Below are 142,386 nucleotides of genomic sequence, written 5' to 3' on the forward strand. Positions count from 1 at the left end.
AACGCCCGAGAAGGCCGCCGATGGGCCTCTCCCCACCGCGGCCGAGCGGGGCTGTCGTGGAGTGTCGGCTTGCCCCGGGCCGCCAGCAAGCCAGCTGGACCATTAGCACCAAAGGGGAACCCAGGACTCCGGGTTCCCGCACCTTCACTACCTGCTTCCCGTCGGACCGCCTTTCTCACAGGTCCCGCCCCTTCCGCCGACCTCCCTCCGGAGGTCCTGCCTCTTCCGCCAGCCCCGCCCCTTTCAGCCCACGTGTGGGCCCGAGACACGCGTCGGTTGTCTGCGCGTGTCCTGTTGTCAGGCCCCCGGCTGTGTGGATCCCGGCACGCCCCCGCCCTCTCGGCCATGGGGGGCCTCAAGAGGAAGGCCCCGGGCGGCCCGGACGGCTCGGCTTCCCCAGCGGGCGCAGCCAAGCGGGCCCGCACCGAAGAGCTCACGGGCGTGCGCTTCAAGGCTCAGCTGAGGGACCCGCAGGGCGCTGGGCCGGGTGAGTGTGGGGCTCGGGGAAGAGAGTGCGAGCGTGCGAGGCTGTCTCCCGGCTTCGGTCTGGGTGGGGCCTCCGTGTGCAGACACAGCCGCTCCTTTCTGCAGAGCCCAGTCTCCCGATTTGCAGTCGGGAAACCGAGACCCGGGTGCTTTCGAGTCCAGGGCCCCGACTTGCTTGATTGTGACAGTTCCCTGCGACTGTATGCTTCCCTTTCCTGGGCAGCATCCCTCAGCCAGCTCTAAAATTCTTTACTGCAACTGCTAGGAAAGTGAATAACTGTACTTCTCGTTCACACCACAAATTATTTGTCGAGTCCTGCCTGTGAGTCAGCTCGGGGCTGTTCAGTGAGCAGGTTTGCTACTACCGTGGCTGTCAGCTCTGTTTTCCGTAGCTCTGATTCTCCAGCGCTCACACTGACCCGATAACAGGTAATAAGCTATCACATGAAGCCACCACAGGACTTGTCAGTTGACCCGGATTAGACTAGTGACTGATATGAAGCAGATTCTATAATTTCACTTTTTGAAAAGTGTGACCACCCGTCACAACTCCTTGTAATCCGTTAGAAAGTATTTAGGTTACAAGGACAAAACACAATTGAATATGCTAGTATGTGGAAACACTGGCACTGTGTCAAAATGAAACAGTGACAGTGTTTCTGTCAACTGAAAAATTATTAAGTTAATGGCCAGAATATCCTCAGTTTCCAGTTTGTCGTCCACAGATTTTGTTTTTAAATTTATTTATTTATTTATTTTTGGGTGTGTTGGGTCTTCGTTTCTGTGCGAGGGCTTTCTCTAGTTGCGGCGAGCGGGGGCCACTCTTCATCGCTGTGCGCGGGCCTCTCACTGTCGCGGCCTCTCTTGATGCGAGGCACAGGCTCCAGACGCGCAGGCTCAGTAGTTGTGGCTCACGGGCCCAGTTGCTCCGCGACATGTGGGATCTTCCCAGACCAGGGCTCGAACCCGTGTCCCCTGCATTGGCAGGCAGATTCTCAACCACTGCGCCACCAGGGAAACCCCAGATTTTGTTTTTAAACGTTTGATACCTGCAACTGCTAGCCAGTGCTAGGAAGATGATACCTGCTGTAGCACAGAATTATACATTTCATACATTCATTTGTTCATTATTTACAAGGGCTTGTTATTTGCTAGGGTAGAGATAAAATGGTGAGTAAGAATCACGTGGGCCCTGCCATCGTGAAGCTTAAGAATAATCAAGTGGGAAGGCAGATATCAATCCGTAAAATCACGTACAGACTGTTCCAGCACAAGTCCTCTAAAGGACAGGGATAGGAAACTTTCTGGTGGAACAAAGAGCATGTTTAATTATTTGAAGGATTGTAACCTTAGACACGTTCGTGGTTTTGCCCAGAGCTCTGTACTTTTGGGCGCTGCATTTGAACTGGTTTCAGAAGGAAACCAGGTGCTGGGTGCAGATGAAGGAGTTGGGAGGTGTGGCAGGGCTGAAGGCAGTGGGTGAAAGTGTGAATCCCTTGTGTGAGGCTCTGTTGGATTTGTGTTTGAATCTGGTCTCGGATTCTCCCTCCCTTTTGATATGTTCTTGTAATTTTCTGTGGTAGGATCACCTCACTGGACCATCAGAGAGGTGGATTTGATCAATGTTAGGGGATTTTGTTTTCATCCAGGTGTTAGGGAAGGTTTTTTTTCTGTTGTGTTTTGTTTTTCCAGCTTTATTGAGATATTATTAACATATAGCATATGTAAGTTTCAGGTGTACAATGCGGTGATTTGATACACATGTATAGCGTGAAATCATTACCCAAATAAGGTTAGTCAACACTTCCATACCCTCATATAATTACTACGTTTTTGGGGTGACAGCATTTAAGATCTACTCTCTTAATAACTTTGAAGTATATGATATAGTATTGTTAACTATAGTCACAATGCTGTACATTAGATTCCTTGGAACTTATGCATCTTATAGCTATAAGTTTATACCCTTTGACCAACATCTCCTCATTTTACCCATCCCCCAGTCCCTGGCAACCTCCATTCTACTCTCTGTTTCTATGAGTTTGGCTTTTTTAGATTCCACATATAAGTGAGAACATACAGAATTCGTCTTTCCCTGACTGACTTATTTCACTTAATGCCCTCAAGGTCCATACATGTTGTCTCAAAAGGCAGAGATTCCTTCTTTTTTAGAGGCTGCATAATATTCCGTTGTATACATTTCTGTATATAGGTATAGATAGACCACATTTTCTTTATCCATTATAGTCCCTTCATGGTGGTGGGGGAGGGGTGGGTAGGAGGGGAGAGCAGGGTTAGATTGATAAAGACCCAGAGGGTGCTTAGGAGTGGATGAGTATCAACATCGGGGAGGATACCTGCATCAGCAAGCATTCTGCTCTAAACCAGTGCCCTTGAAAGATGATGCCTATGACTTAGTGGTGATGGAGGAAAGACCGTGTCCTAACTCTTGATCTCCCCATCTCCTCCCTGCTACTCTGTTCTCCATCTCAGTAAGTGACACTTCCAGTCACCTGGATGTTCCTGCTGAAATCTCCCTCTGTTGCAGTAGCGGCTGAGATTGTTTCTAGACTGTCCTCGTTCACATTTGATCGTAACTCTCATTTCAGCCTTGGAAGCCTTTGTTTCTGCGGCCAAGAAGCTGCCACGAGAAGATGTGTATGATGTCGTGGAGGGGTACATAAAGATTTCTGTTGAGTGTGCAGAGATTTTCCAGCTCCTGAGTGGGGAGAAGCACCCTGAAAGTGAAGTATGCTATTTCTTACCTGGCCTGATGGAGAGAAGAAAAAGTTAATGCTGCTGTTGTGTTAAGCTTGATGAAGACAAATGTGATATAAATTTCCAAGACATTACCAGCTTTCTACAGAAAATGATGCTCTGTGCCTGTGCTGTAGGGATACATTCATTTTTGCATTATAACCTTTGAAAGCATTTTAGTGGAAAATAGTAACTTGTTATTGGTGAATAATACCAGAAGGAAAGATCATAGATTCTTAATCTAAACCCACTTAGTCTCACCATGGTTTGCTTTAACAAAAGGGAAATAGGTAAAGACTGTGTGTCACAGGTACAGACATATATTGAGTTGACTGTTGTTTTCTGGTTCCAAAAAGGTTCAAAATTTGGGATATTTATGAACCTGTTGAAATCTCAGGATTATTGCCGTAAGACTGTAGACCTGAATATTGCCAAAGCAGTGAGGCTGAATCGATAGCAGAAATTTCTCTTTTAATTTCATTTGGTTTAATTGTAAGCAAGCTTATCTCTATTTAGCTGGACTATTGGAACAAGACTAATTCCAGAGCCTGGGGCCTGGCAGATCCCTGTGTTTGGCTTGGGATCTGGGTAGGCGTCATCCTGCAAGTTGAAGGTTTTAAACCTGCAGGTGGCTGTGGCTAAGACTAGAGGAAAACATGTAGAAGAGGAAAAGAAAGGAGATGGTTAGTAAGCATTTCAGTTCTGTCTTTGCAGATGCTTTTAATATTTCAAGTTTTCGAGGCCATATTATTGCGGACAGCCAGTGATCTTTCCCATTTTCATGTGGTGGGAACCAACATCGTGAAAAAGCTAATGAATAACCACATGAAGCTCATCTGTGAGTCCCTGTATGCTTCGGGTTACAGGTAAGTTGCCCGCCTTTCCGTGGCAGGACTAGCCTTGGGCTTGGTCTGCCTTCAGCGCTCCACAAGTGCACTTGACCTTTCCTCCACTCACAAACAGAGCGGAGCAGTTTCCGAGGCCATCAAGACTGTGGCTCTGCCCCTCCTTCTGTTGACTGGCCCCTCACCGAACCCTCTGCCACCAGGTGTCCCTCTCCTCCCGCCCTGCTGCTCTCCCTGCTGTCTTGGGAACACTTCAGACCTCCTTCAAGCTGCCTGTCCTTTTGTCCCGACAGCTCTTCCCCGAGGTCCTCACGGGCACCCTCCCTCTCCGCCTTCAGGGCTTTGCAGAGGTGTCATCTCAGGGAGGCCCTCTCTGGCCGCCGCATCCACAGCTATACGTGTGACATAATATCCATATCGATGTCTTGACTCACTGTCTCCCTCCCCTAGAATTCAGGGTACCTGCAGGTGGAGGCCTTGACCGTCCTGTAAAATGCCATCCTCCGAGCACCTAAACGGTGCCTAGTATGTAGTAGGTGCTCAGTAACCGTGAATTTTGGGTAACTGCAGGATGGGAAGGCAGCCAGGAGCTTGCATTTGGAGATGCCCACCGTGCAGAAGTGTTCCTCGTGCCCTGCAAAGGCAGGGGTGATGTGGGTCCAGATACATGACCATTTACTGGACACAGACACGGCCGTCTTCTTTTGACCTTGCCTTTTGTGTTCTTGGATCCTGCTCAAACTCAGATTTTTAGCTTTCTTTGAAGATTTCCTGAGGGTTTTTTTAAAAGAAAGAGCGTGTCTGCATGTCTCCTTCCTTCCGTTTTCTGGTTTGGGGTAGCAGACCACACAGCCGAGTGTGCAGCTGCTTCTCGGGGGGTGGCTTTGTGTTTCTGCTGTCCTGACACACCTGGTTTCCTTCTTGTCTCTGAACAGGATGGCTCGAGCCTGCCTGAACCTGATGGCCGCCATGGTGACCCAGGGTCCCGAGGCTGCCAGGGACGTCTGCAGCCATTTCGATTTGAATAAAAAGACCTTGTACACGCTGGTGACCAAGAGGGATTCAAAGGTGAGGAGCGCCGAACGTCCTTTCCCTTTGAGGGGCCAAAGTGTTTCACGTGTCCTCCTCTGTCTGGCCTCGGTCCTCGTGTAGATGGGACGAGAGGCCCCTGTGTGGAGAGACGTGTGCCTCGGCGGCTGCTGGAGCCTGTGAGGAAGGGAGGCCTCACTCCCGGCTGGCGGTGAGGGTCCTGTCGCCTGCAGAGCCCGAGTGACAGGGACGTCTGAGGCCGGCCTCCCTGGGGGCTCTGCATCGCAATGCCTTCCTGGCCTGTGAGTGTGATGTAGCTTGCGAGCGTCTTCACAGAGCAGTGGAAACGGTCTCCGTGTGCCTTGTGGTGAGGCCCTGGTGGTGGCCTGGTCCTCCCGTGTGGGGTCCGTCCACTTTGTAGAAGAGCCTTGGGAGGCCAAGCCAGTGGCCTCCTCAAAGAGGATGTTTATGGCTTTTTACCATGCTTCTTGCACCTCCCAATTATAAGGCTTACAATGAGTAGGGGCTGGCTTGTGCCAAAGAGAATGGACATGTAAATGCTTGGTTTTCAGGAGAGCTGTTAAAAAAAAAAGGTTTCCTGGTGGCTCCAGAAGTTTCACTTGGGTTTGGAAAGGTTCTTGAGGAAAGAGTACGAGTTTCAGGACTCGTAGGCTGGAGCAAGGGCACCCTCCCGACACGTGTGCCAGCTGCAGCTGCCGAAGCGCCTCTTCCCGTTCGTGCGTCCACTCTCCCTGCTGGTGCCCCGGTGCCAGTGCCACAGCCGCCCGGGCTCCGTGCTCCGCGCGCCCTTCCTGAGCGCCGGGACCAGGCCACAGAGGCCCACCCCTGTCTGCCCAGGTGGAGGAGCCACGCTAGAATAAGTGACTTCTGCAGCCAGGCGTCACCTTGTTCTCCAGCTATTCCCAGGGCTTAAGAGTTTCTGCGTTGCCAGGTAATAGACTGAAGGTTAATCACAGTAACAACAGTGTTGAGGGTTTTCCTCGGTTATGAATAAGGTTTTCTCTGAGGAAAAAATTCCAGGTCTTAGTGTTGCATGGATACTATGATTAACGTGTCAGAAGTTTCATTTAGTGAGTGATGGCTCCTGGCATCTAAGTGCATATCTAATAAAAGGAATGTGTGTGCTGTTTGCACACTAGGGCAGATATCATGGCTCTTTGGTCTTCCCTGGCAATCAGCCTGGCAGTAATTACCTGTCAGAATCCCTTCCCTTTCCCACCCCGTGTCTTGACCTCAGCCAGCCCAGCCATCTAAGTAAAGTACACGTCAGTGGACAGGCCAGTCGCCAGGACACAGTGTGGGAAAACCCAAGCTGGGCTTCTCGGCCTGGATCCGGCTGCAGGCCGGCACATGTGCTGCTTCATCTCAGGGCCTCGCAAGTTATTTTACATCTCTCTTGATCTGTAAAACGGGAGTTGTTGATGAAATGAAAGTATTTTTACTTTCTTTCATCATCTATATCAAGTATCTTAAATACTCTGTATATTGTAGGAAATGGTTTCTAGACATTAAAAAATTTTTCTAGTATGAGAAATATCAGGGACATTCAAAGATAGAGAACAGCACAATGAATTCCCACGTACCTGTCATCCAGCCTCGGACCCTGTCACCCCTCGCACCTTTTGGGTTGTTTTGGGGCAGTCTGTTACAGCACATCCCACATATATTTCACCATCAATATTTCAGTGTGTATCTCTAACAGAAAGAACATTTTAGAAAACAAAACCATGGTGCCATCATTGTACCTAACACCATTAATAGTTCCTCAACATCATCTAATGCCCAGGGTGGCCTCAGCTTTTCCCCGACTATCTCAAAAACGTCTGTACACTTCGTGGTTCAAATCAGGGTCCAAAGAAGAGCTGCACATTGTGTTGGTTGAAACCTTTCTTAAATCTCTTCGTTTCTTTGAGTTTTCTGCCTCTCCCCCACCTTTTTTTTTTTTTAATGCCATTTAGTTATTGAAGAAGCTGGGAGATAAATTTTTTTGACATTTTAACATTGTTTTTATGTTAACATTTTATGTTTTTATTGTTTTTATGTTTTTATGTTAACATTGTTTTTATGACATTTTAACAAATGTTTTTAACATTTCGGAGGGACTTATTAAAGCTTCACGAAGAAAGAGGATTCTGAATATTTTTTCATCCAAAGAAAGCATTGTTAAAAATCCTGTGCCAAAGAACAGTTTTACCAAATATGTTTTGGTCTATTTTAGACAGTGTTTTGCAGAACAAGCCATAGAGTTCAGGATGTTTTCTTCCTGGGATAATAACCCTGTGAATTCACAGGGTAGGAATGAAGAGTAGGCGTGTGGCCTTCTTGCCTTTGATGGAGTTTGCTGGAGGTGGAAGGTGGAGGCTCCGGGGCAGCGAGGGGCTGTGGTCAGGTGGAGAGGCCTGGTGGTGGCTGCTGGAGAGGGGCAGGGGCTATGTCTCGGGGGTTTTGTTCTCCACAGTGTCAGAAATCTGAAATTTGGGGTTCTCTGGAATAAACAAGATGGATGCCAGCAGGTGAGAACTAACCTCTGTTTCAGTTCAGAATCCATTGCTGGAGGCACCCCTGAGAGGATCTAGTCCAACTCTGCTGTGTTCGCGCAGGATAGAAAGACCTGCAAGGACAGGTTGGGGCCAACATTCCAGGGCCCTGACTCCCAATACTTCAGTGGAGGAAAAAACCCTAAAACTTGTGGAACATTTCCTACTCTCTGGGAAAGGATAAAACCTAATTTAATTTTATAAGGCAAGTTTTAGCATTTTGCCAGAATTCTTTTGAAATGTAAGGTGTACATAGACCAGGATAACAAGTTAACTGTGCTTGAATTAGGTGACACGTTTGTTTGAACGGTGAGACGTCTGGATGGCTTGGGAGCAGTTGTTACTTTAAGCTTCCTGAGGACAGGGGCAGTATCTGAGTCACCTTTGCATCCTCTCAGCCTGAGTTTATGGCATCTTGAGTGTAATTGGTGTTTTATTAACATCGAGTTGGTGAATGAAGCGCTGGAGCGTTGCTGACAGTCTAAGGAGTGCAGCTCACTTTCAAGACTTTAGCCATCATTGTACCCAAACTCCATATTGTGAAGAGGCCCACAGGTTGGTCCCCAGAACAAGAGGGTAGTTTGGGGCTCTTAGTGTATTTGGAGTAAAGCAGCATTGATCTTGTAAGGTCTTGCTGACGTGTGTTCTGTGGTGTGGATGGAGTGTGGATGGAGTGGTGTGGATGGACTGTGGTGTGGATGGATAAACTCCATCAGTACGAGGAACGAGCAAGGCCTCCACCCAGATATTACAGACCAGGGGTCGGGTGCTTGTTCTTTTCTCCAGAAGAAACATATCCAATAAAACAAGACAGAATTAATTAAATACATAGAGGCCTAAATGGTGCCAACTACGGTCCTTGCACCTTCAGAAAAAGTGGAACGAAGATGCCATGGTACCCCTGAGAAGAAGGAACTTCTCTGTAGGCAGATGTGAAGTTGGGCATGAAGCAGTGTGTTTGTACAGGTATTTCGTATCATTCCAGTTCCAGTACTTACTCACTTAGTAGTTATGTCACCTTAAGTGAGGATTTTAAAACCTCAGTTTCCCCATCTGTAAAATGGGTATTGTGGGCATCTGTACCTCAGATCGTTATAAGGAGTAAATGAGATAACAGATGTGTAGCGTCTGACATAGTGTCTGGCACATAGTAAGTGCTCAGTGAACGTTATTGATATCATCACCATCATCATCACCATCATCATCATCATCATCATCATCATCATCATCATCATCATCATCATCACTACTGCCCCCACTAAGTGGAATGGGACTCTTGGAAGGCGGAGACTCCTTAATTTTTTCAGGCATTCAGGGCAATGATTCTCTGTGATGTTAACTTACTTCTTGTCATCAAATTAAAGTACCTTTGGAATAACTGAAATAGGGAAAAGTTTTCGGTGTAAGCAGTGGAGGATCTGAGCATATGTGCTAGTTCTGGTCCAACTGACAAGAGACCTGCGTGATCATATGCCGTGGGTTCTTTGGATGTAAAAAGGGAATGTGAGACACGGGTTTGTCTTAAAGTTACTGGGAGAGAAAACTGATCAGGTGGCCCTAGTGGTTCCCCCTGAGGTGTTGGCTGTTGGTCATGGCCTTTGGGCTCTCACTGAGGATGCTCTCCTGGGTAATGGCTGATGCCTGCGGGACAGTGTAGATTGCAGTCCTGGGAAGGCCATGGTGGGTTTGTAATGAGACAGCATCTGTACTTTGGTGTCTGATGTAAATTTATAATATAAAAGCCAGACGTCACCTCATTGATGTCTCATCAGAATCAGCACGAGCCTTTCCATTATCTCTGGATTTTCAAAAACAGATGTATTATTTCATTACACAAGAGTAGGTCATATCTAGACAGGCTGAGAGTCTTCTGCTCTAAACCAAAGTGGTCCATGAACTAAAAATGTGTATATATTACAGTCGGGGAAGGGGAGACCTATACTTTTGTATTTAGAGAGCGTTTGAAAGAGAAGGAGAAATAGAGTAGAAGATTGAGGGGAAAGAGCAAAGAAAAAAACCCTTTGTTTACATGAAGAGATGACCAGTGGTTTTAGACTTAGACCCGCTAATGGCACAAGCCCGGGAGGCCTCTGTGATACTGGGATGGGCGGGGTGTGCCTGCTGCGTGTTCCTGCTTCCCCGGGGGTGCATGTGTGGATACGCACGTGACATGTGGGTCTCCTTTGCCCACAGGGAGTGCATGACGTCCGGCTGGCCTACATTCAGTTCGCTCTTTCCTTCTTGATCGCAGGCGATGACAGTACAGTCGCACAAGTGCTGGAGTTGAAAGGTAGGTGTGTCTCTTTGTCTCGGGGCAAAGCCTGCTTGTGATTGTTTTGAAAAACCTACCACAGAGCATTTTGCAGGTTACTAAAAGTCTGCAGCCTTTGCAGCTGCCGTGTACACTAGGGTAAAGGGTGTGTGTGGCGCGAGACCTTGGTCAGTGCGGTTTTGATACCGCTGGTCAGTGTGGACAGAGGTATCCCTGTTTCACTAGCTGGATGCTGAGCGGGCCTAACAAAGGAGAAGTGAAAACTTCAGAGACTCATGCAGACAAAGGAGGCTTTATGGTTCCAGAAAGTACATGGATTCATAGCCGTGGCTACCCTGCTTTTCTTAGTAATTGTGTTTTAAAAAAATGCCTAGTGTTACCAGAATATTAGTAGGAGAGCTTCAGAGAATTCCAGCAGTACCACCTTCGGGTGCCAGTGTCTCTAGAGCAAGGCTTGGCGTAGTTTAATCTATTAGGGCTACTTGTGTTTTATCAAGACTGTGAATGGCAGCGTGGAGAGGGCAGTTGTCCAGTAAGATCCCCCGGGATCAAGCCCCGTCTGGGGTGAGGAGCTGGTGTCCCAGCTGGGGCCCAGGGACTTGTTGGGGGAGGGACAGCATGGGGCCGCCAGCCTTTCCCCCACCTCCCCCAGCATGGGAGCCCAGAGCCCCCTCCAGAACGAGCTGCAGAGACCATTTACGAGCAGGTGCGGGTACTGTCCCTGTGTGTTGTCAGCCTGGTCTGTGTAGCAGCCCCCTGGAGGCGATGCTTCCTTCGCGTGGTGCAGTGGACACGTCCTGCTCGTTGCCGGGCCCGTGTGGGATGCCCTCTGCAGCCAGGGCTGGGCGTTTCTTCAGAATCCTTCTGGGTCTTCTCAGCGTCTGGCCATTTATTAAATAAAGGACACTGATTTGGGGTTATCCATCCATGCTGCTGAAGGGGCAGGGATGCACTTCTGTTAAAGTTTCTGCAGGGCGGTTGGGCTGGCCCAGCCATTCCTCATCTAGTCATTTATACTAAGGGAATAATTAGGGATGTGAGCAGAGGTTTTGTTAGGGGACGTTTTCTCCTATTAGCTGAAAATTGGACTCCTCCTAACTACCCACCAGCAAGGGATTGAGCAAATTGAGGACTGGTCATAAGGAGGAATGCAGCTATTAACAATGATGTAGAAATATGTATATAGATGTCAAATTTTTTAAGTATATAGGATTGGGTGTAAACTCAGTTATAAAACTGGTAAAGTATGATCCCATTTTACTAAAAGTTAAATTTAACAGAATATGGATATATCAGAAGGTTAATAGTTAACTGGTAACCCAGACATTAACAGTGTTAACTTTTGGGTAGTGGAGTTATGGTTGATTTTAAATTTCTGTCGTATTTTCCGATTTTTTTTTTTTTTTTAAGAATAATGAATTTGCTTTTGTAGAAATTATGTGTGCCCATTAAGCATGTATGGAGGAAGAGAAATTGTAATTGCTTTGCTGCTTTTTACCAGTGTCACCAGTATGTTAATAATGATACAGCTTCAAGCCGTGGAGGCTGAGTCCTTGGTGATCCCAAAAGTATGAAGAGAAAGCAAATAAATAAATCAGTCCAAGTTCTACCACCAATCAATAAAGTGACGACCATCACTTTAAATACATCTCTGAGCAAGTCTAAGCGAAGAGAGAAACTTTGGAAAACTGTAATCGTACCATACATTCTCTTTCAAACCGTCAGTATTAAATTAACTTTACCGAAGTTAATGAGAAAAGCAAAGTAAAACAGAACTAAAGGAACTATTGAACTTTAATGGTTCAGTCATTGTTTTGCCTTTAGATATTTATTTCCTATGTCACAAAAATAGTTTTTCCTACTGTGAACTTGTATAATTAAAAAAGACAAAACTTAAAAAACAAAAAAAAAGGCAAGTAAATGCATTGTTTGCTGTACCATTTTAAGAATGGTACAGCAAACAAACATTTTAAGAAGTAATGTTCTCTCATCGGTTCTCATTCAAAGTAGTTTTGAGTCTAATGCTTTGAAACTTTTGCTTTCAGAATTTATTCCTTGCATTTTTAGCTCAGGCATGAAGGAAGATAGGATCTCTACTGTCAATATTTTGTTATCCACACTGAAAACAAAGGTAGGTATTTGGTGATCAATGTTCCTATCATTTGTTTGCTCCAGTGTTTTACAGGACTTTAGAGCTGTAACATCGTAGGTTATATGGGTTGTTGTATAGGTTGAATGGGAAACCGTTTCTTAAGCAGAAGCTTGGCGGTGCTGAGCCAGTCCTGAAGGTGATAGGCACTGAAGCCACCACTTCAGTTCAGGTGAGGCTGCTGTTTCCTCACAGCAGGAGAAAAGCTGCTCCCTGCTCCCCGCTGTTTCACAGGAGGCCACTGGGGTAACTGAGCTGTAAATACCACTCTTCTTCATTTACACACCTGGCAAAATGTTATTTTGTGTCATCTTGCATGTTCTGCCTTTTACATGCATCTGACAGAAATTTTAAAACTTGCTGAAAGGATAACTGTCTTTGATACAGAAGCCCCTTAAATGATCAGTTAGAAAAACTCCATGAGCCTCCCAACATAAATAGTTGTCAAAAGGCCGTGAACTGGCAGCCCACGTAAAAATGGCTGATTAGCGTAGTATTTAGTGCTTCTCAACCGGGCGCAGTTCTGCCCTCCACGGGCCATCTGGCAGTTTTTGGTTGCCATAACCGGAGAAATGCAGCTGACATCTGGTGAGTAGAGACCAGGGATGCTGCTCAGCATCCTACAGTGCACAGGACAGCCCCTCACAACAGTTATTTGGCCCAAAATGTCAGTAGTGCCGAGGTTGAGAAACCCTGATTCAAAGAAGTGCAAGTGATGAGGTACAGGTCTTTTCACCTACCAAATTGGCATTGACTTTTCAAAACAATGATATTCAGTGCCGGCAAAGATGCTTCGAGTCAGGTACTTTCCTGGAGGAAGTGTTGCAACCCCTCTGGAAGACAGCAAGTCTAGCAGTATGTGTCAGAGGTTTTAAAAATGTTTGTACACCTGGAGTGAGGGATGGGATTGCCACACAATCACCCGGGGAACGTATTTGAAATACATAAACCCTCAGAGATAGGAGCTGGGGGGCGTAGGTTTGTGTGGAGCTGAGAACTGATGCCACAATTCCAAGTCCAGAGTCAGGGATGCAGGGCAGGCTTTGTACAAGGATGCTGCTAATCATAGCCAGAGTTTGGAAGCAACCTAATTATACACACCTGGGAAATGGTTAAATAAGTTATAGTCGTTCATAGGATAGAATGATGTTCAGTCCTCCAAAATGATGTTCTAAAGGAATTTTTAATGATGTGGAGACAGCTCATGCTGCATTAAGTAAAAGCAGGCACAAAACTATAATTAAATATATTCTCAAAGAAGCCAAAAAAAAAAAACCCCAACAAGAACCTAATACATACACATGTATATTTTGTGTGGTTGATGGGGGCAGGGAGGCTGAAAGGAAACATACCAAAATGTGAGCTGTGAGTATCCTAGGGTGGTGACAATATTGGTGAATTTTTTCTCTTTACTTTTTTTCTTTTTTTGGCTAAATATTTTGCCGCAGGCCTACATTATTTTTATAATGATGAAATCCAATAAACACGATTTTAAAAAATCAGCTTCCTTGAAATTCATTTGTTTTATTGTTTTTAGGTAGTTCACAATAAAAATATCACAAAAACCCAGAAGGTGCGTTTCTTTACGGGGCAAGTGCTGAACCACATAGCGTCTCTGTACAGCTGGAAGGGGATTGTCGACGTGAGCCTGGAGAATGTCGAGGTACAGTCGTTTTTGGCTTTCTCTTGGCCTCACTGTCAGTGTGTGATACCCAGAGCCGGGAGACTGAAGAATCTACACATATGCCTGCCTTCAAAAAAGTCCCCCCATTTGATGTTTCTTTTGGCTTGTGGTTATGTTAATTCCCAACTTAGATGCAATATGATTAAAAAAAATTTTTTTTTTTTACAATAAGATTTTTTTCTAATCTCTGAGGTATCATGATATTAAACTTTTTTTTTAAATGAGAAAACCATCATTCCCTTTAGCTGTGTGGCATCTGAGTTTTCCCTGCAGCTTGCACAGTAGACTTACAGGGTTGATCCCTGCTACCTCTCCTGCCTCACTTACCTCTCCTCTCCCATCCATTCTTTTCACACTTTTCCAGCAGTTGGAGTTTCAAGGCCTGTTGCTTCTACTTCAGGATCCTAAGTACCTAGGGAGCCTCAATTTCCTCACCTTCTGACATGTAGAGTTTACTTTGTAACAAGTGCTAAATTAGAACAGTTGCTTTCACATGGACCCAAAGCCAGTGTACTTTTTAATTCTCCTCATTCTGATTTTCCTCAAGGTGTTTCTTTTTTATTTATTTATTTATGGCTGTGTTGGGTCTTCGTTTCTGTGCGAGGGCTTTCTCTAGCTGCGGCAGTAGGGGGCCACTCTTCATCGCGGTGCGCGGGCCTCTCACTATCGCGGCCTCTCTTGTTGCGGAGCACAGGCTCCAGACGCGCAGGCTCAGCAATTGTGGCTCACGGGCCTAGTCGCTGCGTGGCATGTGGGATCTTCCCAGACCAGGGCTCGAACCCGTGTCCCCTGCATTGGCAGGCAGATTCTCAACCACTGCGCCACCAGGGAAACCCCCTCTCGGGGTGTTTCTGAACATGGACTTGGCCAGAGTCATGAAGGCTCAGACTTCCTGTTAACTCTATGATAATTTACCTCTCAAGAGCCCACTATTTTACTTCCTTTTATCTCCATGACTTGCCTATGTCCTCTTGTTTTGGATATGTTTTGTATGTTCTATAACCAGGAAGCCTCAGGGGCTTAATAAAAACACTCCCCAAAGTGGAATTTTATTCAAAAGAGCAAGAGAAATTAAGTCATTCATAAACTTGTTTAAAAATACAGGTTTAAACTTGCCCCTCTTAAGAGTTTTTTTTTTTTTTTTTTTTTTGGCCATGCCGCATGGCTTGTGGGATCTTAGTTCCCTGACCAGGGATGGAAGCCGGGCCCAAGGCAGTGAAAGCGCCGAGTCCTAACCACTGGACCGCCAGGGAAGTCCCGACTTTTTTTTTTTTTTTTAATGGTTCTATTTTATAGGTGAGGACATTCAGAATCAGGGAATTAAGTGATGCTCTCATTACGGGTTACACTCTGGCGTCCAGACCCCATCCTGAAGCTCTCCTGGGGCCCATTAAGAGTTGCCTCATTAGAATGAAAGATGCCCCTATCACCTAGGAGATTCTGAGGGATTTAGGAGCTCTTTGCCAGGAACTGGAGACGATGACCAAATATTTATTTCTTTTGTCACAGTATCACAATGCAGAAGCAAGAAAAAACTTAGAAAAAATGTTCTATTTAAAGCATATGCTGTAAACAGAGAATCTTTAGTGCTGGGGATCCTAATACTGATGTGCTGTGCACTTCCTAACTCAGAGACGACTTCAGCTGTCTCATCCACAGTTTGCTCATTCGTGAGATGGGTGTCATCATGTCTGCCCTGCCAGACTCACAGGGCTGCTATAAGAATTATTGTGAAGTGCTCGGAAACAATAACAAATGACATAAAATCTCAAGTTATCTGTAGTTTCTTGTTGTTCCAGCAACTCCCTGTTTGTTCAACTTTAAAAAGAACATTTTAAATTCAATTTATTTGAAGTACAAAACAAATAAACAAACAGAAAACCACAGTTGGCCCGTTTTTCCCACCCCCTTGACCCCCACTTCTGGCAGCCACTAATCTGCTCTCTGCATCTGTGAGCTTTTTAAAAAAATTGTTCTTGTGTTATTTATTTATTTTGTTTAGATTCCACATTTAAGAGTATTTTTAAATTTTGATTGGTGTTTCTGTTTTTCTGTGGGGCTTTTTGTTTTTGAATTACACCAAATGTTCAATTTAAAATGTTTTCTAAGTTGCCGTTAGGCATGTGATATTATCCAGTTTTTACCCTGTAGTTGTTCGTAAGACTTCTGAACTTGGGATTTTCACTGAATTTCTTTGAAACCCTTGTAGACTTCTGCTGAAGACGCAGGGAAAACCATGGTGAGGGAGCTTGTTCATAACTTCCTGATGGATCTCTGCTGTTCGCTCAAGCATGGGATTAATTTTTATGACGCGTCTCTTGGTACCTTCGGCAGGTAAAGTGTAATGCCCGTGTGAATCCTGAGTGTGAGTTCTCAGAGGTCATCACATATGTGACTTACAGTGGAAATCTGTTAAATAATGGAACTGTAGTGGGTTAGAACTAGCATTTTAGGCATTATCTGACTCATTTTAGGGATGAACTCAGAATAGGACCCGGAGGGCTCCTGTTCGTTGTGTGCCCTCGGGGCAGAGTCTCAGGGTAGCAGTTGACTCAGACACACAGTGTGAGGTATCTCACCCAGGAAGGTGCTGTGTGTGTTCACTCGGCAACTATGTGCCGGCTGGATCTGAGAATAATTCTGTTACATCCTCCTTCCCAGAGATGGGGTGCCCTCTCATGCCTCACCGCGGTCCTAGGTGGGTGCCATTGTTACCCCAATTTTGCAGATGAGGAAAATGGGCCCACAGAGGGCAGGTCACTCACCCTGAAAGTGGCAGAGCTCAGACTGGAACCTAGGAGATCTGGTTCCCAGCCCACACTCGTGACAGCTACACAACCCTTGTCTCCTCCGGGACAGCTGCTGATGAGTTGGGATTTCAAAGTTTTGTTTTTACGTTTTATTTCATATTTCACCATTATGATAACATTTCATCAGTAAGGAAACAAAGTCCACAGCTAATGATTTAGGTTATATTCTTTTGGACTTTCTCTTTAGAGTCATAGACCTATAATACATATCCACGTTATTAATTTTTAAACCAGAACGGCCTACTGTTAGATATATTGTTCATTAACCTGCTCTTTTCCCATTTGACAATTAAAAACACTGGACATATTTTCTGGTCATTGTGAATGACCCTTAGTTTTACCCCCTTGACATCTTATTATAAGGATAGAGATGGTTTGATTTGGTTTCAACCAGTCAGGAAATGACTGATCCCTCATAATGGGATTAATTCGGTGGGAATTTTTTTCTCTGCTTGTGGCTTTGAACTTGTTTTGATCCTGTGATTATTATGAATTAACTTGCCATGTCATTCCTTTTAATTTTGTTTTGGTGATATTGTAGCTTTTCTCTCATCAGTGAGAGTAAGCTTGTTTTCTTGCTGAAATGTAAGAGTAGACTTCTTGAGTCTTAATATAACACCATGCTAAAAAGGCTTTTTTTCCCTATTAAGGAGACCCATAAAATAGATGATCATTTAATGAGCATATTGAATCAACTAGTGGTTGTGGGTGTGTTTAAATAAGCTATGGTTTATGTAAAATTTTTCAGCCATGGGCAAAAGACAAATGTTTGTGCTTAGGAGAGAGGAAGGGAGTTTTGTTTGTGGGGTGTTAATGGAAAGCTTTGAGAAAATTGAAATGCCTCCTTTCCCAGTGGTCGTAAAGCTCCCTTGTTTCCTGCAGGTCTCCGTGCAGATGTCGCCACGTCAGAGAGGCCTTCCCTGGCAGCCCTCTTCTGAGATAGTCCTTCCACTGTCAGTGTCCTTTCGCCTGACCCTTGCTTCTGATGGTGACTTATCACCATCTTGCATATTTATTTATTTATTTGCTTGTTCATTACCCAATAGGCAAGAATTGGTGAGAACAGAGACTAGTCTGTTTTGAATCCTCAGAGCCTACGACAGTGCCTGGCACATAGTAGGCATCGAAAGTGAGGCATGACAGTGTAGGCAAGGGTTGGCAAACTTTTCTCTAAAGGTCCAGATAGTAAGTATTTTAGGGTTGGTGTGCCATACAGTCCCTACTGTGGCCACTCAACCGTGCCATTGTGGCACCCAAGCAGCCATGCTATAAATAAACAAATGGTGTAACTGTGTTCCAATAAAGCTTTATTGACAAAGGCAGATGGTGGGCCAGAGCTTGCTGAGCCTTACTGTGGAGGTTCAGAGAACGGTTTCTGGAGTGCCTCTGAGACCTCAGCGGGTTACTACTCCTCTCTGCCAATGTTGCCTCATCTGTAAAAAGGAAATACAATTAGTGCCCACCTCAGAGAGAGGCAGTGTGTGGTAACTGCCTCGAGCAGTGTCTGGCACGTGTTGCAAACTCTAAATTAAATGCTATTCATTTTATTACATCGTTGATTAAAATTGTGTGTGTGTGTAGTATTTTTGGCACTCTCCGCAAATTTTTTTTTTTTTTAAGTTTCTAGGTAAACTTTTTTTTTTTTTTTTAATTTATTTTTGGCTGCGTCAGGTCTTAGTTGCAGCACGCAGGATCTTTCATTGCGGCACGCGGGCTTTTCTCTAGTTGCGGCGTGCGGGTTTTCCCTTCTCTTGTTGTGGCACGGGCTCCAGGGCACATGGGCTCTGTAGTTTGCGGCACATGACCTCTCTAGTTGAGGCATGCGAGCTCAGTAGTTGTGGCACGTGGGCTTAGTTGCCCCGTGGCATGTGGGATCTAAGTTCCCTGACCAGGGATCGAACCCACGTCCACTGCATTGTAAGGCGGATTCTTTACCACTGGACCCCCAGGGAAGTCCCACTCTTTGCAAATTTAACATTCCATGCATCTGAAAGCACAAACTATGTTTTGCTCATGATATTTTCCTATTAAGAATTCTAAGCTTTTTAAAGGATAGCTTTCTGATCAAAATTATACTCTTTCTAATTCAATTTTTGAAAAATTTTTATTGTCTGTAAAGTGTCATATTGCATCTTAGTTTTGGTCAGTTTATAAGGGGCTACAAAACAGTGGTGATCCCAGAAGCCATCAACATGACATGCCAATGAGGCAAATTTTGGCTTTTTTCTGGATATTATGACTTCCCAGGGACAAACAAATATGAAAAGGCATCTTTTCTTAAAAGGTATCTGGGGGTAAAACCTACTTGGCCATGTAGATCCTAGGCCAGGTGCTCCCTTTCTCCAAGTTTTAATGTCTAGGTTTTCCTGTTTTTATCATCTTCTTATATTTTTGAAAACTGCCCATTTTGGGACAAGTTTTGACTCTTTTCATACAGTAGATTATTCCCCCTATATTAGCTTCTTTCGGCTGTGAAGTGAAAGCGTAGGAGTTTGAAATTAGCTAGAAACAGAGGAAGCAGAAACCTGTAGAAGGACTCTGTGCCAACTGGTTGAGTTTTAGAAATAATTTTGTGGCACTCTGGACTGTGGCAATTTGTGAGCACTTCATGGGGAAAAAAATGTAATCTTTTTAAAAGAAAAATGCGTTCTCTGTATTTTTATACTTAACGCACACATACATCTTTACATATGTGCTTTTTTGTGTGTGGTTGGAGGAAAGCGGTCAGTAAAATCACAAAAGAAAATTTTTAAATTTCCTCTTCTTTAAAAGTCAGCTGGAACTCAAAGGAGGGAAGGACAGGTGGGGAACAGGACAAGGTAGAGACTTTTTCAGCCACTCAGAAGTAGAGGAGTGAAGTTCAGGCCCTTTGGTGGAGAGTGGGAGCCCTACAGACCATGAAAACATCTCACTTTCTGCTGTGAGGGAAATTCACCAGAAATGGAATTTGCCCATCTCTGTGTCACAGCCGTGTTTACTGAGCGGAGCTACCCCTGTCATCGTGAGCTCTCAGTGCTTTGTGAAAACTCCCTGCTCACCCCTCTCTCTTCTCTCTCTCGCTGGCAGAGGAGGAAACCTGACGCTCCTGCACTTCCTGCTGGGTTTGAAAACTGCAGCAGACGATGAGCTGGTCGCTGAACTTGTGGTGAACATCCTGAAAGTGTGCCCAGACTTACTGAACAAGTATTTCAAGGAAGTGACGTTCTCCTTTCTCCCAAGGGTGCAGTCCACTTGGTCCAGTAACATCAAGCTGCTAAACAAGGTGAAGGCCATGGGCGTTTCGAAGTCTGCTAGATGGGGTCGTGGGCGGGTGGGTGTGAGGAGTTGGTAGGGGTGAGGGGTGAGTGACGTTGTGATAAACTCTGCAGGATGAGGAACTTCTTTCAGCCGTTCTGCAGGGCATATTTTAGATGATGTTAATTTGGTGTCTTTATCCTCTAAGGACATTTTACTTTTCACTGAGCTGAATTTTGAGGTTTATGCTTTTGAATCTGTTGAGCCAGTTTCATCGTCTTCAACCAGGTTTTGCTCAGAGTGAGATCTTGATGAGTTTTGGCACAGTTGGGCTGGAATTAGTGAAATGTCTGAACTGTACAATAGTTTTTAAAGATTGCCATTTCAAGTACTTAGAACAACTTGAAATAAGCTGTGAATTGGTGGTCTGTTCAAGTGGATATGAATTAATTTCCATCTGATCATGGGTGTCAACCTCCCCTCATCTACCAAAGGAAGTGCTTGCTACAGATTCTTAGGCAGTACTGCCCGGCTCGCTTCACCTCTCTCTGTCTCTCTCTCTCTCTCTCTCTCTCTGATTTATGGACTGTCTAATGGTGACACACCTGGGATTATTTTCTTGTGCCTTGACCTGGGCATGGGGTTACCTGTAAAACAAACTTTTATTCACTTTTATTCCCTCATTTTCCTTGAATGCCTGTGTGTGCGGTGGTCCCAGCGTGTATTTGGGTGTTTGCTTTTTTTTTTCTTTTTATGGTCACACCACGTGGCTTGCGGGATCTTAGTTCCCTACCCGGGATCGAACCTGCACCCTTGGCAGTGAAAGCGCTGAGTCCCAGCCATTGGACCACCAGGGAATTCCCTCCCAGCGTGTATTTGGGACAAGAAGGAGGCACTCTGCCCCCCACTTTGGTGACGGTATCCCTGTGGCCACCACCCCTGTCGGGAGCGGCCCTGATGCTGCTCTCCGGAGGGGCAGGGGCAGGTGCGCGGCCGTCGCAGGGCAGGATGGGAGCCCTTGCTTCTCTGCCTTCTAGCCTCGTGGCCCTAGAGAAATTACTTAGCCTCATCGAGGTCCAGTTTTGTCATCTGTAAACGTGTTTTATCTTGATATAAAATATCCCTACCCCAAAGGGTTGTCATGAAGTGTTGAAAAGATGACATACTTTGTTAGGTGCCTGCCAAATGCAGTAACTGGTGAGTAAATAATCCGGTTGTGAGTTCTAGCAGTGACTTGTTTGCCATCAGAGGTTTTAAGAGGCTCCCCAGACCACAGACCAGGCTCTGCTTTGAAGGTCGCTGTCCCCAGTAACAGTCTCATGACCCGACTTGTCTCTAACAAGTGGATTTTGGGGTTAATATTCCAGACCTTGTTCCTTGTGGCGAGCCTTGGACCTTTATTACCGTAGTTGTTTCACTGCAGCGGCTTTACTGTTGGGTGCCTACAATTAGACTCAGGCTTGAAAGCTAACCTCCGCCACCAGCTCATTCTCTGTTCTCCCTTCCCTAGATCTATGCCGCCCAGCCAGACATCTCCCGGGCATTTCAGACCAGAGAGTTCATCCCGCTGCCTCGGCTCCTGGCAATGGTGATGGTGACCACCGTGCCCCTGGTGTGCAATAAGATCATGTTCACCCAAGCACTGAACGTGAGTGGGGACCCTGCTTCCAGACTCTCTCCCGCTCGCCCCAGTGGCCGTGCTGGGGACTGTGCTGAGAATACCGGCCTGCATGTATTGGTTCGTGTTTTGTCAGAGCCTCTGAGGCTTTCCATGTGTCCACTTGCCCACAGACGGTGCCCTGGGGCCCGAGGTACATGCCTGCCCTGCTCCAGCACAGAGCCGGGACTGCAGGACCCCTCCATGGCTCTGGGCCTTCCCAAGGGTGGGAGGGGAAGTGTGCTCAGCTACAGCCTAATGTCATGTGTTAAAGTCTCATTACTTTAGGAACTCTGGATAGGGCAGGACTGAAGTTTGCCTAGCAAATCCTTTCTTTTGTGGTTTAAATGAATAGTGTTAAGTTTTCTGGGGAACATTTACTTTGAGGACCAGCTGTTTCAGGAATTTGGGGAGGACATGTCCAAGGAAAAGATTGATACTTCAAGTCCGTGTCATTATTTATTATAAAGGTTCCCAAGTCCCATGAGAAACCACACTGTGAGGGACCCATGCATTTTTCACCATAACTCATGGCCTTAGGTGGACAGCCATGAATTGTTGGCATACACGGGTCCTAGGCCAGCCAGCCCCTCCTAAACCCAGGTTGCCTCAAGACCCACCTGGGGAGACCAGGTGTTCAGGGGAGTGCAGGGCCTGGGGTTTCCTCGGTGCGGGTGGAGTCCCCATCCTTCAGGCAGGCTGGGTTGTTATCTGAACACAGCAGGACCAGGGTCTGCCGTAGTGGGTCGGCTCCGGTGGTGATGGGGCAGTTACCGTAAATTGGCGAAGACTCATTGGCCTGTGCGGTGGGATTGAGCATTTCTTGATACCCATCCAGGGATTGTGCTGAGAGTGGCCAGGGGGCCGGGGGGAGGCGGTGGAGTGAAGAGGAAGAGGCCTGGGTGGGACCGGCCAGGAAGGCCTTTTGCTGTGGTTACCAAATCATAGAATCAAGGTTAGGACCCAGCTAGCTTGCCCATCTGTTTTGTGAGAGACACAAGATATCTTATTCCAGGGACTTGCAAAGTAGAATTGAAAGGAAGGTGTCTGATGCCGCCTCTTCACGGGTAGAAGATAGTTTCAGTCTGGCCAGCTGCATTTACACTCCCCTTGAGCCGACCCCGGTACATACCCCAGTCTGGGATATAAAAGGCTGTCTCGCTCCCTGTCACGCTGTTTCAGGAGAGTGGGGTTGTGCCCCTAGGGGGTGTTCCATCCGCTGGACGGGGTGGCCATGGGGCGGGGAGAGCACATGGCCTCCTCTCCTGCCAAGGCTGCCGTCCCGTGCAGGCCCAGGGCCAGCGGAGGGGAAGCCACAGCTTTGCCTTCTCGTCAACGGCCCTTTCTGAGCTGTGACAGCGTGTTCGTACAAGTGACACCAGAGACAGGTGTGTCTGGGGGGTGGACTTAGGAGTGCGTAAGGTTTTTTAATGACGTTTTTCTTGTATTCTTTACGGTGTTATCTGCAGAATTTTAATGGCATACATTTTAGATCAGAAAGAAAAGAGTGAGCTTGTTTTAGAAACAGGAAACAGGAACGTGTTTGGAGACAGGGTCTCAGGCTGTTGACTGAGCTTTGCGCTCCAAGCTGGTGGGTGTACGTGTTTACACTCGTTTGGGTCCTGCCTTTGAAGTGATGATGGGGTGGGAGTGGTTATTGGTTTAAGACATTTAATGTAGCGCTACTTTAGCGTACAACGTCCATGTAAAATGAGATGCCAGCCAGCTGGAGTGCTGGGGGCCTGGGGTGTTATTAAACTGAAGGCCCGTCAGAAAACCTTCTTGTTTCTACCTGACTGTAAAGCTGCAGCATCCCAGCTGGTGCTCCCTGGACTTCTCTGTACTTGGGGGTCAACCGGGGCTGATGGCATTGGGCTGGGCTGGGCTGGGCCTGAGATCGAACGTGTCTCCCGAGTCCCAGGAGACGTCCTCGCTGCTGCTGGCCCAGGGACATACTGCCACCGGCCGGGGCCTAGCCTTTCCCCCTTTGTGGTAATAGCACAGGTTCTTGAACCTCTTCAGCGAGTGAGGATTTTGAAGGCCCTCCTGGCTGTCTGAATCCAGGTAGAGAGTCCGGATGTGGGAGGCCTAGGGTGGAGGCTGTGCGCCTAGAGGTGGCTGGCCGGACTCGGGTGCCTGGTGCCCTTGCCTGTCATCTCTCCACCTGATGATAAGTGGAGAGGCCGGTCGGGTCCCGGTGGGATCTCGACTGTTGTCGAGGCAGGTAATCTGTGGAGCCGAGTGGTGGTCAGGGAAGACTTTACCAAAAACAGACTATGGAACAGCAGTTAAGAATAACCATCGGACGCCACCTTTAGTAACCGCGCTCCCGGCAACTGCTGAGGTCACATCTGCAGGAGGTGAAGCGGGCAGGGTCCCCGGGCCACCTCTGCACAGCGCAGAGGTCCGGCGGGCTCCTGGGGAGGGCCAGGGCCTGGGCGCTCTGTGTCCACCAGTGCGGCCCAAAGACACTTGTGGATTTACCTCTTTTTCTTCCCAGCTGGACAGCAAATCAGTGAAACACACAGCTTTATCCCTTATTTCCGTCATTTTGAAGAGAGCTTCAAAGACTATCGACTACTGCCTGAATAAAGGGGCCTGGCAGGAGTCGGGCGTGTACACGGCCGCAATGATGGAGGACTTTGTGCGGCTCTTCAGAGAAGCCCTGAGCAAGGTAGGCCCGGGAGCCAGGCTTGGCCTTTGCTTACAGGGCTCACAGGCGAGCACACCAGAGGGGCCCAGAGGGCGGGTGCGAAGTGAAGGGAAGGGGTTGGGATGCTCCTGGGACTCAGGTCTCATCAGGACTGGGGCTGCAGTGACGGGTGGCCTGCTCCTTCCTCCCTGGGGCTCGGTCTGGTGAGCAGGGAGGCCAGGCGTCCGCAGACTGGGTGGCTGCCCGGAAGAGCCAAGGGCTTGCTGGGCTGGGTACTCCCAGCCGGTCGTAAGGATGAGTTTCTTGGTTCCCAGTGTCTGGCTCCAGTGAACAAGTTTTCAGGGGTTTGTTTTAATGATCGGTGCTTGTGTTTTCACCAAATTCTTACAGTGTTCAGTTCTGGGAATTATACCCCAAAACAGAGCTCCCAGAGGCTGGGACCTCTTTCGGTCACACGCACACACTTGCACATGCTGACCCCTCTCCTCTGTTCTTTGCTTCTCCTTGTTAGTAGGTTCAGTTCATTTGTTTCTCTTCCTTTTAACCTGACTGATTTTTTGTTTCTCCTTTTAGATTTTACCAGACCTGAATGCCATCGTGTGGGTCTGGCAGTCACTTAGGAAGCAGGAGACAGAACAGGATGACGAGAAAGCGAAGAAAAGGGGCAACAAGACCCCTGCTACCTGCGTGGCTCCCCAGAGCGGTGAGGGGCCTCTTTTGTTTGCAGATACCACTGACACAGGCAGCCTGGGAGCCTCCTGTCCAGAGGGGCTGGTCTAGAGGGACTTGTGAAGGCCTCTTTGGCTCTGAATGAATCCTGTGTCCTTCTTGGCTTAGGGAGAAGAATGAGCATGGCATTGTACATTGAGTTTTAACATCTGTTAGAAATGTGCCCAAGATTTATGCAAGCACTGTGTCTCTCTAAAAACTTGTATGATGAGTGCCATATGCTCTGGCCTTTCCGTGAGGGAGGTGGCCTCTCTTTTGTTCTGCGGATAGCGGTGGGCTACACGGTCCCCCTGGAAATAAGATGTGTTGACTCAGACCTTGTCACTGGTGAGGCGGTGGGCTTCACATCTTATCTCTCTGTCCTCTTTCATCCTTGCGCGGCCCTGCAGGGTAGGCACTGCCGCGTGTCCCCATTTTTCAGACGAGGACGCTAAAGCACGGAGAGACAGAGTAGCTTTACCCTGTCCAAGATCACAGCGGTGAAATCGGGATTTAGACCCAGCCTGTTTGAGCAGTTTTGACTTTTACCACGTTGACTCCTTAAATCTCGCTCCATGGGGATCTGTCTGCAGCCTCAGTGTTCCACATACAGTTGACCGTGATGGGTCACGGGTGGTTCGATCGCTCACTGATTGAGGACAGAGAGCAAGTGTGTTTCCTGATTCAAGCTGTTTAATTCTGGTTCAGATGATGCAGAAACCATTCTTCTGAAAGCCATCCTGCTCCAGGTCATCTGCCTCTACCAGAAGGTGGTCCCGCACGTGGTCATGCAGTACAACTTTGACTTCAGCAAGCTCCTGAAAGGTGCGTCTCGAGGGATGGTGGGCGCCCCTCCGCTGGTGCTGCCAGTGGGGGTGAAGGAAGTGTGGGTAAACTGGAGCAGAGGCTCTGGGGCCGAGGACTGGGAAGGCTGCTGGGCATTGTGGCCGGCGCGTGTGATCCACCAGCCAGGCTGTTTTCATCTGGACCAATGTTTTGTAAATAGTTGGTCTTCCTTAAGGAGATATCAGATGAACACTTGGCAGCATCAAGAGAGAAGGGAGAAGCCAGCCAGGCTGCGTTGCCTGCCATGGGTGATCGACAGATGAGATTATGTGGTGTTAATTCTAAAGCCTCTTTGCAAAGGAAGAGGGGTGCAGAAATGAGAGCCCCTTAGAAGGAGGTCCCGTTCATGCACAGGCACTTCTGACATAGTTACTCATATTTTACCCAGTGAAGTTCAAACCACATCTTGTAAAAGTAACATTATGCTTGTCTGGCCACGTTTCCTTGATGGAAAAGTTTGTCTAATAAAACTGACTTTATAATTGGGCCTACAGAGGAAAACTTGAGGAAATATCATTCTTGGAATTTATATAAGCTACTGAAATAATCCTATTCAAAAAGCTGTAATTAACTTTTTGATGGTTTAAAGGCAAAAAGTTCTCTTGCTGTAAGAATATGAGATTTACTATAAAGTGGCCATTTAACATTTGGTACCACGTCCTTCCCAAGCAAAGGATTAACCCAGAAATCAGGCCAGAGGCTGAGGACCCCGTCTCAGACCCAGGCGGCCGCAGGCTGTGCACAAGATGCTTGCCGTCTAGGGAGCAAGGCCTGTGCCCCGCACCAGGGGTCACACTCACGAGAGACTGTACCTGGAGGGCAGTGTGCACTGGGGGCTTTGAGCTGTAGGAGGAGGTCACTGTGGGCCGAGTGCAGGGACGGGCAGACAGCATCCCCGCTCTTTGGTGAAGGACTTGGATAGACCTTGGGACGGGGGGATGTGTCAGGTGTGTGGGCAGGAGAGTGGGCACAGCCTGTGTGAGGGTGACTGCAGGACAAGGATGGGCCGAACCCCACGTCTTCCTGCCTAGTTCCCTGGACAGTTCCCTGTCCTGTCCTCGTGGCCAGGGCAGCAGTAGCTGGGCCCCCGCGCCCGCCCCCCACCCCCCGATGTCTCATCTGTCTTCCTCTTTCCCACCCGCAGGCGTCATCTCAGAGGAGGGCCTGCGTGAGGAGGTGCCTCTCACCCTGCAGCACCTTGTTCTCAAGGTGGCCCTGGCACTGCCCGCCAGCAAGTTTCTGTGGTTAAAGGCCCAGGTAGGAGGCCGTGACCCCGCCTCTGTTGTTAGCTCACCTGCAGGCTTGTCGGCTTTCTGGCCTGGGAATTTCTAGCTGCATCAGAACCCTGACTGCTGGTTGCGAAGGAAGACGTTGATGGTTCTCCTTTTAGAGAGAAGCCTCTAGAGCAGAGGCCAGGTCCTGATTTGTGAATCAGGAATCTCTTTGCTTTGCAAAGTAAGGTGCTTAGCTATCCTTACTGAAAATATATTATTGCTGGGTGTTGGGAGTTTTTGTACTTTTTTTCTCTTGACTCTTTTACATTTTTCTTGTCCTTTAAAAACCTTTTTGGAAATAAACAAAATACATTTCCTTCTCCTTTGTCCTCATCCTGGAAGAACTTAAGACAGAGATGGGAATAGACACCAAGCCAGGAGAGGGTTGAGGCTGGTGGAAAAATCAGTAAAGATTGCTGGCGTTGTTTTCTGTGTCTTTGATAATGTCTTCTAGGATTTCTGGAGAACATAATGTTGAATCGTAAAGGGAACTCAAGGTGCAACAGATATTTACCTCTGTATTTAAACACAGGACGCCATGTCACTTCTATCCAAAGAGGGAAAATGACCAGGCCAAATTAAGCATTGTCTGAGTGTGTTTCTCAGTAGCTCAGATGACTTGTTTTAATGACTTACGTCTTCTATGAGCTCTTGTATGGAACCACTAGTGCGGAAACGTACACTGGCACTTTCAGAGGTGATATTTCCAGAAAGGTAGAAGAACACCGTGGCACTGGGATCTCTGTTCCCCTAAGTCCTCTTTCTAAGGTTCACCTGCCTCATAGTTGAGGATAGCTCTCACTGAGAACTTACTGAATGCCAAGCTCGGCACGAGTGTGCTATGTATCATCTCATTTATCACCACTTACAGACGAGACAGCTAGAGCTGAGTGGTTAGGAGACTTCCGTGGGGTCCCAGCCGTAAGTAGGGGATCCAGGATTGGACCCAGGCAGTGTTGCCCAGACCCTGCTCTCGACTTGACAGCCCCCGTGAGGTCGCTGCCAGGACCCCAGTGAGATGACGGATGAGTCTGGGGTGTTTAGTTTTTACCCCAGCTGAACTGGGCCACTGGGGTCTTGACGATTTAGTTGGAAAGGGAACAGAGGCCTCTTACCTTGAAAGAACTGGTATTAACATATTAGTTTATATGCCATGCTTCATTTTTTGCTCATAAGGTGGGTCTGCTGGGCTTTGTGAACAATAGCCTTCATGTGCTCAGACCAGGGCTGCGGGGACGCTCCAGGGAGACACAGATGGATCGGAGTCTGGGCTGGGAATCTGGAGCTCCATGTGTTCAAAGCCCAGAAGCCTTTGTTAAGAGGCTTGCTTATGTGTAAGGAACCGATTATATCAGCGCCGGCATCTTGCTGAAATGCAGCAAGTGTGGCATTGGACGGAGTCAGGCAGCCCTGGGTGGTGTGTTTCCCCACCAGCCACCCGCCACCAGCCAGTGCCGTGTCTGTGCCAGGGCTCCTGGGCTTGAGTCCCACCTCGGTCATTAAACAGCCGTTACCTCCTTGTGCCTCAGCGTCTGCACATGTGAAACGGGGGTGACGGTTGTCCCCACTGCAGGCTTGTTGGGAGGACAAAGTGAGTCAGCGTATGTGAAGCACCTGAAGGGCCCCTGTGCTTCCTGCTGTGACTGATGTTAACTACAGCTGCTTTCGGGGGTGTGGGAGGAGCTCCTAACTCCTGAGGTTCCTCGTGTATAGCCTCCCGGCAGGCTTGCCAAGTGGTGGTTAAAATGAGATGAGATGAGAGGCCGGGAAGAACACTGGGCATGCAGTACCTGTTTGCTCAGCAAGCAGTGGCCTTTGTTACATTTATAATATTCTATTGTTCAAACTCCAGGAAGGCCCAGATGCAGAAATTATTGGAGGAAAGCGATCCGTGTTTTACTTACTGATGAAGATGTTTGTGACCAGTAGCCATTCGCATCTCAAGTCATCAACCAAACTTCTGATCGTGAAGGTGAGCCTTTTCTACCAGTTCCTAGTTCTAGAAGCGTTTTGTACAATCTTCCTTATAGTAGATGCTTAGTCAACAGTTGTTGAATTAAGGATGTATTAGGACTGTTACAATTTAAAAACAGAAGGTTTTATGGCAGTTTTAATGTATTCTGTCTTAATCTGGCTGTGTTCCCAAGAGGCAACCTGGTGAAATGGGAAAAGCGGGCACCTTGAAGTCCTGTTCCAAGATTTGAGTCCTGGTTCTGCCGTTCCTGGGTGGCAAATTGCTTAACCTCTCTGAACTTAGTTTTCTCGTGGTGAACGGGAATAACAAAACCGTAGGATTGCAAGGGAGGTTACGTGTGATCAAATAGTAGGCCATGCCTGGCACATTCTAGACTCAGTAAACATTAGATTTCAGCCCTCTGAAACAATTTAATAGGCGACGCCTCTTCCCTCAGCCCCAGACTCAGCCTTCTCCAGGGCCCTGGCGATTGACCGCGGCCGTCACCCACAGCACAGGTGTCACCAGAGTCAGCGGAAGGGAATGAGGAGTTTGTTGGCGTCTCTTCTTTCTTACACTTGAACTCATTTTCCAGGGCTACGTCAGGCCTTGCTGCAGCGCTAGGAAATCTAGTTCCTCGGTTCCACTGGGCAGCAGACATCCTGGTCAGGGCCGGGGCCGGGCGGGTTGCTAGAAAAATTACATTCATTGTATTTAGGGTACAGAGATTTTACCTTTGAAGTGCCAGTAGTCTTGCCACCCTTCAGCCTCGCCTGAGCTGCTTGGAGGATGCGAAATGTCCTCCTCTACAAGGTTGTGCAGGTGTGATTTCATGATCACTCCCCGCATGTGGGTGGAATGGCACGTCAGGCTCTCCCTCGGAGCACTCTGTGCAGGGCTTGTGCCGAGGGGCTGCTGAGACCCCGAGTTCTGTCGTCGGGCCATTTGGGGATGTCATTTAACCAAGTCCTGCCTCGTAACAAGTTCTGCTCCCTTAGAACAGAACTAAGGTGGTGCTTCTGGCCCAGGCCTGGGTCTTGAGAAGCCACATTGAGATGATTCGGCCTGACTGGGTCACTGTCTTGGAGAATTTCATGCAGGCTGAGGGTTGAGTGGCTGGGAGGAGTCAAGTCCCAGGTTGAAAAGCAGACTTTGAAGTAGCAGCGGGATATTTTCCCTTTTTATCATTTAGGAGTTGAAGGTGAGGAATAAGCAGCAGCGAGACGAGGGACCGTGTTCTCCTTGACCGAGCCCAGAGCGACCTCTTGTCCTCGTTTCCCTCAACACTGGGTGTTGTTCTGAAGCGTAGCTTTTAGAGTAAAACTGGATGGAACTTTTACCCCCTCTGTGCTCCGTGGGTCTCAGAGGACCCACGGAAAGCGGGTTCTTCCCTGACTTTTCAGATCCTGCGGGACACAGGGTTGTTTGAGCACACCTGGCAGGAGCTGGAGCTGTGGCTGGAGCACCTGGATGACACCGCGGAGGAGAACAAGGAGGCCGTGATTCAGTTTTTGGAACGCGTGAGCGCCTATTTCCCACGTAAAGAAGCATGTTCAGGACGACGTACTAAGTGATCCTCAGTATAATTAAGGCATTTCTGATGTGCCAGAGCCCAGAGGCTTCTCCTCCTGACTCACTTCCTAATTCTTGCTGAGATGTCAGAACTATTTAGTTTTAGAATCTGTAAAATGGGACTATATTACTGTGTGCTGTTAACTTCCTTTTGGGCGTTTGTTTTTGTAGGAGGGATTAGTGGTATACTAAGAGCGGTATTAAAAGCAGTAGTCTGATGCGAAAAGGAGATATTTTTTAAAATTCTACAACAAAAAGTGTTTTTAAAAAACTTTGCAGAAAAACTATTGTTCTTTGAAGGCCTGTTAAGATTTTTGCTCTTCCCTTTATTTTACCTGCGACATTTGGGGGCATTTTTCATTTCACGTGTGACCATCTAAATACTTCCCACTTGACTCTTTAATGCTCAGGTTCTCCTGACATTGGTGGCGAATCCCTATTCATACACGGACAAAGCGTCCGACTTTGTCCAGGAAGCCAGCGCCCTGCAGGCCTCCGTGACGCGGCAGGACGCCGATGATGTCAGCATTCCCATCTCCCACATTGACGGTGGGTGCCTCTCCCCGCGGTCCTCGGGCTTCTCAAGAGCCAGCCACGGTGGCGTATTAGAGGCAAAACAGAACTGCACTGAAGCCTTGTGCGGAGGGCAGACGTCACATTTCTTTGCATCAGAGATCAGCCATGTCTGGAATTGGAAATCCCCTTATTTGTTTATGTAACAGGAAATATGTACAGGGCTTATTTGCTGCGTTGTTTTTATTTGTGCCGTGTTTACTTTGTGCCAGGTGATGCCCTAAGCTCTTAATAAATCCTAACTCATGTAACCTCATAAACAACCCCAAGTTGAGGGGGATTATCCTCATTTTATGTATTGACAAGGCAGCTGAGGCACAGAGAGGTTAAGCAATCTACTCAGCCTCACACAGCGAGGATGTAGCAAAGTCAGGATTTGACTTCAGACACTCTGGCCCTAGTCTGTGCGTTAACCCTTATGCTCTGTTGCTTCTCAGATTTTGGCTTATTTCCGTGACTATCCAGGTTAAAGTTTCTGGGCTTCTCAGTGTCACCCGAGGAAACTTCAACCTGTTATCACCTGAGCTGGATAGTCCTGCATTTTGTCTGGCAGAGATCTTAAGATTTTATAGATAATGCCCTTATTTGTTTAGAATCAAACATTACACTAAGCATTTTCTCCCAAGAGAAGTTTAGCTTTTATTTTTTCCTCTTTTTGCAAATGTTCTCTTGCTTGCCCTACCTGTGGGGTTCTTGCAGTAGAATCCTTTGGCACCTCTTGCCTGGCCTTGATTCCCACCTTTCTGCCTCAGATGTTCTCGACATGGTGGATGTCCTGGTAGAGGGCAGCGAAGGCTTGGATGAGGAGGTTGGATTCTTACTGAATGAAGACGTGATCCTGCTCACATTCCCGTTCAGTGCTGTGGTCCCCGCTGCCCTGGAAGCCAGGAATAAGTTGCTCCTTGGAACAGAAAGTGAAGCAGGTACCTGTGTGTAGTGAGGGTGTTCTGGCTGCACCAGGCCAGCTGGGTCTCTGTGGGGTAGGAGGTAGGATTCCAAGGGCTTTGGAAATAATTGCTGAAAACCCAAGGCAGCAAGGGTTCAGACCCACCAAAGTGATAGCTACACAGCTGGTAGAACTAAGTGTACAGCGGTAGGAATCTGGAGGCTGGCTAGGCCGTTGGGAAATGGGTCGTTTGACGGATGAGTCTGAAATAATGTGTTTGCATGGCTGCACAGACACCTGCTGTAACACCGGTATTTTCTCTTCAGTATTTATTCTTTTTTTTTTTTAATTAATTAATTAATTTATTTATTTATTTTTAAATTTTTGGCTGTGTTGGGTCTTCGTTTCTGTGCGAGGGCTTTCTCTAGTTGCGGCAAGTGGGGGCCACTCTTCATCGCGGTGCACGGGCCTCTCATTATCGCGGCCTCTCTTGTTGCGGAGCACAGGCTCCAGACACGCAGGCTCAGTAATTGTGGCTCACGGGCCTAGTTGCTCCGCGGCATGTGGGATCTTCCCAGACCAGGGCTCGAACCCGTGTCCCCTGCATTGGCAGGCAGATTCTCAACCACTGCGCCACCAGGGAAGCCCCAGTATTTATTCTTGATATCTTGATGCTAAGGTACAAGTCCTTCATCCTTACTGGGTGTCCAGGCAACATAGACCCAAGAAAGCATTCACAGATCGCAATGGTGTAGTCAGTGAGGATTGCTCAGGCTTTGCTGCTGTAACACATGCGTCCCAGTGCGTCAGTGGTTTACGGAATAAAGGTCTCTCTCTCGACCTTGTCATAGTCCAGGACAGCTCAGGTACTCTCCTGGGTGGCTGTTGTCCAGGAGGTAGCTCGGGGATCCTGGCTGCTCCCATCCTGTAGCTGTGCCATCTCAACATACGGCTTCCAAGGTCACTGTGGAAGAGGAAGAGAGAGTGGACAGTCAAGCAGAGGTGTTCTGGCCAGGCCTGGAAGTGGCTAAGTGAGTCGTGTGGTCCCAGCCTAACTGCAAGGGAGGCTTGTGTGCCAAGGAAGTGGAAATGGATTGGTTTGCACCAAGCAAGTCCCTGTCCCAGGTGGCCTTGGCCTCAGCTCTTCAGTGCCTGGGTCTCCACTTCTGGGCCTCAGCACCCGAAGTCTGACTGTGTGCTCTATGTTTAATAAGAGTCTGGCATGGTCTGCAGTGGTAGCATCTGCCTTCCAGCGTGGTTGTGTGATCGCTTGCAGAATTGTTATGACTCTTTCTGGATCTTGAATAGGGGTGGGAGTTGGTGTTATTGATGGGTCACAGAAGGGCGGTCCCAGCAAGCCTCTCCCTGCTGTGTCTCCCTCCTTTGCAGGAGAAAGCATCGTGGCGTATCTGACAAGGGTGCTGACGGACCTCCTCCACACCCAGAGAGACCCGCTGGCTCTGTGTCTTCTGCTTCAGTCTTACGACAAGTTGGAGCCTCCGCTCCCACCTTGCTGCCGTCAGCTGTCCAGGTTCAACAGATACTACAGCCTCTGGATCCCGGAGCCAGCCCGAGAGGCCTTGGTGAGCTGCGGCGACCACCACTCCTGTGGAAACCTAGGAAACCCCGGAGGTTCCTCCCTGTGGGCCGCAGCGGGCTGTACCCCAGCTGTGTAGCTTTCACAGCTTAACATGGTGAATGGTCTTCACCTTCTCGTTTCCCCAGAGTAGGAGAGGAAGGCACGTGGTGTCTCTGCCGCTCAGCTAATGTGACGAGACCCTGAGGGGCTTCGTGCTGCAACAGAACTGAATTCTCCGCTGGCTGCACGTTTGGGCTTTGAGGCTGGGGTTGGGGGCGGGGTCTCCTCCCTTCCCGAGTGGTGTGTGCACGCTCGCCTCACGGCCCCCGTCTGCACACCTCAGCGGCCCCTAGACTTGGCGTGCTCAGCGGTTGGACCTGAAGGCCGCTAGCAGGCTACGCTCTGCTAGACGGGAAAGTGAAAAAAGAAAGAAAGAAATGGTTTTCTCTTGGTGGGGACTGCATTCTTAAAAGGGGTGCTGCAGGTCTGGCTCTGATGCAGCGTGCTTAGGATTTCTGGGTGGAGCAAGAAATTCACCTTGTGTGTGTCCTTTTGTGTATTCACTCAGTTGTGGCTGCGCTTGAAAAAGCAGGCAGCTCAGGAGGACCTCTTCCTCTTATGAACTTGGTAGCAGGAGCCTGTGTTGATTGCACGTTCACGGTTTGTTAGGGCCTCATCCCTAAGTGCATCACACGTATTTTATGCCATTTAATCCTCACAACTCAGAGAGGGGTCTGGACTTAACTATCCTCCTTGTACACGTGGGGAAACTGAGGTTCAGAGCAGTTCCGCCCCCAGGCAGAGGTGGACTCAGGATTCAGGCAGGCCTCTGGGCTCCGGAGCCCAGGCCCATCACGGCTATCGCCGCCTTGCCCGCCTGACGGGCCGTGGTCAGGAGGTGGTCAGGGGCACACAGCAGCTTGCGTGGGTGTCAGCAGTCCGTGCTGTGCTGCACGTGCTCCAAGCGTAGGCGTCCACTCCGTGGAGTCAGGCACTCGGCGGTTCTCACCCGTGAGGGCGCGTCAGGATTCCCCAGACGCTCGTTCAGACGTGGTCGCTGGGCGTGTGATTCAGCAGGTCTGGGGCGGGCCCGGGAATTTGCATTTCTAGCAGGTTCCCGGGTCATGCTGTTGCTGGTCCAGGGTCGAGCCCCGCTGAGTTTCAGGGCACCGTACAGCCTAGTTGTATTGGCCTTAGGAAACAGTGTTTGGAGTTATAAGAAGAAAAGCCATGTGGGGTGAATAAAGAAGGCAGTTTGGGAATTAAGTTAGAAGAAACGACCCACTTGGAGATGGAATGACTTCAGGAACTTATCTTCCGTCCTGCCATGTCCTCTCATCCTCCCGTCCTCCCGGGGGAGGGCTTTGGAAGGTGTGCAGCTCACCCAGCCGGCTCCTTCCCAGGGTGGCATTTCCCAGTTTCCAGGGATTAATCACAGTGACTCCTGTGAGTAAAATCCTGTCTGTGTGCCGCGTGGCTCCTGTTCTCCAGAGTGTGTAAATACCTCCCCGGCTCAGTGCCCTCACGTGGACACACGCTAGGAAAATACGTGTGACTGAGCGTGTTGGGACTTGACTTGAATAAAATGCCGCAGGGTCACATAGATTTTAGTATCAGTAGGTGACTTCTGTGAAACGTCCCTCTGTGTGCGTGTCGCCCTGTCCCTGTTGTAGCACCCTGTGCCCTTTGCCCCCGGTGCTGAGCTGTCTTTTCTCTTCCCTCCTCTGCTGTCTCCCAGGCGTTGCAGACGTCGGGCAGCCCTGCCCCCCCGGACCCCCCAGCCCCCTCCTTCAGTGCCCAGCTGCAGATGGCCTACGCCGGCCAGGGCCAAGGTCAGGGCCAGGGCCAGGGCGCACTCCCGCTCCTGGACGAGGGGGTCCAGGGGCAGCTGCGGGCTGCCCTCCTGCAGCTCCCGATGCACCAGGCCCTGCGCTCCGCCAAACACCTGCTGCTGTACATCAGGAGCACCGTGGAGAACTTCGGCCAGGTCAGCGCTGCCCCCGCTCCCTGGCTTCGCCACCTGCAGAGAGTGTGGCCTTCTGCTGGTCGGGTCCACACTGAGTGACGGTGTGGATGGAGTCCTGGGGCCCCGCTGTTGCCCCGTTTGTCCACACACGGGGAGGGCGGTGGCCAGTGTGCAGGGCCCCAAGCGGGCCGCGGTGTGGGAGCCTCGGCTGCTGGTGCTGTGCCCTCTCCCTGGAGCAGAGGCGCAGATCTCAGACTGGGAGCCACGCGCAGCTGAACGTGGTCGCTGGGGCAGCTGAGGCCGGGCGGGGCCCTTCCCACGGCTGAGCGGGTCCGCGGCACGACCAGGTGTCCGCTCTTCCTTTATAAGTTTTAATTCGGCGGCTCATTGTTGGGCCTTCTGTCCCTGAGGTGGTTTACAGATTTTTAGTTTAGGTTTGTTTTTTTTGTTTTTTTTGTTTTTAATATTTATTTATTTGGCTGCTCCGGGTCTTAGTTGTCACGTGCGGGATCTTTTTTAGTTGCGGCACGCGAACTCTTAGTTGCGGCATGTGGGATCTAGTTCCCTGACCAGGGATTGAACCCGGGACCCCTGCATTGGGAGCGCAGAGTCTTAGCCACTGGACCACCAGGGATGTCCCTTAGTTTAGGTTCTGAGGTGGGCCTTTCCCCCTCATCTTGGTCCAAATAAATATGTGTGTTTCAACAAGATTTAGGAGGACATGTCTTATGAAGAAATAACTTTGAGGGCTTCTCTGGTGGCGCAGTGATTGGGAATCCGCCTGCCAATGCAGGGGACATGGGTTCGAGCCCTGGTCTGGGAAGATCCCACATGCCACAGAGCAACTAAGCCCGTGCGCCGCAACTACTGAGCCTGCGCTCTAGAGCCCGCGAGCCACAACTACTGAGCCCATGTGCCACAACTACTGAGCTCGTGCACCTAGAGCCCGTCCTCCGCAACAAGAGAAGCCAGCGCAATGAGAGGCCCGCGCACTGCAACAAAGAGTAGCCCCCGCTTGCTGCAACTAGAGAAAGCCCACGTGCAGCAACGAAGGCCCAATGCAGCCAAAAATAAATAAATAAAATTTAAAAACTTTTATAAGAAAAGAAAAAAAAAGAAATGACTTTGAGGTTGTTGGCAGTTTACGGGGAGTTGCCATTTTAGCCTGCTTCCCTCCTTGATTCTTGTTTCTGGCAACTCGCCCCTTCTGGCCCTGGCGCAACCCGGCAGTCTCTGTTCTGGTGACTGTTAGCCCTTCCTGGGCCTGAGGGTCGTGTGTCTCTCGTCCTCACAGCTGGGCAGGAGGACGGGGCCTCCCCTGCTGCAGTTCCTCCTGGACCTCCTCAGGCGCCTGGTCATCCATTGTCAGCAGCTGGACGCCCAGAACCAGCAGAAGTGCCAGGCCGCCCAGGCTGAGTCCGACCTCTTTTTGGACATGGAGTCCATGGCCTCGCTGGAGTTGGCCAATGACAAGGTACCACCGCCCTTCCTCCCTGGGTCTCCTTCCGGTTCGCCTTTTCCTGTGAGGTCACAGCCACTGGCTTTCCCTCCATTCTGGTTAAAAGCAAGTACGTGTTCGCTGCAGGGAAGTAGGGAGGTGCAGAGAAGTCCAGAGGAGGCACTAAGCACCATCCCCCCCACCCCGAGAGAAGCACAGTTTACTTGGGGCGTCCATCTTTCCAGTCACTTCTCTGCCCACACTTGCCCTGCTGCGATCACTTTCCCTCCCACTGTGCCGTGAGCATCCTGAGAACGCGGACTGCGTATTTTCCTCTTAAAGGGTTGCAGCCTGTGTTGAGTAAAGGCTGGGCAGTGGGTGGGGCCCTTCATCGTGAATACACACAGCGACCACACTGCCTGGGGAAGAGTGAGCCTTCCTCTCCTGCTGGCAGTCTCGTGAGTCAGCTTTTTAACGGGGGCCAGGCCGAATCTCTCTCACCATTTGCCATTTGACCTGTTGTACTGGGTTTGGGTGCAGGCATGTTCCTCAGTTCACAGTCGAACGCATGGCTCCCTTCCTTTGATCTCCAAGGGGGCTTTTTTGGGGGGGCATTTGTTGGTGCAAGACCACCTGTTAGCCAGTCGTTGGACAAAGCACTCCTGATGTGTGCTTTTCTGTTTTTCTTTCTATTTGGGAGAGCTCAGTTGGAAAGTGTGATAGGCTCCTCTTTCCTTCCTGAAGAGTAAATAAGGAAAAAAATGTATTTCTGTCCCCGGGGACTGGGTGACTTCATTGGCTAGGAATCGTGTTCAGCGAGGCTGCATCAAATCATCATCTGATCCAGCAAAGCACACTCAGCTGCTCTCTGCTCGGTGGTTTAAACTAGTCTCGGGGTCAGAGCTAGTTCCTCAGGGGGTCACTGGAGGCCCAGTCTCCTTCTGAAAGTGGACGCAGGCTCACCTTCAGTTCTGGATCGTTTAACCCCTACCCATCTTCCCCAGCCACGGAGTTTCTCCGGAGCCAGGGTAGCCCTGCCCTGGTTGTCGGGTGGCACCCACGTCCCTCAACCAGATTTATTTAGGAGGGCAGGGCTGCTAGGGAGGAACCAGGAGACGATTGATCGTCCTCCCACTTTGGCATTTCTGCGCGGCCCGGCCCTGCCTGAGTGACTGTGGAGAGAGTTTTACTGCACGGTAAATTCCTTCAGGCTGCATTCATCAGATTCCTGCTGGTCTGGGGGTCACTGACTGAGTCACAGTCTGGGCCCCATCGTTGTACAGGGGAGGAGGTGCGTTACGATGGGGTAAGCGCTTTGGGCTTGGGTTGGGGTGCTGCGGGCACCCCTGAGAGGGGCACTGGGACTTGAGCTTGAGGGTGGAGTGGCTTAGGGAAGCTGCTTTCTGCTGTCCGTCCTCCTCAGTGGCAGCTGCTGGCTGGGCCGTGGGTGAGGTCTGGGCCCTGTCCCTGTGTTTCAGACGCTGGAGGAGGTGCTCGTGGCCATCCTCAAGCATCCCACGCTGGATGGCTGGTACCTGGCCCTGGAGCAACAGGCGCTTCCCCCGCACACCCTCAGTCCCGTCCTCGTGAAGCTCCTGGCGGCCCACCTCAGCGCGGCCATCCTTCCGCTGCTGGTGGCGAGCGCCCCAGTCCTCCAGGGCCTTGGTCAGCTGGGCCTCCTGGCCAGGTACTCGGAGGCCGTCACCCAGAGTGTCCTGAAAGAGCTGCGGAACCGGAGGGCCCGCGCAGCCACGCCGATGCCAAAGACCCTTCCTCAGCTCGAAGCCCTGCAGGGGCTGCACCCGTACATGGAGGGCGCCCAGCTCCGGGAGGTCACCCTGGCCCTGCTGGGCCTGCCCGAGGCCCACCTGGTGACCCAACGACCCACTAAGTCCCGCCAGAAGGAGAGGCACCTGAACGTTCTCGGGGAGACCCTGGTCCAGCTGCTGACCAGCCGCCCCCAGGAGCAGCTGGAGAGCGGCGAGCTCCTCTGGGCCTCCGAGTACGTGAGAGGCCTGGGGGCTCTGCTGCCCGCGCTGGCCGTGGACGAGCTGGACGCCGTGCTCCTCCAGGCTCTGCAGAGAGAGCCGGCTCTGGCCCCCGCCGTCGGGGTCGCTCTGCTCGACTACTGCCTGGCCCGGCGGACGCCGGCGGCCCTGGGCACCGCGGCCCTGCTCCTGCAGCACAGCTGTCCCCATGTGCTGCGGTTTGAGCGGTGGTGCGGGCGGGCCAGCCTGGGGCTCCGCCTGCAGGAGGCCCTGGACGACTTCCTCCCTGTCGTCCGCACGTACCTCCAGCGCAGGACCCGGGAGCACTTCACGCGCCCCGCAGGAGGTACAGGAAGCGGGGCTTTGGGCAGCCGGGAGGGCTGAGAATTGTGTGTCCGCCCTTAAGCCCTGGGACTCCACGTTCTGGGGGTGTCGTTTAGTTCTGTTTCTCCTCCGATGTCTGACCCAGCTCTGAGGATGGAGCTCCCATCGACCCTGAGTTACCCACGGGAAGCTGGGGCCGGCGGTGGGCGGTAGCTATGGCCGTTGGGGGCCAAGGAAGGAGCGGCCCCGGCTGGGTCTTGTTAGGTTGAGGGAGTGGCTTGGGTGATGGTCCTTTGCCCCGTCCCCCTCTCCCCACCATTGGGAGCGTTGGTGAGTCCGTGCTGAGCCGAGGCACTCAGCTGGGCCCAGCTCTCTCTTCTCTCTCCACCCATTGGGTTTCAGATCCAAGGCACTTTCTGATCACCTCCAATTTAATTTAATTCATTTTTATCGTGTGTATGAATGATTTTTCGCTCACTGCTTTACCTCTGTGCTGCATAGCTTCATATCATCGATAACAGGTGTTTTTAAAAAGTAAGAGCGCCCCTGCAGGAGGGCGTCTTCCGGCCGGTGGTTCTCAGTGCTCTTCTTGTTCCCGAGTGAGTACAGGACCTGGGTGCTCACCGTCTCGTCACGACCCTCGAGCTGGGGCTGTACCCAGGGCCTGCGGGACTGAACAGTCCCTGTCAGGGTTGAGTGATGAGAGGTGACCAGTGGCGTGCTGATAAATGTTTTAACAGCTGGCTCTTGGCAGAGACTGATTTGTAGCATTTGCCGATTTCCGTGGCGTCACAGCTCCTGCCGTGGTCAGTCTCGTGCTACCAGTGTGGCATCACGCAGGTCACAGTTTCCCTGAGGTAGAGCCGTCAGCCCTTGTGAGCGGGTTGTAGTGCTCCGCGGTGTTCACCTCCCTCTCCTGTTTGTCTGCCCCAGTATCCTCTGCTGTCATTCCTGTCTTGAGGAAGGCCCTGTGGAGGCCGCTGCAGACCAGGCTTCTCAGTGCTGATGGGCCCCTAGAGTCTGGGCTGCATCAGGAGATCCTGGCCCAGCTGGTCCCATTTGCAAGAGCCAAGGACCTCCATGTCCTCATGGACCGATTGCCCCGCTTGCTTCAGACTCCAGGCAGTCACAAGAGGTATGAAGGCTCAGATTGTTTAATGGCTCTCCCTGTCTCAGCTTCCCTTTTCCCTGTAGTGGTTATAAAGCCGTGGAAATTGCTGCATTGCTGTTGTGCAGTTGGGGAGAACGCATTTCCTCCGAGAACTCTACTTCCATCCTGGCTGGAGCAAGTTCATCTCCATAAGTGGGTGGTTCTGATTCCCTTAGAGCCGTGGTTATCAACCAGGGGTGATTTTGCCCACTCCAGGGAACATTTGGCAACGCCTGACATCTTTTACTGTCACGATATGGGTATGGGGGGCTTGTTGCTTCTGGCTGCTAGAGGGTGGAGGCCAAGGGTGCTGCTAAATATCCTGTAATGCATAGGACAGGCCCCCTCCCCTCCCCCCAAAGAGAGAATTATCTGGCCCAAAATGTCAGTAGTGCTGAGGCTGAGATAGCCTGATTTAGACAAAGTCTGGACAATATATCCTTTTTCTGGTGTGCTAATAGTGTTTCCCCTAGTCGTAAAAGTTCTGGTACATCTTTGAAGTTTGCGTAAGGGGCAGGGGAAGCCTGTGATCTCTGTGCTTGGGTAGTTAGTGTAGGGACCAGGGCTCAGGGCATCTGCCTTATGTGGCCCATTGTGATGTTGGATTGTATATACTTAAAGCTAGAGGGATTTGGGCCATGCCTGTAACTCTGACTTTTGTCTTCTGCCGCAGTTGGGTCGTGGCTGACTCTGTCTTGGCTGTCCTGGAAGGGTCGGCAGAAGAGCTGCGTGCTTGGAAAAAGACTCTGCTGGAGGCCTGTGTACAGTGGCTGATCGCGTCCTTTAGCGGCGGCCAGCAGGATGATGGTACCCAGGATCGAGAGAAGCAGATGCTGCTAAGATTAAACGAACTGTTGGTAGGTGTCTCTTATTAGAGCCCCTGGTTAAATTTTTAAGGGAAAGAGTGAGATAGACAAACCCAGGTTTGCAGATACATTCAAGCCAGGTGGCGTGAATTCGACCTGGTGGGGGATGAGAGGAGCCATGTCTAGGAGGCGAAGGGCAGGTGGAGGGCAAACTTTGAAATGATGACCATCTTTTATCAGGAATGGTTGCAGGAATTTGTCGGAATGCTTTTTTGTTGCATCTACTGAGATGGTTATATGGTATTGTTTTTTGTTTTGACTGTTAATGGGGTGAATTATATTAACTGATTTTTGAATGTTAAACCACCCTTGCATTCCTAGAATAAACCTACTTGGTCATGATATGTTGTCATTTTTATATAGTGTTGGATTTGATTTGCTGACATTTTACCAAGAAATTTTGTATCTGTGTGCATGAGGAGTATTAGCTTATAATTTTATTTTCTTGCAGTGTCCTTGTCTGGCTTTAGGAACAGGTAATACTGGCCTCAGGTTGAGTTAGGAAGAGTTTCACTGGGTACAAAATTCCAGGTTAACAGTTTTTATTTTCTTCAGGCATTTTAAAGGTGTTGCTTTACTGTCTTCTGGTGTGCATTGTTTCTGATAAGAAATCTCTCATTCTTATCCGTATTTCTCTTTACATGATGCCTTTTTTCTCCAGCTGCTTTGAGGATTTTTTTCTTTACATTGCTTAAACAATATGATTACGATATGCCCGAGAGTCGTTTCTTCAGGTTTTCTGTGCTTTGGGTTCAATGAGCTTCCTGGCTCTGTGAGTTTAGAGCTTTCATAAAATTTGGAAATATTTAGCTGTTTTGGGCCTTTATTTTCTTTTATTTTTAATGTTACATTTTTGCACAGAGATAATTAGCATCCTGAAGAACTTAATGTGTTGTGTTACAGGATTGTGAACTTAAGGCATGTAGGAACCCGACCCAGTAGAGCTAGGAAAGAGGAGGAGGAGCATTCCTGAGATGTAAGGGAGCCGAGCTGTGGAGCCGGGGATGCTGGGCTGTGCTCTTCTAGGGATTTGTGTTCTCGGGACAGGCCTCCCTCCTTACCCCGCTTTGCTGTTTTCTTTCTCTCTCTCTCTTGCTCTTGCTTTTTTCCCCCCTTTTTAAACAGAATTAATTTTTTAGAGCAGTTTTAGGTTCACAGCAAAATTGGACGGAAACTCAGAGTTGCCACGTGTCCCCTTCTCCCACACGTGCACAGCCTCCCCGCTATCAGCATCTCCAACAGCCCTTTCCTTGTAATTGAGGTGTGGTTTTCATCTCGTGGAATATGAGGTCTTAAGTGTGTAGTTTAGTGCTGACAGATACACGTACCCCTGTGCCCACACTGCTATCCAAGATTTTCATCATTCCAGAAAGCTCTCTTGTGCTTTCTCCCAGTTGGTCCCCTTCCCTCCAGAGCAGCCACTCTTCCGATGTAACATAATGCACCATGTGTGGAGATTTTTCTCCACGTCAGGGACTGTGCACCTACGTTGGCCCTGTTAGGGCGCAGTGGTCTTGCTCTGGGTAGATGTTCTCTCATGTGTTTAAACAGTCACATGTGGCTGCACCTCTGTGTGTCGCAGATCAGTCAGTGCTATTCAGAATGGTGGACAAAGGGGAAAGTTACACAACTACTTGGGAATTTTCTTTTGGTCATTTGGTGATCATAGGTATGCTAAGACAGAGCTACTAATGGAAATAACAAAACAATTTAAAAAATCAAAGTAAGAAGCAACTACAAGCTTTTGCGAATTGCTTAGATAACTATATTCCATATTTACTGTAGGGCTGTAATTTAAATTCTGTGTCCTCTGTTTTAAATTAATTCGGATATTCCACATATATTTCTTGCTTACTTTATTCCTAGAATTCACTTAATGAAGTTGATCCTGGTGACTGGCAGAAATTTGTGAAGACTGGACTCAAGTAAGTTGAATTTATTTTCTTGGTGCTGTTCGGTAAGGCGGCGAGTGTCTTTGCTGGTGCAGGGCCGGTGGTGTAGCTTGTTATTAGCGTAAAGGACGTGGTGGAGCAGATACTGCTCCCATTTTGGGCAGACGAGACGAGACGGCAATGTTGGGGAGGGAAAATGATTTGCCCGTTGACATGTGTGTCCTTCTAACAGCGATGAGAGAAGCAGCCTTTAAAAAATGAAATATTTTTTGGGAATTCCCTGGTGGTCCAGTGGTTAGGACTCCGCACTCCCACTGCCAAGGACTTGGGTTCGATTCCTGGTCAAGGAACTAAGATCCCACAAGCCACGCAGCACGACCGAAAAAAATAATAAATAAATTTTTTTACTGAAATATTTTTTAAAAGCCAGAAATGTGCAGAGAACAATACAAGAGCACCCAGATTTAATAAATGCTGACAGTTTTCTCTATTTGCCCTAATTGCGTCTTTTCCCTCCCTTGCCCCAAAGTGTCACTCTTCTGAGGTTGAGTTTTGTCATGGCCCTGTGCGTTTAACACTTTGGTTGCATGTCAGTATGTCTCTAAACAATAAACAACAGTGTTTATTGAGTTTGACATTGTATACAGATGTATCACTTATTGTCCCTTTTTTGCACTCAGAAGTTTTTGAGTTACCCATGTTGGTACATGGAGATCCAAGTCATTGCTTTTTACTGCTGTGGGGCATTCTGTCTTACGACCGTACCCCAGTTCATGTAGCCAGTGTCCTACTCATGGACAGGACCTCCCTTCTTTCCTTCCCTCCTCCCTCCCGACCCTACAGTGAATGTTGCATGTCTCTTTGTGCCCAGGTGCCAGATTTTCTGGGGGAGGGGTCACTTGCTGGCTCTTAATGTGGGCACAGCTCCAGTTTTACTAGATTTTTTAATTTGTTCTCCAAGCTAACGTAACATGGTGTGGAAGTTCGTTTTGTCCTCACTTCCTCACCAGCAGTTGATGTGGTCAGACTCTTTCCTTTTGGCAGTCAGGTAGTCATGAAACGGTATTTCATTGCACCTGTAATTTTCATTTCCCTGATTATTCATCAATTTGAAACAGAGAAAAATACCCAAGAGAGAGAAATAAGTGAAGGTGAGTCAGAGGTTAATGGCAACCGAGGATTACCTTCGTGACATGACGACATTTCTTTGAGTCTTTGGTTAATTTGCGTTTCTAGAATGCTCCCTGTGTGCTAAGTGATTCTTAACAATATTCACATATGACTAAAAACTTTTTTCTCCAGAGCATGATGCTTTCATTTCCTTAGTGGGTTCTAAAGGGATTTAAGATGAGAAGCCTTCTGAACCGTTAGAGGGACGTTTTGAGTAGCTGAAAGGAAGGAAGGAGGGAAGCTGACCCGGCAGGTAGGCCAGGTCAGAAGTGCTCCCTGTGATGGGTGGGCGACTAGGTGTGTGATGCTGCAGGTGTGCTGCAGCAGCATGGGTAGTTTGGGTGATGGGTGTATGACTGTGCACTCTAGGATTCTCACCTTTGTTGGAAGTTTTCCTTAATAAAGTGTCGAGAAAAAAGGTTTTCTATTGTTTATGAAGCTAGTTTTCCCTTTGGTTCTTGCCTCCTAGATTTCGGTATCAGGACCATGCATTTTTAAAGACCCTTCGTGCTGCCGTACAGCTCCTGTATCTCCCGGAAAGCGCCGCGCGCTCGCGGCTCACCCAGCTCTCGGTGGTCCACATGATGCTCACCCAGCACTCCCTGTTCCTGCCGACTTTGCTGACAGCTGGAGAGGAGGAAACCCCAGGCAGTCCCATCAGAGGTGATTCCTTACCCCACCTCCCACTTCAGACGTGGAGCTTATTCCCGGATTTCATGTGTTCTCAGAGCTAAGGAAGCATTACCCAAACGGTATCTGAATATTTCATGTCTGTCAAATCCAAGCTCAAGAAATGTTTCCTCTGACTTGGGGTCACACAGCAAACGCAGACCTCTCTTCAGAGCCTATTCTGGCCTGCGGAAGCCAGATTTAAGGTTTTCTGCCGTATTGTGGGCGAGGGTTAAAACCTGGGAGTTAAGGGGAGTTAGGAGGGGGGGTTTCTCACCTGGGAGAAATTGTTTAGTTGCGTTAAATGTCTTAATGGGGTGATTGAAACTTTTATCAAGGGCGAAGGGTTCGAAGGTCCCTGTTGGTGGGTCCCTGCTAGGGACTCAGACAGCCCAGGCTTCTTCCCTAGTCAGTTTGGTGAGCGTTTACGTTAGCATGGCGAAGGCTGTGGGAGATGGCAGAGGTCTGAGGGGTCCTGCCCTCCCGAAGCCATACCCTGTTTAGAGACAAAATTGACATCCCCAAACTGTTAGGAATCACTGCAGAGCTGGTCTGTAATAAACTGCTAAACTGGAGAGAACCCTTACCCAAGTTCCTGGTACAGGCAGTAGAAAAAGTAGAAACGCTCCCCGCTTTCAGGCAGAAGTAGAAATATTAGAGATTTTGGTAACATAATCATGGAGTAAAATGCTTAAAGTTTGGGAGGGGCCTTGGAGAGGCTGATGGCAGCCTCGTCAAAGATGTGTTTATTTTAAAAAAGGAAGAAGCAGGGAAGGGACCAGGTACAGTCCTCGGACCAGTGTTGTCTAGAGAAGGATATCTCAAGCATTTGTGTTTGCTGAAGTGCTTCCTTCTCCACTTTTACTCTGCATGTGCCCATCCCCCGTATTGCTGGGCATCGCAGTGTTCTTTTCTTCCAGAAGCGCTGGTGGACCTGATGTCGGTGGCAGTGAGGCTGTGTCCCTCTGTCTGCGAGAGCAGCCACTTCGCCGTGCTCCTCGGGGCCTACGGAGCCTCTCTCAGCGTCCTGGGTGAGGGTGCAGGGACCGGGCGGTGTGATCAGAGCGTATAAGGTCTCGGGGGGTCACCAGGAAGCTTTCTAAACCGACCCTCAACTGACTTTAGACCAGAAGATCTTACTTCTCCTGCGGGCCTACGAACAGAACAACCATAGCCTGGTCAACTTCAGGTGAGCGCTGGGCCTGGAGGTGAGAACGGCAGGCCTTGAAGGCCCCACCCAGTGAGCTCCCCCAAGGGAAAAGGGGGGGCTGGGTGGACCCCTCGGCTCACACACTATTGCCAGCGTGGGCTGCTCTGGCCTCTCACTGGGAGGATGGTCCCCGATGGCCGGGCCTGTCTGGGCTGGGCCACCTCACTTGTTGACAGTGTGTGTCTGTCACAGACCTGCCCTCGGACTCACTCCTGACCTGGGGGTCATTTAGTTGACTCTTCTGAAAACCTTTCTCTTGGTGCCTTCCTTTAGGTGGGAGTGACTTAGGTGGGGATCTGGGAAAAGACTGAGGAGCGCTGGCTGGATGTTAATTCCGCCCTCTTCCTTGTCTGCGTGCGTGTGTGCGTGTGTGTGTGTGTGCGCGTGCACACGCGCGCGGTGTCTGTCCCTGGATTTGTCTCTTTCCTGTCTGTCTGTCTCTGTGTCTGTCTGTCTGTCTGTCTCTCCTGGGTTCCCAGGGGCCGCTTGCTCCTTGGCCAGCGCAGCTTTGGGCCCTGAGGGGCTGGGCTGATGCCTCTCCCTTTGGGCCCTGCCTGAGCTCTGCAAGGGCCGGGGTTAAGCTATTCATAGACAGCATCTGAGATTCTCTTTGCTGCCCTAGTTTCTTTTCTCCTTAATTTGGGACCAGCACCCCAGCATCTGCCCAGTACATAAAGAAGAGCTTTGTGTGCTGAGACAGGAAGTAAGCTTACTGGGTCAAGAAAAATAGTTCAGGAGAACTCTGCAGGGAAGGGAAAAAAATATTTCCCTTGTAGAATTCTTTTTTTTTTTTTTTTTAAAGATTAAAGATGTATTAGCCTAGAAGCCCCCCGCCCCCGCCGAAAAAAAACAGTAAAGAGAACCATTTTCTGCCTCTTAAAAGAGCCCAGGTCATGAATAAACATTGTCTCTCCCTTTCCCTCGTGGCCTCACCCACTTACTGCCTTGGAGGTGGTGCTGTGTCAGTTGTATTCTTTCTGGAATAAACAGCCCCTGTGTACATGAGGGAGAGGAGAGAAAACAGAAGCAGTCTCCCTCACGGTGAAGAGCGAGCCGTCCTACCCACCCCCCGCGGCCTCAGAACCCCCTCTCAGGTTAATGGAAGTCACACGAGGGTGCCCTGGGCGTGGACGGGTTCAGTCGCTTTCCAGGAGGAAGGCAAGGTGACCTCTCTGGGCGGCTGCCATGGGGACTGGGGGCGGCACAAAGGCTGTGCAGGTGGACCTGGTGCGCTCACGGCCCCGTGGCAGCGAGGAAAGGTTTGTATCGGTAGAGCATCGCTGAGCTGCCAGGGTTCTGCTGCTGTGTCCAGCACAGACTCTGGAGCCAGACTCCCCAAATTTGAATTCCTGCTCTGCCACTTACCAGCTGGGCAGGGGACCAGCTGAGCAACGTTCCAGATCCTCTCTGTGTCTCTCTTCCCGCATTTGCAAAATAGGGATGATAATAGTACCTACCTTATGGGATAGCTGTGCAGATTTAAGTGAAATGAATACACCTGAAAGGCTTAGAATAGTGCCTGGCACATCATAAACTCTCCGTACGTGTTGGCCTCCATCATCCCCCGACACTGTCACACCACCCTCATCATTGTCAACCTCTCCATCACTCCCACCTTCCCCCTAAGTTATGATGGGGATTAAATGATACAACACAGGACATGTACTCAGTGCCTGGCATGCTAGCTGCTCGACAAAGCTACCTGTGGTGCCATCATCACCATCGGCACCGCTGTTCCCGATGGGGCCCTGTGACCAGTCTGCTTTCCCGTCCGGCTCTAGGCTGCTGCCCTGGGGCCCAGCGGCCGTGGAGCATCAGAAGACGTGCCAGAGCCTGGGCAAGTCACTGTGGCAGCAGCCGAGCGTCGGGGACATCCTCCGCCTGCTGGATCCGGACCGCATGATGAAGACTGTCCTCCACTTCCCCCAGAACCGGAGGCTGCTGCCCCCCGAGGTGCGGGGGGCCCAGGGGGAAGCCGTCAGGTTTTAGCTGCTGTAAAATACAAGCACTGCTTTTCTTGTGATTTGTTAACTTTTTATAAGTAAAATTCCAACCATCTGCAAAGGTACAGAGACAGGACCCATATACCCACCACCCAGCTTCAGAACTTTTCAGCACTGGCCATACTTGTTTCTTTTATAACTTCTTTCCACAAAGGCAAATATCAAAGGTATAATTTCATGTACAAGCACCGTTGTTGTTTTTTTTTAATAGAACCATTTTTTAATGGGCTTGAATATTCAAAATAATTTGAACTCTAGGTAACAGTGGGTAAACATTCACATGGTGTTACACTTACGCAGTCGAACCACACGTTTCTGTTTGTCTCGGGCTATTTCAGGACACACAGGAACCGATATTTAAAGACAGGAGCACGATGGATCTCAGTGACCTTTATGACCCCTGTTTCCTCCTCCATCTCTTCAGTGAATTGACCAGGCCAGGTAATTGCAGCCTTCGGGGTGGGTTGAGGGGGCATGATTATTACTATAATTACCGAATTAGGACCTTAATCTTGAAAATAATTCTTGAAGGATCTTCAGCTGCCTTCTCACCTTTCCATTCCAGTGATTTTCAGCAAAGTAACAGTTAATGTTTTGAATACACAGTGATTTTTTTTTTAATTATAATTTTAAAATCTGGGAGTGTCCCTTTGATGTCTTCCTAATTTTAATGACAAGAGCCTTTTCTGAATTTTCACTGAATAGTGGTCACATACCAGCAGAAATGAGAGATTTTGTCTTTGACAATGAGTGAGAGCCTGCTAAGGTTGGCTTTTTCTTGGTTTAAGTATATTTTTGAAATTGCATTTTGTGTCTGCCACCCTGAGGGTGGGAATCTTTGTGGGTGAATGCTTCGGAGAGACAGAAAGAACAGAAACGTGTATCAGTACACACTGGTAAAGACCAGCGTCTGATTCCCAGGCTGGTCAGGTCTGTTGGTTTGGGGCATTTTGTCGGTGATTGGTGTGTAGTGCTATCTCACTGTGGTTTGAATTTGCATTTTCTTAATGGCTAATGATGATGAACATCTTGTGGCTTATTTACCATCTGTAATCCTCTTTGGTAAAACGTCAGTTCACATCTTTTGCCCATTTATTCTAATAGGTTTTGTTTGTTTGTTTTTACTGTTGAGTTTTCTTTATATATTGTACCTATTAGTCCTTTGTTTGATATGTGATTTTCAAATATTTTCTCCCACTGTGTAGCTTATCTTTTCACCTTCTTAACAGAGTTTTTCAAAGAACAGCAGTTTTCAATTTTGATGAAGTCCAGTTTATCAGTTTTTCCTTTTATGGGTCATGCTTTGGTGTCAGGTCTTAAGAACTCTTTGCCCATCGCTCCATCCTAAAGAACTCCCATGTTTATTTCTGAAAGTTTTATAGTTGTAGGTTTTACATTTAAGTCTGTGGCCTATTTTGAGTTAATTTTTGTATAAGGTGTGAAGTTTAGGTCCGGCTTCATTTTTTCGCCTATGGATATTCTGATCCTGTCCCCATTTGTCGATCCTCCATCTCTCCTCCTCGTCCTTCCTCCCCGTTACTGCCGGGCTGGGGAGTCCCGGCGCCCCTGCACTGACACTTCCTGGCTGGGAGGGCAGGAGTGGCCATTACTGCTCCTCACGTGGCCTCCACTGGCACCAAGCGGGAGCCTCGTCCTTCCTCTGTATTAGGGTCCCTCTGATGCCCAGTGGCGACCAGCCAGCGTGATGCCTGAGGGGCTCCCTAACTCCTCCTCCCTCCTGGTTGTGCTGGCCGTGTAGATTAGGTGCACCAGGAAACCGTGCCTCACTGATTGCCCTGTTTTCTCCCCTTTTAAACTTGATGGTCTTTTTATACTCAAATGCTCTACCTTATGGATTTGCTGACCCTCCAGCACTGCCCTTAGTTCCTAACAGAAAGCTGAGAGGGCTGTGTTCTCAGAGACTAGCCTCTCCACGAACACTGGGTTCTGTGGCTGAGCCCGAGTTTCTTTGCAAGAGAGCAGGGACATTTCATTTCATGCAAATGTCAGATGATGATGATGGCCAGCAGATATCTTAACTGCCCTGGTGGCTATTAGCAGCGGCTAAGTGAGGCACATCTACTACGCTCTTTGATTCCCCCCAGGTCTTGGCAGTGCTGGCTAAGTCTGTTTCTCATCAAACATGAAAATAGATTTTCCACAGTCTAAAAATATGATGCAACTTTAGTGAATTATAACAAATCATTTAGTCTGTTGCTCTTTCAGTAGAGCTTTTAGGAGACAGAAGGCAAAGCCTTGGAAAACAGTAGAGAAATAGTAAAAATCATGACAGTGTTTTTCCCAGAATCTTGAATAGTCGGGGTAAGGGGGAAGGACAGGATCTGGAAGGCCTTTTGTGAAGAGAGGTAACTAGTAAATGCTCTTTCAAGTTAGGGAAATCTCCAAATACCGCCGCTTTTACATTTTATTGGTATAATACAGGTAGAAAAATTTGCAGAGCGTGTCTACCCAGAAAGGATTTGCAGTAGCTTAAAATACTGGTTACACCAAAATCATTCACGGTGAAGTAGAAAATTTTAAAAAGCATATAAGTGGATAGGGAAACAGATATGCAAAACAAACAAGCAAACCAAGAAAAACTAGGTTCATTAAATTTTGCTCTGGGCTACTTATAATCCAGAACAAAAAAAAATGGAAGCGTAATATTTTAAACAAATTTCATCATCTGATAAAAGGAAGTATACCAGTTCAACAGGAGAGGAAAATTCCTAGCAGTAAAATGATAAGTTGAACAGAACAGAAATCTGTGAACAGCATAATGGCCAAAGGTTTACTGTGGTTGAATTAAGTCACGAATCTTTTTCCTCATTTTATTATTTTTTAAAAAGTTACTATTCCATTTACTGTTGCCCTGGTGGATAGCTAAACATGAACAATGTTTTAAGTAAACTTTTATTGAAGTGTGATGTATAGAAACCAGTGCAAATCATATATGTATGGCTCAAGTTTTGGTGAAACCACTGGCCAGATAGGAACAGAACATAATAGGCAGCTCTTCCTCAGGCCCCTTCCTCCCCAGTAGGGACCAGTGTCCTGTATTTGAACTTTATGTAACTGGCATTAAACACTTTATATTCTTTGTTTCAGCTTCATTTATCCACGTTATATGTGTGAGATTTCATCCATGCTGTGTGTAGCAGAAGTTCTCCACAGCATGTTTTTACTTCCTGCAGTGGCACCTGGGTCCAAGTATTGCTAAACATTCTGTAGTCGTAAATTGGGTGTGTGATTAGTTTGTATGTGTGGTGGCCAGGCTTCAGAGAAACTAGTCTCACTGCTCCATGTCAACCCTTTGCTGAAAATGGAACCTGTTTTCTTAACCTTACTGCTTCTTTTCTTTGAGTCCTTGGCTGAAAAGCAGGGCCAGCCAAGGCTGTTAGCAATGGCAGTGACAAATGCTTTTTCCACAGCAAATTCTTGTCCTCAAGAGAACCGGGCTGAACTCTTTGGCTCCTAGCTCACAGAACAGGGAGGCCCATGTGCGGTTCTCACCAGACCACTGGACACAGGCTCCACGGACCCCTCCCTGTGACGAACCTCCCTGGCCAGGCCGCCTCCAGGAGATGGTGTGAGAGGAGGCGTGACGAACAGCTGTTTATGCTCTGGCAGCACAGCTGCACTGCCGCCAAAGCCCGTAAAACGTGGGGTGCTTTTTCTTTTAATCCTTGATAATTGTCCTGGTTAAGCCATTTTGGTTTGAAAATCTGTTATCACAGGGCCAAATTTCTATTTATGAGGTTCTTAAAACAAAGAGAATGGTATTTATAACTATTTTTTGATAGCCTATTATGTTTTCAACACTCAAGGGCAGCTCTTTTCCATACACGTTACAAAGCCAAGACTTCCGGAGAATAACAGAGATGACCACAGAACATGAAATTGACTTTTCCTCATGGGCACGTGGAAAATCCTTTTGTCTTAGAGAGTGTCAGTGATTACTAAAAATATCCCTGCTAAGTACTAGCTATTTTTAGTGAGTGTAATATTAAATGTTTAGAGTGTTCTCTTTTCCAGATTTATTCCATTTATGTGTGTTTGTTATGTAGGTATGTAGGTGTATCTTAAACGTATCTCATCTTTTCCAAAACAATATAATTTTATCCCTCAGTTTGATGCTTTGTAAAGCATTTGGAATTTTTTCCCCCTCCCATCAAAAGTAGTCACTTGTTAGAAATGAGAAAATTTAGTCCATAAGCTGTTAGAGCCCAAGAGTCTTCTGATTATTCTTTTTCCATCCTTTTACTTTTTTTTCCCTTCCAGTTTTATTGAGATATAATTGGCATACAGCACTGTATAAGTTTAAGGTGTACGACATAGTGATTTGACTTAACATACATCATGCAATGATTACAACAGTAAGTTTAGTGGACATCCATCATCTCATATACATATAAAATTAAAGAAATATAAAAATTTTTTTTCCTTGTGATGAGAACTCAGCATTTACTCTCTTAACAACTTTCATATACAACATACGGCAGTGTTAGTTATATTTACCATGTTGTACATTACATCCCTTGTACTTATTTATCTTATAATTGGAAGTTTGTGCCTTTTGACCGCCTTCATCCATTTTCCCTCCTCCTACCTCCTGCTTCTGGTGACCACAAATCTGATCTCTTTTCCTATGGCTTTGTTTGTTTGTTGTTTTCAAGTATAGTTGACCTACAACACTGTTAGTTCCTGGTGCATAACATAGTGATTACCTATTTCTCTACATTTCAAAATGATCACCACTCCATCCTTTTACTTAAAATCTGCATCTTGAGGTTAAAAGTGGTTTCTTGTAGACAGCGTATACTTTGGTTTTGTTTTTATATCCAATCTGACCATCTCTGCCTTTTAATTGGAATGTATACACCATTTACATTTAATGTGATTATCGATCTGATTCCACTTTATTTTCTATTTTGGCTTTTAGCTGTAATTTGTGTGTGTGCTTGTCAGCATATGTACGTGTGTGTGTGTGTATATATGTGTGTTTGTGTGCATGTGTGTGTTGGTTGCTTTAGGGTTTATGGTATACGTCTTCAATTTATTGTGGTTTACTTTCAAGTGAGATTATACCACTTCGTGGATAGTAGAAGCACCTTACAATAGTATATATCTCTCCCCTCCTGGCTTTGCATTATAATTATCATACATTTTCCATCTATTGATAAATGTTAAAAAGCCTACAATATGTGGTTGTTTTGGCTTCAGACTGTCAATTACCTTTTAAAGGGATTTAAATATTTTGTTTACCCCATAGTTATCATTCCTTGTTCTCTTCATTCCTTTGTGTAGGTCCAGATTTCCATCTTCTATCATTTTCCTTCTCCTCAAAATGCTTTTAAGAATTCTTATAGTTCAAGGCTGTTGGTGATCAATTCTTTCAGCTTTTAGTCTTAACTTTTGAAAGATTTTCATGGGGTAGGAAATTCTCGGTTGACAGGTTTTTTTCTTATTGTACTTTAAAGATGTTGCCACCTTGATTCTGGATTGCATTGTTTCTAACAAGAAACAGTGTTCTTATCTTTGTTCCGCTCTATGTTTTTTGACCACTTTTAAGATTTTTTTAATCACCAGTTTCAAGCAATTCGATTATGATAAGCTTGGGTGTAATTTTTTTAATATTTTTTGTGTTTGGGGTGTTCATTGAGCTTCTTGGGCTTGTAGGTTTGTGGTTTTGTCAAATTTGGAAAAGTTTTGGCCATTATTTCTTCATTTTTAGGGACTCTAGTTATACATGTATTAGCCTGCTTGAAATTGTCCCACAGCTCACTGATGCTCATGTTTTTAAAGTTCTTTTTTCTCTCTGTGTTTCAGTTTGGTTAGATTCTGTTGCTGTCTTCAGGTTCACTGTTCTTTTTTTCTTCAATGTCTAATCTGCTGATCAGCCCATCTAGTGCATTTTTCTTTTTGTTTGTTTGGTTTTTTGTTTTATTGAAGTATAGTTGATTTACAATGTATGTATGTCAAACCTAATCTCCCAATTCATCTCACCCTCCCCAGGTTGACCTATCCCTGTTCTGAGGTTTTTCTTGACAGTATTTATATTGTAAAAAGGCCTGGGTTTTTGTTAAAGAGGATTTGAAGTGTCCTGAATTGCAGGTGTGATCAAGTGGGTCCCCTCATGTATCTGACCTTCTCTCCCATCACATCCTCTCCTGGAGTAACGTGAGTTTTTCAGGGCCTCACAGGTGATGAGAGAATATCAGCCAGCAAGCTCTGGGCTGTAGCTTTTGTTCAGGCTTGGTGAGCCGCTCTTCTGTGAGATTTCTGTCATTTGTTTGAAGAAAGAACTAGGGTTGCAGAGTGGATATAAGTTAATCCTTCGTAAAATCTATAGGCCAGCTCAGACCAGTTCGCATTGGCTGTATCTCCCAGCATCGCCGCCTTATGTATTTTCCTTGGCCGTGTTTGTAGGTAGGAACTCAGAGGCCGAGGGCTGAACAGGGTAGACCCGAGAGCCGGCTTTTTCTGCTGACCCTCTGGTTGTGTCCCCCAGGCCTCCGCATGCTGGGATCTCAGTGGTGTGTCCAAATGTCACCTCTGATCTCTGGCTCACTGGGTATTTGTGAGAAGTAATGAAAGATTCCTGGGATTCTTGGGATTTACAAGCATCTTAGAAACTGAAGGCATGTGATTATTGCCATGGAAGGGGAGATAGTCTTTTATCCGGCTTTAGCAGAAGTTAAGAGGAGCAGGAGGAAGACTTGCATTTCTTGTACCTAGCACGCACACGTAGCTGATGGTGGTAAGATGCAAGAGCAAATGGAATTCTCTGTGTTGCACAAGCATCACGGAATCATAGCGTGTGTGTGTGTGTGTAGTTAATGCTGTATTTTATTTCCCTCAGAATTTGTGGTGGATTGTCGGAAATTTGTGGATTCAAATGCTCTGGGCCTAACTGTCACAGCCCTCAGCAGCTACGACCCCCCGATGCGAGCCGCGGCCTACTCCGTGCTGGCAGCCTACTACTCACAGCTGGAGGGGGCACGCTTCCGGGAGCAGCCCCAGGTGAGCGGGGCTGAGGGGACGGCTCTCCGCCCGGCCTGGTGGAAGGATTTCCTAAGGAGATCGGAGGTGTTGCCGGGAGACTGATACAGGACAAAGTCTGTCCCCTGCTGGGGGAGTGGGGGTGATGTCTGAGGCTGTCTCGGGTCCTCAGCCCCAGGAGATGGAGAGAGGTCTCCCCTTACAAGTGGTCTTCTTGTGTCGTGGTGGGCAGAGCAGTTCTAATTTCTGTTGAATTCAGGGGTGACGGCAGCTGTCACCCAGGACACACACAGCCTCGGAAACTGTGCCCTGAGGTGGTGGGGACAGGCGTCACCTTGGGTGGTCCCTGGGGTGTGAGGAGCCGGCCAGTCTGCAAAGCCGTGGTTTAGGCTGTACAAGGTAAGGCTGATCACAGCCGTTCTGCAGATTCTCTCTTTTTTTTGTTTTCCCCCTTTTTCCTGGTTTGAAGGTGCTGTACCTGTTGGACGTAGTCCGGAACGGCATCCGAACTAAGAACATGAGACTCACCTTCACCTTGACTCTCTTCATCGCCAAAGCAGCCTTGCAAATTTTGAGACCAGGTGCCACTGACAGAATCAGGTTGGGGTGAGGTGGAAATTTTGAGGCTGAGCGAGGCCACTTGGAGGCGTTCATCCCGCAGGCATAACCAGCCCACCGCACACGTGAGGGAGACGGATCAGGGTCACACGCGCAAGGCGCAGCACAGTGTGTGCGATGGGGGAAGATTATGTATTCGTATTTGCCTGTAGGGGTATAAAGCTGTGGTAAAAGCAGGTCACAGCTCCCACCAAAGGGACTGCTCGAGGGCGTCACGGATCCCTACGTGAGCGCTTAGGGGGACCTGACACGGAGGCCCGTCCGTGCTGGCAGCTGCCGCTCTGAGCTCGGGGGTCAGCATCAGTGTAGCTCACCAGCTAGAGGACAAGCGGCCTGTGGGTCCCAGTGCAGGTGTCACCCAGGGCATGGAACACGGCTGTGCTTTGTTCCTCGCAGCAGGGCACTGCCGAGGTAGTGTGAGCACAAGTCAGTCTATCGTAGGACCTCTTTTTTTTTTTTTTTGGTAATTAGTGAAAAGTCATAGAATGTTGATAACGTTAGGGACCACAGGGTTCTTTGGAGGTAACATGGTTGTTTTTAGATGAGGAAACAGCCTCCCAGCTGGGGCCCCCAAGGTTAAATAGCTTATTCAAGGCCCCACGGTCAATCTGTAGTCAAGTTGCTGTTAGAATTCAGATTTGATTTTCACCTGCTCTGTATCTTTTTTTTTGGCCGCGTTGGGTCTTTGTTGCTGCGCGTGGGCTTTCTCTAGTTGTGGCGAGCGGGGGCTACTCTTCATTGCGGTGCGAGGGCTTCTCATTGTGGTGGCTTCTCTTGTTGCGGAGCACAGGCTCTAGGCGCGCGGGCTTCAGTAGTTGTGGCTCACGGGCTCTAGAGCTCAGGCTCAGTAGTTGTGGCTCACGGGCTCTAGAGCGCAGGCTCAGTAGTTGTGGCTCACGGGCTCTAGAGCGCAGGCTCAGTAGTTGTGGCTCACGGGCTCTAGAGCGCAGGCTCAGTAGTTGCAGCGCATGGGCTTAGTTGTTCCGCGGCATGTGGGATCTTCCCGGACCAGGGCTCGAACCCGTGTCCCCTGCGTTGGCAGGCGGATTCTTAAACCACTGCGCCACCAGGGAAGTCCCCCCGTATCATTTTTATTACATGGTTTTCTCCTTACCTTAGAAATTACGGGAGGAAAGAAGGTAATTAGCCATTTAGACTCCAAAAAAACAAACTCTTCTGTGAAAATACCCCAGCAGAGGTCACGGTGGATGGTCTTGGCCTCCCATCCAGTCTGTGCCCCCCAAGCAAGCTGTCCCACATCAGACCTCATGTCGGGGTTGGAGCACAGGGCAGCATCAGTGGTCCAGGGTTGGGACCAGGGGAGGAGGTGTCGGCCCCATTGCATTCGAGAGCCAAGTGACTCAGGGCACGTGTGAGCCCCCTTTGCTGTGGCAGTTTGCTCAGTGGGAGGCCGATGGGCTGGGTGTTAGCCCTGTGCTGTCTGAAGTGTGGCCAGGCCCCACTCTCCCCACCAGCTGATTAGAGTTTAGGCAGTGGGCTGATGCCTGGGGAGGGGTGACGTCTCCGAAGGACTGGACATCCTCACGTGGTTCCTGGGCCGCGAGAGAAGCCCTTATGCTGTGTAGAACTAAGGTGTCTTAACTGCGTTTTAATTCTTGAGAACTAATAACCTGGATAAGGATTGGAAAGCCCCGAGGGGGCAGGGATTTATGTCTGACCGCCCCCAGGGCCCTGCTCCCCTACTCCAGCTGGCCACGGGGTGTCCTGTTGGCGCTATGGTGAGTGACTGTCTGCTTGCGTTCACAGAGGAGCACATGTATTTGAAGGTCAACAAGTTCCTGCTGTCCCATGAGTACCTGAACATGAACAAAGTTCCAGGCTTCTACCAGTTCTTCTACAGCTCGGACTTCGAGGTAATGCTCTGAGGTCCTCGGGGTCCTGGAAAGACTCCTAAATGGGATGCTCAGCCACTGCGCTGACGTTTCCCCGAGGAGACTGTCAGCTACAGAGCACAGGCTGGGGTGGAGCTGGGGCCCAGGCGGGCCTGTGTGTGGAAACGCTTCCCATTCCACACCTTGATTCTTGGGTGGCTTCTCAGACCTCACAGACTACTCCAGAGGCCTCGAGTCATGGCATCCTCGTTGTATTTTTTGGTGAATCACTGGGTTGAATACTAATGTGCTTTTACAGAACACCCCCTGTGAGCTAGCACAGTTCACTGTGTAAACTTGACCTGGTGCCTTATTCCTGACCTGGAGAAATGGAAGCAGAGAGGAGATGGAGGATTTTTAATAACATACCCAGAAATGGAGGGTGGGGGCAGCCGTGCTGCAGCCTTTGCCCCCAGTTGAAAGTACCGGCGTTTGAAGAGTTTTCAGGGGGAAAGGCCTTCACTTACTTAACGATAGTTTCCTGGTTGCTTGGGTTACAGCAGAAGACGGAGCGGGAGTGGATGTTTGGGCTTCTGCGCCAGGGCATGCGGGACAAGTACTGCTACCAGCTGTGCGCCCGGCGGGGCGTCCTCCACATCGTCCTGTCCTTCTTCAGCAGCCCGCTCTGCGACGACGTGGCCCAGGTCGGCGGCCAGCGCTCCTGGGGGGCTGAGGCCTGGGCCCTTGCTCGGGGTTCCATCTGCCGGTCAAGTCCCCATGGAGTCTCACCCAGCCTGGCCTCCCGATTCTACATTAGCTTCCGGGGCCCTGGCCTGGGGGCAGGGCCTGTGGAGAGGGAGGGAGGCAATGCGTACCCAGGTGGCTCTGGAACGGCTGAGAGCTCTAGAAACACGTCACCCCATAAATGACTGAGGTGCTTGGAGACACGCCCGAGCCACCAGGTTGTCTCATGATGCACAGAAGCTGCAGGTTATCAAAACTCGGCTGGGAAAATGAGTCGGGAGTCGAAACTGCCTGCCTCACAGCTGAGGAGGGAGTCTGCCCATTAGCTCTGCCCCTGGAGCCAGAGCTCACGTCGCGTGAGACGTAACTAGGAGAATTCATCAGTATTTTGATTAACTTGTAGCCCGGTCAGCTTCTGCTTCTGGTATCCTGTAAAACGTGGGTAAATAGCAGTGAGTCTGAGTAAACCGAATTCGAGTACGGTAGATTTCTGTTTTTTACAGCACGTGAGAACTCTAAAGCACCCAGTTAACAGTTCCAGCAGGAGTCCCATCTTTCTGTCCTCTCCAGGTGGTAAAATCAAGGCAATGAATGAGCCGCCAGCAGTTCATGGCTGGGCTAGAAATGGGTCCGCCCTCCTCCCCACTCAGGCTGCCCCAGATGCGGGCCGTGTGGCTTCCATGCTGTGTCTCTGCTTGTGACGGATTAGCGGGTGGGCGTCCCCGGGCCCGAGCTCGCTGTGACCGTCTGTGTCCTCTGGCTGTCATTGTGGGGAATGGTGGTCCCACATGGCCACCACTCTTATAGACTTAGCAGACGTCATGTGCAGCTACCACCTGTAATTGGAACATACCGTTCTATTTTTTAAAGTGTCCCCTGGATCAAGTAAGTCAGGTTTTCCCACTGAAGAGCAACTTTTTGTTTTGGGTTTGCAGAATTGGATTTTGGAAATTCTGCAGAATGCTGCCCGGGATGCCAAATCTGCCTATGAGATCCTGCGGGATTACAGCCTCTTAACGTGGATCCTGCACATCCTGGAGAGCAAGTAAGCACCGTGTCTGTGTGTGTGTGTGTGTGTCTGTGTGTGTGTGTGTGTGTGTGAGAGCAAGAGAGTGTGTGTGCTGTGCGTCAAGCAGAAGGAGGTGACGCGGAGACCGTGGCGCCTCCTGCCGTCTCTCGTGTCTGCTGGAAGTGTCCCGGAGAATCTGTGTTCCCGAAACAGCATCCTCTACACCACCTTTCCGTCTCTTGTGCCAGGTCCAGGCTCCTCCCCTTGAGTGGGGTCCCCCATCCGAGGTTTCAAGGTCTCTGCCCTTCCTGAGGCAGAAACAGGGAGCTCCTGTTTCAGGAACGCTCGTGCGGTGATTGGGTTCGCACTCCACTCCCGCCCAGGGTCAAGGTGCTCTGCGAAGAGCCGGTGCCGGAGCGGCGTCGAGGGCTGGAGTGGGTGTTTGTCTTGTTACTGGGGCTGCTGTCACCGGGTGGCTCAAACGATGCAGTTTCATTTTCTCGCCTTCTGGAGGCTGGAAGTCCGAGATCAGGGGGCCAGCATGGTTGGGTTTGGCGAGAGCTCGTTTCCTGGCGTACACACTGCCGACTGTGTCCTCACATGACCAGGGAGAGAATGAGAGAGCTCTGGTCTCTTTCTCTTCTTACAAGACATTAATCCCATCATGGGGGCTCCATCCTCATGACTTCTAAACCTAATGGCTTCCCAAAGGCCCCACCTCCAAATATAGTCCCAGTGGGGTTAGGGCTTCAGCCGTCTGAATGGGGCGGGGGACACAGTTCAGTCCATAGTGCGATCGGTTTTGATTCCTAACACTCTCCTAAGTTTGAGGCTGTGTGAAGAGATGACGACCTTGTCTCAGCAGACAGCCCTTGGTGGCAGGGGTCTTTCTTTCAAACAGCTACCTATGATGATAAGCCTGGGGATATCCAGGCTCTTTCATGCATTTTTTTTTCCTTTTGTGCATTTTTTAAAAAGAATTAAAAAGATTTTTCTCTGAAAGAAAGTAATGTCTTATATCTAAAGGCAGCATTGGCTGATTATCTGTTCCTGGCTGTTACCTTTATGCTTTAGGGTTGGGTTGTTCTCGTGGGCGGGAAGGCTCTTCTTACGGTGCCACAGCGGCTCCAGAATATCCCTTAGTGGGGACTGAGGTGGTTGGCTGTCTAGAAAGGAGGGTTGGGGCCTCGCCCTGGGTTGGAGCTGCATTTCTGTAGCAGACATCCTGTGTTCACTTAGATGCTGTGTCCCCCTCTTTGGGGGCTGCAGCGGGAGGTGCGAGGATAGAATGGTTGGGGGAGAGGAGAGAAGTCTGCCACTTGGGATGGTCACCACCGTCGCAGGCTCTTCCATGGTTGCTGCCCACCCCCTCCAGGAGATGTCACTGGGAGGAGAGGGTGTGACAGACAGTGGACTTGCCCACATTTGGTTTCAGGTTCCTGGAGACTCAGCTGCTCTCCAACCTCATCTCCCTGCTGCACACGCTGTGGGTGACCACCCTGGGGGACAGAGGCGTGGAGGCAGGGGAGCAGCCTCCTTGCAAGCCTGGGTCCCAGCAGCCCCCGAAGCTGCTCGCCCTGCACTTGGTCGACGAGTTCCTCTACGTTCTCCTCGTGCTCACGAAGCACCTGAGGTAAGCCCCTCCCCACTGGCCATGACCCCTTGGAGGTCACCTGTGGGCCCCCCCTTAGTCACAGCTCCACAGGTAGGCTCTGGGCCGGGGCTGCCATCCCTTCGGTGACGTCAGGAAACCTACTTCAGCTGCTCCTCTTTCCACGTCAACTTCAGGAGGTTCCTTTCAAGACCGTGAGAACTTAGCACACTCGAAAAACCTAAAGCCTGTCATGCCAGATCATTTTTAGCAGGCAAACCATCTATTGGACTTTTGGATTCAAGCACTCAAAATGTTTTATAGAAAGAACATATTTTCCATGATCTAAGCCTAGGAAAGTTAAGCTGTTCCCGAACTCGCCTCCGCCTTCATTAGCCTACGGGCTCCCTTATCCATGAATTTCCTTGAAAATTTCAGTATTTTCCCCTTGGAATTACACTCTTGGTTTCCTCAGGAGAGCTCAGTTCTTCTCAGATTCTACTGTGTTAGAGAAAATACACCGTGTGCCCTCAGATTTCTGATTTGGGAACAGGGGTATGCTGATTGAAACCAGAGGATCGATAGCAAATGGATTGTCATCTCAGAATGAAACTGTCTTGATAAGGAACAGGGCATTTGGTTTTCTGTTGTTCGGAATTCAATTGTTGGATTCATGCCAGAGCACCCGTTTCTTATTTTGGGGTTGTCCAAAGACACATTGGTCTCTGAGAACCGATTGTTATTCAGAATACTGATCGTAAATGTTAAAATTGTGGAAGGCAGATGGTTTTGAATTTTAAATTCCTTAGAACTCGGAGGGATGTGCGTCCCCGCAGTGCCCACCGTCAGGTTTGGCCGTGGGTGGTGCCGGCCCCGGGCTTTGCCGAGCCTTTTCCCTCGAGGCTGAGAGTTCCTGAGTCGGAGAGGAGCTGGCGGTCCTGGAGCTGTTCAGCGTGGCCGCTGGCGCCCTCACCGCAGGCTCTGCCCAGCTCTCCCGGTTTCCAGAGCGCTTTCTGTGCCTCCAGGGTGGAGCTCAGACTCCGGTCCCCGTTCTGCCTCCCCTGGAGGGGCTCCCTGTTTCCTGCGCTGTGCGCTGGGCTCCACGCTCTTGTCTGTTGTAAAGGGTCTCCCGGGCTGTGGGTGGACGGTGTGCTGAGCTGCAGGACGAGGTCCTGGGCTGCTGGGCGAGGAGGCGGCCCTGGCTCAGTCCGTGGCGTTGGCTCCCGCAGGCCCGCCTTGGCCTCCACCCAGCTCACCAGCTTCTTCGGGGCGCTCGACTCCGTGCTGAGGTACCGGGCCACCGTGCTGCAGGCCTTCAGGGACATGAACCGCTTCACCGTGAACGAGACTGTGCTGTCCACCAGGGATGCCCTCGTCCTCCTGCACCAGTGGAGCCTCGTCGAGAGAGACGTCAGGCTCCAGGAGGACCTGAGAGCAGCCGCGGAGAGATGCCAAGTCAGGGAGCTGCTGAGTGAGTGTCGGACCCGCCCCCCAAGCTGTGCTCGCTGCCCCGCGGAGCAGCCGGCGTCTTACCGTCCCTGAGCGGCACGTCTGCAGCTTAGAGACAGGGCCCATCCGTCTTCGTAGCCCGGGAGGGAGGCGGGGGCCGGCTTTGAGTCCCAGCTCTGCCGCTAACCAGCGCTCGGCTGCTACGATAACGGTAACGACGGGTCACAGGGAAGCACTGAGCACTCACTGTGCTCCAAGCATGGGGACGCATCCCGGGAGAGCACAGCCCGTGGGCCGCCCCACCATCTGCATCTGTGTGTGTGTTTGGGGGTGGGCGGAACACCAGTCTCACCGCCTTTTCTCTTTTCTCTGTGTGTGTGTGTGCGTGTGTGTGCCTGTGTGGTGTGTGTGTGTGCGCGTGAGACAGAAATGCTCAAGGATAAGAACAAGCCAGTTGGGCCAGCCCGAGCCAGAGGCCCCCGGGGCCGGAAGCGGAGGCCCGGGGAGGGCGAGGAGGTGGTGGACCCCGAGCTGCCGGCGTCTACCTTGGAGGCGTGCAGGGGCCTCCTGAGGTCCATCCTGACCCACTGGGGGCCCACGTTTCCTGACCCCGAACCTGAGAGCGAAGGCCCAGGCCCCGTGGGCGCCGTCACCGCCCTGGTGGCCGGCTGGGTGCTGCGCTCCGCGGCCGTGAGCCCGCTCGGCCGGGTGGAGACGGCGGGCCTCCTGGGCTGGCTCAGGAGCCGCATCTTGCCGCGGCCGGCGGTCGTGGCCGACCTCCTTCAGGACAGCGCCGTGGCGAGCGGTGTGTTCAGGCTGTACAGCCGGTTCTGCGGCGCCGAGGGGCTGGCGGGGCCCGAGCAGAGCGCGGCCGGCCTCTTCAACGCCGTCATGCTGCAGCTGGGGGCGGCCCGCGGCCCCGCGGGGAGCCCCTACTGGCCGATGCTCGAGGCCGTCCACCTCTCTTCTCTGAACGCGGAGGATGCAGCCACGCGAGGTAAGGCTGGTGCTCAGGTCGGAGGCTGAAGAAATGCAGGAGGGGGCCTGGGGTGGGGAGCACCTCCTGTTCCTTGGAGCCTGTCGTAAGTCTTTGGGGGCCCCTCACCACGGTTCTGGGGATCGGGGAGAGGGCCACGGGGCCCTGGTGTAGGGGGAGAGGAAGTCTCTGCCTTTGCCTTCAGGTGAAAGGAACCTTTAGTGATGGTTTTGCTTACAGTGGAGAAAGATGCTCTCGTCACAACCTTGTGTCCCACCGGGACGCTCTACTGCAGAGCAGTGGCTCCCCTAAGTTTCTACCGTTATTACCCACATGAAGACTGATGTTTCATGTCGTGGCCAGGTGTGTGTGTGTGTGTGTACACTCGAGCACACGTGCACAAGAGCACACACATGTGCGCACACAAACACACAAGTCACACAATTTATGTGCTTGGCGCTTAGCAGGTACTTAATAAAGGTGTGACTGCACAGACGAGGGAACAGCAAAGGCTGTAGGAGGACAGCAGGGAGGCTATGACCATGTGCAGGTGGCTCCTCCATCCGGGAGGGTGCACCCTTCCCTGAGGGATGAGGGACACGAGGGGGAGAGGGAAGGGGGGGGCCCACAGCGCGGCAGGTGAGCTCACCTGGTAGCCGGGGTGCCCTGCCCTCTCCTGTGGCCGCAGTCGGGGAATTGAGTCTGGGCCTGTAAACCTTCTCACCCGTGCCACTGAGGGGATGATGGGAAGTGACTCCGGGCTGCTCCTCCCAAACTGCGGTTGTGGTTCTTGGCCTGGGTCGTCAGCACCAAGGAAGAGGCTTGACTTGTAGTACTTTTTTTTTACATTTCACACACATTCATTCATCACGTGAAAAGATAATTTTAAAATGAACAAGAAAGGTTAACCTAGAAGTCAAGCGAAGGCGGAATTAATTTACGGCAGTGCACGCTCACTGCCATCTGGGGCTTCGCAGAGCCCCGGGCCCCGTGCATGTGGGCGGGTGACTTGTCTTCCGACCGACCGGATTGCGTTCTGATGGCCTTGTCCCTGTCCTCAGCCACTGCTGCGTTCCTGGTGTCTCTGTACATCAAGGATGTCTGGCTGGGGGCCCAGCGGCCAGACACCCTCCTGACCCACGTCCGGATGGTCCTCGACGCCTCAGAGGACGTGGAAGGTGGTGACGAGGAGGCCATCGTCAGGCTCTGCAAGGACATCGCGGCCGCGATCCCTGACACTTAACCCCCTGCGGCTGGCGCTTCCGGCTCCAGGCTCTAGGAGTCAAGGGTTTCCATGGAAGGCCTGCGAGATGACAAGCTCTGAATATTGACCAGGTGTCCCGACGGGAAAAGTTGGCTTCATTTAAACTGACTGATAAATAATAAGCTCAAGGGACCACGTGTGCGAAGCAGTCACGGTTACAGTGGGCTTGGGGACCTTCGGGCCGTGAGCCCCAGTCAGCGAAGACCCTTCCTCTTAGGGGCTCATTGTTCCTCAAAGAAATACCACAAATCGAGGTGGCGCTTCTGAGTGCTTAAGGGATCCATGGACTTTAAAGCTGAAGTGTCCAGAGATATATCAGACAGAAGAGCAAGAAGAGAGACGTTTAAAGTTTGCCTTAAGGCTTTAAAACAAAGCTTTGTGTAACTTTTTGAATAAATAAGCCCTGCCCGTGTTGTGTTAAATTATTTTAGTAAATAAAAAGGATGGTACACTAAATCCTTGAAATATAAAATTGTTTTGACTTCTGCTTTGGAAAGACAGCCTATATTTTTAAAAATTCTGTTTCAAAGGGGGATTTAGAATTTTATGACTTGTTAATAAATGTCTATTTTTGTTAGGTTTTTGTGTTTTGTTTAATTGATTTAATCACAGGCTATTTTTATTCTACAGAGACCTGCATTTCAGAGGTCAGGATTTGACTTTTAAGATTCCTACATTAATTGATATTGTAGCTGACGAACGTTGAATATGAAGTTTCATGGGTTTCCCAGATAAAATTTGGTCCTGATCATTTAAAGCTCTGCACGTACCCTCCTGCGCACCCAGGTGCCCAGGGGTCTGCTGGGCCCTCGTGCCACGTCAGCACACGGCATTCCCTGTCTGCCACCTGGGAGGTCGCTGTTTGTTTGCCCACGTGATGTTTATAGCACTGGCAATGGCTTGGTTTCAGCTTAAACATTTACACTTTTGTCTCCTTCCAGTGTTGTTTAGACTCTTCTCTGGTTTTTTTAATGACTTAAGATTTCTACCAAGACAAGAGTAACGCTTCTGTGCATTTGTCCCCTTCCCACAAGTGGGGCTCATCGTCTGGAAAACAAGGAGCATTTACCTCCCCTATTCCCTCCCCTGCAAAACACCCACAACAATGTTCTTAGAATATCCTGAAGCCAGGATCCTACGTTTAGATTCAAGTTGGAAAGCCCATGTGGTCCTTTCTGCCCTCTTTCTGCATCTCTGGAGCCCATCAGTCTCCCTTCCCCCATCTTCCCTTCTAACCCACTGTCCCCCAGGCTGGCGAGGCCAGGCCTGGCCCTCACCTTACAGATTTGTTTTTCAGTCACCTGGGATGGGGTGGGGTGAGGTTTATGGGCTTTGTGGTATGGTGCTGGCACCCTGCCAGGGGCAGGCTGTCAGGCACTAGAGAACTAGGTCCATCGGGGGTCTCAGATCAGAGGTCACATGAAGTCACACAGCACGGGATCCTCCTGCCACTTGGGCTTAAGCCTTGCCTGCTGGACCCGACTGCCCTGTCCGGGGAGTCGCTTCCCTGGGCTCTGTCTGTGAAAGGCCTTGGGGAGGTCGGAGGTGTGGCTCAGGTCCCCTGACCACAGTCAGCGAGTCTGGCCGGGCGCGCACCGCCCCATCTTAGTAACAGTGGCTGTCAGTGGGGGATGGAGGGGGACCTGGCAGGCACGCCCTGGGCGTCCTAAAAAAGCTGCAGATCAGCCAAGCGAGCTCAGAGTTGATAAAAAAAAACATTGCAGAAGTAATAGCTGAAACTATAAAGTGACATAGTAAAGATCAGTGAATATTTTTTAATCTTAATTCATACGTATTTTACTTTTCTATCCTTCCCAAAGCAAGCATAAGCAGTAAGTAGGCAGGTTAAGTGCACTAAGCAATATTTGGGACTTCCTCCCTCGGCCAGATGGGCTGTTGCCAGCCTTGGGTAAATGCATACATGCGCCCCCTTGTACAGTCACTCTTGACCTAGTTGCACAACTTGCTACCTGTAAACAGGCTTTCAGAGGGCACGTGTGTGTCCAGGTTGGTTTGAGTTACGCGGCTCACTCAGCAATGGCCCTGGTTTGGGTTGTTGGTTCTACCATCGAGAGGTTCTGTCTGCAGGGGAGGCTCACTGGGCTTGAAGTTCCGGACGTCAGCTGGTGCCGTGCGGGTCCCCATCGAGGGCCAGTTCCCAGAGGAGAGCAGGGTGGCCCTGGGGGGTGGAGGGGGGCCGAGGTAGAGGGACTCCCCCGCTGCAGCTGCTGGACGGGGCCCGATGCTCTGCCACCTGGTTCCTCGACCGAGCTCGGTAGAGGCGGCGGGGTCCCCTGGGGGGCCCCGTGGTGCTGGGGTTGCTTCCAGACACAGAAGGGGAGGTTGAGGCCGAGACTCCAGGGGCACGTTGGGTGGTGCTGGGCATTGTTCCTGCGGACAGAACAGAGGGAAGGAAGCATCCAAGCTGCCCGGAGAACCGTCCTTCCCCGGGTTGGGGAGGGGGCTCCCTGCTGCACCCTCTTGCCTGGCCAAAGCCTGCAGGGGAGAGTCACAGGGCGAGAGCCCGTCTGCCAGGGAAGCAGGCCCAGGAAGGGGGGCAGTCAGCCTGGGTCACCAAGGCCACCACAGTGGAGAAATGGAAGAGAAGAGGAAGTGCTCGATGGTGACCCTGACCTTGGGGCTTTCCCTCTGACCTCATGTCACAGATTCACAGCTGGTGGAGGCAGGGGTGGGGGGATGGGAGGGGGGGAGGTTGACCTTCTGTCCATCCACGTGTTTGAGTGTAGCTCATCTCGTGTCCGTACCTCACGCCAACTTGTATCTGAGCCAGAAATCCATCCTCCCTGGATGGAGCCTCCTGCACTCGAGGTGCTGGGGGCACGGGACACATCCCGCCTGCCTTTGGTTTCATCAGTGAAGTGGGATGGTAACTGCCTTGTGGGTATCAGGATGAGATGAGGCCATGTACTGATAGCTGTCTAAGCTAGAGAACTCGTTCAAATGTGGTTATAGTTGGAACGTGAATGAAGGAGGCCAGGAAGGGAGCACGAGGGAGCCAAGCCCTCCTTCCAGATGACTCAGATGATGCTAGCACAATCTTTTTTTTGTTTTTTTTTTCCAGCATGGAAAGAACGACTCTTTGGGAAGCAACTCAGCATTCTCTTTCCTAAATCTAACTAAGGATCTATTTGGCCGCCCTGAGCATTCCTTGTCACAGAGTTCCTGGAGAGCATTTTCTGTAGTAAGCCATGCGGCCAGTCAGGGCAAAGAGCGTCATTATTTTGCCCTGTTGTAAAACTGTAGCCCAGAAGATGCGCAAAACCCCTGTGAGCCCACCAGACTGGGGAACCTTTCGCTGGGAGGGTAGCTGAGTATCCTCGCAAACTGTCCCTAGCACAGGGCTTGCTCCAAGTCACCTCAGAAGAGTAGAAAAGAAAGTCAATTTCATTAGTTTGTCCCTCGGGGATCTCTTGGGGGTAAAAATCTGCTGAGCTTCAACGTGAGTTCTGAAAACTGAAAGAATGGATTTCTTCATTGCTCGAAAGCTGGTCCCCGCCTCCCACATGTGACCAAGGGAACCAGAATGACCTGGTGTGTGTAGAGCCGGTGCATGAGACACTGTGGACAGGGCAGCTGGACGAGGGGGTAGGAGAGACAGAGGCCCCTCCAGGCAGGCCTGTGAATCCGCAGATCCACAGGTCCTCGGGGAACTGGCGGGGGGACCCCATCAGGCAGGGGGGCTGCCCTCTGGTTCTTTCAGGGGCTTGGAGGCGCCTCTTCCCCTCCTCTCAGAACAGCTCTGCTCACCTCCCCTGCTCCCAGCTGCCTGTGCTGGATCACGGTTCCCACGCCCCAGGACCTCTTGGTCCATAATGGCGCCCAGCCACCGTCTTCCTCTGGCCCCCTCAGTGCCTCGTGGCCCCAGCTCCCCTGCCAGGCCATATGTTTCCAGGGGCAGTGGCCAGCCCTGGACCAGCCCTCTCCGGGTTGGTTGCCTACCCCTGGTCCCATGAGCTATGGCAGGGAGAGAGGTGGTATAGGGCCCCTTGTAAGCGTTGTCCTTAGGACAGCGGTGGCTGTGTTGGGCAGATTCAGCTGGAAGGGAAAGTTGGATGCGGGAGGCCAATTGCGTAGCACGGGAGAATTAACATACAACGAGCTCGGCTCTAGTTACTACTTGGAATGCATGGATTGTACCTCCAATTTAACTTCCGCTTCATGGTCTTCAACAGCTTAACTGAGTTATAGTCTACACACCACAAAGTTCACCCGTTTAAAGTTTATAATTCAATGGTCTTTAGTATGTTCCCTGAGTTGTGCGACCATCACCACAGTCTATGTTGGAATAGTTACCTCGTGCCCCAAAGAAACCCTGTGCCCCTTAGCAGTCAGCCCCGCTTACTCTGCCTTCTCCCAGCCCTGGGCAACTGCTAATCTGCTTCCTGTCTGTGGGTTTGCCTCTTCTAGACATTTCACATCCAGGGAATCACACCACGTGTTGTCTTCGGTGCCTCACCTCTTTCACGTAGCACAGTGTTTCCAAGGGTCATCCACGTTGTGGCATGAATCAGGGCTTTATTCCTTTTTATGGCCAAATAATATTCCACCTCGGACATATGGGTACCCTCTGTTTAGCATCTCATGTGGCCACTTACCACATACCACCCCCTGTCCTTACTTACCTCGTCTGCGGGGAGGCTGACCAGGACATGGAAAGCAGCAGGAGGAGAAGGAACACCACGAAAGCTGCCAGGCTCACCCAGAAGGCGATGACGATCGAATCTGTGGGAGGTGGACACGCGTCTCCACGTCAGCGTGATGTCACAGGGCCCACGGGCGGGAAGCGAGGGCCCCCATGTGCTGTGGGGATGGGGCTCTGGGGCTTAAGTCTTCTCGGCTGTGATGGGGGGCAGAGGTACGGGGGCAGATGTTTCCATTAATGATAAGCTTGGGAAGGAAATGGGCAGCAGCAGGGACCTGGCGTTTTCCCAGGGCCACGGGCCTCTGGGTGAGTTTAGGGGGCTTACTGAGGGGAAAAGACAGTAAATGAAGTTGGGTGACACCTCGTGGATTTGCTTTTTCAGCTGCTACTAATGGTCAGAGAATGGATTTCCCCTCCTCCCTTCCTCTCGGGAGGCAGAAGAAAGAGCTGCGAGCAACTTCACCTGGCAAGACGGCCTCCCCTCCCCTGTGAGGGCTGCAGCCCCTACCAGCCTGGTTAGGGACAGCTTCAAAGACCCCAAGATCAGAGACTTAGAAAAAAAGATGTGCGCTAGGCAACAGTGCCAGCCTGCCGCATGAAGGGCCAGGCCCTTCCCGCTGTGGAGTTGTCACCCGAGGCCTGCCACGGCCAGCCTGTTAGAGGTGGAAAGAGCTGGTCCCTTTCTTTCCGAGGGACAGGCCCAGCTGCGGGGCAGTGGCAGGAGGAAAAAGCACTATTGCAGCCGCTACTCTGGCTGTATCTGTGGCCGGAGGTGAAAGGACACAGGGAAAACAGGAAAGATGCTTAGTCTCTTCCGGGCCCTGGGTAGATCCTGGCAGGTCAGGAGGTTCCTTTCTCTGAGACTCCGGGTCTGGAACTTTCGGCAAGTTGCTAAGGAACTGCAGGGGTATAGTTTCTCTTGGGGGTTGTCTTTGGCTCTGGGCACAGAGTACCAGGCTCATAATTAGTGTCTGCAAGCATCTTATCCCAGACATACTCATGCCCCCAGGACAAGATGCCCCAGACCAGGATATGCTAGGCACCTACATGTGTGACCAAAGGAAGCCACTGAAGGATGGTAATCAACAGGCATGTATTAAGCACGTACACGAGCCAGGCTTTGCTGGGGGCTGTTAAGGATTCAGAGGGGGCCAACCTAGCCCACCAGAAATCGCTGACCCCCTTTAGGGTGCTGCCTGCATCTCTGCCCCAGCATCCTCCTCGGCACTCCTGCTGCACTGCCTGTGCTAGCCCTGCCCTGCCTTCTGTTGGGTTCTGTTCAAACAGAAGATGCTTCTGTGATGGATTCAAATGAAAAGATGTTTATAAATGGGTGAACAAATGAACAAATAACTGAATGAATGAATGGAGGATTAGAGATCTATGAGTCATTTGGGGGGTAAATAATAGTAATTTAGTAAAGATCGTTACCTCTGCCCTCTATGATCCAAGACAGGTAGAGGGAGAAACTGAGACCTTGTAAGAGTTGATTTTAGGTCCTAAAAGTGTCAAAAACAGGTAATAAGGAAAAGATGCAGTATCTGCAAAAGGAATCATGGACCTCCACCACCTAGTAATGCATCAGCAACTTGGCACTCACACTGAAGAGAGGCAAGGACAGCAAAGCCCCCCCAGGCTGACTCTCACATCCTCTCTGCTTTCTGTCCCTGACCTGAGAAACCACTGGGGGTGCCCTAGAGCCACAAACTGTTGAAGGGGACGCATGGGCTCCTGCGAAATAGGAAATGAGGTTGTTGCCATCTGTCTTAAGCTTAAGGACATTTTAAAAAAAATTTTTATTGGAGTCTAGTTGATTTACAATGTTGTGTTAGTTTCAGGTGCACAACAAAGTGAATCAGTTATACATATGCATATATCCACTCTTTTTTTAGATTCTTTTCCCATATAGGCCATTACAGAGTATTGAGTAGAGTTTCCTGTGCTGTACGGTAGGTTCTTATTAGTTATCTATTTTATATACAATAGTGTGTATACGTCAATCTAAAGAAGCCTCTGACTTTCTTAGCGTTCCTTGCCTGCTCACTGTGTATTATTCCACAATACCTGCTTAGGTTCAACTCTGTCCCAAAGAGTCACAATTTATTGTATAACCCTCAAAGTATAAGAGTATGTATGTTTTCAGAAAATATGGTTTGGGATTTTTATTGTATAAGGAAGTTTCAGATTTCTGCAGACACTAACACTCTTTTACTTTCATAAAAGTAAGGTAGGATTTGAGGTCTCTGGCACCTACGTAAGTTCCGTCAGAGCCTCTAAGATAACAGCTTCCAAACCTGAGCAGTTGAGACGCCCCCTCCCCTCTCCCAGGCTCACACTGTCTCTCCCAGCCCTTGGTCATTATCTGCTGAGCAGGAAATGAGATGTTACCACTCCCAGAACACAGCGTCTTCAGAGAAGTGAAATTTTAATTTCGCCAGACCAAAAAGGCGAACAGTAGCCACTAGCCGTTTCCTGTACTATATTCTATTTCATCACGTTCTGTTGAAAAAGGCAGCCAAGAAAATAGGGTTTCTTCCTCTTCTTCCTGAAGGTTCAGCTTAAGTGCTTGAGAGAACATTTTGTACCAAGGGTGAGAGCTGTCATTCCCCAGCGTTGGAAATGTTTAAATATCCGTGGGCTTGTCTTTACAACAAGGAACACCAGGCTGGCTTGACAATGAAACTGGTCCAGCCACGGAAAACTCCCCTTCCCTTCCCTCTTCTCCAAGGTCCTAGAATAAAATTAATCCCAAGAGTTTTCCCTTCTTGGGGAATAATAACGGGGTTAAGGGCCTAGGCTCTGGAGGCCATCAAATTCTGACTTGGTCATTTCCTAGCTGTTTGATCTCAGGCAATCTGAGATTTTTACATCTCTAAATTTATTAACAGATAAACTCCTTATCTGTTAAACGGGTATAATAGTATGTGTTTTTTGGCTGTTAGGCAAATTAAATAAAATAATATGTATATGCACTGTACATGGCACAATTCCTTGTTTAATGGTCGTGAACCAATGTATAAATAGAACTAATATTATTTCAGTTAAGAGGGCTTTGTGGCAAGTAATATCACAGCATCCTTCAAGCTCACTAAAATGTAAGCTATGAGTAAAGGTAATTGTAGCATAGACTGCTGGCTGTCAATCCTAATGTTTGCTTTCACATGCTTCCATAGTAATAGAACCCCTCCTTTAGCAGGTCACATGGCTTCCTGGCATGAAGACTACATTTCCCAGCCTCCCTTTCAGTTAGTAGGGTCATGAGACAAGGTTCTGGCCAATGAGATGTGAGTGGAGCAGTTACAGGACAGCTTCTAGGAGTCCTTCTGCAGAGATGGCTGGATTTCTAAAACCCATGTCCCTTCTTATGCCCTTACTCCATTTTGTTGCCCAGAACATGGATGTGATGGCTAGAGCCAGGCTTGGATGGCAGGGATGGCAGAGATATGAGCTAGAACAAAGCCACTTCTTGAAGAGTTCATGGAGCTGACCTACCATCCCATCCTTCAAACTTGTACATGAAAGAGAAATCAACATCTGTTTTATCTGGAACTCTGTTAATTTAACCAATTTTCTCTATTGAATCTGTAAAAAAATTGACTTTTTAAATGAACATATCAAAACTGACAAATCGGGCTTCCCTGGTGGCGCAGCGGTTGAGAATCCGCCTGCCGATGCAGGGGACATGGGTTCGAGCCCTGGTCTGGGAAGATCCCACATGCCGCGGAGCAACTAAGCCCGTGAGCCACAACTACTGAGCCTGCGCGTCTGGAGCCTGTGCTCCGCAACAAGAGAGGCCACGATAGTGAGAGGTCCGCGCACCGCGATGAAGAGTGGCCCCCGCTTGCCGCAACTAGAGAAAGCCCTCGCACAGAAACGAAGACCCAACACAGCCATAAATAAATAAATAAAATTTAAAACAAAAACAAAAACAAAAACAAAAACAAAAAACTGACAAATCCAAATGAATGCGGACCTTCAAAATAGTCATCCTCTCTCTACCACAGAGTCATCTAAATTTTCCTAAAATACATACGATGATCAAACATTTATAAATTCTTCTTTTGCAATCACCTTGAAGGACACACACATACACACACACACACACACCAATTTTGCTACTTTATGAGATATTTTATTTTTGACACCCAGCTGGTGTCAATCAGCTTAAGTCCATTCACCTGATTGGTTTCTGGGTGATTCTTAACTATTTCCCAGAAGCAAATCCACTCTCCAAAGAAATACATAATTTATCACTGTGGACATTTCATAGAATGTGTCATGGCCACCAAAGTCATTTCCAAAGTAAGAGTTCCAAGCAGTTTTTGAGCAATGACAGACTCATTCAAGTGTGGCAGCTCCACATGGGGCTAGCTCGATGGGAAATTTGTTCCAAGGGAAACATGCTCATATCTTTGTTTAAAAATTACTTTCACTGCTTACATCATGTCCATGGGACTGACCATTTGCTGAAGACTTAAACATCATAATTAAAGTTGTAACCTGCACTTGATCCCTCTGACCGAATGAGAAGAGTTATATATAGGTCCTTTGTTCAATATTTACCCTGAAGTCTATGCATTGTGTTCAGAAGAGATTGGTTAGTGGTGTGTTTTCGTTCTTCCTCTCCTAGCTCTCAGAGAAGCAGATGAATAGACTGCCTTATTATTATTTATTTTTTAACATCTTTATTGGAGTATAATTGCTTTACAATGGTGTGTTAGTTTCTGCTGTATAACAAAGTGAATCAGCTATACATATACATATATCCCCATATCTCCTGCCTCTTGCGTCTCCCTCCCACCCTCCCTATCCCACCCCTCTAGGTGGTCACAAAGCACCGAGCTGATCTCCCTGTGCTATGTGGCTGCTTCCCACTAGCTACCTATTTTACATTTGGTAGTGTCTATATGTCCATGCCACTTTCTCACTTCATCCCAGCTTACCAGACTGCCTTATTATTGAAGCCACCAGAGGCAGTGCATCAGCAGAAGTCAATATGGGCTATGACAAATTCTTCCTAACCCCTAATTAAAGGAAGAAGACATATTGACCTGAGAGGTAAATAATACAGCAGTAAAGCCTACCCAAGGAAAATCAATTCATCTCACTACTCCCTGCAAGGGAGTACTTGAGTAGTATCTGGAGACTCATTGTATTAAAATAATCTGTATGGTTGCTATAAGATTGGAATATGGGACTGTTTTTTTCTCCTAAGCTCAGCCTCTGAAAAGAGAACAAATAGAAGATCAAACGTGTAATCAGTCTGTTCAGGCAGGGTTTCAGGAAACAGATTTGCATTTTCCACCTTTCTGACAGTGTTGGGAAGATTCTTAACCTTTCCGTGAAACAGAAGCCACATCTGAAAAATCACAAGGGTAACAATCCTTGTGACGTCCCTGTAACAGAATCACACCAGATTTTAAGCCATCCCTGGGAAAGGGCAACCCACAGCCTTCAAGTCAGCACTGAATGCTCATAAAAATATATCTAAATCCCTAGATGTTTCCAATTATCTGCCCAACCATGATGGAATAAATTGCACTGCCTGGGCATGAACACAAAAATTTAAAATCCTTCCTGCTTGTTAGGTTAACACATGAGCTCGGGGATTTTTTCTTCTATTTTTGTCTTCTCTACTTGACATAGGAGTTGAACCCAGCTTGGACTTCGCCATGTCCAGCAGCTGCCCTAGGTGACCTTCTAGTGAGACGATCTGAGCGAGAGCTTTGCCTCTTTGCCCAAAGCATTCCCAGCATCTTTCTGTCTTTGATGTGCACCCCTGCAGAGACCTGGGATACGATGCTATCTGATTTGTTTGACTGGGTTGGCGATCCAGCCCAGAGGAACTGGCAGGGAGAGAAAGTCACATTTGTCAGTAAAGGAGGTCACCTGCTTGCTGTGGTTGACCTCTGTCCACCCTCACCTGGACTCACGCTTACCTTACCGTACCTTCGAAGCCAAGTAACAGAGCATCCCTGAGACTGCCCAATGCTGCCTTTTGCTGATCATCACAGAAAACAAAAGTGACACAGTGATAACAGGAGCACAGAGATTGGATGAGGGAGATTTCTGCTTTTGCATTTTTTAGGCTATTTCTTTTTTAGTGACCTTTTTTGAATTCAAATACTAAGGACAAAAATAGGCGAGACATCTTTACTTAACACACAACAGTGGAAGAAGTTCTTCTCTCCCCAAGGCCACTGCTTATAAGAGCAAAATTCTGGAAACATTCTATATGTTCAAAGATACATATTTCTAGAACACCATGCAGCTATTTGCAAAATTTTTGTGAAAGAATATTTAACAACATGGGAAAACAAAATACTGTGATGTCAGTAAGAGCAGGGTACAAAATAGCATACACAGCCAGATCTGATTTGAAATATATCTAGCAGACAGGATGTGCATAGTGAATTCTCTCTCTCTGCTTCAGCTGATGGCCAAGACAAAGGTGCCACTATAGACTGAATGTTTGTGTCTCCTCTCCACCATTCATATGTGGAAGCCCTAATCCCCAGTGTGATGATTTTTGGAGTGGGGCCTTTGAGAGGTAATTAGGGTTAGATGAGGTCATGAGGGTGAAGCCCTCATTAGGATTAGTGACCTCATAAGAAGAGAAAGAGACACACATACACTCTTTCACCATTTGCACCAAGGAAAGGCCCTGTGAGCACACAAAGAGAAGGTGGCCATCTACAAGCCAGGAAGCAAGTCCTCACCAGACAGAGACTCTACTGCCACCTTGATCTTGGACTTCCAGCCTCCAGAACTGTGAGAAATAAATGTCTGTTATTTAAGCCACCCAACCTGTGATATTTTGTTATAGCAGCCCAAGGAGACTAAGACAGGGCTTGACTACTTAAAATCTGACTTGGTGATGCTTAGCTCTAAGGAATTTTCTTTAGAGACAGTAGATAGTATTCGGAGTCCCCCACGACCCTCATCTTGTAGGAGAGGGTGCCCTGCCCTCGAGTCCATGGGGACAATCCAGGGCATTCCCTATGTGTCTGTTGCATACTTCCCAGCCTGCAGACCTGTGGGAAATAAATTTCTGTTGTTTATAATACACCCAGTCTCTAGTATTTTGTTATAACAGCCTGAAAGGACTAATACAGGCTGCTGTAACAAAGTACCGTGTCTGGGGTAACTTAAACAACAGAAATTAATTTTCTCACAGTTCCAGAGGCTGAAGGTCCAAGACCAAAGTGTCCGCAGGGTCGGTTTCTTCTGAGGCCTCTCTCCTTGGCCTGTCTTTCACTGGGTCCTCCCACGGCCATCCCCTGTGTGTGTCTGTGTTCTAATCTCTTCTTACAAGGGCACCAGTCACTTTGGATTACAGCCCAGCCTAATGACCTCATTTTAACTTAATCACCTCTGTAAAGGTCTTATCTCCAAATACAGTCACCTTCTGGGGTACTGGGAGTTAGAACCTCAACATAAGAATTTGGCGGGGGGCCGGGGGACACAATTCAGCCTATAACACCAAGGAAGGACAAACTTGGAAGGGGTTCAGACCTCCCTGGAGGAGATGTGGTTTGGCCACTGGATGGCAGAGGGGTTGGGTCATTCAGCCAGGCCTGAGCTTGCCTAGAGCTGCTGGACAAACCATGGAGAGCCCTCTGAAGGCCTGGTGGGCGGGTGGGGGTCGTTGAGGGGGAAGGGAGGGAGAGGGAGGAGTTGGCCGGCAGTGGCTCTGGAGGCACGGCCCCTCCCCGACCGACCGACCACAGGTTCCCCGGGGGCTTTGGTTTCTTTGTCTATATGGCTGCAGAGAGGTTATTGCCACATTGAGGCTGCAAGATCTCAGGGAGACGGTGTTCTGGGCCAGGGACCGGAGCTAGTTCCCCCAGACATCCCCACGCCCTCACTGCTGAACCCTCAACCCCGGTGCTCCAGCAGTGCCCTCCAGAGCCCTCTCCTGAGAAATCCTAACACGTGCTCACTTTAAAGAAATTCCATCATTGATCTTGATCACAGAGCCTATTTTGAAGGGTGCATTCAGAGCTGAGAGACAATAAATTGATAATTGATGCAAATATTCATCGTAAAAATTAATAATGTGTGCAAGAGCTGCCTACTTCACATTAGTTTATTCATTCATTCAGCAAACAGCTATTGTGTGCCTACTGTGTGCTAGGCACTATTTAGGAGCTCAGGGGCGAGAGAGAGAGAGAGAGAGAGAGAGAGAGAGAGAGGTGGACAAAGGTTCCTGCTCTGTTGGATCTGACATCCAGGTGAGAATCTGCCCCCTGATCATGACGAGTGTCCTGGGAAGAGTCCTGAGGCATCAGAGCTGGAATTTAGGTCCTGGCTCTGTGACTAGTCAGCTGGGTGACATTAAGTAAGTCACTTGGCCTCTCTGAGCCTCACATACTTCTATTCCCATGGCTGTAACACCGGAGCACACTCATTCGTTCATTTATGCGGCCGCTCCCTCCTATACTGTGAACTCCTAAGGGTAGGGATCTTTTCAACTTTATGCTTCCAGCCCCAGCACATGGCTGTTTCCTGCCCACGTGTCCCCACCACCCTACTGACCCTCACATTTATATGTTCACCAGAGCCATTTTCTTAGCAAGCAAATCGGCCCTTGTCTCTTCCCTGCTTACAATTTTAAATGACTCCCTGCAGTTTACAGGGATCCTCCGAGGCTGGCCTGCAAGAATCTGGCCCCCGGGGATCTGGAGCTCATCCTTTGTCACTCTTCCCAAAACACCCTCCCGGAAGCACATCTTTTACATACAAGAGTGTAACTGTTCTCTACCCTGTGCCAGCCCCCTGAGTAGCAGGCAAATTCCCATCGATTTTTTGGACTCAGCTTTGCCACATCTTCCCTGGGAAGGCTTCCTTCACCTCTTACTTCTCCCCAGGGGTGTCCTTCTCTGTGCTCTGTGGGCAACTTTCGCAAATCTCCAGCCTAACACCATTAACTGAATAACCGTTTATTACTGATCAGTATCTCCCACTTGACGGGACAGTTGAGGATAAACAGTGACCTGCTTGATCTCTTCCTCGAGCCAGTGTCATCTACAAGAAGGGTCTGGTCTAGACTAAGAGAGACTCCAGGGACCACACTCAGCTCGTCCACATGGAGTGCACAAAATAGCTCTCATGCACATTTGGGGGGAACTGGGAAAATTTGCATATAGACCGGAGATTAGATGATACTAAGAAATAATTGTTGAAGAGTTTAGATGTACTGTGATGTCCTAACTTTTAATAGTTTCCTAAATTTGCTGGAGGAGTGTCATGAGGTCTGTAACCTACTTGGAAATACATCATCACAAAATAGATCATCATGGTAATAAAATAAAATAGTTGTTGAAAAAAAAATCGAGGACGTGGATTTAGTCCATTTGCTTTTATACTTCCAGCTCCCAGTGCAACTGTCTGACGCGTAATGGATAGTTACAGAATTTTGATTGTTGAATTAATCATGAGCGATGGCCAGAAGGTGGGAAAAGGTATGGAGTGTTTCTGGTCTGGTGCGGAAGTGGGTGTCTTTGAAAAGACTGAAAACAAAATTGACAGTGCCTAATTTCAGAGGGACTACCAGGAGGAAAAGGGGGCTTAGACCTATTGCGGAGGGCAGGGGCAAGGAAATGAGCAAAGGGCACGTGGTTGAGCCTGGAGTCCCTCCTATGCAGGGACGCCGTGAACAGTTACACAGGCTACACACTGCTCAAGGGACCCCACCTGAATGGGTTGTGATTAGCTGTGTGCCCAAAGGAGGAGGCTTTTTTCTAATTTTCTCTACCGTGGGGGTTAGTGGCAGCCCTGTTCCTATGTTTGTGGGGCTTGAGGAAGGAGAGGAGAATTAAGGTGACCATCCGATGTGCCTGGGTTTCTCAATATGCATCCATGGGACAGTCCTGGGCAAACCTGGAAGGTTGGTCGCCCTCAGGAGAGTGCAGCAAGAGAAAGAAGAGGTTGAGGAGATGGAAGTGAAGATGGAGAGAGACTGAGACCAGGGGGAAGAAGGAGGTAAGCTTGTAGGTTGATGTTTTCCAAAGGGACCAGAAAATGGAGTCATTGTCACCAGCTGATTGTCACACAACTTCCCGCAAGCTCAGCGGCCTGTCCTCCCCACCTGAGCTCCGCTGAGCATCCATGGAGAGGATGTCCACTTTCCCACCCACTGGACCCAGGCTCATACAGTTACAGACAGGCCCAGGGAGGAGACAGGGGACCCAAGGGAGTTCTCAGTTTCCCCTCAGCAGCTCCAGGCAGGAGTTATTACAAAACAGCACACAAAGTAGGAGTGCAATTGTATGTGGGTGTAAAGGTGTGTGTGTATGTCCATGCACGCATGTGTGTATGTGCCTGTGTGCACATGGGGATACAGACACAGAACAACCCTAATTGGCTAGGCATCGAAACGTTAACACTGATTTTTTTTCTGACTGGTAGAGTGAAGTAATTTACTAAGGAGCATATCAACCTTTAAAAAATATATTTTAAAAATGTGGTCATAGTAACACACCATCATTTATTTATCCCATCTCCTGTTGATGGATATGAGGTCATTTCCTGTTTCTGTCTATGACATACAGTGCTGCAGTGAACATCGAAATACATGTATCCTTGTGGACACGTGCAAGCATGTCCCGAGGTGGATGCCTGGGAGAGGGATGCTGAATGATGCCTTGTGAACATCTGCAACTTTTCTGGTCCTTGCCAAGTTGCTCTCCCAAACGGTGAACCCAGATTTCATCCCATCAGCGGCATTTGACAGCACTAATTTCTGTACTTCTTACCCCAACACTTGAAATACCAACCTTTTAATTTTTGCTGATCCAGTGGGTGGGAAATGGTATCTGATTGTTCTTTCCCAGTGCATTTCCCTGATGACTTTTGACATTGAGCATTTTCTCATGTTCCTTGGCCATCTGAGTTCCTTCTGTTATTGTCTTTACATATCGACTGCCCATATATTTCTATTATTTTTGTTCTTGTTGATGGAAGGGTTGTGTTGACTTATGAAATAATAAAGTGGTTTCCATTTTAAGAGAAAAACGATATTTCCAAAGTAGCTTCCAAAAATATACGGGAATAGTCAGTGCAGTCTCTTTGTCATTCCTAGAATACACCAGGCGCTCCCCTGCCTCAGAGCCTTTGCCCTTGGTATTCCTGCTGCTTAAAAGACTCCTTCCCAAGACATCCTCAAGGCTTGATCTCTCACCTCTTCACAGGTCACCTTGGAGAGGCCTGGGTGTCAACCCTTCCTTGGGCCCCAGCTCTCCTAGCCACTCTTCCTATTTGATTTTTCTGTGGAGCACATCTTGCCATCTGCCATATTTTTCTTGTTTATTGTGAATTGAAGAGTGCCTCCAATTTTTAATGCTTCTCCCACTAGAACCCATCTAATTCCCTCCTCCTGAATCTGGCCTGGCCTTGCTAACTTATTTGCCCAAGATCACGGAGCTAGTAAGTAGCAGAGCTCAGATGTGAATTACAGCGGACAGGCTTGGGAGTCCATGCACCTAGCCCTGACGTAGCCACGGCCCCATGGCTGGTCACCCAGAAAAAACAAGACAATTAATCTATTCAGGGCATAAACACCCTGGTGGGGGAGGGATTTTTGCCTAGCCCCAAAATTCTTTTCCAGAGACATTAGAAATTAAATTCAGATAAGACATGAAGCCTGGGATACGTGAGACACAAACAGGAATAAAGGATCCCAGAAGGAACACCTCTCCCTGTGGGTGTCAAAGATTCCTGATATCTAGGGGTTGGGTAGAAAATGGTATCTGATATCCATTGTAATAAATCTGGAGTTAACTTTCTAAGACACTAGGACACTTTTGAGACAGAATATTCTTTTAAGATGGATTTTTTTTTTTAATAAATGAGATTGAAAATTTATTTTATTCTATTTTTTTAATTAGTTAATTAATTTTTGGCCACACCACCACGTGGCTTGTGGGATCTTAGTTCCCCGGCCAGGGATCGAACCTGGGCCCTCGGCAGTGAAAGCGCCGAGTCCTAACCACTGGGCCACCAGGGAATTTCCTTAAGATGGATTTCTTGATAGAGTTTAATTTATTTGTTTGGGGTTCCAATAAACTGGGTGAGTTTCTTCAAATTGTAGATATCATGTTTTCTATTGTCTGTATGCAGATATGGGAGAGTTATTTTGTCAGTCCCCTAAAATGCATAACTTGAATCCTTGCTATGAGAATACCAATCGATGTTTACTCTTCATGGGAGGGATGACCCAGCAACTGGCTTCCCCCTGTAGGAGTCAAAAGCCCCCAACATCTAGCTTGTCTGGGGGGTGGCAGGGCAGTGACTTGTGTCTCTGGTAAGATTCCTCACTGACATAATCTTTACTGGGTTTGGGAGTTTGAGGAGGAATTTCTTATTTGACCTCATTTCTAGCTCCCCAGGTTGTAAACTTCCAACTCCAGTTCAAGTGTGCAAGAAAGAATATCTCAAACCTCACACACCATTTAGAGAACACCAGCCGTTTTCGCCAGAAATGGAAGCTGTTTGTGGGGAAGGGGGGAAGGGCAGAGGACTGACATCATGGGTTCTAAGATTCTAAAGTTGCAAACGGTCCTCCCACCCAAAGCAGCAGACTCTTTGGAGCCCAGGTGGTGGCTGAGAGGGGTGTCTGAAGCTGAGTCAGAATTTTATTTAATTCGTGTTAATTTAAAAAACTCTTTCCTGAATGCAGATCTACATGTTGTCCAGATCAATATGTATCCCGAAGTTCTGAACTTTTGATAATATACTTATGTGGGCTTTTATTTCAAATCTGCCACTTTCTCCCTATTACTATATGTCTTCCTTATTGTGAGTCGTATGTGAAAAAAAATCTGCATTTTAATGTCATGATTATATACCTTGTATCAGAAAACACACGCCAAATCTATTTTGCCCCCAAAGGTTTTGCTACAGTGCCAGGCATACAGGAAGTCCTCAGCAAACATGAAACAGAAGTCGTCAGCTTCTGCAAGCTGTAAATGAAACAGGAAACAGAACACTTCCTAACCAGACATTCTATAGGACTTTCCCCAAGGGCCCTGCCAGGGATCTGCCTCCTTTTATTAAATGATACCATCCGAGTGAATTTCAGTTTTGAGCTGGTGTGTAACAGACTATCTTTCTTTTCATACGAGAAGCATCCGGTTCCTTCTAAGGACTGCGTTCATTATTTTGAAGGACATAGTGTGTGATGGTAGTGAAATCCCAAGGAACCCAGGGGACTTCAGAATAGGCAGAGAGGATGGGCTCCTGAAACTGAGACTTTGTTTTTGTTTTGTTTTGTTTTTCATGTTCATTCCCTCAGTTAACTCATTATCTTGACTGACTAGCTGGGATAATCAGAGGAGATTGCTGACAAAGTACCAAGTTACTCAAGAGATAAAGACTGGGCAGGAGCAAGGAGGAAAAGGATGTTTACTTGTCTGGTTGTCCTTCCTGAGACTGTGAAGATGAAGCACTGGTGAGTATTTTAATAAGAATTAGTAAGTCACACATCTGAGGAGTGGACACAGTAACTCTCTCCCACATCTGTACAGAGACAACAGAAAACGTGAAATCTGCAATTTGAAGAAACTCATCTAGCTTATTGGAACCCTAGACAAATCTAACTCTATCCAGAAATCTATCTTACCAGTAGATTCTGCTCCCAGAGTGTCTTAGTTTCTCAGGAGGTTAGTTTCAAACTTATTACAGAAGATAACAGATACACCCCCCCCCCCATTCCCTTATATCCACGAGTTCAAGTCATGTTCTGGCTTCCCGGTGACATCTGTTGTAGTTCTTAAGTGAATGGAGAAAAGTCATTTGGGCCAACCCCCAGCCTCTGCCTGGCCAGCTTTCCCAGTTCAGGACTCACGTTTGTTGGCTTTCAGCTTCTTCTCATCCACGGGAATGAGGTCCAAGTAGTCCAGGTAGTATTCATAGCTGTAGTAAGCAGTGGAGGCATTGGTCCTGTTGGCCATGCCTGCGGCACGGGCAGGTGGCCCCTCCGGAGCTGCTCAGAGCTCTACCAGGAGGTTGCCCAGCTAATTTCTGTAAAATCATCCAAGTGTGTCTGTGGGTCTCCAGGCTCAAGGCCTGCCCACTTATCAGAGCCGTTGGGCTCAGAGGAAGGTCAGAGGGGTGGGCCTGACATCTTCAGTGTTCAAGTAGAGCGTTCCATCCTGCCCTGCTTGACGGAACTCCAAAACAAACAGAGCTACAAGGCTGGAGCCTGCAGCCCCAGGGCAGTTCCAGGTTGGGCCTCAGCATCAGGACAGGAAAACAGATTCCCCCAGGGCCCCTTGAAAGGCAAGATGTGGGCTAGGATTGGAAAGGACAGTCACTTTTTACCTTAAATACTTACAAAGTTAATCAACAAATCAAAAGGCTGGCCGTGCCCTTCACTTGCATTAAGGCAGTGCTTGGTGCTATTAAGCAACCAGCAAGTCACTGGCTTAGATTCCTTATCCGAGGGCCTGAGTGATGTCAGCCCTGAACTTGCAACCTCTCGTGTACACATCAGCAATTAATTAAACCAAAAGAACACGCCAACTGAGCACACTTCCCAGCTTTCATCTGAGCCCCCAGGAGACAGTCAGTCAGCCGCCTCTGTTCAGACGGGCTGCTTCTCCTGTCCAGATCCCACGTGGATCGTGCTCTTGGGAAATAGGGCCCCAGGGTGAATAGGGTTCACCAGCCCTCTGCTGACGACAAATGGGACAAGGATTCTGCCGGTCAGGGCCTGACTCCAAGTTGTACGCTCACTTTTCTAAGAGCACAGATGCAATCAAGAGGAACATTGCAAGTACTGGGAGTGAGCAGGACTAAATGTGAGAGGATCCCTAGAATTAGTTATGAAATCGAAATGCACAGAATGATGGGGACTTTCCCGCCAATGTATGAACTTTCCCATCTTCTTGATTCAGGTCTACACTGCCAGAGGAAAGCTGGGCACTGACGGTGTAGACAGTGAACCCAGATAACTTCAGGCCCACCTGGGGGGCCTGCAGCACTCCATGGGGACCCCTCCTCCTGAACTGAACCTCGGTGGTTCAGTCGATTAGAAAGGGAAGTGAGCTCCTGCGTCTCCAAAGTGAGGAGATGAAAGATCCACTTGAAAAGACACTCCGTACAGCACGCACTTCCCTGTGCACGTACATCCAGCTGTGGCTGTGCACGCTGCTGTGCACATGCCTCCTGGGAGTCCTTGGTTAAGGGACAGTAGAGCGTAGGGGACACAAGCATGGATTCTGGAGCCAGGCTGCCCACTTTGCATCCTAGCTCTAGCTCTTCCCAGCAGTGTGGCCCTGGACAAGTGACTTAACCTCTCTGCAGCTTGCTTTCCTCATCCGTGAAATGGGCATGACCACAGCATGTGTCTCCCGGGCAGGGGGCGGGGGGGCTGGGAAGTATGAATGGGCACAGCCAGGCATGGGACTTACAGCAGCCTTGTCCGTAGGAGGCGCCCGTAAACATAAGCTGCTGTTGTCACCTGCCAGCAAATGTGGCCTTTCCTCCCACCCCACCATGCTTCTTTTCTCATTTCTCACCCTCCATCGAGTCCATCTCCTCTGCAGCTCTGCTTTCACCCCCCTCTCTCATAATCCATCCATCTCTTTCTGTGTACAACACCAACCTTGGATACAGATGAACTCCGTCTATTTCTTGCCTTAACTATTCACGTTCTCCAGCTCTCTGCCTGTCCTTTAAGGAGAACCTCTAGTAAAAAGTTTCCCAACCTCAGGTTACCATCATCATCCACCAGCATGCACCCATGTGCACGCGTGTACACACACACACACACACACACACACAGTATTTTCCAGAAAGTTAAGTGACATGTTCAGGCTTACCCAGCCAATTAGTGACTGAGTCCAGATAAGAACCTGAGTCTCCCGACTCCCAGTCTGCTGAGCTCCCCTTGGCACTAGGCAGTCTTCATGGACGTGACTTACGAAAAGCAATTGACAAAGGACATCATGCTCTTAAGACACAGGCACGGATACAGGGAGGGAGAAGAGACAGGGACTCCTTCTCCGCTGGGAATTGAAAGTCAAATGAGGTGACCTAGGCTATTAGCAGCAAAGAAATGTGACCAAAGAGCGCTTCAATTTCAAGGCTGAGTGAGATCTTGTTGATAAAAAGATAAAAAGGATCTCTGACTTTTTTTAAAATTACTTTTTTATTGGAGTATAGTTGCTTTACAATATTGTGCTGGTTTCTACTGTACAGCAAAGTGAATCAGCTATATGTATACATATATCCTCTCTTTTTTGGATTTCATTCTCATTTAGGCCACCACAGAGCACTGAGTAGAGTTCCCTGTGCTATACAGTAGGCTCTCGTTAGTGATCTTTTTTTTTTTGGTAAATTTATTTATTTGTTTGTTTGTTTATTTATTTATGGCTGCATTGGGTCTTTGTTGCGGCATGTGGACTTCTCATTGTGGTGGCTTCACTTGTTGCAGAGCACGGGCTCTAGGCACGCGGGCTTCAGTAGTTGCAGCACGTGGGCTCAGTAGTCGTGGATCGCGGGCTCCAGAGCGCAGGCTCAGTAGTTGTGGTGTACGGGCTTAGTTGCTCCACGGCATGTGGGATCTTCCCGGACCAGGGCTCAAACCCGTGTCCCCTACATTGGCAGGCAGACTCTTAACCACTGCACCACCGGGGAAGTCCAGTGATCTATTTTATACATAGTATCAATAGTGTATATATGTCAATCCCAATCTCCCAATTCATCCCACCCCCACCTTTCCCCTTTGGTATCCATACGTTTGTTCTCTATGTCTGTGTCTCTATTTCTGCTTTGTAAATAAGAGAATCTCTGACTTTTAAGGATGTGTTGAAACAAACAATTATGCTACCAGCTCTACCTTAATTGGGGTTGTACATGTTTTTACACTTTTAAGCAATTTAACATGTACCTGTCCAAGTCACTATAATTCTTTTCTTTTCTCATTTTAAACTGAGGAGGTTGGAAGGTTGGAGTCAAGGGGATTTGCAAAATTGGCAGGTGGAGAGATGCAGAGTGTGAGAATAGCTGAGTCAAGAGGGAGTGCTTGCCCCTTTCTCGGCCAATCCCTGGATCTTCCTCCTATTCGGTTCCTTCAAGTGCAAGTTCCCCATGGCCCAAGACAACTTCTCTGATCCTGCCGGGCCCCAGTGACTTTCCCTCCCCTCAACGTTAATCACGTGTATTTGGCATCACTACCACCCTTTAAAAAACTATTTTAAAATTGATGTATAACTTACAATTAAATGCAAACACCTTATGGATATATCTTGATGACTATTACACACACAGAAACATACACACACATGAGCATCATCTAGCTCAAGATACAGAACGTTTCCAGTGCCCCAGCAGGTTCCCTCGGGATCCTTCCTGGTGGATAACCAGCCTCCACTCTTCATACATACCAAGGAAACTGCTATTCTGATTTCTATCATCACAGATTAGTTTTGCTTAATTTCAAACCTCATATAAATCTAATCATGCACTACAATATGTACTCTTTTGTATTTCACTTCTTTTATTCAACATGTTCTTATTTTTCCTCTGTGGTATTCCATTATATGAATATTCTGTAATTTATTTATCCATTCTCCTCTTGATGAACATTTGAGTTCTTTTCACTTTTTTGGCTATTATGAATAAATGGGCTATGAACTTTCTTTTTTTTTTAATATTTTATTTATTTATTTTATTTGGTTGCACCGGGTCTTAGTTGCAGGAGGTGGGCTCCTTAGTTGAAGCTCACCGGCTCATTAGTTGCGGCATGCAGTCTCCTTGGTTGTGGCAATGGAACTCTTAGTTGCAGCATGCACGTGGGATCTAGTACCCTGACCAGGGATTGAACCTGGGCCCCCTGCATTGGGAGCGTGGAGTCTTATCCACTTCGCCACCAGAGAAGGCCCCGAACATTCTTTTTCACATATGTGGTGGACGTAAGTACTAATTTATATATCAGGTATATATCAGGAGTGGAATTGATGGGGATAGCTTTACTAGGTATAGCTAAACAGTTTTCAAAAGTGTCAATACCAGTTTACACGCTCACAAGTATATATATGGAGCATTGCAAAAATGCCTACAATCCTCTTCCTTATACACCCAGTGACTTTATATCCTCTTCACATCAAAAAATGAAGCACATTTCTCCATTTTTTGATTTTGTGACTTGTTTTGGCTTTGAGTAATAAGTAGGACTATTAAGTTTTGTAAGTTTCAGGCCAACATATTAAGGCCTTGAGGCCATGTGCCCACTGTCCCAGACCCCTGCCCAGTTACTCTGTGAATAAGCAGAAGCCAGCCTGTTGGGTGATCAGAGACGTGTTGCCCAGTCAACAGCCAGCTAATCCCTAGGAGTGGAGCACTCCAGCTGACCAGCAGCTGACTGTAGACCCATGGGTGAGCACAGCCAAAATCCAAAGAACACCCAGCTGAGCCTGACTTAAATGGATGATCAACAGAATCATGAGATTTTGAGCTAGTTGAATGGTTGTTCTTTTTTTGGCTGCATTGGGTCTACATTGTTGCTAGCGGGCTTTCTGCGGTTGCGGCGAGCGGGGGCCGCTATTCATCACAGTGTGCGGGCCTCTCCTTGCGGTGGCTTCCCCCATTGCGGAGCACAGGCTCTAGGCGCACGGGCTCAGCAGTTGTGGCTCGCGGGCTCCAGAGCGCAGGCTCAGTAGCCGTGGCACACGGGCCCAGTCGCTCCGCGGCATGTGGGATCCTCCCGGACCAGGGCTCGAACCCATGTCCCCCGCATTGGCAGGCGGATTCCCAACCACTGAGCCACCAGGGAAGTCCCAGTTGTTCTTTTTTGTTTGTTTGTTTTTAATTTTATTTTTTTATTGAAGTATAGTTAATTTACAATGTTGTGTAGTTTCAGGTGTACAGAAAAGTGATTCAGTTATACATATATATATATAACTGTATATAAAAAATACATATATTTTTCAGGTTCTTTTCCATTATAAGTTATTACAAGATATTGAATATAGTTCCCTGTACTATACAGTAGGTCCTTGTTGTTTATCTATTTTATATAGATAGTGTGTATCTGTTAATCCAAAACTTCTAATTTATCCCTCTTCTCCCACCCTTGTCCCTTTTGGTAACCATAAGTGAATGGTTGTTCTTTTAAGCCTTTAATTTCGGGGTGATTTGTTACACAGAAAAAGGTAATTGATAAAATATGCGATTTCCAGTTGCTCCACATCTTCACCAACCTTTGTTATTGTCAAATGCTTAAATACTCTGGTAAGGACCTACCACATTTTAAAATTCACTTCCGTACATGTCCTTACTTGCTTAACTGCTTTTTAAAGTTTTTGAAGACAAAGACCATGCTTTACACAATAACTATAATATCAGTATTTGTTGATAGTATCAATCATACTAAAAGCTTTCCATGAGATAAACAAAATGTATTCCTAACAACCAGAAATCTTAAGGCTGCAAAGAATGATGTTAACAGCTGTCAGCTAATTCAGGTTCTTGAGGTACGAAATTATGAAATTAAAACCCAATCAAACAGTTTTCAATAATTGTGGAATGGTGTGTATCACACTAACCAGCCCACAGATAACAATTATAAAATCTGGATAAAATATGATAAAGCAACTATTTGGAGGCACTGGAGAGTGACTGAAAGCAGGCAGAAACTGAAGGGAAGCCAACTCTTGAAAAAGGGAACTGCACTGGGTGACATTTGTATTTATACAGCAGTTTCTCTGCTTGTATGTTTCCTCAGTCCTCATAGCATGGAACAGCTTGAACTCAAACAGAAAACTAAAGTTTCATTGGCTCGAGGAGTCAGGGGACAGAGCTTGGGGCAACAGACTGAGTAACTGGAAAGTGGGAGGAGGGGAGTCCTGGAAAGTACAGGGTCACAGAAGAATAAACCCTCAAATCTGTGTGTAAACATTGCTCATATCCTTGGCTATGGTACAGAACCAACTTGAAAGTGATCATGATAGCTAAATCTGGAACAACTTGAGCAAAATATATATTTAACAACAGTGTTGGATTATAACCCATAGGATAAACTAAATATCCATGAACCCAACTGCTATAAATAAATGACTAAATAAACAAATGGTAGAGAAAGAATGGCCCTTCCTAACAGAAGAATTATAATAAATAAATGGAGACGTAAGGATGGAAATAGAAAACCACCACTAGAACACCACAGTAGTAATTGTTGGCAGGCAAGATCCACTGATGGATGCTGAAGTTAGTGGGTGAAAGTATTTGAAGAAAAACTACAGCTGCATAGTTTAAAACATATGTACTCCAAATTATTTATTAGTTACACAGAGAAAAACGATAACTTTACAATGAGAAATCCAGCAGATAACACCTTACACAAGTGATCAAGTTACCATCATCAGTTATAAGATATAGAGACATCATGTACCCACTGAGGAGAGCATATCACCTCTGCAGTATTCTTGCTAAAATGCATAACCTCAGTCTAATCATGATGAAACACCAGGAAACACCACATTGAAGGACATTCTACAAAATAACTGACCAGCCTTCTTCAAAATGGTCAACGTGATGAAAGTCAAGGAAAAATTGCGGAACTATCACAGATTGGTGCAGACTAAAGAAACATAACAAGTAATGTGACGTAACATTCTGAGTTGGCTCCTGGATCAGAAAAAAGACATTATTATGTTGTACACCTTAAACGTACACATGTTGTATGTCAAATATATCTTAATAAAACTGGAAAAGATATTTTTAAAAAATAAAAAGGACATTAGTGGGAAATCTGGTGAGATCAATATAAAATCTATAGCTTAGTTAATAGTATTCCACCAATGTTAATTTCTTGGTTTTGCTGATGCTGGGAGCTCTTTGTACTATTTTTGAACACTTCTGTATGTCTTCCATTATTTCAAAATATAAATTAACAAAAAATCCTTGGGTCACTCCTGAGCTGTATATGGGCAAGGGGAGAGTCAAAGGAGCCCGGTGGAAAGTAACAGCTGAAAGGCTGAAAGAACGGAATGGAGATTTCAACTACCTCTCATTTCAGGAGGAGCACAGTCTGGAGTCTGAATCCAGCAAAGTTAACTGCCTGTAGATAAAAAAATCAACACTGCAGAGCTTGATAATAGAATCCAGAGTCTCCATAACATGTCATCCACAATGTTCAGTATACAATAGAAAAACTAGAATTACAAAGACATAGGAAAGACATAACTTCTCTCTAGTCTGAAGAAAAGGAAGTCAATTGAAACCAACACTGAGATCATCTAGATATTGGAATTAGCAGGTAAGAACCTTAAAGCAACTATTATAAATATGTCCAACTGTCTAAAAAGAAAATATAACCAAAATGAATGAACAAATGGGGGAATCTGAGCAAAGAAAGGGAAACTGAAAACAAAAACAAAACACAAATGGAAAGTCCAGACCTGAAAAAGTACGGCATGTGTAATGAAAAATTCTCTGGATGGGCTTAACACAGAATGGAGATGGTAGTGGGCACGGCTGGGGAACTTGAGGAGTGATAATCAGAACTTATTCTATCTGAAAAACAAAGAGAAAAGAAATTTAGAAAATAGACTGTGATATGTGGGATAGTATAAAGCATTCTTGCATATGGGTAAATGGTACCCCAAAAAGCAAGAATGAGAGAATGGGACAGAAAAAAAATATTGACAATGTAATGGCTGAAAATTCCCTAAATCAGGTAAAAATCATAAATTTAGGGACTTAAGTTAGGGTCTTTAAAGAGGTAATTAAGTTCAAACGAGGCCGTGAAAATGGGCCCTAGTCCAATATGCTGGTGACCTCATAAGAAGAGGACACTAGGACAGACACACACAGAGGAAAGACCACGTGAGGATACAGCGAGAAAGTGGTTGTCTACAGCCAAGGAGAGAGGCCCCAGCATGAAACCAACGCTACCGACACCTTGATCTCAGATTTCTCGCCTCTGAAATTGTGAGAAAATAAATTTCTGTTGCTTAAGCCACCCAGTCTTTAGTACTTTGTTATGGTAGCCCTAGCAAACTCATACAACGATCAATCATCTAGACCTTATTGTTTGTATAGAACACTATACCCTCCAGTTGCAGAATACACATCTTTTCAAGTATAATTTATGCTTTCTGATACTATTAAAAATGTCTGCTGTTGTGTAAAAAAAAGCCCTATAACTACATAGGAATAAAATTAACAAAAGATGGGCAAGACTGAAAACTGCAAAATATTGCTGAGAGAAATTAAATAAGACCTAAAACTTAGAGACAGAAGCCATGCTTATGGGTGAAACCATGCCCATTGGTGTTATTAAGATGTCAATTGACCCCAAATTGATTTATATATTCAATGCAAGCCCAATCATAATCTCAGTAGCTTTTTAAAAAATAGAAATTGGCATAGTGATAAATTGTATTTTGCCAAAATTTAAAAATTCTGCTTATCAAAAAAGACCATTCAGAAAATGAACAGGCAAGCCACATACTGGAAGAAAACATTTACAAGTTATATATCTGATAAAGAATTTATAAACAGAATGTATAACTCAATAATAAAAAAATACCAACCCAATTAAAAAATTGGCAATAGACTTGAATTGCACAAAGATATGAGAATAGCCAATAAGCACATTAAAAAGTGCTTAATAGAATTAGCTATCAGGGAAATGCAAATAAAACCAGTATATTTCATATATGTGAAATGCTAAAAAAGGGCAAAACTATGCCAAAAAATTTTTTTTAGTTGCTTCTGGGGATGGCAGTTGGGGAGAGACTGGGAAGAGGCAAAAAGGAACTTTCTGGGTGTGATAGAAATGTTTTCTATGTTGACACAGATGTGTTACATGAGCATATGCATTTTTCAAAACATTGAATTGTGCACTTAAGATATAATATATGCTTTTTCACGGTACGTAAATTTTACCTGATCTGTAAATAAAATAAATTGTCTTTAAAAGGACCATTTCAAAACAGGGACAACAACAAAAAAACCCCACTTAAGTCAATTTCCTCTGTCTAAAGGAATCACATCTGTAGATTACTGGAATTCACACTTCAGATTGTTAAAAATGAATTTATTGGTCTGGTAATAATCTTGACTTTTAAACACCCATGAAAGTGCCCTGGTAGAAAAACAGATTAAAAAAATTTTTTTTCCCCTTTGACATAAGTAAGAACTAATACTCCCATCAAGGTCAGCTCTCCGAGATAATAATGACATGTTTATATTAACAAATACCTCGAAGACCTTGACATTTGGTATTGTTTTTCTTCTCACTTTAATTTATAACCCCAAACTTGAAGGTAAAGTTGTTTTTCCTTCAATGTTTTCTCTTACAGGAAATGCGCATGCTTGTTGGCTATCTTGTGATTACAGATCGAGTGCAGGGGAGAAGGTAAAAGAAGAGAAGGAAGGAGGGAACAAACATTTACTGGACAATGACCTGAGCTGGCCACTGTGTTCCGTGTTTTCTGCGATTCTCACAATACACTACTCAGGTGTTGGGAGCCCCATTTTCTGGGATACAGGCAGGTAGGGCAGCCTGCAAGCTCTGCCCAGGACACCTTGGACTTGCAAACTGGGTGTATTCATGCCCTATGGCTGCCATGACAAATTACCACAGACATGGTGGCTGAAAACAACACAGATTTATTATCTTACAGTCCTGGGAGTCAGAAATTCAAAATGAGTTCTGGGGCTAAAATCAAGGTGTTGCCAAGACTGGTTCCTTCTGGTGGCCTTTCTGGAGAAATCTGTTGCCTTGCCCTTTTCAGCTTCTGGAGGCTGCTCTCATTCCTCAGCTTGCGTTCCCGCCATACATTTTTTCCTCTTGATTCCTTTGTCACATCACCTTCTTCTTATGTAGTCAAATCTCTCTTTTCCTACTTATGAAGATACTTATGACATTGGTCCACCCAGACAATCCAGGATAATCTCTCCATCTCAAAATCCTTAATTCAGTCACATCTGCAAAGTCCCTTTTGCCATAAAGAGTAATATTCACATGGTTCCAGGCATTAGATGTGGATGTGTTGGGGGGCTATTATTCAGCCTGCCACATGGGGCAGAGAATGTCATGTTGTGGGTATACAAATCCTTAAGGTAGACACAGCACTTCTCTCTGGGGTATCCATTGCTGTCAAAGATTTCTGGTAAAAAGTTACATTTTAATATTGAAACAAGCATAGATATATAACAGAGTAAATACAAACTTTGCATGACTTTTTTGAAGAAATAAATTTTTATCATAGACAATTTCAAACTTTTGCAAAAGCGGCAAGAATAGTATTATAAAACTCCATGGAACCATCACTCAACTTCAACAACCATCAAGTCGTGGGTAATTTAGTTTCATCTGAAGGAGGATTTTTGTTTAAGTAAAACCATAATACTGTTATCCCACTAAAAATGAATAGTAGTTAATTGCATCAAATATCTAGTCAATGTTAAGATTTTCCCAGTTTGTCTCATAATTTCTTTATAGTTAATTTGTTCAAATCAGGAGCAAATAAGTTGCATGTGTTGCAATTGGTTGAAATGACTCTGAAGTCTTCTTGTTAAATTTGTAGGCTTCCTCTCCCTCCTACTTTTTAAAATTTAATTTGGAATTTATTTGTTGAGGAAATGAGTTATTTGCCCTGAAGGGTTTGCCAGTTGGATCCCATGTGGGGTTAGTCATGTTCCCCATTCCCTGTATTTCCTGGAAAGTGAAGTTAGATCTGGAGGCTGGATCAGATTTACGTTCAATTTTTTTTTTTTTTTGGCAAGAATACCTCATATGTGGTGTGGTGTACTACACTCAGGAGACACGGTGTCCAGTTGTGTCTTTTTGTGTGATGTTATCAGCCAGTGAGATCCTTTAACGCATTAAGCATTGTAAAAATGGTGATTTCTTTATTCCATCATTCCTTCTTCACTTATTAGCTATCATCCTTCTGAAAAAACAAAACAAAATGAAAAACAACAAAAAAGAAAACAAACAAACAAACAAAGAAACCCTTCCTTTATGAACTATTTGATTACTTGAGGTACAGTTCCTATCAAGGTGGGACAAATATTTGATTTACTTGTTTCCTTCTTTCCTTTTTTTTCTTTTTGCCAGTTTTCAAAACAATAGTTGGGTTTTCTAGCATCTTCTAGCAGTGAACAGTGAGAGGTTTTGTTTGTTTGTTTTTGTTTTTATTCTGAATCACTGTGAACTCGTGCAATTAAACCTATCTGTGTGTTCCAATCCATTACAGCTATTATCTTTACTGATGCACAAATTACCTCATACAGTATTTGGACAGTGAGAGCCTCTTCATGTTGGTTATATTAGTAGTTTGGTTTGTTTTGGTTTTTATAGCTTCTTTGCTTTCTGGAATGACAAGACGTTCCAGGATCATTTTGTACATTTCTTACCCCAGATTGTGGATTCAGCCATTTCTGCAAGGACTCCTGGTTTCTTTTAGTAGGAAATATTTAGCTATCATAATCTGGGTGCTAAGGGTGCTTATTGCTAGTGAGTTGGTTACAATGTTCAGGCCTAGTCAATGTAGAGAGCTAGGAAACATTTATTTTTAAAGGTAAAAAAATCATGAGTTCATACTGATATTTTGTTTGTTTTTTGTGCTTGTTTTCCTGTTTTTAATTATTTTCTTTTTTCTCATACTGATACTTTTAAATTCAAAATCATCACCGTGGAGGTTTTAATTAACCTTAACTTTCTTAGCTGCATCTCTTTTTTCCAAAATTTAAAATCCTATTCCCCCAAATAATTATTCAATATACAATACACATACAATCTCAGAATAATAATATTAATATCAACAACATGATTACTGAAAACAGTTTAAGATCTTTTTTTGGGGGGTTGGGGCAGGGTTTTTTTGCTGTTGCTGTTGTTCTTTGAGTATCTCCTACAAGATATGTAAGGTCAACTTCATGTTTTAGTCACTTGAAATTGTTCTTCTGTATGAAGTTATGCTACCACTAAATATATTAAATATTGCAATATTTAGAGATCACTTTAAAATTTTTTTGTTTTATAATTATGTAATATTTATAATTATAAAATTTTTACCTGATTCCAAAATCAAATATACAAAATAAGGTGTATCTACAGAGCTCTAGCTTCTATTCTTCTCTCTTCCTGTTACTTTCCACACAAGTAAGTACTTTAGAAAAAAAAGTTTTTGGTTTATCCTTCAATTAAAAAAAAAATATGTATATATATTCATTCTTTCCCTTTCTCCCTTTTTAGATGTGCAGTAGCAAACTACATTTCTTTTTTTTTACATCTTGCTTTTTTTCACTTAATTTATTCTGGTGACCTCTCCGTGGCATGTAGAGATACTTTTTCTTTTTTACAGATACATAATGCTGCCCTTGTGTAGATATATGACAACTTATCCATCCAGTTTCCAGCTGGTCGCTGTTTGGGTTGTTTTCTGTCTTTGTTATTGCAGATAGTGCTTTGATACCTTGGGTTCATGTTTTTATCATATTTTTGTCATTGCATTTTTGGAATCGATTCCTGAAAATGAGAATACTGTGTCAAGGGATACATACATATGGAATTGTGTTAGACGTTGACAATTCCCTTCTGTAGAAGTTATAATATCTTGCATTCTTATCAGGTAGGAAACTACCTGTTTTCCCGAACAATAGTCTGGGCAACTGATTATGTTGTCAAACTTGCGGATTTTATCAAACTGATAGGTGAGCTGTTGGTTTTCAGTGTAGTTTAAAAATCAGGGTGGTGGAGAATCTCTTCATATGTTAAATATTTGCTTTTCTTTAACTGTGACCTTGCTCTCACATTTCTTGTTGCAACACATTTTTGAATAAGAAAGGATATGTTTAAGAAACATTTTTGAAGTCCAGTTATGTCTGAAAATGTCAACAGTACATGGATCATGATTCAAGTGGGTAATTCCCATCTAAATATTATTTGCCCTCTGAAGTTTGAACTTTCTAGCTTCTGAAATTGAGTTGCTGATGAGAAGTCTAACACCACTCTGATTCTTGCACCTCTTTTTTCTGTGAAACTTTGGAATCTTTTCTGAAGGTTGGAGTTCTGATATTTTACAATGCTAAGTCTTGGTGTGAGATTATTTCATTCTTTGTGCTGGGCAGTTGGTATATCCTTTCTATCTGAAGAGTCATATCTTTTAGCTCTGAGAAATTATATTGTATTATTCCTTTGATTATTTGTTCTCCTTTATTTTGTCTTTCCTGTCTGTTTGAACAACCTGTTAGTCAGAGGTTGGACCTCTTGGACTGATTGCTTATGCCTCTTACCTTTTTTCCCCACTTTTTATATTTCTTAGTTATTTTACTATATTTTCTGTGAATTTTCTTCAATGTTATCTTCCAGTGCTTCTACCATGGATGCAACATTGCCTCAAATCTCTTTAAAGATACATAATTTATATCTTTGATACTTAAGGTCTCTCTAGTATTATTCCCGATCCAGGAGTCACAATCTTTACTTTTGGATCACTCTGTGTTGAGTTTAGGTGTTTGGTATGGGTGTTAAAAACTATTCCCTAATTGAGACCTTCCTCTGGTTATACACACAAAAAAGATGAAAAGCACTAGGGGGAAACAAAGGGGTGCTTGGAAAGAAAGCAGGGACTGACTTAAGAATTTTATGCTGAAAATATATTCTTCCCTTACATGATATTGTAATTCTCCAGAGTTAGTCCCCTTGAGGGACTATATTTTGAAAACTACAAGGCATTATCAAATGTATGGTGTTGAATTTCAACGATTTGGTGTAGTGGTATGACCACTGTATTTAGGGTCAAGAGTCTGAGGCTCTAGACTGGAATCTGTGTCTTAGTCACGACTCTTGGTAGTAAGTGACAGAAACCTGATTCTAACTAGCTTAAACACCAGCGGGTTTTAATGGGAGCACTTTGTGAGGGGTGCCTGCAGAACTGGGGGCAGTGTGGTGGGAACCAGGATGCTGCTGTTACTGTTGATCTCCACCTCACATCCTGCTTCTCCCTCACGGTCAGTGTCAGGCCAGGCTGTTCCACCTAGCTGGGGACATGGCTGATGACAGTTCTGGGATCATGAGTCAAGAGGAAAGGGTGAGCAGAGGACTCTCCCTCCAAGCTTTGACATGAAAAGTTCCAGGGACGGACTTGGACAGGCTCTAGTTCTGACACCTGCTCACCAAGAGCCAATCTCTGTGGCCAGGAAGGTGGTGGCTGAGACTGGTGAGAGCCCACCTCTGGGATGGGGCAGGAGTCGGGTAAGACCCTCAAGATGGGAAGCCCTACCACAACCATGCTGTTGTGGGGGGAGGGGAAACAGTTTTTCCGAGAAAGGGGAATAGTGCTGGACATCTAACAGCCCAGATGTCCACCATTCTCTTCCACCAGCCAGATCCATGACTTCTGAGCCAAACCAGATCTCACTCTTCTATTTGTGGATACTTCATAAGGATGAAGTATCTCTGTGATTCTTTTCCAGCTCAAACACATGATTTTGCTGAAAAGTCACAAGTTCTTCTCCTTATTCTTTTTTAACTTGCATGAGAATTAAATATCTCTGTTAAAGACCGGAAAATCGTGATTCCACACATTAACCAGGAGAGGGAAACAACTATTTAGAGAACATCCTGTCTCTGAGAATTTTTCAGAAGGTGAAGCATATTCCTGTAGTTATTGTTTCACCCCTGGAACACAGATATAAATATCTAACCACCCTTTCCCCACAGTGTATTTTATCGCCCTAAGGAGGCTCTGATTGTGGCAGAAGGTCCCTGGGGGCTGACTACGTGGCATGGCTCTCTCTTGGTGCCAGCTAGTCGGGGAGGGCAGTGCAAGTGCCATTTGGCTCCCAGACACCTCTACCGGTAAGAGCTGGACCAAACACTCTTCAAATGCAGCTGCAGCCAGCTCTCTAAATACTAAAGGGGCTAGCTGGCTGACGTGGATGAACTGTAATCACACCTCTTTGTCATTCTTTTCTTTCTTTTTTTTTTTCCATGATCATTTCACAATACACACCTCATTGTCATTCTATGTGTAAGTGTAAGGAAGTGCATGCAATTAACATCTAGTCCCTGATTGTAATCAGACGCCATTAATTTCTGATTTTCCCCAATTGCCAGAGCACTTTTAAGAAGTCATAAATTTTTTCCATCAAAACTGTCAAGGTCTCATGCATTTCTTCTCCCACTTTTCCTGTTCCTTCTCTCCCCTAGTTATAGTTTCTTGCTTCACCTCTTTCTCTTTCTCGAATGCTAGCCATAGATATTAAATTAGACTAGCATTTGTCTGTTAATTACACCAAGTCTTTTAAACCCAGCCAGAAATGAGGGTTGAATCAGATAGTCCAAGTAACTGGTATGTTGGGCAAGATGGACTGAAGGATAGGGACTTCTCTGGTGGCACAGTGGTTAAGAATCTGCCTGCCAATGCAGGGGACACGGGTTTGAGCCCTGGTCTGGGAAGATCCCACATGTTGCGGAGCAACTAAGCCTGTGCACCACAATTACTGAGCCTGCGCTCTAGAGCCCGCGAGCCACGACTACTGAGCCTGCACGCCACAACTACTGAAGCCTGCGCGCCTAGAGCCCGTGCTCCGCAACAACAGAAGCCACCGCAATGAGGAGCCCACACGCACCGCAATGAAGAGCAGCCCCCGCTCGCAGCAAAGAGAGAAAGCCCGTGCGCAGCAACGAAGACCCAGTGCAGCCAAAAATACAGTATAAATAAATAAATTTAAAAAAAATAAAAAGATGGACTGAAGGATAGTATCAAGACAGACCTTATTTTGAATTTTGCTTCCTATTATGCCCTAAGAACTTATTTGGCGAGGATGGAGTTCCCATGCTCCTGGGCAAAGGTGGTCTGTGTGTGGGTTTCCTTCCAATTGCCCCTCCAGATCCACTCTCCACCTTGATGTGTATGGATCACATCAATATGCTTCGTGCCCTCTGGGTTCCAGTTGGATTTGGGCAATGGGGAGCTCCAGCAGGAAACTGGAGGGAGGGATGAGAACATGGTCAAGGAATTTAATTTCCAGACTCCCTCCCTGGGAGGTCAACTCAGCTGGCTGCATCCCTTGATGGAAGGGTGATCCTCTCAAGGTGGTCTGCTCTTCCTAACTCTGTTTCCCTCCCTGCATACCTGTGGGTTGAGGGGAGGGGTAGTGTCAGTTCCAATGCTATTAACCTAGGTTCCTTCTATCCCTTGAGGTTTTCTCCTGCCACACAGTCTCCACCTTTGTTATTTGACACTTTGTAAAGCAACCCTCCCCATGTTGTTGGAATTTGAGTACTCCCCCACCCTCCCACTTAGGGAGTAAACAATTTTGCAGCCACTTTAGTTGCAAACAGAATCTCAATGATCAAATGACAGCATTCAGTCCAAGATATTAATCAACACTGCAATCCTCACTCCAACATAAGAATCATCCCCCTCCCCCAGGTAGGATGTGTTAAGTGGGCTCCTGCCTCTAGTGGGGGAAGGCATGTGGCTGGCTCTGCTCCTTTTTACACCTCATCAGCCCCCTGCTGATTCCATTCCTAGACTGAAGTGGGGGACAAAGGGGACAGGGCAGTTTCACTTGAACTGGTCTGTCATAACCCGGTTTTGCACCCTCTGGCCTGGCATGATTAGAACCAGCTCTCTCTCCTGGTCCCTCAGAAACTCCCTGTACCCCAGCCCCCGGCTGCACACCCATGAGCGGGAAGTCTCCCCTTGGGCTGCTGCTACCCCCAGCCCTGGTTCTCCAGGGGCCCTTTCACACTTGGATGCTCCCTGTTGGAGAATCTTCATCCTTCCAGGTCATCTTCTTGGGCAGAACTTAAAATTCTAGGTGACCTTCCCACCAGCAAAATTCGTATCTAGTTGACAATCTACCTGGCTCACCTTTTTTTTTTTTAATGTATACATGTTTAATTAATTAATTTTATTTATTTATTTTTGGCTGCGTTGGGTCTTCGTTGCTGCACGCAGGCTTTCTCTAGTTGCGGTGAGCGGGGGCTACTCTTTGCTGCAGTGCGCGGGCTTCTCATTGCGGTGGCTTCTCTTGTTGCAAAGCATGGGCTCTAGGTGAGCGGGCTTCAGTAGTTGTGGCACGCGGGCTCAGTAGTTGTGGCTCACGGGCTCTAGAGCGCAGGCTCAGTAGTTGTGGCGCACGGGCTTAGTTGCTCTGCGGCATGTGGGATCTTCCCAGACCAGGGCTCGAACCTGTGTCCCCTGCATTGGCAGGCAGATTCCTAACCACTGTGCCACCAGGGAGGCCCTTATCTGGCTCACCTCTGTTTTCCCCCCCCACGCCCCCAAAACAACTCAACAGCCGAATTCTCCTGCGGGCCACTGTGTCTGCAAACACCTGGGGACACACAGGCTCTGGGAATGGTTCCTTGAAGTCTCCTCTCAGCCAGACTGAAGCAAGTGGGCAGATGTCCTTCACCTTATCTATTGGGGAAGAGGAATGGAACTCACACCCAGCCAGTCTCCAAAGAAACGCTCACGAAGTCATCCCTGTCACCACTTACTCCAGTCTCTAATGTTCCCCAAATGTGGGAGGAGGTTTAAGGGCAGGAGGGAATTAGTTCTCCAATATCCGCTCTGAAGATTCCTCCGGGGCGTGGGATAGGAGAAGCAATGGGTCTCACACACTCTGGTAAGTCATCTTTACCTCATCTTGGACTCTTCAGTCAAAACCTCAATTTTAACAGACTGTAACAGACTGTTACATACGCTCTTAATTGCTAGTAAAAAGATACAAAACAAAACAGTTCAGACTGGCTTCCACAATAAAGAGAATTTATTGGTTCACATAATTGAAAAAGTCCAGCGATCAGGTGCTCCATTTCTCTGTAATTCTCTCAGTCCTGCCCATCTCTGTGTTTACAAGGTGGTTGCCATACAACATGGGTATGTGCTTCCTTGTTCATATCCAGCGAACAAAGAGGATATCTCTTCCTTCAACCACTGAACAAGAGTCTTGAGATTTACTCTGGCTGGATAAAATTTGACAATGTAGGTCAAGTTCTCATCCCGAGTCAATTCCTAAAGCCAGGGGAGCACCACATGCTGATTGGCTTAAGCCTGGGGTAGGAGCCATCCTTGCTCAGTCACTGTGGGAGAGACATGGGTTATCCCCATTGGGTTAAACCTCTGGGGACCCATTCTTGGAATTGGTGGTGATGGTCGTGGTGGTGATGGGGCTTAGACTCAGCCTTATCCACATCTCCTAGTTGTGTAATTAAGAAGAAGGGTGGGAAGGGTTGTTCAGGAAGCAATTACACCCACCCAGTCCAAGGTCATCGTACCCAAGCATCTCTTTTTGTGCCTACATAAAACATGATTTTGTGGGTATCTAAATATATTATATTCGTAATACAAACATACTCGTGACTTTAAAAGGCGTTTATTTTGCCTTGGGGACGACTTTTCCATTAGACACAGTGCTGAGGGCCTGTGATATTTTTAGGGCCCCATGAAAATGTTTTAATTTTGAAGTCAGCAGGAAAAAAATGAACTTTTAGGTCAAAGAAAATATTTTAAAATATAATATTTGTATACGTATCTTTATAGCAATACTGTTGTAAACTACTATTATTTATTTTAAAACAATTTTTTAAAATTTAAATGGAGGAATGGGCCCAGCAAGGCACAAGTTCCTAGGACCACTGAAAGTCGTCAGGAAGCCCTGCTCTGCATCACTTCCTTACTGGGATATCCCACAGTATTTAATGTTGCCAATAGGAACCCAAAGTCTGAGGCAAAGAGATTATCCCTTGAATTCCAAGGTTATTACCCATTTACTTGTACCAGAGATATTGTGCTTGAAAACAGCAGTCCTGCGAGGTCAGGCTTGCCTCCACAAAAGAAGCAGAGGAGGGAAGGCAATTCCATGGGTGAAATAAAAGCCTAAAATATCTGAAGAATTTTCTCCCACTTGGAGACTAATGAACATGGGCACAGTTTGCTAGAGATAAAGTATTTTGATGCATACTATATCACGATCCCCATAACAACCCCACTGCAGTACTGACCCACGTAAACCATGAAGAATTAGACTCAGGGAAGGCAAGTAGCCTTTCCAGTTTCCTACACGGTTATACCTCCTGGAGGGTTAGGTCAACCCAAGGCTTTTGACTCCAAAGTTTTTGCTTGTTGCTGGTGGCCAGAGGCACTAAAGTTGGAAGCAAATTTTTTGGTAGATAGTTTACCTGACCAAGCAAAGTGGGCAGTGACTTAGGACACACCCAAAGGATTCAAAGAGCAGACGTAGGACCTTGGGGATACCTTTCTTCCCAGATATGCCGCCAGGTCGTCCATGATGCAGCCGGTCCATTTCCCACCATCCTTTCCTGTCCTAACCTGTGGTGCTTTAAAGTCAGAGGCCGGCTTTCTGGGGCAGCTGCGGAAGGCTGTCCTTACCAGCCGGAAGGAATGCCCACTTGGTGCAAGGGGCGAGGGGCTCCCAGATCCGGACGGCAGAGGCACTTCCATGCTTTCCAGCAACACCACTGCTGCCCACACCCACCTTTCCAGCTTGTCCTTGCAGTGTTAGCCTGAGTGATCTGGGGCCCTTTCCGGGGTCTCGTTAGAGCAATAACAATGCATAAAAGGAACATGTGACAGGGTGGCTCCCCAACAATCCTTGCTTTCTCCACCTCAAGGAAGTTAGGCAGACAAACTAGAGCAGTGGCAACCAAAAGTGGAGGTGCCCCGACTGTCAGCATCTGCGTCACCCAGGAGCCTGTTAAGCAAATTCTCGGGCCCATCCTGACCTATTGATGGAGAATCTGTGAAGGGGGTGTGGACGAAGAATGGTGCCTGCCATATGAGTAAACAAAGGATGTTTTGGCTATCAAGCCATCAGCCACTGTAGCTGCCCTGATTTCAATGAGCCCAGATTCTTGCATCTTCCCATATATAAAAAAGCGCTAAATTCATTAACTTGCGATGTCTCATTTTCTTTAATTAACAGTGATCATTTGGGACTTCCCTCGTGGTCCAGTGGGTAAGACTCCACGCTCCCAGTTCCTGGGGCCCGGGTTTGATCCCTGGTCAGGGAACCAGATCCCGCATGCATGCCATAACTAAGTGTTTGCATGTCGGAACTTAAGAGTCCGTATGCCGCAACTAAAGCCACAACTATGAAGGTCAGTCTCAGGCCACAACTAAAGATCCCACGTGCCGCAACTAAGACCCGGCACAGCCAAAATAAATAATAAATAAATAAATATTTTAAAAAAGACAACGATCATTTGATGTTCAAACTACCTGTTTTCGTTGTTGTTGTTGATTTGTTTGTTTTTCCAAAATCTCCTCTGTATCCTGGCTCCTTCCTTACCTCTTTGGAGCAGTCCCTCCCAACTATCTGACAGGCTGCCTCCTGGGCTGAAGTCCTCAGCGAGTCCACCACATAAAACATAATTCTCAACTTTTAAGTCGTGCATTTTTTTTTCAGTCCACAGTGGGACTCAGAAATCTGTGTCCCATCCAGCTCCCAGGTGACTCTCAGGCACGCTAAATTTGAGGGGTTGTAGCCACAGAAACATAGAGGGAGGAGGCCGGAGAAAGCAGGACTCCGCCCCAACTCCTCTATCTCTGAGTGGTGTATAGGCGGCATATTCTCTTTCGTAACCATTGCCAAGGTCTCCGTGAGGGGTTGGTAATGTAGTTCGGTGGGAGTAACTTTTTCAAAGACGCCTCCCCTCCTACGTAAGAGGCTGAACTCTCCTCCCCAAGCAGCCTAGCGAGCGGATGTCGAGCAGCCTCAATTTCCTAAGGCTGGAAAGCGCGATGCAGGCGCAGTGACTCCCCCGCCAGGCCCAGCTCCACCGCGAGAAAGCGCGCTGCGAGGCTGCCTACCGCCCCTCCTCCCTCACCCTCCGCCCCTCCTCCCTCACCCTCCGCCCCTCCTCCCTCACCCTCCGCCCCTCCTCCCTCACCCTCCGCCCCTCCTCCCTCACCCTCCGCCCCTCCTCCCTCACCCTCCGCCCCTCCTCCCCTCCTCCCTCACCCTCCGCCCCTCCTCCCCTCCTCCCTCACCCTCCGCCCCTCCTCCCTCACCGTACCGCCCCTCCTCCCTCACCCTCCGCCCCTCCTCCCTCACCGTACCGCCCCTCCTCTCTCACCCTCCGCCGCCTCGCCCCGCCTCGCGCATGCGCAACGGCGTTTTTCCCGTGACCCTCCGCGGCGCAGGCAATTTGTAGCTAATGGCGGGTCCTTGGTCTCAGGCTTGTTGCAAAAGATGCTCCTCTACTAGCTGTGCGTGTGGCGACAAGGGCAAGTGGAGCAACTCCTCGCTCTTAGGCAAGCGGCTCTCAGAAGACTCGAGCCGCCACCAGCTGCTGCAGAAGTGGGCAAGCATGTGGAGCTGCGTGAGCGGGGACGCGTCGGTGGCCTGCACGGAAAGGACGCCGCGCGAGGAGGCTGCGGAGCCGGCGGAGGAGGAGGACAGGCCGCTGGTGTTTCTGTGCTCTGGTTGCCGGCGGCCGCTGGGCGACTCGCTGAGCTGGGTGACGAGCCAGGAAGACACCAACTGCGTCCTGCTGCGCTGTCAGTTCGGGCGGGGGGCTTAGGACTTAGGAACGCCTTCTTCCCGGGTGTGCTGCACCTGGGCGGCCCCGGAGGAGGCGGAGGTGTTTTGGGGCCTCCCAGGGTCTTTATTTTTATTTATTTGCTTATTTATTTTTAATAAATTTATTTATTTATTTATTTATTTATTTATTTTTGGCTGCGTTGGGTTCTTCGTTGCTGCACGTGGGAGAGCACGTTGTTGCGGCGAGCGGGGTCTATGTTGCGGTGCGCGGGCTTCTCATTGCGGTGGCTTCTCTTGTTGCGGAGCACGGGCTCTAGGCGCGCGGGCTTCAGTAGTTGTGGCACATGGGTTCAGTAGTTGTGGCTCATGGGCTCCAGAGCGCAGGCTCAGTAGTTGTGGCACACAGGCTTAGTTGCTCCGCGGCACGTGGGATCTTCCAGGACAAGGGCTCGAACCCGAGTCCCCTGCATTGGCAGGCAGATTCTTAACCACTGTGCCACCAGGGAAGCCCCTCCCAGGGTCTTTAAAGGCAGAAAAATCTGAGATGGTGAGCTGTCCCAGAAAAAGGGGAGGAGGAGAGTCATCCCTGCACCTTGGGCTCACGAGTGACAGGTTCTCTTCTGAGGTTCCCCCATCCCAGAAGAGCAGTGGATGAATCAGTGTCGTCGTGAGCATTACTTAGAAAAAAATGACCAACTAGGTTGTAAGCATTTAGGGTGTAGCTATTCTGTGTTACTCCTCATAGAAATTAGCGGGCTGTTAATCGGTAAATCGTATTGTTAATGGTTTAGGAAATTAAGCTTTTCAGCTGCCTGCTTCCTTCGGGAGATGTCAGGGTTGATTTCTCAAGTCTTCATAGTTGTATCAGCGGACGCCTTTACCGCCTGAAGTGTTAACAACCGTAGAGTTGACAGAACATAATGGTATCAAAAAAATTAAAGGAGACTTGCCATAAAAGCACCAACAACCCTATCAAAATTGGAGAGGAAGGAGGATGTAGTAAACGTACAGGTAACTGGTAGAGCCAGTATCTTTTGAAATCTGTATGTTTCCCCAACGTTTCCTGGTTTTGTTGTTTTCGTAGTATTTATATAGGGGAGTGGTGCACATATTTTTTCTGAGTTGGTGTAAAAATGGCTGTTCTTTTTGGACTTGTGGTTTTCAAGATGAAATTTATGCTCTGTTTGAATTCTGTAAATATTTTATGGCAGAAATTCACCACCGATTTGTTGACATTTGTGGAATGTTTTCCTTCCTGGGATATATTGGGAAGAAAGGAGGACAGCAGTGTCCACCTGTTAACCTGAAACTTTTTGGAATCTCTTTTCTTTAAGGATGCAATTAACGATAATTGCTGAGTCCCTTTCAGTTGTTAAAAGCCTAAGAACATACATTTCCCATACAATTCATTGAGATTAACCCTTTGCAGCTATTAAAATCAATGCAGAAGGACTTATCCCCCAATGCTGACACTCTCATGTCCCCAGAGTTCAACATGCTTTATTCTCATTTATACTTCCAGATACTCTCCATGCATGTATGAGCATGTTTGAATATGTAAATTTTTTGGAATTCCCTAAACATGTAAATTTTTAAAAACGTACTTGAGATTATATTATTTATACTGTTAAGCATCCTTCCTTTTTTATTCTGCACATATATTCTGAGCATTTTTCCATATTAGTGCATATAGATATACTTCACATTTTCAATAGCTACTCGTTGAACCCCCGCTGAGGCAGTATAGATGACGGCCCTCAACTGCATGGGTTTGAATCCTGGCCTGCCGCTTACTAGCTGTGTCTTTTTGGGCAAGCTACTTAGTCTCTCTGTGCCTCAGTTTTCTCCTCTGTAAAAATGGGGATAATACTTAATGGGGTGGTTAGGAGGATTAAGTGAGTTAACGTGTGTCATGTGCTCAGAAGACATAGGAAGTGCCACATAAGTGATATCTTTAATGGAGATGCCATTCATCCTCCCAGTCTGCCCCTGTTGACAGAGGTCTGGGTTTTTTCCCAGTGTTGCCACCATTAGAACAACATGTATGTATTTGGGTTGATTTTGATACAGTAGGAGAAGCTCTTCTTTTTAGTAGGTGAGTTTATGTCATTTACAGCTTTTTAAGGAATAATATTGATATGTTTGGTGTTAAATCTTTACCATCCTTTCTGTTTTTACATCTTTTCTCTCCTTTATCACGTGGGCGCTTTTGTTTTATATATGAAAACACTATTCGGTTATTTAATTTGTCTATACCAGTAGTTTTTAAAATTTAAAAAGTATATATAAATATCCTTTTTTTATCAGCTTCAGGCAAATTGATTTAACACCCTCCCCCCCCCCCTTCCTCCCAGTGAAAGATTAGAAAATGAGCTGTTGGATTAATTTCCATTCCCCTCCCCACTCCAATTGGAGTTAGTTTAATTATTTTTACTTTGTCAAGGTTTATAACATTTACATACTGTTCTGTAGCCATAGCATCGTCATTTAGCTTTAATATAATGTTTCTATGAGCTTATTTCTCAAGTCCAGGACTCTTATTAATAATGAGAAAGCTTATTAATAGCTTTCTCATTCCTGAGTTGTTTATTTGATTAATCTTCACCAGTGGTTTCCCCATCCCCAAGAAAACTTCAAGTTTGAGTGCTTGAAAATGTCTTTCTGTTGTCTTTATACAGGAATGTCGACGTGGCTGCATGTTCAGTTCTGGTGTCATGCTCTTTGCTTTTTCCAGGCACAGGGAGCAGCTAGTGCAAAGGCCTTGAGGCTAGCAAGGCCGAATAGTAGATTAAAGATAAGATTTAGGGAGGAAGGAAGGGGCCAGAAAATTTAGGGCCTTGTAGGCTGTTCTATGGAATGAGAATCTATTCTAGTGAATGAGTTGTTTAAGCAGGAGAGTGATATGACCCAGTTTTTTCTTTGGAGGATGCACTGAAGAGAAGAATAAGCATGAAAGTGGGCAGGTCAATCAGGAGCTAGTGCAGCCGTCCAGGCAGAGGAGGTGGTGGTGGCTTGGGGGCTGGAGTGAGGGTTGTGAGGTAGAATTGACAGGATTTATCTGTGGAGTGTCTGTGTGGGGAGAAGGGTAAGGAGACAATCAGGGGTGATGCTGGTTTCTGATCTGAGCGATGGGTAGATGGAAGTGGAGTTCACTGAGTTAAGGTAGACTGTAGAGGAGGTGAAATCAAGAGTCTGTTCTGGCCATTGTGGGTCTGATGTCCTTTCCTCATGTCACTCTGCTCCCGATTCCCCGCCTTTAGTGTGTTCTGAACTTGGGAAATGGGAACGTTTCCTGCTGCTTCTGGGGTTCAGCTGTGACCCCTGTCCAGGTTGTGGTCTAAAAGGTTTTTGGCTGAGCTCCTGAGGACCCTCTCAGTTACTTCTATAGAAACGAGCTCTGCGTGTGAGATCTGGAGATGTACGCACAGGCTTTTATCCTCTTCCTTGGGTTGATCCCAGTTTTGCTGTGTCTGGCGGGTATTCTTGATAGTCCGTGATTTGAGGTTCTAATTGTCCCAAATTTTACTGTCAGTTGAATTTTTTCTTCCTAATTTTATTCACTTTGTTAATTTCAGTGTTTTCTGGGAATGGAAGGAAATAACTCTTATTCTGCTGTCTTTTTCCAGAAGACCCTGTACCTTTAGTTTTAAACTACCCTGTGTGTGTGACTTTTGGGCCTTTATTTTTTTCTGGGCTTCTGGGTTCTAAAATAAAAGTTGAGTTAGAAGTTCTCTCAGTGTCTGCGTGTGTATTGTAACAAACTGCATTAATAAATTCTTGTTACTTTCTTCTTCCTAGGTGTTTCCTGTAATGTTTCTGTGGATAAGGAACAGATACTATCCAAACGTAAAAATGAAAATGGTTGGTGAGTAAGGCTATATCTTATGTGAATATGTACATTAGAGAAAATGTTTATTTTTCAAATAAAAGTCTTTAAGGAGATCATCAGCAGTAAGATTTGGGATAAAACTTTTTTCATGGTAATCAGTATAAAATCAGTCATTCTAATATACCAATTCTTGAGTGCTGGTGGCGTCCTTTAGATATGAGATGGAAGAGTTTCTAAACCTCTCAGGGCACGTTCTGACACTCCCTTTTTGGGTGTTTGCACTTGGTGTGAAGAAAATCGAAAATAAAAATAGAAAAGGAAAATATCTGTATCATGGAATCTCCAAGCCAAAGGATGCTTTAGATGAATGCTCCCTACCTTTTTCATGTCATTGCACCCATAGAAGATGCTAAGGTCGTGCATACAATGCATACACACATATACGACCTATTGAGGTTAAACAGACAGGGCTGCAGAAGCAACAGCATGGGGCCTCCAGCACTCGCAGGCCCTGTGCTGCCACTCCAGGGGTTGCTATGCCTGCCACGCATCTGCTGCAAGTGGCGTCCTCAGCAAACTGAATGGGAAGCTCTGCCTTCTAGTATTGTTGCCCGAAACGTGTCGTACTGATGCATATGAGTAAGTGGTACACAAGCAGTTAAACGGAAATTAATAATCATATATATTTTTTATTTTAAAATGTTGGTTTTTAATTTTAGTAACGTTAGATTGTCCTATTCAAATAAAGTGTATTTTAATTTAAAAAATTACTCTATTTAAGGAGAAGCAAATTCATAATAGGACAGGTGGTATGTGGATATAAGAAAAATTGTACTGTTGGCATGCTGGTGATGAAAATTTGGAAAACCCAGCCTTAGATCATTTCTCATTTTGTAGATGAAGAAAGCAAGGCCTGAGGAGGTTACAACTTCACTAAGGACGCAGGACTAATTAGTAAAGAGCTAGGATGATGCTTTGTTATTTCTCTTTGTTTCCTGCAGAGTGTTCTCTACTTCCCAACTCTAGTCATTTTGATGTCAGCTTTACCATTTTTGCCATATCCATGTAACAGCTGTGCTGTCATGTACTTAATATTTTTCATTCAAGTGACTCCTAATTTTTATTTAAATTTATTTAAAAAGGAATCTTTATATTACTGCCATAAATGTGTCATTTGCTGTAACTGGAAAGTAACTGTGAAGATAATTACACTGAAAACACATGTTATTAAATTCTAGCTGAGATAGTATTGCCTGGCTGGTTCTGAGCCTGAGGTCTGTTCTCTTACTGTTAAAAGATTTGCAGCTGTGAGGTACAGGTTAAAGACATTCTAGCACCAGACTGAGACTTTCTTCTCTTTATATATAATCAGGATTGTTAGAGAATTGAAAAGGGAATTGACTCTCGCTCTGAACCAGTGTTGCTAAGTCCTGTTTACTTGTATCACCTGAACCCATCCTTTATGCCAAACTGTGGCCCATGGGCCAAGCACCTGTTTGTTTGGGGTTTTTTTTAAGATTTTTTTTTTTTTGATGTGGACCATTTTTAAAGTCTTTATTGAATTTGTTACAATATTGCTTCTGTTTTATGTTTTGGTTTTCTGGCCCCGAGGCATGTGGGATCTTAGCTCCCCCACCAGGGATCAAACCCGCACCCCCTGCATTGGAAGGCGAAGTCTCAACCACTGGACCGCCAGGGACGTCCCAAGCACCTGTTTTTGTAAATACATTGTTACTGGAACACAGATCGGTTATGTATTATCTGTGGCAGCTTCTGTGCTAACGGTGGTAGAGGCAGGTAGTTGCAACAGACACCATATGGCCTGAGAGCCTAAAATATTTGTTCTCTGGATCATTACAGAAAAAAATTTGCCTATCCCTTCCCCAGAGTGTTAATGATCCTTGGTGGACAATATAACATTAAAAGGACATGTAGAATCTTTTTGTCTTATTTCAAAATTTTAGTTAATTTTTCTTAATACTGAATTGAGGCATTTGCATTCTAGGAAAACACCACCTTAGTACCCTCTCTTCTTGTCACTTTTGTACATGCCCTTTGTCACTGGATACTTAAGGCAATGCAGCCTGGAGGTGACTGTCTACATTTCTGATGTAAGCATCTTACTATCATTTTTTTCCTATTTTTGTACATATGACTTAGTAGGGTCAGAATAACATACTTTAGCAACTTAAACGTTTAGGTGTTTATGGATCTCAACAATGGGATTTTTGTTATAACCAGTTGCTAAAGCAGTGGCATTTCTTGTTGCAGCATCCTGGAGACTTTGTACTGCGCAGGATGTTCACTCAACCTCGGCTACATATACAGATGCACACCCAAGAATCTAGACTACAAGAGGGACTTGTTCTGCCTCAGTGTTGAAGCCATTGAAAGGTAAGTTTGATGTATAAATGAATAGCTCATAACTGAATTCTCAGAAACTTGCTTGCAGAGAAATTGGTATGAAAACATCAAAACTAAATCAACACTGGTTAAAATACATTTTTAAATAATTTCTGACAATAAAGCTAGTGATCTTTTGTTTGGACCCGATTTATTTGCTATTGGAAAAGTCTGTCATTCTAAATTGTAGGAGAAAACACTGAGAACATTTTTCAGAGTAAAAATATGTTGTTTTTCTTAACAATCGAATTTAGTTTAATAGGATTTTTTTTAAAAGCCATTGTGTGGATCAATATATTTTGTCCATTTTATTTTTCCCTCTAGTTTTTAGTCTCCTAGAATATCATAAAGAAATAGGAATTTCAGAAATGGTCAGGAAAGAAGTCCCTTTGGTGTTCTGGAAAAGTAGAAATACAAAGTCCAACTATTTCCTTGAGGGTGGTAAATAATTGTCTGCTTTTTTTGAGAGATGCAAGGAAGTACCTTCATTTTTCAGGACTTCTAAAAAGCGTTAGGAGACAAGGTGAATTAGGGTCTGATGACACATATCTTAATGGCCCTCTAATTCACTAGCCTTTTTAAAATAGGAAACAGAATTAATCAGTTGACCCCAATGTATTTTCACTTATCCTGGAAAAGATGTAACCCTCAAGATTTTAAAGGTGCCTAGGAAACCTTAAGTATCAGGAAAGACGAACAATTTAAGAAGGAAAAAAAAAAATGCCTACACTTTCATTACTCGAGGTATTTCATCACTCCGGTTGAATTTCTTAGCGTTTCTCTTTAAAGAACTTAAAACAGTATTCCTCTTATTATAATTATAATTTTTCATTTAATTATTCTTTGATAACTGCAGTTTTGCCACCTTCTTTGAAACTAGACAGGTTTAGGTCAAAATTATAAAATCTGCAAACTTTTTATATTCCTTACACAAGAGAATAATATAGCAAGCACTGCTCATTGATGTAAAGCATGTAGGCCTGCCTAGAGAGAGATCAGATCTGTTTTGGTTTTAAATAGAAGACCCAGGCCCAAACAGCTGCTCCCTTAATCTCCATGAGAATTTTACTAAGATTTGTGAAAATTATGTGGGGGAGAGTACAGGTATAAACAACGTTAACTCTTCAGTACGGTTGGTACAAAACTTTAAAAGTGATGCATATCTGTATAAAAGAAAATGTGTGGAAGATTTCTCCATAGAGGGTCATAGTATTGAAGCTGTTTTTTCCTGAACAGTTGAATACCTCTTGGGGCAGAATTTTAATGACAAGGAACCTGGTTTGTTTTGGAAGTGGATGCCCTCTGAAATGTTTATTTACAGTGTTATAAATTACTCAATACCGTTTAATTCCCCCCCCCCGCCCGTCTCATTTTTCTTTTCTAAACAGGATATTAATTGCCTTCTGCAATTTTGCCGCCCATGACATTTTTCAGAAATTTAATCAATTTAATCTTGGGTTTCCAAGAGAAGACTGTTCTTATTTGACAAAAGAAGTGACATATTGAAGTTGTTACATGTAATGAAAGACTCCCACTAAAGAAATGCAAACGAATCAAGTTCCTTTTTTTGAGAAATACCAGCACCTTCTTCCCTACTGTTTAGATTTATTTGGTCACCGAAGCTGGGCCTCTTCTCCTTCCATCACGAGGCCAATTCTTCTGTTCTTTGTATTTTCTAAACCACAGCATCTCATCACCCCAGAGAGTAGAGCAAAACCTAAGTTATAGGATAACTGTTGAAGTTGCCCAAATCTAGGTAATCAAGAGTTGACTACACAAATTATATACTAAAAGTCAAACTTGAAAATGCACACGTTCCTGAGAAGTTACATTAAAAAAAAAAAGTAATATAAAGCAGTGGCTTCTTCAGGATCTTTTAAAACTTTAAAATAGAATTTTGAACCATGAGTGGTAATGTTTTGCCACCCAACTTACTACAGAGCAAGTTTATTTCCGATAACAAAATACTTACAATATTGGGAAATATGTAGGGCTCTCGGACAAAGCTGTTATGGAGAAAAACAGGATTTCATGTAGTTCAGCTTCCTATGTAGGTTGCTATTAACAAAAGTAGTTGTTTTATGTGTTTACTTGGTACTAATATATAGTTTGATATACATATTCGAGTTTTAATATCATTATTTTATTTATTTATTTATTTATTTATTTATGGCTGTGCTGCACTGCATGTGGGATCATAGTTCCCAGACCAGGGATCGAACCTGTGTCCCCTACAGTGGAAGCGCAGAGCCCTAACCACTGGACCACCAGGGAATTCCCTTAATATTATTCATGTAAATTTTATATTTACTCCCTTTTCATGTTTTAACTTTGTACTGTTATTATACTTCAGTTATGTTTTAGGGTCCTCTGAAAAGCAAATTGTGTCAGAAGATAAAGAGCTTTTTAATCTTGAAAGCCGAGTTGAAATAGAAAAATCTCTAAAGCAGGTAATCTTGTTCTGCACTTTTTGTATCTTTGTATGAACAACTTCCAGTCAGTGAACAATTGCTCCTCCACGAATAATCCTTAATGTGTTTTCTGTTTTGACCTTAGCACTTCCATGGTAAGAGAGTGCTTATTTTATTTTTTTCTTATTTATTTATTTCAGTTGTTGGTAAAGTTGATTTTTTGGGGAGCCAAACTACAAATTAAGCTAAAGCTTTATCAAAAAAATAATAAAGAAGACACTTCATGCTAAAATCAAAGTAGTATATATTCTAAAACTATTAAAATAGAAATATATCTTCTTAATCAAGTCAATATTTCACGGTAAAAATAGCCTTGTTTTTGAATGTTAACATCCTCTCACAGATAGGCAAGATAGTGATGAATGTATAAAAAAGCTACAGATTAGAGGTTGAGAACTACTGTTAATAAACTTATGTCTTATTTAAATGGAATTCTGTTAAATACTTAATATCCATGTGTAATGCATAACATGTTCAGAAATTGTATTAATGATGAATATTTTAATCATATTTAACCATGTATGATTTTAATCATGTATTTTTTTTAAATATTCTTATTTCAATTCAATAGATGGAAGATGTTTTGAAAGCATTGCAAACAAAGCTTTGGGAGGTTGAATCAAAATTGCCCTTTACCAGCTGCAAAAGCTGAAATCTGTTCCAAGTCTCCCGTTCTGGAGTCCTTCGCTGATGGACAGTTGTTTCACGTGTAGCAATTCTTGTTATAATTTACTTCACTTAGAACTGAAAGAATTCAAAATGGTCATGTACTTTACCTTCTCTTGTACTGATCAAATGATCAAACGAGAAGAATTGGAGAATTACTTGTCCAGCTGTATTTGATGGTAAAAAGATGATTGTTTCCTAAATTCCAATTTTAAAGTCATGATACTTCCTGGAAGTGAAATTTAGTAGTTTTTATTTTGATAAACTGCCATAATTTTCTGAACGGTTTTCTCCTCAGTACCAAATTCGTTATTCTTTATTTCTTATTTTTTTTAAACTTTATTTCACCTTTAATACTTTGAACAATATTTAATATTGAGTGGTAAGAAAATCTTAGAAGTTTTCCCACCCACTGTGTGGTTGAATCTCCTCTGAAAACTAATGCGTCCAGCTCTGTGGAGAAACCGGTCAGTTGAGTTATTTGTCAGAACTATTCAAAACCTTGCACAAGAGCAGAATAGCATGTATTCTCGTGGCGGTAGAATTCCGCTTGATCCTGTTTATTTACTACTATATGCCAAAAAAACCTGACAGAGTATTTACCAAAAAGGGTAGTAATCATTTCTGAGGGTGGGATTCTGGGGAAGTTTTCAGTTTTCCAATTTTCTATAATGTAAGACTTAGAGTAAGCACATGTTATTTTTATAATGAGGGAGAAAATAAAGATTAAAACGAAGTGCTTTACAGTTGATTTTTCCACAACAGTTATTTACCTGAGCTCAGAAATCCTGGTGTCATGAATTCTACACATTTACTGGGCATGGCAGTGTGAGGGTCCAGCTCAGGACTGTAAAGGTAACCCTAGGTTTCCCCAGGCCGTCTCTGTTTTTGAGTGGACATGAGGCCACGTAATGTTGGTACTCAGCATATTTGAGAACTTCCCTAATTATGTCTGAGGAGACTTAAAGTTGTCATATAAAAGTTCCCAAGTCAAATTGACTCGATCATTGATCATTCACAATTATTGAGTTCTTTTTTGATATATCTGTCAGCAGCCTCTAATAATTTGAAATTAGGGAGCCGTCCAGGTCTCTTCTCAACACCTGCTGGCAACAAAACAGTCATCCTGCCTCAGTAAGCTTGAGGAAGTCCCAAGGGTCTGTCCTTTTAGGTGCTTCGGTGGCACTTGCATGAAAGTTCATTTAGAACAGATGGGAGAGTATTTTAACAGCGAGATTCAGCTAACTTTCTGGTTGCACGGGTAACAGAATTCTCCAACAGTCACTTTTCAGGGCCATTCCAAAGAGGTAGGCAGTTTGGCTCCCTAATTCCTTTTACCCTGTTCATTCTGGGGCAGAATTTCTAGCTAATCCATACATCTTGAAAACTACTCATTTCACCAATGAAGAGTAATTTCTAATATCCACAGTGCTAACCAAGCCTCTGTTGTGGTTTGGGAAATAAACAGCCCAAGTGCCTTTGTGGCTTCTCCAAGTGTAGGCCTTTGATTAGTGTTTCCCTGCAAATTCGCCACCCCTGGAATTTTATCTCCAGTTAGGGTCCTTCAGATGAAGTTAACTAACCGTCCCTGGGGTGTAGGTGGAGCGCTCGCACACATTTGTATCACATGGTCTTTGCTGAAGCATCTAAAAGCAAATCCCAGGAAATATATGTATTTATAAAATATGTATCTCCTTGTAAGGCACAGTCCATATCTTTGGCTTCTGCCTGTGATGTCACTGAAGGGATGGCCTTGCCATCACCATGGGAGAGAGAGCTCTGAGGCTCCCACACTGCTTACTCGAGGGGTCCACGTGGGACTGCTTCATCCTCCCTGTGTGCTGCTCTGTGGCACTTAGGAGGAGAGGGGCCTTTCTCACACTCCGGGCCAGCCTCTCCTGAGGCCACCTGTTCCCTGAAGGCTGGTGGCCTGGCTTTTCTGGCTTTGCATGATGTCTCATCAGAATGCTATTTTTTTTTTTTTTAAACTTGCCTTATATAGCCACATACTAAAACCTACGACTTGAGGAATGAGTTCTTGTTTCTATTCCTTCTAACTGGATAATGCTGTGCGCTGTTGTTTCTGGTTACTAAGCCCTGGCAAAGCACTGCCCATGAGCAGGAGTAAGGGTCCTGAAGCAAGAAGTGGACATTCCAGTGCAAATTGCACAAGGCTCAACAAAGAGGCTTCAGATAGGATCTACCCAGAATTTGTTTCTTCAGCCATCTCTGTGAAGGGTACTACCCAGTCCTTTAGGGAGAAGCTATGGAGGCTCGTGTCAGGATCTGTTACATGACATTTACAGATTGTTGTAAATGCTTGTGTGTACAACATTGTACATGGTTTCCATCCCAGAGTGTGGGTTCTGCTGTTCTCAGCAAGCTATCCTGTCATGTTCATAAACTTCCGAGCTGAAGCGCTTGCTCTGGGGGTTGCTTGTGTAGGATTGATGCCTGGACGGAGTGCGTCCTCCCTGGTGATTCTCGTCAGGCTTCCGGCATTTAAAATGGGCAAAACCAGGAGAGTGCCTCCTTGCAGAGATGGGTCTGGGTGTTCAGTAGGAACTTCTTGAGAGAAGGGCCCCTGATGAGCAACGTGATGAGATTTTGAGGGAAATCTCAGGGGTAGCAGAAATCCTGGGCTAGAGTCCCCCCTTTAATTGCTGTATTAGCCATGTGACCTTGGGCAAATCGTTTAGTCATTTTGAGCCTGTTTCCTCTTCTGTAAAATGAGGTATAATAACCTGCTTCCCTTGCATCAGATAAATGAGACAGTGCTTATGATGGTACTTTGAAAGCTGTAAAGCATCAAAAAACAAGTGACAAAGATTTAGCCTTGTTTAAATAGGGTTGATCTGGTTTAGTCTTCTAGCCAGTCTACCCATAAGATTGTATGGATGTAAAAGAAAAAAATCTGAAACACCGTATTAAAAAAAAAAAAAAAAATATATATATATATATATACACTGGATTTAGTTCTTTCTCTAATTACAAATACATGAACATTGTAGAAAATTTGAAAAGTAGAACAATAGTACAAAGAACAAAATAAAACCCACACACAATCTCACAACTAGAATAATTATTCACTTTTTGGAGTATAATCCTTGTCGTTTTATATGCAAATTTGGAATTGTTCTTGTCATATTGTTTTTAATAAAAATACTTTATAAACATTTCTGCATCATTAAACATTCCTTTGTAACCTGATTTTTAATGACTACCTAGGATGAAATATCTACTTTAAAACCTGTTTAAAAGTGATCCTATGGTATGAAATTCACGCTGTTTAGTGGCTTAACAGTTGAGTTTACTTGTCAAATAAGAGAGGAGGCATGAAAGAAATCTTCAACCAGTCACCTCTTTGTCTAACGCCAGGGTGTGCAGGAGCTGAGAGCCAATGGTTAAAATTTCAGGAATTTGTGAGCCAGTTGTTCAATCCTTGGTAGCTTCAAATTGGCCATGATTAGGAATATTTACACCAGAGAACTTGGCAAGTGCTAAAAAAATCAGGATTTCTTCCCCCCAAAGAGCTGGTTTCCCAAGCACATTACTGTATATTTTGAACCTCCCTCTATACTGTTTGACTTGAAGTTTGAGAAGAGAAAATGATTTCTCTGTTCAACACCCAGAAGACCAAGTCCTAAGATCTTTTCATTAAATAAATCTAAAATGAAATGCTGTATCTTTAGACCTTAGTGATTCAGTAGTCACAGTCTTCACCTCTTCTGAGGAAGAAGTAAAATACCTGAAAGCAAATGACTTAAGATTTTACATAGTCAATGTTGGACACATCTTTTTTGTTCTTCCTGAATAAGATAAATTACTGGGCAGTTGCTTGCCTGGGAACATGCAGAGAAAGTTCATTTGCAATCACTTTTGAACTGAGGGAAGATAATTTACTCTTCAATCCGGACATGTTTTGGGTACTGATGGTTAATTTTGTTTAATGAGAGCTGGGTTTCATCTGTAGGGTGTTTTGTTATCCAGGCCTCTGATCTCGATGGTCTGAGTGCAGTCAAGGCCAGTCTATATAATTGTAGTCTCTTTGGAGTGTTTACACTTGCCTAAAATCTTGTGATAATAATCTGAGAGGCAGAGAGTGTGAAGTGAGGGAATCTGAGGAAGGGATGTGCTGTAGTCTTGAGTTTTATTGGCCCAAATGTGATTTCAAAGAGAACTGGCCTCATTTCATTCAAATCAGCCCCCTCTTGACCTCTGCGAGCTTGACAAAATTTAATTAACTCGATAACATTTAGCCCCTAAACAATGACCACCCTGGTTTTTAGATCCTCTAATTTTAGGGTGGAGAGGGGGACAAGGTAATTTCTCAAGGGCCGTTTCGACCTTACAACTCATGTAAGCTGAAAGGAAACCAGAAATAACTCAAAGGAAGGAAATGAGAATCCAGGAGCCGACTTCAAAGACTTGAGGATAATTTAGTTCTCTTCACACCCGTCACCTTTGTGTCTCTTTCAGCTGCAGGCTTGTAATTTCGGAGGCTTCTTGAGAATCATAGAAATTTTGCAAAAGTAGGATGTATGTTCCATTGAGTAACACTTTCCAAAGCAAATACAAGAGTGTGTGACCATTTTGAAGAGAAATTTTATGAAGCCATCAAAGAGTTTTCCCTAAAGGGGACAGACAGCTGCTTTTGACTGTCACAGTTGCCTCCCTGGGGGGTGACCTTTCTGTTCTCAGGCAGCATTTAGTGATCATTTACTGTGTACCAAGGGCTGTGCTCGGAGCTCCACCTAGCTTGTCTCACCCCATTCTCACAAAACTGTCTTTCATAGAAATCCTTTTTCCCATTTTAGAGATGCAGAAACTGAGGCTCAGAGAAGTTAAATAAAGTGCGTGAAGTCCTGCTCGGCTGGTGAACGGAGCCTGGGCTTTCCTCCTGTGCAATGCTGCTTCTTCTCTACACTGGGTGCATTTGTGGTGCTTCCTTGCTTCCTAGCAGTAAAACACATAAAGGAAAGCTATATCCGTTACTGTAGTACTAGCAATTTAGTGTCCAGAGGGTTTAGAAGTCATGAGCTTCTCCCTTGTTTTCTTCCTATAATTGAAGCCGATTGAGCCCCCTTGATGTGAGTTGCCTTCCCTTCCTTTGTCCCTACCTTGAGATTCTCTGGCTGTCGTATCTCCCGGCCTCACCCCTGCTCTGCCCAGAGGTGCTGGCTGGCCTGTTTCAGGCTCTCACCTTTCCATGTATCTTACGTCTCCCTTGCAGCCACCTTCCGTGTGATTGATTTTACTGCACTTATCACAACGAACATCATATTTTATGTTTGTATGTTTAATGTCTGTCTCTCTATTGGAGTGTATCTCTACGAGGGCAGTGATTTTATCTGTCTTTTGGCTTGTGCTGCAAGGAATGCAGCCACGTGGTAAATGCTCATTTATTGTTCAATGGACTGAATGAATATTGCTGCATCACGTACCTATTTTCTCGCATTGTCAGCCTCTGTCCACTCTGGTTTCTCGAATCTCACCCTGCAAGCATGCCCAGGTCTCTTCTTGGTGACAAACATCCTCCCTGTGACCCTGCTATCCTGCTTGTAACTGTACCCACTCCACCCCCTGTGGTATTCCACCCTGGGCATTACTAAATCCACTCTTTTGAAAGCCACCAAGGAGTTCCTTCAAAGTGCTACTGTCTCTGAAAGCCCTAAAACTTCCAACAATTTAAAATTGTCCTCCCCTTTAAAATTCTCTTCTCAGCTGTCCGCATTTGTCAGTGACACATGATGACATATGCAGGGGCAAGATGCCATGAGGCCTGGGATTTGCTGTAAAACGTTTCAGTAAAGTAACTATACAGCAAGAGGGAGGGATCACATGGGCATGGCTTGATCACTGGTCATGGTTGCATGGGTATTGGGCTTCATTATATCTTTACTGTTGTGTGTGTGGAAGTTTTTTTTATAAATTTATTTTTGGCTGCATTGGGTCTTCGTTGCTGCATGCGGGCTTTCTCTAGTTGCATCGAGCAGGGGCTACTCTTTGTTGTGGTGCGCAGGCATGTCATTGCGGTGGATTCTCTTGTTGCGGAGTACGGGCTCTAGGCACGCGGGCTTCAGTAGTTGTGGCTCGTGGGCTCAGTGGTTGTGGCTCGCGGGCTCTAGAGCTCAGGCTCAGTAGTTGTGGCGCGCGGGCTTAGTTGCTCTGCGGCATGTGGGATCTTCCCGGACGAGGGCTTGAACCTGTGTCTCCTGCATTGGCAGGCGGATTCTTAACCACTGCACCCCCAGGGAAGCCCCTGTGTGAAAGTTTTTGTCAGACCAAAAAATAAATGCTCGTGCTCCGTCCATAACAGCATCTGACCTGCCCTCCTCCTTGCTGCCCTTTGCGGCCGCTCTCCTTCCTGTTGCCTCTCTTTGCTTCTGCCCTTGCCTCTGCCCTTGCCTTTGTTTCTCTCTCTAGGCTCTCTTGGATACTTCCCACCTTGCCATGACCTCAGTGGCCAGTGCTCGGTCTCGTAACTCCTACAGCCCTGAACTGTCTCCCCAGCCCCCACTCTGAATTCCCAATGACCTGAATCCCTCCACCACCCTAGCCCCATGCCCTCCAGATGCATGCAGCATGTTTGCTCTGAGGGGAACTGACCATTTCTTCTCAAGGCCCTGCACACCCCTGTCCCCTTCCCATGCCTCCTGAGTTCTCAGTGACATTGTCCTCCTTCTTGTGCCCTGGTCGCAAAACCCTAGAGTCACACAGCCTCTTTGCCATTCCTTGCCCTACCTCCAATGAACTGTCAGGTGCCCTCTCTTCTTTCCCAAAGCCTCTTCTTCCCCTCCCTGCCCATTTCTCCGTTACCATTTATCCTTATTCAGGCATCATTATTTCTTGCCTGAATTATTGCTTAGTTGGTCTTCATGCTTTAATTCCTACCCCCTGATCCAATGAACTCACCATTGTCAAATGAATCTTCTCACGTTCGACATTACATCATAGCACACGGAATACAGTTCTCTTAATCTGAGACTCCAGTTCTCCTGATCTGGCCCCAGATGGCTTCCCAGCTATATGACCCACTTTTCCTATCTGGCACTCTGAGCTTTTGTCAACCAGAACACGCTTGTGTCTCACCCCTGCCCTTTTCCTATATATATAGTTCTTACTGTCCTTCAGGGTCCTGCTTGAATGCCACTTCTTCCAGGAAGCCCTTGCTGATTTCTCAGTCAGAAGTAACTTCTCCCACCTCACCATTCCTGAATTACTTCCGGATGTTCTTCTTGCCTCATATGATTTCATATAATAATTTTGTGGGAAACATTCCTGCAAGACGAGGCTTTTTTTTTTTCCCCATGGCCCAATGTGTTACGAGACTTTGTGTGCTGGAGATAATTAATACTTGTTAAATAAGAGGAGAATTTTAATCCCTTGTCTACTTTGTACAGTTATGATGATAAACGGAAAAATGTGAAAAACGTCTAAGCTGAGAAAAATTTTATACCCAAGCATTCTGAATTGCTTTTAATATTTCAGAGCTGACATATAAGACTAAAAAGAAAGTGCCCCAAAATGCAGTGGTGGTGTGGGGTTAGAATTCATTGTTAACCAATGTAAATAGGAATTCAAGGGGAAAATACCAAATTAAACTCATTTACATGTGTAATTACCCACCTGTGATCACTCCACTGTCTTATGTATTCCATCTTTCTCCTCCCACATCCAGTTAAAAATACTTTGTATCATTTTTCTTCCTAACCAAATACAATGAATTCTTGGAATTGGGGGTGGGGTGTGGATGCAACTCTGCCACTTGAAGCAAGATGCGAACGGGCCTCACGTGTGCAGTCAGTGTGGGACAGAAGCTAAGCAGATAAACATTTAAGCCACATTCAAATATGCAAGAGGAGGTCTGGAAATAAATGGCATTGGAAATATCTTGCTGCTTTCAGCCATCAGGAAAGCCATGAAAGAAAACCACAGCTCTTATTAACGTGGAAATCCACCCTATGGTAACCTGAAATTGTTGCTTCCTCTCATGAGAAGGTACTAGATAGGGTAGGAAGGTGTCAGGGGCTTTGCCTTCTCAAGACACCCTTTTTGGGGGTAGTAAAGGATATCTCAGAGCCTGGGGAGAGAGGCCCTTGAGCTTGAGGAGGCAAAAGAAAAGTGGTTATTTGAGTTCCTTAGTGTCTGGGTGCGGGAAGGAATTGTAACCCCTGGGGATGCTCTCCAGGGCGCCTATGGTCCGCAGTGCAGGGCTCTGATGGAGCAGCCCTGGCTCACCCAGAGGGCGGGGGCCTTCCTGCGAGCCCCTGGCCACTCACAGCAGGGGCATCGCCTCCCTGACCCCGCCAGGCCCGCTGTGAACCAGAACCCGAATTCAGCAAGACCCCCGGTAATCCACACGCACGTTCACGTTTGAGATGCGCTGCTTAGAGGACCGGGAATAAACGCCCCTTTCGTAGGTTCATCTGTTTGGTCACGATTATTAATGCCTGTGAACACCATAGTCATTTTTTCAACGCCTCATTTGACACTTGTAAAGTAGGTTAGTATTACTCTCCGGCTTTTGGGGTTTTTTTTTTTTTCTTAATCAGACCACAAGGGGCCGCATTTCACCGCATAAATACTCATCGCGTCCAGCCTGATCACAACCGCAGCGGCAAACGGAGTTGCTGCAGAAGCCGCTTCCCAGAAGTGGGCTCCTGAGCCTCAGCCTGGAGTTTATCCCTCTCGGCTCTTGTAACCAAGCTCCTTAATTAAAGTAACGGGCAAGTCCTCTCCCCGCCAGCCCCCCACCAGTGCCAAGGGCCTGGGTTACTCAGCATTCATCCTGAAATTGTCTACACCTACACTCCCACAAGCTTTCCCCCAAGAGATTTACATTTTACACTGGGAAGTTAATTATGTTTTCTCTTTCAGTCATTTCTTATGTTTCCATGACTCAGGTTCATTACCAAGTCCCCTCCCCCAGTGCTTTTGAGACCTTAATGCTGCGTTTGCCAGCTCCCTTTGGAATTGCCAAGAGAGGTGTCAGCCTTCCCAGGGAAGCACATTTCTGATCACCTGGCTCATGTGTCTGACTCACAAGACTTCCCAGGAATCCTCGCCTGTATCAGTACCATATATTCCTTTGGAAACATTAAGGGACACTATTATTTCTTTATAGGGTGAGGCATCAAAAGCATTTTATTCATATGAAAACATTTTCCAACATCTTAAATAAATTCAGACAATTCCATTTTGAATCAGACTTCACTGAAACAGAAGATTGTTTTTTATACTTGTGCATTAAATTATTTTGCTCAACAGAATATAGCTGAGGCAAACAAATAATGCTGTGAGGTCGGACCAGACTAGGAAGCCTGGCGCCTTAGGGTCTGGGTCCCGCTGTGCCTCTAACTAGCAGAGCAATTCGTTTCCTCGGCTTCCTATCTCCCAGCCTCGGTTTCCTCTACTGTATAATGAGGAGGCTGAACTAGAATGGTCTATATGTCTCCTCCTTTAATTAATCCAGTAAAAGCAATCAGAAGTTTTGTTGTTTTAATGAAGCATTGATTTGAAATCGAAAACTTGATCAATAGCTGATAGAGAATCATACCAAGCATCTGTAATCTGATGGACATTGACAGTATTCTGTCCTTTAGAGAATCAGGACCACAAAAGAGACTTCAAATGGAAGCACAGCTCACATTTACTGCTGCTGCTTAATTAACAGTCGTAGGTGGCTGGCAGGTGGCGCGTCTTGAAGATATTCTTGAATCAGCTCACGGAATCCTGAATAGGATTAACACATGGGTGTGTGAACATTTAACAGCATCTCTGGTCACCAACATTTGATTGAGAATCTTAATTATTAAAGTACATTAGTGATTTCTTTTGTCACTACTTGAGTTGCTTTCAGTGAAAAAAATATACCTCCTTCTGTAGTCATTTCACTTTTGCTTGTCCTCCTGTTCTCTCCCCCGGCCCCATCACTGTGTCCCCTTAGCAAAGACATAACCAACCAGAACTTAAATTAGTCAGGGTTGGATGTCAGCCACAGGGTAGGGCGAGTGAAATCCCAGGATACCAGCTCACCAGGCAGAGTTTCCAAGGCAACCGCTGTTGTCTGTGTCTTCACTCTGAAGGGAAACCTAGGAGAATCTGGTCGTGACGTGGCTCTGAAGAGAACCAGCGTGGGGTGAAATGATCTGTGAATGAGGAGACTTTGATTCCAGCCCCGTGTTTGTTTTACCTCTGTAAGGATAGATCTTATTCACATTTATTTTCTCTAGCTCTGAAATGAGGATTTGAATTGAACTACTTTGGGATGGGCAGTTAAAAACATATTTAAAATATACACACACTACGGGTCTGAGAATCACTAGATGATCTTCCAATGATGAAGAAGTGACAGAGTCAGAAGTCTCACAGGAAAAAGAAATAATTTTTGCCATTAAATGAAGGAAGGATTAGCATGGGCCAAGATGCAGAAAAAAGGGCAGAGGACAGTCCCCAAACAGAACAGCTTCCGTCTTCAAGATTTTCTCATTGTTTGTGAGACTATAACATTTATTGTCCAAACCAAGACACATTAGAGGGTAAAAGGGGGAGATATAATAATTAAAGGTCAGGCCAGGATGACAGATGTAAACCTTCCCAGGCTAGCCAGTGTGTACATCACCCCGTCTTTTGCGCTGCATGGTAAGAAAGCTTTGGAACAAAGATCCCCTCGGCTAAAAGAGTTTGAAAACCGCTAGGCTCAAGTGATGAAGATTCCGGATCATCTGTTGAGACTTATTCAGGTGGGAGTGGAATAGAAAAATGGAGAAACATGGGAGGGTTTGAACAGTCATTCAGGGAGACTTGACAGAGAATCAAACAAATGAATGGAAAAGGCTTGGAGGTCTTGGTTGTCGCTGAGGGAGCACAGTTTTCGTTGGCCCCAGTCAGCAGATTTGTGACTTTATCCAGTAAAGACTAGAGTAATTATGATTTACCTTTGAGCAGGTTTCTGGGGAAAAAAAATCCCAACACAATAAACATGAAAACAGTTTGTGGTTATGATTAATCCTGTTTTCTGTAAAGAAATTCACTCAAAGTGGACATCAGTAAGCTTATGATATATACTTACTGTTATCCTCAAAGAAATAAACTGAGTTTGCCATATATTGCAAGTTAATGATAAGATAAAATAAACGGAAAAGCCTGCAGTCCTTTTATAGTGTTAAATATACTTACCTCAGGTGTAAGCACATGTTTGTTTTTTAGCCAGATGAGGTTTCCTGATGGAATAATCTTAAAAGTTTAAAATTATGTCTTACTTCGGGCTGCTATAACAAAATACCACAGACTGAGTGGCTTATAAACAACAGAAATTTATGTCTCACAGTTCTGGAGGCTGGAAGTCTAAGATCCGGGGGGCAGTACCACTGGGTTCTGGGAAGAACCCTCTTCCAGGTTGCAGACAGCTGTTTTCTTGTTGTTTCCTCATGTGGTGGAGAGAGGGTCAGAGAACTCTCTGGGGTCTCTTTTATAAGGGCACTAATCTCATTTATGAGGGCTCCACCTTCATGACCTAATAGGCCTCACCTCCTAATAATATCACACTGAGAGTTAACATTTCAACATATGAATTTGGGGTGGGGGGCAAAACACAAACATTCAGATCATTGAAAAGTAATCCAGAAATGTACTTTTATTGTAGAAAAATTAGAAAATACAGGTAACTGAAATAAAGACAATAAAACCATCTGTAAATCTAAACACTATTAATATTTTAGCATGGATCCTTCCACACTATTTCCTGTGCATTTATTTATATGTATAATTATGAAAATGACAGCTGCAGTAATTATTATTAATTATGAAGTTTTCCATGTTAACAAACATACTTTTACAACATTGTTTTAATGACTGTATAATAGTTCACAGTATTGAATAGTTCATTTAACCAAACTCCTGGCATTAGGTAGAAGTTTGTTTCCAGACTTTTTGTATTATAAACAATGTGGTATTGAACATCTTCTAGTGAAATCTTTGTGCACATATAGTGAATGAACCTGGAGTGTGTGATGCAGCAGTAGGTCTGAGAGCTGAGATCTGCTAGCTCTGGGCTCCGTTTGTGATTCACCTGTGGAATGAACACACGATAAGAATGGAAGAGGAGACGTGGGTTTTGGTTCCCACCCAGATACACTATCCTGAGCATGTCACTTGACCATTTCATGGTTCAGTGTTCTTATTTGTAATGACTTTACAAGAAAATAGAGATGATGAATGACTCTGACCCTTGAACTGGACAAATGTGAGGATTAGATGGGGTAACAGTTTGAAAAACCATTTAAAGTTATAAAGCCGTTTACGGTATAGGGACATATTCTTTTCTTTTCAAAATGCTATTTAAAATTTTTCTATTAAGTCAACTAAAACTGTTTCTAATTTTTGACATTCTCCAGAAAATGGATTTTTCTGAGCCAATCAACAAGTGTTGGGTAATTTGGAAGCTGTGGTCCCTGAATGGGCACTTCCAGGCAGAAGCTGATAGAAAGCTTCAGGCGAATCAGGCAGCCTGGCCACCTCCTGGATGATCACACACCAAAGGCAGGGGGAGCACGGGGCTCGCAGAGGCAGCACCCCTTGCTGTGTGATCCTGGGGGGCGGGGAGTTCGCTCCCTGGCCCCTTCACCCTCCCTCCTGCTCCCATCAGTCAGGAGGCTACTCTGAAGCTGGAGAGTGATTTGGGCCTGATCCTGTCCAGCCTGAGAGAGACAGAGGCCGGCCTGCTGTCAGAGATAACAACGGCTGTTACAAGGGAAGTCTGGGGAAAATATTTTAAAAAAGAATCCTGGGAATTCCAGCTCCGGTTGGGTGAGGGCCCCAAAGGGACAAGTAGGGAGCATGAATGGAAATTTGCAGCCTGAGGACAAGGGACGAGCCTACAGCTGGAAACTGCATGCCTCCCACGTACCTGTCACTCATCCATAAGATGGAAAAGGAAAGGGCGAAATGCTATTCACCAAACATGAAGGGGTCTAGAGCCTTCCTTCCCTCTGTTCCTTGTCCCCAGGATGCCCCACGCTGGTGGGCGGGCACATTCACACGGTGTTCTGTGAGATACTGCATCCCCTCGTGCTGGAGAGGCCCCATGGGCTGCACACACTCCGTCTCTTTCCTCCTCCCCTGCCTCTGGGAGATGTTGAGCACATAGTAGGTGCTCATTTTGTGCTCACCAAATGGAGGAGTAAACAGTACAGGACACAGAGAGGGGAAGCTGAGGACCTCCTATCCATCCATGGGAGACCTTGGCACCCCTAGCCTGCCAACGATGGGGCCTGCAGGACCTGTACGGTAATTCTCAGCTTCCTAAAGAAAATAACTTTATTCCCACCCACACAGGAGGAAGATGTCTTGGGTTAGAAGGAAAGGGGTAAATGCAAAATTGTAAAGACAACAATTCTGAGTTATCTGAAATGTGCATTGTAAAGCTAACATATTTTGCATCCATGGAGAGGTCCCCAAACTGGAACTCTGTGTGCTAGGAGTCCATCTGAGTTAAGTAAGGGAGAAAGCAAAGGCTATTTCTGGCCACATGCTGGAGCTGACCAACAAGAGTCCACTCATTTTACTAGAGCAGAGACGGACAAGTGCTAGGTTTTTAAAAGACCTTTCTTTGTTGTAGGTATCTCGGTTGCAATTTTTTAAAGTTCTCCCAGCTAACTTAAGTATGATATATAATGCTGACCAATTATACATCCAAGCACATTTCCCCAATTCTCTTAAACTGTATGATGATGGTGTGGAAGACGGGTAGCTCTATTAGTAAAACTGACCTTTATTTTATTTGCTATTTATAGAGAAAGACTTCTTATAGTACCTGATAAATATGAGGCAGTGTCCTATTATAGGCCATAAACAATGAAACATGAATGCTTCCGAGAGTCATTAATCTCACGTGCACATAGAGACGGTCTCCCGCCTGCAGGAAATAGAGGCTGGAAAAAGGCGTTCGTTTGGCGTAAATAGCTAACTTTTGTGGTGGCCTTCAAATATCAAGTTTCTATTTTTGTTTGATGACTTCAGTTTTTCAATTGCTGGCAAATCATAATGGGAGGGACAGATTGATATGGGTTTATTCTCTTAAATGTTAAGTTCACGAAGAGATATTCAAAAGCTCCATTTGGGGGCTGAGAGGTTAAAAGTAATGTCTCTGTTTTGAGCTTCCCAGACCCCAGCATAAAGTGCTTAAGGGGAAACTTTTTTTTTTAATTGAAGCATACTTAATTTACAATGCTGTGTTAGTTTCTGGTGTACAACAAAGTGATTCAGATATATATACACATATATATACTTTTAAATATTTTTTCAATTATAATTTATTACAAGATATTGAATATAGTTCCCTGTGCTATACAGTAGGACCTTGTTGTTTGTCTGTTTTATATGTAGTAGTTCGTATCTGCCAATCCCAAACTCCTAATTTATCCCTCCCCACCCCTTCCCCTTTGGTAACCATAAGTTTTTTTTCTGTGTCTGTGTTTCTGTTTTGTAAATAAGTTCATTTGTATCATTTGTTTAGTTTCCACATATAAGTGCTATCATATGATATTTGTCTTTGTGTGACTTACTTCACTTAGTATGATAATCTCTGGGTCCATCCATGTTACTGCAAATGGTATTCTTTCTTTCTTTTTTATGGCTGAATAGTATTCCACTGTATGTATGTGTGTGTGTGTGTGTGTGCGTGTGTGTGTACATATATATATATATGTACACACACACGCACACACACACACACACCCCACATCTTCTTTATCCATTCATCTGTCGATGGACATTTAGGTTTTCTCCATGTTTTGGCTATTGTGAATAGTGCTGCTACGAACATTGTGGTGCATGTATCTTTTCCAATTCATTTTCTCTGAATATATGCCCAGGAGCGAGATTGCAGGATCACACGGTAACTCTATTTTTAGTGTTTTGAGGAACCTCCATACTGTTCTCCATAGTGGCAGCACCAATTTACATAGGGAAAATCATTTCTTAAGGGGAAGTGATTGTTAGTGATTTAAGAATTTGGGGTTAGACAAGTTGAAGAGAGGGAGTGTGGGAGAAAAGAAGAGATAGTAAGAGACAAAGACAGACAGACAGTCAGACACTGTGAGTTGAATTGGTACTTTTAGGAGCTGCAGAAATCATCCTGGAATATTGTTTCCTCAAGGCTGTTCAGGCAGGTGAGAGAAAGACTCACTTATACCTCGTTACCTCTTAAGAGACAGCGTTGGAGGAAATCTGTTAGAAACCCTTCCTTCCCCTTCTTTGCCACCTCCAGGGCTCACAATTCTATCAGACTTTCTGAACTGAGAAAGGGGGGAGAAGAGGGGGTAGTAGCAGAATGGCCCCACCAGGGAGTCTGGGTGGTTAGAGAGAAATTAGATCTTATACCTGTGCAATCAACCTATGGGCAGCAAGGCTCCTTCCAGAAGCCCTGGGGGCTCCGCTGGACCCCAGCTGGGGGAGCCAAGTGCTGGAGAGGAAAGACTATGGGCGGGGATGGGGTGGGCGGCTGCATGTGAGCCCCCTGGGGGACTGGAGAGACATGTGGAGTCCTGGCAGCCTGGATGTCAGAGCAGGGTGACCTGGTCTGGCTCCCAGCCAGTCAACATGGGAAATGGTCAGCAAGCTGGTTACACATATGTGTCTCTACAAAGATAACTGGCTGTCTTTAGGGATTTGCTATGGGGAGAGGGAGGCTTGGTTGGTACAGAACATCTGTATTGTTCAAAAAAAATTTTTTTTCTTTTTACTAGTGTGTATTTTATAATTAGGAAAAAAAACCGTTATAGATATTTTCATTTTGGGGAAAAAAAATTGGGGCATGAATCAAGGCTCAGTTAGGTTCAGTGTTAGGGGCTGGTGGGCCCCATGCTGTTGGTTGGCTCATGGGCTAGGCCTAACGTCAGGGAAAGAAGGTTGAGTCTGAAGTCAGAAGGTGGCGCTTTTGTTTCTGCCCTGCTCTTTCCCATCAGGAAGCAGCCATCTTCTGAGCCTCAGTGTTTTCCTCTGTGAAATGGGGTGGTTGAAAGGCTTAAATGACACCTCACAGAGTGGTTGAGAGGCTTAGGTGAAAACTCCCCATAAACATTGTAAGGTCTCACCAACAAGTTTGTGTGATTTTTCCCCACTGAGGCTGGAAGATCCATGGGGCCTCCCCTTTGCCTTCACCTCCAAGACAGAGTCAACTATCACTGATGTATGAGAGAAACACATATGTCAACAATGAGTGCCTGCTCAGCATTTTGATAGCCTTTATGCTGTGTCTTTCTTCAGCTGGTAATCCTGTTTTGGGGAGACAAGGAGATGCAGCATATCTGCAGGGCTCTGTACATACAGAGTGTTGCATGGAGGGGGAAAAAGACCTCCATGCTCAGCCTTCCGCCTCAGGTCTGTAAATCGTCAGAGAATAATGCCCCCTCATTGCTCTGCGAGGCTGCAGTAGGAGGCCAGGGTCCCCGCCCAGACTTCAGGCCACCGTGTTGAAACGCAAGATGGTGAGGGCCTATCAACCATCGTTCTCTCTGCCAGCAAACTCTGGAGTCTTTGCTCAGCCTGGGAAGTTTAATGACAGCTAAGAAAGTGATCTTGGATTTATTTTGGGGGCTTTCCAAAGCTCGAGGGGAAAAGTAATTTTATTTATATAAAGAAGAAAAAAATACCCAGAAACCTTTTGCCAGCTGAGGCCTTTCTTCATCTTTTTTTCTAGCTTCTTGACTCCTGTAACTTCCTAAGCCTGGAGTAAGGCAAGATTACTGTCTCGAACAAAGGGTGGTTTATATTCTTTTGCTGTAAGACAGATGGGGGAGGGGGAGGAAGTAAGAGAGACTCCGGGTTCAGATCTTTCTTTCTAGAGAATATGAAGTTCTTCTGGTGAAGTAGCTTACCTGGTCCATAGGTTAAATAAACATCACACATATGGGAAAAGTTAGAGAGGACTCATGAAGTCCACGGGGCCAAAACGATGTCTCGTTGGTATTGAGTGAACCAAAGAATTCCACTGAGAGCCTATGTTAAGATCTCTGACCCCATTAGGTCTGAATGAAGAAGGGCAGAAAGATGAATTAATTTCTGACACTAGTTTTATTTCCCTTTGGCTCCAATGGTTTGAACATGCTGTGTATTCGTCTATGTTCTGGTCTACAAATGGGACCCAGTCCCTGTGTTCGATTTGATTTAACACGCTTTTATTGAGCACCTACTATATACCTGGCTTCTAGCTGAGTATTGTAGGGGGACAACCGAAGAGATATACCAACAAGGGCCATGTGGAGAATGGAAAGAGCACGAGTACGAATCCAGCACCTGGGACCTTGGGCTATAGCTACTAATGTCATTAAATCTCAGCTCCCTTGTCTGTAAGATGGGGAGAGATCACCTAGAGGAGAAATTAAACTGCATGAGATAACATATGTAAATGTCATAAAGTTCTTTGGGTTGCAAGGAACAAAACCCACTTCAGACAAATTTAACCAGGAAAGGGAGTTGGGTGTTGGAAGGGCACTGGAGTCTCTCCTGGAATTCACTGAAAGGTTAAGTGTAGGGGCCAGAGGGAGGGCCGGACTGGGGCTATTCTGGGGTCTCAGCAGGGGGAGTGTCTTCCCCACAAAGTCTCCAGGACAAGGTTCCGCTCCAGTGCTGTTCCCTGTGCCTTGCTTCGCTCTGCCTCTCATCAGGAGGCGTCTGTGTGGCTGAGTTAGCTCCGGCCAGGGAGGCAGGGCCTGGTCTAGAAGCATGGGGAGGATGGAGAATGGCTGCCATAACAAGGTACCACAGACCGGGAAGGGTGGGGCAGGAAGCTTAAACCACAGAAGTTGATTTCCTCGCAGTCCTGGAGGCTGGAAGTCTGAGATCAAGGTGTTGGCAGGTGTGGTTTCTTCTGAGGCCTCTCTCCTTGGCTTGCAGATGGGGGTCTTCTCACCGTGTCCTCAAGTGGTCTTTCCCCTGTGGAGGATCTGTGTCCTAATCTCCTCTTCTTATAATGGCACCGGTCACATTGGATTAGGGCCCACCCTAATGGCCTCTTTTTAACTTGATTACCTCTTTAAAGACCCTATGTCTGAACACAGTCACGCCCTGAGGTGCTGGGGTTTAGAATATCAAATATGAATTTTCGTGGCACACAGTTCAGCCCAGACCAATGCCCTCCAGCAAAGAGGGTTGTCATGGGCTGGGAAGACAAGCCCACAGTTGTCTGCTCTAGAACAGCCTGAGATCAGGGCTGGGAACATAGGAGTCTCTTTTGAAATGTGGGTCCTCTCCTCTTCTCCCTGCAAAACACTAGGTCTCTGTTGTCAAGGAGCTCATCCTCCTCCAGGGGAGACGGTGCCTGGGGCCACGAGACAAATCTCGAGCGCTGGGGAGGACACAAACTTGGGACTTGGGAGTTTGGGCCTCGGTCGTGCCACTCTCACCAAGTGGGTAAGAGATGTCACCTTTCAAGTCTGTTTCTTGTGGGTAAGATGGGGAGGGTAGGTAGAGGTGAGTGGGCGCAATGACCCGAGGATTCCATGATTCCAAGCCGTGCATTAGTTAAGGGCAGGGTGCCAAAGTGAGGGGTAAGTAATTGGTTTTGGCTCAGGTCACCGGGAAAGGTTTTGTGCTTGCTTAGAATGGAGTGTTTCCCATAATCTTCGCTTGGGCTGGAGCCAGCCATCCTCCATGAATGACTGACTTTTTTGGTCAAAAGTAACTCATCTCTTTTTCTTCTGGCCAAAAAACAAAAGGAAAAAACCAAACAACAACAACCCCCCCCAAACCAGCCCCCCCCAAACAAACAAACAAACAAAACCGAAACAAAGGAACTTCTGCCCTTCAGAGCCAAAGCAGCACAGGTTTTGGGGGGAGTCTCAGAGAAAGGCACTTCCTGCTTGCTTCCCTCAGCCGTCACCCTGTCTGCCGGGCTCCAGCTCTGGCCGACTCTGCTGGAATCTCTTTGCGCAGCTCCAGATGCTGCCCTGGAAATTCCAAAGTCCAGTTACTGAGAGAGAAGCCTCTGAAATGGGTCTACCTGGACCTTGGTGACAAAGTGAAGGAGTTAGAACAAGAGTCAGACAATCAAAGAGTAGGAAGATTTCCTCAGCTCTGGTTCTGGAATGTTCCCACAAGGAGCATGCCGTCGGTTGACTGTTCACTTGAATGACTCTTGGGGCTTTTACTTTACTCAGAAACCCTTGTTGGGGTTAAGGGGCTCAATAAACCACACTCTCCCTTCCTTGCCTGAATGCTGCAACAACTGATGATCAGAAAAAAGGGACGGAGGATGAGCCCCCAGGGCACAGTCATGTTTCCTAACAGAAGCCATAGCGTCAAACACAGGCCTGTAAAACCAGTGGTTAAGAAGGAACAGACCAAGCGGTGTGTCCCAGATCTAAACGCCAGGGGCTGAGTGATGCTGGTTTGGTGACTCTTTCCAACAAATGACGGAAGGGTCACGGAGGGTCTTTCCAGTGAGAGGCTGAGTGTCATGCTAGTAAATGTCCTGCCTGAGGAGAGGAAATGTAAGAGTAGGGAAGAAAAGCTTCTCCTCCATACTGCGGTCTCCCCAAGACATGCACCCAAGACATTCAGGTGTGAGAAGTTTGATAGCAGGACACCAGCAGCTTAAAACTGAGTACGAGCGGCTGGCCCTCCTTGCCTTTGGGAGTCCTATGGCTAGACCACCGCCAGGAACTCCTCCCTGGGTTCCTCCTTCCCAAGGCTTGTCCTCCTCTTGTGTTGCAGGATCCTCTGTACCTTGAAGGGACTTCTGCAAAATTCTCCTTCTTCATTTTAGCAGTTCACCTCCTCCACATCCAAGGAACATTAAGTGCCTCTGCTATCATCTGCTTTGGCATCCACCATTTACCATCTCAGAAGAGCCAGCAGGGACTTTGCAGTTCCTCTCTCCTTTGTCTGTGTAGGCGGAAGGGAACAATTTAGATATTTACTTTTCCACTGATGATGAAAGATGCCACCTTCCATTAGAAGGCAGAAGTGACTGCAACCTGTTTGGGTGTTGGGGAGAATTCATTTACAGTTTATGACCCTTCCATAATGGGCTAAATGATCCCCTAAGCATTTAAGAGGGTAATGAAGTCAATGACCAGTTAACCAATTAAGACTGTAACTTTGAGAACGCTGTGAATTACAGAGCTAATGTGATTTTCTGAACAGAATCCAGATTTCAACTCCACTTATGCAATAGTCCTTTTTTTCCCCTCTAATTTAAATTGCTGCCTAAATTGTCTACTGAATATGTACGTTGATCTGGTTTGGGACTCTATTTTATGTCAATTGATCTATTTGTTGCTGTGCCCACAGCACACTTCGAAAATTATGATAACCTTATGGTATATTTTGATATTTCCTAGAGCAAATCCTCCCACTGTTATGCTTTTTCCAAAATTTCTTGGCTTCATGTATGGATTTTTACCTCCCATTGATTTTTTTAAAAATCAGCTTTATTGAGGTATAATTTACGTATGATAACATTAGTGGAAAATAAAGTTAGTGTACAATTTGATGAGTTTTGACAAATGGATACAGTCCTGTGACCACCATTACAATGATGATATAGAACGTTTCCATCACCCAACAGAATTCTTTCGTGCCCTTCTGCAGTCGATCTCCTTCTTACCTCTGGCCCCTGGCAACTGCAGTTCTTTCTTTTGTCACTAGGGTTTTCCCTTTTCTAGAACTTTATATGAAGGGAATCAGACAGTGTGTAGTCTTCAGTGTCTGACTTTTCTCACTTAACATACTGCTTTTGAGATCCTTCATGTTATTGCAGGAATCAGGAGTTTGTTCCTTTTTTATTGCTGGTGGTGACCCATTGTATGGATATACTTGCAATTTGTTTATCTAGTCATCTGGTGATGGGCATTTGGGTTGTTTCCAATTTTTGTTTATTATGAATAAAACTTGGAATGAACATTTGCATAAAAATCTTTGAGTGGACAAATGCTGACATTTCTTTCGGGTAAGTACCTAAGAGTGGGATTGTTGGGTCATAGTCATATGGTAAGTTTATGTTTACCTTTGTAAGAAAAGTTTAGGTGGTAAGTTTATGTTTACCTTTATAAGAAAAGTTTAGGTGTTCTCGTTTCTCTGCATCCTCACCAGCACTTGCTATTGTCAGATTTTTAATTTTAGCTGTTCTAATAGGGGGGCAGTGGTACCTCATGGGTATTTTAATTTGCATTTGCCTAAGGACTAATGATGAACACCTGTTCACGTGCTTGTCTGTCACCTATATTACTTTTTGGTAAAGTGTGTCTGTTTAAGCTTTTGGACTTTAAAAAAAATTGGGATGTTTGTTTTCTTACTGCTGATTTTGGGGAGTTCTTGATATATTCTAGATACAAGTCCCGTTTATCAAATACGTGATTTTCAAATATGTATCTTGTCTTTTTATTCTCTTAACAACGTTATCACAGAGCAAAAGTTTCTAACTGCGATGAAGTCCAATTTAGCAATTTTATCTTCTCTGACGTCCTGAAAACTCTTTGCCAAAATGAAGATCACAAAGATTTTCTCTTGTGTTTTCTTCTAAAAAGTCTAAAGTTTTGTTTTTCGTTTTGGTTTATGGTCTATTTGAATTATTTTTTGTAGAAGGTGTGAAGTTTGTGCTAAAGGTCTGGGTTTTTTTGGGTTTTTTTTGCCTATGGATGTCTAGTCGGCAGCACCATTTGTTGAAAAGGTCATCCATCTTCCATTGAATCATTTCTCACCTTTGTGAAAAATCGGTCATATTTGTGTGGGTCTGTTTCTAGGTTCACTATTCTGTTCCTCCAACACCACACTGTCCTGGGGAGATGGATGAACAAATGAACAGAGAGTTCACTCTTTTGTTAGGACTCAGCTCACACCTTTATTGGAAGAATTCTCTTAAAACATTACCAGGCAGAACTGGCCTCCGCACCGTGAATCTTCACTGCCCCTTCCTTCTGTCACAGCTCCACAGCCCTGTCAGCTTTTTGAGGGCAGGGATGGTGACGTTCCTTTCTGTAAGCCCAGCACAGGGCCGTCACATAGGGGGCGCTCAATAATATTTGTTGAATAAAATGAGTAACCATGGACCAGCTGAAAACTGTCTACATTTAAGAAGACACAGGAAGTCACATTTTGAGGCAGGCTTTTTGCTCACAGAATAACTTTCACAAATGAGGAGCAGACAGAGACATTTTGCCATGCAGCAGCGGTGAGAAACATTTTTTTAAAGTATAACGTAATTCAGGTGAAGAAATATATTTATGTCCTGTGACTTTTTTCCCCAAAGTGAAATGGTTATACTAAATCCTGTGGAAAAAGATGACAATGTGTTTTTATATCTAAGATTATCTATTTCTTTCAATAAAAGAACGTGAACGAGGAAACTGGCACTGCTTTTTAGCTTCTAAAATGTCCATATTCAGGTAGATTTGAGAAGTGACAGCCAGTAGAAGCTTTATCATCCTTCTTCCTGAAGTGGCTTACAGCTCACATTGGGAAACCAGTCAGTCTCAGGCTGTTTCTTGCTACTGTAAAGAGTTTTTTTTTTTGAAGGAATTAACTGTCAAGTGATCGACAAAGCAAAGTTGCTTTGAGCCTTCAGTGAGGTATGGAAATAGCTTGATAAGGCAGTCTTTCAAAATGGTGCTGTTGATAATGAAATGTTACCTGTTGGGGGTTGACATGTGTTCTCTTCTGTGCATCAGGGGACGAAGGGGGTGTCAGAAACCCAGCCTGAGAATCCCCGGTCCCTTCTCTGATGCTGTTTTCCTTGCTTCAGACTGTCGGGTCTAGCAGACAAATAACGAGACTGAGAAAGTAGGCTCTGAGTCTCTCTAAATTTTCAAAGACTTTATGTCTCTTCCTTCTCAAAAAGGGAAATATTCAGGATGTAACACATCATCGTAGCACCCCATCTTCATTGATGGAGAAGTGTGGGCCAGTGACCATTTTCAAGCTGCCACTTTGGTGTCAGATCTATGAACGTTGGCCCTCTTACTTTCTTGAGCATTTCTGATTGTCGATTTGACACTTTGCTTCTTCAAATAAAGCAGTTCTCCACTGGAAAGTTGCTTGGATTTTAATTGTGTTTCCTTCAGTTGGTGAAGAATTTATTTGTTTTAATTTATTTTATTGAAGTATAGTTGATTTACAATGTTGTGTTAGTTTCTGCTGTATAGCAAAGTGACTCAGTTATACATATATACTTTTTCATATTCTTTTCCATTATGGTTTATTACCGGGTACTGAATATTGTTCCCTGTGCTCTACAGTAGGACCTTGTGGTTTATCCATCCTATATGTAATAGTTTGCATCTGCTAATGCCAAACTCTCAATCTAGCCCTCCCTCATCCCCCTCCCCCTTGGCAACCACAAGTCTGTTCTCTATGTCTGTGGGTCTGTTTCTGTTTCATAGATAGGTTCATTTGTGTCATATTTTAGATTCCACATGTAAGTGATATCATATAGTATTTGTCTTTCTCTTTCTGACTTACTTCACTTAGTATGATAATCTCTAGGTTATCCATGTTCCTGCAAATGGCATTTTTTCATTCTTTTTATGGCTGAGTAGTATTCCATTGTACATATATACCACATCTTCTTCATCCATTCATCTGTCGATGGACATTTGGGTTGTTTCCATGCCTTGGCTATTGTGAATTGTGCTGCTATGAACATAAGGGTGCATGTATCTTTTTAAATTATAGTTTTGGTCCAGATATATGCCCAGGAGTGGGATTGCTGGATCATATGGTAATTCTATTTTTAGTTTTTTGAGGAACCTCCATACTGTTTTCCATAGTGGCTGCACCAATTTACATTCCCTGGTTGGTGAAGAATTTAAGTTCTACTTTCATAATAGTACACCAAATGATTTTACTTGAATCTGACAGTGAACGGTCAAAGCTGTGAAATTGTATATGAAAGTTATGAACTGGTAAGTACCCTCTCTACTGACTTTGAAAAAAACATAAGTATAAAATCACTATGGCCTTTCTAAAAACACTGAAAGCCAAATACAACCTTGACATTTAAATGTGACTTTGAGGGGTAGGACCACATTTCAGCAGCTTAAGAGACCTCATTTTTTGCTCCTTTATTTAAAGAGAAATATCTAAACATTTAGCCAGCAACTGTCAAGTCTCCCAGAAGTGAGCCACGAACAAGACTTCCTGTATTATGGGGATTGTAGTGGCTGTTAGGAAAATAACTCACAAATAAATGAAACCAGGGAGGAGGCATGTAAATGGCCTCTGCTGTAATTGTTCACTGAGAAGTGAGCTCTAGACACATTTTCTTGAGTAATTAAAAAAGAAAACAAAAACCAAGCCAACCAACGCTCAAAAATAGCAATGAAATTGTGACTTACATAAACCTTTCTGACATGGATGCTTGTGGCAGCTCATGTGTATAGAGTGTGCGTATGAAGATAGCTATGTAGATATGATCAGGGAGTCGACTTTTATTGTGTACCTGAGTCTTATTTAATCCTGACAACAATGTCGTGGGCTCCTATTATTCCCATCTTACAGATGGAGAAACTGAGGCTGGCTGTATCTCTTGATTTTGCCCAGGGTCACATAACTGTGTCGTTGTTGGTTCTCTTCATCTCCAGACCCTTCCAGCACTGATGTTCCTGAGTGTCCCCTCCAGACATGGGCCTGAGATTCCCACATGGTTTCCGGCAATTAAGATCCAATTCTAACATCAGAGTTTCCTCTTTCTTTCCTCAGAACTTCTTTTGTTTTCACAGTACCAAGAAGAAACAGAAGTCTGTGGTTCAGGAAACTGATTGGGAATAACCCAGGAGCCCCTTGCTGTCAAATCACACTGTCTTTTTTCTTTTAACCCACGAAAGACTTTCTCCTTAAGAAATGCCCTGGGCGTGTAATTAATGTGCCGATCCTGTAGCACTTTTTTTTCCACGGAGGGCTAGATAGAGTTGGAGGTTTCTTTATTTAAGAAACAGCAAACACCAAACCTGAGGGCAGAACGCAGCCGAGCCATTCCCTTTTCTTCCTTGTGGCTTCTCCGTGGCCAGAATACTATCAAAGTTTCCCGTGGACACTGTCCGTCAAGAGCCTCACACACATACCTGGCCCCTCCACTGGGACCTTTCTCTGCTTAGAGTCATGAATAACAGAGAGGGCCGCCCAAGAAAGGGTGATGATGGGGCTTCTCCCTCTTCGGCCTTCTTCTCAACATTTCTGGGTGAAAGTGATTGGAATTTTAGTTTCTGTCAAAACTTATCAGTATCAGCTAGGCTCTGAAGATTTTTTTTAGGTGGGCTGGAAGACTGTTTCTGGGAACCAAACATTGCACAGATGGCTTCAACTTCAAGTTTGGGTAAAATAACCTTCCCCCTGTCCCTCGCTCCTGCCTCCCCACGGGAAAACGAATCCCTGATAGTTATAGTAATTGATATTTGTGCTGGGAATCAACTTCTCCTGGTCATCCTGAAAGCAAGGGTAGAAAAGATATACCTTGGAATTATATGAAAGCTTTTTCTTTTAAAAAGCCCCTCCCTCATCCTTATTAAACGGGTTACATTTGTATGTTAAGAAGAAAGTAAAAATTACTTATAGTCCCACAGGTATAAACACTATTAACATTTTGCTAAGATTTTTTTTCCCAGTGCACATATATGATTTTTTTAAAAAACAACTGAAATTAAAAAGTCAATGTTATGTCAACAAGAGGAATCTGTATCTCTTATGCAGAGCTAAGAAAGGTTTTTTTTGTTTGTTTGTTTTAGGAAACTAATCCTCACAGTGTGAGGTTGGAATGATTATTTAGATGTTTTGGGAAAAAGCAAACTGCCTTGACCTGGAGGACTCCTAATGTCCTTCTCCCTCTATCCGTGGCCCCCAAACTCCTCCCTCCTTCTTCCTGACAGCAACAGCAGGCAGAGGCAAGAGTGCTTTTGACTTAATGGAGGTCACTGGAAGCGGTGCATTCTTTAAGATGCAGGAGGTGTTACCTGAAAACTGGGTTCACCTCTTGGTGGGTGTTGAGGCAAAAGACACAACGAAGCCAAAGATCAGGAGAGGGAAGGATGTATTATTACTTGTAGCCAGTAAGGAGCACACTGGGGGTCTTCCCCAAAGCAGAATCTCCCTAAACAGCAAAACTGGGGAAGATTTTTTGTTTTTTGTCTTATTTTTCTTTTATTTATATATTTTTGGCTGCGTTGGGTCTTCATTGCTGTGCGCGGGCTTTCTCTAGTTGCGGCGAGCTGGGCTACTCTTCTCTGCGGTGCGCGGGCTTCTCATTGCAGTGGCTTCTCTTGTTGCGGAGCACGGGCTCTAGGTGCGTGGGTTTCAGTAGTTGTGGCTCGAGGGCTCTAGAGCGCAGGCTCAGTAGTTGTGGCGCACGGGCTTAGTTGCTCCACGGCATGTGGGATCTTCCTGGACCAGGGATCTAACCCATGTCCCCTGCATTGGCGGGCGGGTTCTTATCCACTGCACCACCAGGGAAGCCCAAAACTGGGGAATTTTTAAGCTAAGGGTACATGTGTTTTCATGAAGGGGCTCCAGTTGATCTGGTGGTTGAGCTTCAGGCTAATCTTTACCATTGAAACAGAACTGGGAGTCTTTACAACTGATATTATCAATATTATCTTTGCTATTGGTACTTCTCTTGCCTGATAACATCATTTGTTTCTGCATTCCTTTGTTCCCTTAAGATCATTAGTTACTGAGACCTGTTCAAGGGCAAGCATTGTGGCCAGGCTTAGATCACAAAAAGGCTTAGGCCAAAAATGGCTTCTTTTCTGTCAAGAAAGCCGTGCCTGCTTCTCTTTCTCTGGGGACCCCCTATCCTTTCTGGTTACGGAGGGACTTGGCATGTGTGGCTCTCTGAGGAAGGGAGGGGTGGCAGGGGCTAGAAAAACTAGGGTGTAGTGAGGATGGTATTGGGGTTGACTGAGGAAGGGGCAAGGGGATAACAGAGAGGGAGTGGTGATTAAGGGGTGTTAAAGAGGAAACCACAGGCCCAAAATGGCATCACTTGTGCTAAAGCCCAAGATATCAGACCTAGATTTAATCCCTGCCCTAATTGCAGTTTCGACCTTCCCCAGGAGAGTATTCCTTATAGGCCAGTCTGGAATTTTCTGGTCAGAACCAATGAGGTGATCTGTCACGTGGGCCCTCTCCACCCCCGCCCCCCATACCCTCCCCCCAAGGAAGCAGAGGTAACCTGCATGATGGGCCCTCCCCCTGCCCCCAAAAGAAGGTGACCTGGCTTGAAAACAATCCTTTTTTTCCCTTTTGCTGTTAGCTTCCTTGCTGCACCCTCCTTCTACCTATAAAAACCTTTCATTTTTGTACAACCCCTTGGAATGCTATTCTAGTTACTGGATGAGATTCTGCCCAATTCATGAATCCTTGAATAAGGCCAATTGGATCTTCAAATTTACTCGGTTGAATTTTGTTTTTTAAAGGGGAAAAGCCAGCATGACTGAGACCGGGGTTTCATCTGTCCCTACGTCCCTTCCAGCTTGCTCACAGCCAGGCAGGGTCATGGGACAAGTCGTGATTAAAGTAGGTGGAAGTAACGTAAATTGCTTCCAGGTTGAAGTAAAGGGGAGCTGGTGTGTGAGCCTCCAGCTGCCTCTTCTCCCTCTGTGGGGACCAGGGCAGCCTTACTTTACAGATGGTGTACTCTAGACCCCTGACAGACTCCACGGACTTTTGGCAGGTGAGTGTGTTAAGCCACTGAGATTTGGGGGTGTTTGTTACCACAGCAGCACCTATTCTCTCCTGACTAATTTAGCCGTGTGCATTCCCACAGTGGAGGCTGAAAGTGACAGAACCTTGCTGTTTTTGTCTTGCGTGTGGCTAGGTGTGGGCGGTTGCCCATCGGCACAGGTGGGGACCTACCGTGGGGCTTCAGAAAATGACTTTCTTGCCTCAGGAAAAGAGATGAGTGAGGAGAAACTGCTTTTTTCCCTTCTTAAATTTTTTTTTAAATTAAGATATAATTGACATATACATTGGTTTCAGCTGTATAGCATAATGATTTGATATAAGTTCATATTGCAAAATGATTACTGCAATAAGTCTAATTAGCATCCATCATCACACAGTCACACTTTTTTTTTTCTTGTGATGAGAACTTTTAAGATCTACTCTCCTAGCAACTTTTCAAATATACAATACAGTATTATTAACTATGGTCACCATGTTGTACGTTACATCCCTATGACTTATTTATTTT

General features: G+C 46.2%; 3 protein-coding genes and 1 non-coding gene across 5 annotated transcripts; 2 read left to right on the forward strand and 2 right to left on the reverse strand.

Annotated features, from left to right (window-relative positions):
• The first annotated feature begins 259 nt into the window (after nucleotides 1–259).
• On the forward strand, nucleotides 260–65,180 carry URB1 (URB1 ribosome biogenesis homolog). 2 transcript variants are annotated; one of them, XM_061193993.1, is made up of 39 exons: nucleotides 260–487; nucleotides 3,096–3,235; nucleotides 3,958–4,109; nucleotides 5,024–5,156; nucleotides 9,869–9,965; nucleotides 11,993–12,078; nucleotides 13,634–13,759; nucleotides 15,990–16,114; nucleotides 19,657–19,852; nucleotides 21,335–21,472; nucleotides 23,982–24,155; nucleotides 24,708–24,837; nucleotides 25,551–25,667; nucleotides 26,833–26,945; nucleotides 28,815–28,934; nucleotides 30,320–30,436; nucleotides 30,899–31,037; nucleotides 31,814–31,984; nucleotides 33,337–33,530; nucleotides 35,265–35,513; nucleotides 36,787–36,966; nucleotides 38,409–39,264; nucleotides 40,176–40,377; nucleotides 41,066–41,249; nucleotides 43,125–43,183; nucleotides 44,790–44,983; nucleotides 45,910–46,020; nucleotides 46,115–46,178; nucleotides 47,981–48,152; nucleotides 48,541–48,643; nucleotides 55,065–55,225; nucleotides 55,674–55,785; nucleotides 57,590–57,696; nucleotides 58,215–58,358; nucleotides 59,334–59,443; nucleotides 60,843–61,040; nucleotides 62,228–62,469; nucleotides 62,875–63,444; nucleotides 64,485–65,180. In XM_061193993.1, exons 1-39 carry the CDS (start codon nucleotides 346–348, stop codon nucleotides 64,664–64,666), a joined length of 6,810 nt encoding a protein of 2,269 aa, XP_061049976.1. In that variant the 5' UTR covers nucleotides 260–345; the 3' UTR covers nucleotides 64,667–65,180. The 2 variants fall into 2 exon arrangements, with proteins under 2 accessions (XP_061049976.1, XP_061049977.1); XM_061193994.1 differs by having other exon boundaries at nucleotides 58,218–58,358.
• Nucleotides 65,181–66,442: 1,262 nt separating this feature from the next.
• Nucleotides 66,443–83,628, reverse strand: MRAP (melanocortin 2 receptor accessory protein). The gene is given in 5 exon segments (XM_061192914.1): nucleotides 66,443–66,884; nucleotides 66,886–66,974; nucleotides 66,976–67,078; nucleotides 69,331–69,430; nucleotides 83,197–83,628. Coding segments are annotated over 5 exon segments (564 nt in total). The 5' UTR covers nucleotides 83,303–83,628; the 3' UTR covers nucleotides 66,443–66,718.
• TRNAE-UUC (transfer RNA glutamic acid (anticodon UUC)) lies at nucleotides 81,285–81,357 on the reverse strand. The gene has a single exon. It is a non-coding gene; the product is annotated as a tRNA-Glu (tRNA).
• A 20,852-nt stretch (nucleotides 83,629–104,480) lies between the features above and the next one.
• On the forward strand, nucleotides 104,481–114,296 carry MIS18A (MIS18 kinetochore protein A). The gene is made up of 5 exons (XM_061192915.1): nucleotides 104,481–104,851; nucleotides 108,633–108,699; nucleotides 110,935–111,057; nucleotides 113,420–113,516; nucleotides 114,109–114,296. Exons 1-5 carry the CDS (start codon nucleotides 104,509–104,511, stop codon nucleotides 114,187–114,189), a joined length of 711 nt encoding a protein of 236 aa, XP_061048898.1. The 5' UTR covers nucleotides 104,481–104,508; the 3' UTR covers nucleotides 114,190–114,296.
• Nucleotides 114,297–142,386: the final 28,090 nt, after the last annotated feature.

Source organism: Eubalaena glacialis, chromosome 6 (genome assembly GCF_028564815.1).
Source record: "Eubalaena glacialis isolate mEubGla1 chromosome 6, mEubGla1.1.hap2.+ XY, whole genome shotgun sequence".
Lineage (NCBI taxonomy): Eukaryota > Metazoa > Chordata > Mammalia > Artiodactyla > Balaenidae > Eubalaena > Eubalaena glacialis.

Bases quoted from the DNA above. Each gene is read 5' to 3' on its own strand.
- URB1 (XM_061193993.1), top strand. From the start codon at position 346: ATGGGGGGCCTCAAGAGGAAGGCCCCGGGCGGCCCGGACGGCTCGGCT. The intron at 4,110-5,023 runs GTAAGTTGCCCG...GTCTCTGAACAG, and splicing joins CTGTATGCTTCGGGTTACAG to GATGGCTCGAGCCTGCCTGA. The intron at 55,226-55,673 runs GTGAGCGGGGCT...CCTGGTTTGAAG, and splicing joins GCTTCCGGGAGCAGCCCCAG to GTGCTGTACCTGTTGGACGT.
- MIS18A (XM_061192915.1), top strand. From the start codon at position 104,509: ATGGCGGGTCCTTGGTCTCAGGCTTGTTGCAAAAGATGCTCCTCTACT. The intron at 111,058-113,419 runs GTAAGTTTGATG...ATTATACTTCAG, and splicing joins AGTGTTGAAGCCATTGAAAG to TTATGTTTTAGGGTCCTCTG. The intron at 113,517-114,108 runs GTAATCTTGTTC...TCAATTCAATAG, and splicing joins TAGAAAAATCTCTAAAGCAG to ATGGAAGATGTTTTGAAAGC.